This window comes from Somniosus microcephalus, chromosome 4 (genome assembly GCF_052327205.1).
Source record: "Somniosus microcephalus isolate GS21.2 chromosome 4, FLI_Smic_1.0, whole genome shotgun sequence".
NCBI classification, from domain to species: Eukaryota; Metazoa; Chordata; class Chondrichthyes; order Squaliformes; family Somniosidae; genus Somniosus; species Somniosus microcephalus.
Window position 1 is genome coordinate 71,702,229 of NC_140990.1, and position 144,179 is coordinate 71,846,407.

At 50.6% G+C, this 144,179-nt stretch overlaps 2 protein-coding genes and 2 pseudogenes across 2 annotated transcripts; 1 reads left to right on the plus strand and 3 right to left on the minus strand.

Annotated features, from left to right (window-relative positions):
- The window catches only part of LOC147119186 (uncharacterized), a 10,799-nt pseudogene extending 321 nt beyond the window's left edge, over nucleotides 1-10,478 (plus strand).
- Nucleotides 10,479-18,143: 7,665 nt separating this feature from the next.
- LOC147119187 (uncharacterized) lies at nucleotides 18,144-56,998 on the minus strand. The gene is made up of 3 exons (XM_085984045.1): nucleotides 56,912-56,998; nucleotides 44,262-47,437; nucleotides 18,144-18,178 (listed from the first exon to the last, which is right to left on the minus strand). Exons 2-3 carry the CDS (start codon nucleotides 45,289-45,291, stop codon nucleotides 18,144-18,146), a joined length of 1,065 nt encoding a protein of 354 aa, XP_085840171.1. The 5' UTR covers nucleotides 45,292-47,437; nucleotides 56,912-56,998.
- Nucleotides 55,355-67,172, minus strand: LOC147119188 (uncharacterized). Its single transcript, XM_085984901.1, is given in 4 exon segments — nucleotides 55,355-57,243; nucleotides 57,246-57,726; nucleotides 63,654-64,194; nucleotides 64,344-67,172. Coding segments are annotated over 4 exon segments (1,947 nt in total). The 5' UTR covers nucleotides 65,195-67,172; the 3' UTR covers nucleotides 55,355-57,169.
- Nucleotides 67,173-71,825: 4,653 nt separating this feature from the next.
- LOC147119189 (uncharacterized) lies at nucleotides 71,826-113,072 on the minus strand (annotated as a pseudogene).
- Between the last annotated feature and the right edge of the window lie 31,107 nt (nucleotides 113,073-144,179).

Consider the following 144,179-nt stretch of genomic DNA (forward strand, 5'->3'; position numbering starts at 1 on the left):
GAGCGGGTTCATGAACCCGGGGGGACGCGGGCTGCTCACACCCCGAGCTCAGGGAGCGGGTACATGAACCCTGGGGGGACACGGGCTGCTCACACCCAGAGTGTGGCCCCAGGCCCCATTATTAAAACACTCAACATTATCCGCTTCACAAACACCCGGGGTGGGCCTCAGGCCCCGAACAAGAGCCTCAGGGCCGGGTGTTTGCCCCAAGCGGGGCGGCAGCTGCGGGGCTTTCTCCCGGTGACAGGCCCGGGGTAATGGCCACCATCTTGAGAAGCTCAGGGGGCAGCAGGGCACATGCGCGTCCCCCTTGGCCAGGAACCAGGAGGCGAGAATCTTGTCAATTTCTATCCTGGACTCACAGTGATGGCTTTTGTAAACTCCTTTTACAGGCTGTGAGAAGGGCAGCATTTACAGACCGCAAACTCACACCAAACATCACATCAAGATCTGACAGAGTCACTCCATTCATCAGCACCCGAATATCATCGGCCTTTGAATGTGGAAGGAGAAATGTTTGTCTGTTCTATCTGTGGGAAAAGATTTCAAACATCAGTGTGACTGAAAAAGCACCAAGACACACACCCGAGTGAGAGTGTTCCAGTGCACTGACTGTGGAAAGAGCTTTTACCAGTTACGCAGCCTGAAAAAACATCGCACCGTTCACAGTGGGGAGAAACCGTACACGTGTTCTGTGTGTGGACGAGGCTTCAACCGATCTTCCAGCCTGGAGAGACACAAGGACACCCACACCACGGAGAAACCGTAGAAATGTGGGGACTGTGGTAAGCGATTCAATTACCATTCCCAACTGGAAATTCATCAACGCAGTGACAGCGGGGAGAGGCCGTTCACTTGCTCCGTATGTGGGAAGGTGTGGTAAACCACTGTTACCGTTCACAACCGTTCACTATTGTCACACTGTTATCACTGTTTACACTGTTGTTATCACTACACAAGGTTACCTCTTGCCATGCACGCTGTTATACCTAGGCATACCTGATGCGCTATCAATTACTCATAAAAGACTGAGAGTTAAGAGAGTAACTAAAGGCTTTTACTAACAAAAGAATGAAGGTCTGCCTCGAGTGGTCGACCGGTCCAGAAATACAAAGGGCTGGGGAGCAGTCACCTTTATACTTGGACTTGTGGGAGGAGTCAGCCGAGGCATGTCCAGGCGTGTACACAGTGGAATACAAACAGTGGTTTACCACATTCACCCCTTGTTTAAAATTGAGTCCGGCGGGGTGAAGTGTATTAAAAGTTAGTGTATTGGAGTCTCTCCGGAGGTCTTGTCTGCCGCTGTGATCGGCGTGGCGACGGCAGGGGTAGTGGAGCTTCCGGCGTCGAGTCCTGCGTGGGCTGTGGCACAGGCGTGTCGTCCTCGTAGATGTCGAGCAGGTCGCGGGGCCCAGGCCTGCCGTCTGCTGGGGCTGGATATCGGATCATGGGGGGGGGTTGTAGTGAGTAGTGGGTTACTGCGGCCCCCGAGGGTGCAAGGTCTCTTATGGAGACTGTGTCCTCCCGCCCGTCCGGGTATGCAATGTAAGCATACTGGGGGTTGGCGTGGAGGAGGTCGACCCTCTCGACCAGGGGGTCCGTTTTATGGGTCCTCACGTGCCTTCTCAGTAGGACCGGCCCTGGGGACGTCAGCCATGGCGGTAGCGATGTCCCCGATGTGGACTTCCTTGGGAAGACAAACATTTTCTCATGAGGGGTGGCGTTAGTGGCAGTGCAGAGCAGTGACCGAATAGAGTGGAGCGCATCGGGGAGCACATCCTGCCAGCGGGAGGTTGGAAGGCCCCTAGACTTTAAGGCTAGCAGGGCGCCCTTCCAAACTGTCGCATTTTCTCTTTCCACCTGTCCATTCCCCCGGGGGTTGTAACTGGTGGTCCTGCTTGTGGCAATACCCCTAGTTAGCAGGTACTGACGGAGTTCGTCGCTCATAAACGATGAGCCCCGGTCGCTATGGATATAGCTGGGGAAACCGAACAGGGTGAAGAGGTCGTTCAGACATTTAATGACCGTGGCACTGGTCATGTCCGGGCAGGGGATGGCGAACGGGAAACGGGAGTACTCATCAATAATATTGAGGAAGTACACATTGCGGTCGGAGGAGGGGAGAGGCCCTTTAAAATCAACGCTCAGGCGCTCGAAGGGGCGAGTGGCTTTTATCAGGTGGGCCCTGTCTGGTCTATAAAAGTGCGGTTTGCACTCAGCGCAGACTTGGCAGTTCCTGGTCATGGTCCTGGCCTCCTCAATAGAGTAAGGCAGGTTGCGGGCCTTGATGAAGTGGAAGAACCTGGTGACCCCCGGGTGGCAGAGGTCATTGTGGAGGGCCCGCAGTCTATCGATCTGCGTGCTGGCGCAGGTGCCACGCGATAGCGCATCCGGGGGTTCATTGAGCTTCCCGGGCCGGTACAAGATCTCGTAATTGTAGGTGGAAAGTTCGATTCTCCACCTCAAGATCTTGTCATTTTTGATTTTGCCCCTCTGCTTGTTGTTAAACATGAAAGCAACTGAACGTTGGTCAGTGAGCAGGGTAAATCGTTTTCCGGCCAGGTAGTGCCTCCAATGACGCACAGCCTCCACAATCGCCTGGGCCTCCTTCTCAACAGCGGAGTGTCTGGTCTCCGGGCCTTGGAGGGTTCGTGAAAAGAAGGCCACGGGTCTCCCCGCCTGATTGAGGGTAGCGGCCAGGGCAAAGTCGGACGCGTCGCTTTCCACCTGGAAGGGGATGGATTCGTCCACTGCGTGCATGGTGGCTTTGGCAATGTCTTCCTTGATACGGTGGAAGGCTAAGCGGGCCTCTGCCGTCAAGGGAAAAGAGGTGGACTTGATCAGCGGATGGGCCTTGTCCGCATAGTAGGGGACCCACTGGGCATAATAGGAGAAAAACCCTAGGCACCTCTTCAGGGCCTTGAGGCAGTGGGGCAGTGGGAGTTCCATAAGGGGACGCATCCGGTCGGGGTCGGGGCCGATGACTCCGTGTTCCACAACACAGCCAAGGATGGCGAGGCGGTTTGTGCGGAATATGCACTTCTCCTTGTTATATGTCAGGTTCAGGAGTTGGGCGGTGCGGAGGAATTTTTCGAGGTTTGCGCCATGGTCCTGCAAGTCACGGCCGCAGATGGTCACATTGTCCAGATATGGGAAAGTGGCCTGCAACGCATTTTGATCTACCATCCGGTCCATCTCCCTTTGGAAGACGGAGACCCCGTTGGTGACGCCAAAGGGAACCCTAAGGAAGTGGTAGAGGCGGCCGTTTGCCTCAAAGGCAGTATACTGGCGGTCCTCAGGGCGGATAGGGAGCTGGTGGTATGCTGATTTCAGGTCAATGGTCGAGAAGACGCGGTACTGCGCGATCTGGTTGACCATATCAGCTATGCGGGGGAGTGGGTAGGCATCCAGCAGGGTGTAGCGATTTATTGTCTGGCTGTAGTCGATGACCAGGCGCTGCTTCTCGCCGGTCTTAACGACCACAACCTGGGCTCGCCAGGGGCTGGTGCTGCCCTCAATAATCCCTTCCTTCAGGAGCCGCTCCACTTCGGTTTTAATGAAAACCCTGTCCCCGGCACTGTATCGCCTGCTCTTTATGGCGATGGGCTTACAGTCGGGGGTGAGGTTAGCAAACAGTGGGGGGGGGGGTGACTCTGAGTGTGGAGAGGTTGCACCTGGTGCGCGGCGGGCAATTTGGGAGCTGCTGGCTGCGGACTGTGAGTGGGGGTAGGGGTCCACCGTACGCCATCGTAACACTTTTAAGGTGGCACTGAAAATCTAACCCCAGCAGGACGGCAGCACAGAGGTCGGGCAGGACCAGAAGTTTAAAATGATCGTACACGGTCCCGTCTACTACGAGTGTCACTATGCAGTAGCCGCCGATGTCCGCCGACTGGGACTCGGAGGCCATAGAAATCCGCTGGTGCGCAGGCAGGACTGGGAGAGAGCAACGCCGCACCGTGTCGGGGTGGATGAAGCTCTCCGTGCTCCCAGAGTCAAAAAGGCAGATTGTATCGTGGCCATTTACCTTAATGTCCATTGTGGAACTGGCCAGCTGGTGCAGTCTCGCTTGGTCCAGTGTAACGGATGCCAGCGTAGGGGTCGGTGTGTCGCTGCGGGTATCAGATGAGGCGGTGTTGGGGGCCTGCTGCGTTCCGGCTGTCGTCCAAGATGGCGGCGTCCATGATCCCCATGTGGCTGGAGGCGTCCAAAATGGCTGCTGTACCGGTGGTTCGCACATGGCCGGGGAGGCCCAAGATGGCGGCCCGCATGGCCCACACGCGGCGCTGCTGGGGTTCGGGGTGGCTTTGGCCCTGCAGACGCTAGCGTAGTGTCCCTTCTTCCCGCAGCCCGAGCAGATCGCGTTTTTCGCCGGGCAGCGCGCTCTGGGGTGTTTTGCCTGGCCACAGAAGTAGCATTTCTGGCCTTGGGGCACTGCTGTCTGGCCTTGGGACACTGCTGCGGTAGTTGGGCCGTTGCTGGGGTGTGGCTGGGGTGGCACGGCGCTATGAGGCGGTCCTACCCTGTCCCAGGCTGTCATTCCCCGCGGCGTCCACGGTGCAGAGGAGTAGGCATCCATGCCCCGGTAGGCTGCATCCAATGATAGTGCGAGTTCAGAGGCCTTGTTGAGGTCGAGGTCACTCTGCTCCAACAGTCGCTGTCGGGTGTAATTGGATCTGTGGCCCGCTACAAAAGCGTCCCGGATAAGTTCCTCTGTGTACACGGCGGCCTTTACATCCTTACAACCACAGGCCCGGCCAAGCACAGACAGTGCCTGAAGGTATTCCACGGTCGATTCCCCAGGTTGTTGTTTACGACTCCCCAGAAGGTGCCTGGCGTACACTTCGTTCACTGGGCACGTGTACTGGTCCTTGAGGAGCTTGATAGCGTCCGCGTACGAGGTCGCGTCTTGGATGACCGAGTACACTCGGTGGTTCACTTTGGAGGTCAGGACATCCAGTTTGTCCTCGTCCGATTTGATTGCTGCGGAGGCGGTCAGGAATTTTTCGAAACACTTAAGCCAGTGAGTAAACTTGGTGGATGAGTCCGCCTCCCGATGATCTAAGTCCAGGCATGCTGGTGTGAGGATCTTCTCCATTATAAAAATTTTGTTAATAAAATTGATGCGCTATCAATTGCTCATAAAAGACTGAGAGTTAAGAGAGTAACTAAAGGCTTTTATTAACAAAAGAATGAAGGTCTGCCTCGAGTGGTCGACCGGTCCAGAAATACAAAGGGCTGGGGAGCAGTCACCTTTATACTAGGACTTGTGGGAGGAGTCAGCCGAGGCGTGTCCAGGCGTGTACACAGTGGAATACAAACAGTGGTTTACCACAATACCTCAGCTGACTCCGCCCATGGCTCCGCCTGCTTGCCCAGGTATAAAGGTGACCGCTTGGCTAGTATCCTTCCTTGTTGGAACCGATCACCCACGAGGGTGGGCTCTGTTATTTAGCCAATAAAAACCTATAGTTACTATCTTAACTCGTCGCTTTTCATGGAATGAATTGATAGGTATATCAATTTTATTGGCTAAATTTTGAAATGAGTGGATCGGAGCAGCCAAACGACCAGCCAAACGGCCAGCTACAACAGCCCCAGCAGCCGACCTGGCTGCGAGCCCTCCGACCGCCGTACCTGGATCTAAACCCACAGGCAGCGAATTCAGCCCTCGACTTCGAACACTGGCTGAGCTGTTTCGAATCCTACCTGGGAGCCTCCAGCGTGCCTCCGGAATCCAAACTAAGAGTCCTGACCGCCCAGGTGAGTCCTAAAGCATTTGCACTCATCCGGGACCTTGCTACATACGAGGACGCCCTCAACCTGCTAAAAGAGCAGTACCGGAGCCCAGTAAATTCAATGTATGCCAGACATCTCCTAAGAACCCGCTCGCAACAGCCAGGAGAGTGTGTAGATGAATTTTTACGGGCGCTACAAACACTCGGCAGGGACTGTGACTTTAAAGCTGTAACGGCTGCAGAAAATACTGAAGGAAATATCCGCGATGCCTTCGTGAAAGGCCTTCGGTCCGACTACTCACGGCAAAGACTGCTCGAATCAAAGGACCTCGAATTGAAAACAGCTGCAGCCCTCGCTCGCTCTCTGGAAGTGGCCCATCGGGACCTCGAGGCGTACTCCAGGTACAGTGCTGCGCAACCCTGGGACTCGGGCCCGACTCCGGCCGCAATACCCCTCGCACCGCCGCCCCTGGGACCTACTACGGCGTCGGTGTCCCGGAATCGATCGGGACCGCCACCCCCGGGACCTGTTGCGGCAGCGGACCTCCGCGATCGGGCCGCCAGCTGCTTCTTCTGTGGCCAGGCGAGACATCAAAGGGCGCGCTGCCCTGCAAGGAACGCGACCTGCTCCGGCTGCAAAAAGAAAGGCCACTTCGTAAACGCCTGCAAGGGGAAAGCCACAGACGCCAGCAGTGCCTCATGTGAGTTGTGGGGGCGGCCATCTTTGATCAAGGCCACAGATGCCAGCATTGCATCATGTGAGTCGTGGGGGCGGCCATCTTTGATCAAGGCCACAGATGCCAGCAGTGCCTCATGTGAGTTGTGGGGGCGGCCATCTTCTCCGCCATTTTGTCCAACTTCGTGGGGATCCGCGTCATGGCCGCCGCCATTTTGTTCGCCGCACTCGGCCGCCGTTTTGTCTCCAGACCCGACCACCGCCTCACCTGCAGACTACAGCAGCTCACTCAGCCATGCACTGGCCTCCGTCACGCTTGACCAAGCTCTCCCGCATCATCTGTCCAAGTCCATGATGGACATCGAAGTAAACGGCCACGCCACGACCTGCCTGTTCGACAGCGGAAGCACGGAGAGTTTTATTCACCCAGGCACGGTGAGCTGCTACTCCCTCACTGTCCGGCCAACGCGCCATCGGATCTCGATGGCGGCGAAGTCCCATTGAACAGACATCAGCGGCTACTGTGTGGTGACCCTGTCAGTTAGGGGCACGGAATATAAAAACTTTAAACTTCTCGTCCTGCCCCAGCTCTGCGCTGCCGTCCTACTAGGGCTGGATTTCCAAAGCCACCTTCAAAGTGTCACTTTGGCTTACGGTGGATCCCTCCCCCCACTCACAGTCTGCAACCAGCAAAATTTAAACCGCCCGCCGCGTACCACCTGCGGCCTCTCCACCCTCAAAGTCCCGCCCCCCTCCTTGTTCGCTAACCTCACCCGTGACTGTAAACCCGTCGCTACCAAGAGCAGGCGGTACAGCGCCGGGGACAGAGCTTTTATTAGCTCTGAGGTGCAGCGACTCCTGAAGGAGGGCATCATCGAGGGGAGCACCAGCCCCTGGCGTGCCCAGGTTGTAGTCGTTAAGACCGGCGATAAACACCGCCTGGTCATCGACTACAGCCAAACCATAAACCGGTACACCCAGCTGGACGCATACCCCCTTCCCCGCATATCTGATATGGTCAACCAGATTGCACAGTACCGGGTATTCTCCACCATCGACCTCAAGTCGGCCTATCACCAACTCCCTATCCGCCCTGAGGACCGCCAGTATACCGCCTTCGAGGTGAATGGCCGCCTCTACCACTTCCTTAGGTTTCCCTTCGGCGTCACCAACGGGGTTTCGGTCTTCCAAAGGGAGATGGACCGGATGGTTGACCAGAACGCGCTGCAGGCCACGTTCCCTTATCTAGATAACGTCACCATCTGCGGCCGCGACCAGCAGGACCACGATGTTAATCTGGAGAAATTCCTCCGTACGGCCCAACGGCTGAACCTCACTTACAATAAGGAGAAATGTGTGTTTAACACCTCGCGCCTTGCCATCCTCGGCTGCGTAGTAGAGAACGGAGTCATCCGCCCCGACCCCAAAAGAATGCGCCCCCTCATGGAGCTTCCCCTCCCCCACTGTCCAAAGGCGCTGAAGAGAACCCTGGGGCTCTTCGCTTACTATGCCCAATGGGTGCCCAATTATGCGGACAAAGCCAGACCCCTCATGAAGTCCACCTCCTTCCCCCTCTCAGCAGAAGCAGGCGCAGCGTTCTCCCTCATAAAAGGAGACATTGCAAAGGCCACAATGCACGCAGTGGATGAGTCCATCCCTTTCCAAGTGGAAAGCGATGCATCCGACTTCGCCCTAGCTGCAACCCTTAACCAGGCGGGGAGACCTGTGGCCTTCTTCTCAAGGACCCTCCAGGGTCCTGAGATCCGACACTCTTCTGTCGAGAAGGAGGCCCAGGCGATTGTGGAGGCGGTACGACGCTGGAGGCATTACCTGGCAGGCAAACGATTTACCCTCCTCACCGACCAGCGTTCGGTTGCTTTTATGTTTAATAACAAGCTGAAGGGCAAAATCAAGAACGACAAGATCTTGAGGTGGAGAATTGAGCTCTCTACCTACGATTACGATATCTTGTACCGGCCTGGTAAACTCAACGACCCCCCAGATGCTCTATCACGAAGTACATGCGCCAACGCGCAAGTTGATAGACTGCAGACCCTCCACAACGACCTCTGCCACCCCGGGGTCACCAGACTTTACCACTTCATTAAGGCCCGCAACCTGCCCTACTCCATCGAGGAGGTCAGGACCATGACCAGGAACTGCCAAACCTGTGCCGAATGCAAACCGCATTTCTATAGGCCGGACAGAGCAAGCCTGATCAAGGCCACCCGCCCCTTCGAGCGCTTGAGCATCGATTTTAAGGGGCCCCTCCCGTCCTCTGACTGTAATGTGTACTTCCTCAACATTATTGACGAGTACTCCCGTTTCCCCTTTGCCATCCCCTGCCCAGACATGACCAGTACCACGGTCATCAAATGCCTGAACGACCTCTTCACCTTGTTCGGGTTCCCGAACTATATACATAGCGACCGGGGCGCATCCTTCATGAGCGAGGAACTTCGCCAGTTCCTGCTCACGAGAGGTATTGCTGCAAGCAGGACCACCAGCTACAACCCTCGGGGGAACGGCCAGGTGGAAAGAGAAAACGCGACAGTTTGGAAGGCCGTCCTCTTAGCCCTAAAGTCTAAGGGCCTCCCAACCTCTCGCTGGCAGGAAGTCCTCCCGGCAGCGCTCCACTCCATCCGGTCACTGCTTTGCACTGCCATTAACACCACCCCCCATGAACGAATGTTTGTTTGCCCCAGGAAGTCGACTACGGGAACCTCGCTACCAACATGGCTGACTTCTCCGGGGCCCGTCCTGCTGCGGAAGCACGTGAGGACCCATAAAACGGACCCCCTGGTCCAGAGGGTGGACCTCCTGCACGCCAACCCCCAGTACGCCTATGTGGCGTACCCAGACGGGCGGGAGGACACTGTCTCCTTGCGAGACCTCGCACCCTCGTGCACCCCTGAAATACCACCGTTACCCCCCACCACTCCCCCAAATCCAGCTCCTGTAGACGGCATGCCGGAACCCCAGGAGCCTTCGTCAACCACGCAGACACTAGCATTAACATCGGATACTGCACCACCGCCGCCGCTGCTGCGCCGATCAGAAAGGCTTACGAGGCCTCCTGAGAGACTGACATACACGAACTTGTAGTACACTTCACCCCGCCGGACTCAATTTTAAACAAGGGGTGAATGTGGTAAACCACTGTTACCTTCACAACCGTTCACTATTGTTACACTGTTGTTATCACTGTTTACACTGTTGTTATCACTACACAAGGTTACCTCTTGCCACGCACGCTGTTATACCTAGGCATACCTCAGCTGACTCCGCCCATGGCTCCGCCTGCTTGCCCAGGTATAAAGGTGACCGCTTGGCTAGTATCCTTCCTTGTTGGAACCGATCACCCACGAGGGTGGGCTCTGTTATTTAGCCAATAAAAACCTATAGTTACTATCTTAACTCGTCGCTTTTCATGGAATGAATTGATAGGTATATCAGAAGGGATTCACTCACTCGTCCATTCTCCAGACACATCAGTGAGTTCACAATGATGAGAGACCATTCAGCTGCACTCAATGTGGGAAGAGATTCAAGCATTCATCCAACCTCATTCTACACCAGCGAGTTCACACTGGGGACAGACCGTTCACCTGTACCATGTGTGGGAAGGGCTTCAGTCGATCATCCCACTTGCTGACACACCAGCAAGTTCACACCGGAGAGAGGTCTTTCACCTGCTCCGTGTGTGAGAAGGGATTCGCTCATTCTTCCGAGCTTCTGACACACCAGCGAGTTCATACTGGGGAGAAAAGATTCACCTGCTCTGTGTGTGGGAAGGGATTCACTCGGTCATCCCACCTGCTGACACACCAGCGAATTCACACTGGGGAGAGGCCGTTCACCTGCTCCGTGTGAGAGAAGGGATTTAATCGTTCATCCAACCTGCTGACACACCAGCGAGTTCACACTGGGGAGAGGCCGTTCACCTGCTCCGTGTGTGAGAAGGGATTCAGTCTATCATGCAACCTGCTGAAACATCAGCGAGTTCACAAGTGACTGCAAGGGTTGGATTCTGCTGTTATTGGTGCTGTTAATCACATCCAGGACTGAACCATTTTCATTCTGAGAGTTGGGGTTTGTTTCTGCTGATGTTAATAACCCCTATAAATGGGATGGAGTTTATTATTCTGGATATATAGCTGATTGGCTTGTCGGGGCTGCTGTGTTCATTTAAGAACCGCTGTCTGATCTTTCCCCTTAATTTATGATCAGAGTCCTTGAATTGAGTTGAGGAGCAAAAATAATATGATCACGCTATTGGGGGTATTGTATAGGCCTCCAAATAGTGAGAGGGAGGTAGAGGAGCAAATCTGCAGGGAAATTGCAGAGATATGCAGGAGCTATAGAGTGGTGATATTGGGGGACGTTAATTACCCAAATATCGATTGGGATAATGCTGGGGTAAAGGGAAAGGAGGAGGAGGAATTTCTGAATTGTGTTCAGGAGAATTTTTTTCACCAGTATGTTCTTGGTCCAACTAGGAAGGAGGCATTGCTGGATCTGGTGCTGGGGAATGAGGTGGGCCAGGTCGACCAAGTGTCTGTGGGAGAACACCTGGGTACGAGTGATCATCGTATCATAAGATTTAGATTAGCAATGGAGAGGAGCAAGGAACAATCTAGAGTGGAACTTCTAAACTGGAAAAGGGCTAACTTCAATGGGATGCGAAAGGATCTAGCCAGGGTAAAATGGAACCAAAGACTGACAGGAAAAACTGTAACGGAATAATGGGTGATCTTTAAGGAGGAGATGTTCCAAGTACAGGCTAGGTACAGTCCAACAAGAGGGAAGGGTAAGGGAACCAAAGCAAGGGCTCCTTGGATGATGAGGGAGACAGAGATGATGATGAAACAAAAAAAGAGGATGTATGATGCATGTCAGGTGAATTCTTCAAGGGAGAACCAGACCAAATACAATAAGTTGAGAGGGGAAGTGAAGATGAAAATAAGATTGGCAAAGAGAGAATATGAGAGTAGAATGGTGGTTAACATAAAAGCGAACTCAAAAATCTTCTACTGGCATTTAAACAGTAAGCGGGTAGTAAGCGGCGGGGTGGGGCCTATTAGGGACAAATAAGGTGATATATGCTTAGAGGTGCAGGGCAAGGCTAGAATACTTAATGAGTACTTTGTATCAGTGTTTACTAAGGAGGTGGATGCTGACAAAATATCGGTGGAAGTGGAAAAGGTAGAAGCAATGGAAGGGGTGAAAATTGATCGACAGGATGTACTAGAAATGCTTAGAGTGGACGAGTCGCCTGGTCCAGATGGCTTGCATCCCAGGTTGCTAAGGGAATTGGGGGAGGAGATAGTGGAAGTGCTTGCCATAATTTTCCAATCTTCCCTAGATGCGGGGTAGGTGCCTAGGATTGGAAAGTGGCAAATGTGATACCATTGTTCAAGAAAGGGTGTAAGGACAATCCTAGTAACTACAGGTCGGTCAGTTTAACATCAGTGGTGGGTAAAGTTTTAGAAACAATAATCAATGAAAAAGTTAACAGGCATTTGGAGAGGTTTAAGCTAATTAAGGAGAGCCAACACGGATTTGTAAAAGGAAGATCGTGTTTGACTAATCTAAATTTTTTGATGAAATAACAGGGAGGATTGATGAAGGGAATGCAATGGATGTTGTCTACCTAGATTTTCGAAAGGCATTTGACAAAGTACCACATAGAAGGCTGGTTAACAAAATTGAGGCTCAAGGAATAGGTGGGTCAGTGGCAGCTTGGATAAGGAATTGGCTTAAGGACAGAAAACAGCGAGTTGTGGTAAATGGCTGTTTTGCAGACTGGAGGATTTTTCGTTACTAACTCACACCTCAGGCCCCGCCCAGTCTGGTTTAATTACTAAATGTTTTCTAACTCGGGTTCAGGTCTGTCATTGTGAGGGAAACAAGGCCTCATTTATTGGTGTGTCCCACCCGGGCGGCTGTTAATGGCTTTAATAAACTGGCAGCAAGGTTTTTTTTAAAGGTGGAAAGAGGTGAAAAACGCCACTAGCGATGCCTCAAAACTCACGGACAGAGAAATCCACTTCATCAGCGCCCCGTCACAGGACTCAATATCCACCCCCTCCACCACTGGTGCACTGTGTCTGCAGTATGTACGGTCTACAAGATAACCACGGTCAGGCCCTGTGGAGTCAAAGGTCAGGCAGCAGAATGGATGGAAAGATTGCAACAAACTTCCCTTAACTCCAACCCTCTGATTTCTGTTTTGTAGCCATCTTTCCATCCATTCTGCTGCCTGGCCCTTCACTCCACATGGCCTGACCTTGATCATCTTCTAGATCTTACATACTGTTATGGATAGCAAGCTGGTTATAAAACAGGGAACAGAGAGTAGGGGTTAAAAGTGGCAAAAGGTGGGAAGTGGTGTTCCACAGGGATCGGTGCTGGAACCACTGTTGTCCACCATTTACAGAAACGATTTGGACTCAGGAATTGGAAGTCCAATTTCAAAATTTATCGATGACACCAAATTGGGAGGTAGAGCTAATACTGAGGAAGACTGCGACAACATGCAAGAAGACATTAATAAACTTGCAGAATGGGAGGGTAATTGGCAAATTAATTTTAAGAAAGGTGGTGCATTTTGGTAGGAATAATGAGGCCACAAACTACTTGGAAAATAAGAATCTAAATGGGGTAGAGGAGCAAAGGTATCTCGGGGTCCAGATACACAAATCACTAAAAGTAGCGACGCAGGTTAATGAGGCCATAACAGGAGCAAACGATGGACTGGGGATGATTTCTAGAGGGATAGAATTGAAAAGCAGAAAAGTTATGTTAAACTTGTATAGGACATTGGTTAGACCACACTTGGCGTACAGTGAACAGTTCTGGTCTCCATATTATAAAAAGGATATAGAGGCACTGGAGAAGGTGGAAAAAGGCTTTGCAAGGATGATCCCAGAACTAAGAGGATATACTTATCAGGAAAGGCTGAACAGGCTGGGGCTCTTTTCTCTAGAATAAAGAGAAGGCCGATGGGTGACCTGATCGAGGTCTTTAAGATTATGAAAAGGTTATATCGGGTGGACCTGGAGAAAATGTTTCCACTTGTGGGGGAGTCCAAAACTACAGGTCATAAATATAACACAGTCTCTAATAAATCCAATGGGGAATTCAGGGGAAACTTCTTTACCCAAAGAGAGGTCAGAATGTGGAACGTGCTACCACAAGGAGTAGCTGAGGTGAATAGCACAGATACATTCATGGGGAAGGTAGATAAGCACATGAGGGAGAAAGGAATAGAAGGATATGCTAATAGGGTTAGATGAAGAGTGGTGGGAGGAGACTCGTGTGGAGCAGAAACACCGGCATTGACCAGTTGGGCCGAATGGCCTGTTCCTGTCCTGCAGACACATTGTAATTCTACAACAACAACAACAACTTGTATTTATATAGCACCTTTAACGTAGTAAAACTTCCCAAGGTGCTTCACAGCAGTGTTATAAGACAAAAAATTTGACACTGAGCCACATAAGGATAAATTAGGGCAGGTGACCAAAAGCTTGGACAAAGAGGTAGGTTTTAAGGAGCGTCTTAAAGGAGGAGATGTAGCGAGGCGGACAGGTTTAGGCAGGGAATTCCAGAGCTTGGAGCCTAGGCAACAGAAGGCACGGCCACCAATGGTTGAGTGATTATAATCAGGGATGCTCAAGAGGGCAGAATTAGAGGAGCACAGATATCTCGGGGGTGGGGGAGGTTGTGGGGCTGGCGGAGATTACAGAGATAGGGAGGGGCGAGGCCATGGAGGGATTTGAAAACAAGGATGAGAATTTTGAAATTGAGGCGCTGCTTAACCAGAAGCCAATGTAGGTCAGCGAGCACAGGGGTGATGGGCAAACAGGACTTGGTGTGAGTTAGGACACGGGCAGCCGAGTTTTGGATTACCTCAAGCTTATGTAGGGTAGAATGAGGGAATGAGGAGTGCATTAGAATAGTGAAGTTTAGAGGTAACAAAGGCATGGATGAGGGTTTCAGCAGCAGATGAGCTGAGGCAAGGGCAGAGACGGGCGATGTTACGGAGGTAGAAAGAGGCGGTCTTAGTTATGCTGTGGATATGTGGTCGGAAGCTCATTTCAGGGTCAAATATGACACCAAGGTTGCAAACAGTGTGGTTCAGCCTCAGATAGATGTTAGGGAGAGGGATGGAGGCTAGGGAACAGAGTTTGTGGTGGAGAAAAGTTTTGCTCATCCAGAACTGTATGTCGGACAAGCAGTCTGACAATTTAGAGACCGTGGAGGGGTCGAGAGAAGTGGTGGTGAGGTAGAGCTGGGTGTCATCAGCGTACACGTGGAAACTGACGCTGTGTTTTTGGATGATGTCGCCAAGGGGCAACATGTAGATGAGAAATAGGAGGCGGCCAAACATAGATCCTTGGGGGACACCAGAGGTAACGATGCGGGAGCGGGAAGAGAAGCCATTGCAGGTGATTCTCTGGCTACGATTAGATAGATAAGAATGGAACCAGGCGAGTGCAGTCCCACCCAGCTGGACGACGGTGGAGAGGCGTTGGAGAAGGATGGAGTGGTCAACCATGTCAAAGGCTGCAGACAAGTCAAGAAGGACGAGGAGGGATAGTTTACTTTTGTCACAGTCACAAAGGATGTCAATTGTGACTTTGATGAGAGCCATTTCAGTACTGTGGCAAGGACAGAATCCTGATTGGAGGGATTCAAACTTGGAATTGCAGGAAAGATGGGCACGGATTTGGGAATCTATGTAACTATATCTTCTGCCTCCTGACATAGCTGGAAAAGCTTTTACTATTATTACCACAATTGTGCACCATCTTCATTTACAAATATCTCTTAACCTCTCCAATGGCTGCTTTTGACTCCCTCAATTGTGGGTGATATTTGTTCCTATTCTCCTATAAACTGAACTCACCTTGATCTGAAGTGGGTTCAATGTAAGACAGTTCAGAGAGTCAGGAATCATTCACCCCTAGACCTACGCTGGCCGGTAAAACCCCAGACGGTTCCTCAGTAAGGATTCCTCTGGTTCCTCGCCATATATTTGTCAGGATACCGAAGCCCAGCTTCCTTACACTTCACTCCCGGAGGCCCCACTCCCTGAGCCTACAACCTTCAGCAGAGTCAGTGGTGGAGTTCCACAGCAGGAGTGATCCCAGAGTAATTGTCAGGATCGTACCCCTGTGGATGTTCCGGGTCGTGTATTTTTAGTTATCCTGGTGACTAACACACACATCAATAAAACAGGGAATTCCTGGAAACACGCTGCAGGTCCTTCTTTATCTGGAGATCAAATGTCTGTTGTATAATTGTACCAGCAGTTAACAGGCTCCTGTGAACTCCTCCCTCTGCTATTGTAGTGCAGAATTTCACCAATTTATTTTAACCTGCCTTAAAGTGATAGATTCAGGACAGTCACACAAACATGTTAAATCTTCATAAAATAATTACCAGTAATTTTTAGACTGGAATCTTAAACCTGCCGTTTCACTTTCAGTCAGGAACAGATCGCAGTTTGACACCAATCTCTGATTTGACAGCACGTTTCCAGCATTCTCCATTGTTCTTCCTGACTCTAAACACAGTTGTAAAGGAGCCTTCTGTTCCGTGCCTAGGAGCTCTGTGCCATGGAAGAGAGCGGCTGGGTCATATTTCTTACACGCCTCAAGATTAACCCACACGGAGACTTTGCTGTCAGTGAAGAAAGACGAGAAAGACTAAAGTGCCGTTTGCCCTCTCAGTGTGGCCCTGAAGGACTGTGTCCAGGCTGAAGTTCTGGTCCCGCCGTACGATCCTCCCCCAGATTGTCCTTTCTGAGCTCCAGCCAGGTGATGCTAAACACTCAGGTGGGAAAGACAAAAATCTACAACAATGTGTTTAACACAAAGCTGATTTATTTGACATATATCCAGAATATTAAACTGCAGCCCAGTTATTGGGGTTATTAACATCAGCAGAAACAAATTCCAACTGTTGAAATGAACATGGTTCAGTCCTGGATGTGATTAACAGCAGCAATAACAGCAGAATCCAACCCCTACGGTCACTTGTGAACTCGCTGGTGAGTCACCAGGTTAGATGAACGTGTGAATCCCTTCCCACACACTGAGCAGGTGAACGGCCTCTCCCCGGTGTGAACTCGCTGGTGTTCCACCAGGCTGGATGTCTGAGTGAATCCCTTCCCACACTTGGAGCAGGTGAACGGCCTCTCCCCAGTGTGAGTGCGTTAATGTGTCAGAACTTCACTTCTGCTTTTAAAACTCTTCTCATACTCAGAACATTTAAAAGGTCTCTCCTCAGTGTGAACTCGCTGGTGTGTCAGCAGGGTGGATAACTGAGCAAATCCCTTCCCACAGACGGAGCAGGGAATGGCCTCTCCCCGGTGTGAATTCGCATGTGCATATGAAGCTTGGATAACTCTGTGAATCCCTTGCCACACATGGAGCAGGAGAACGGCCTCTCTCCGGTGTGAATTCGCCGATGAATTTCCAGCTGGGATGGGTAATTGAATCCCTTCCCACAGTCCCCACATTTACATGGCTTCTCTCCAGTGTGACTGCGTTGATGAGTTTCCAGCTCAGACGGGTAATTAATCCCTTCCCACAGTCCTCACATTTCCACGGTTTCTCCATGGTGTGGGTGTCCTTGTGTGTCTCCAGGTTGGACGATCAGTTGAAGCCTCGTCCACACACAGAATATGTGTACGGTTTCTCCCCGCTGTGAACGGTGCGATGTTTTTCAGGCTGTGTAACTGGTTAAAGCTCTTTCCACAGTCAGTGCACTGGAACACTCTCACTCGGGTGTGTGTGTCTCGGCGCTTTTCCAGTCACACTGATGTTTGTAATCTTTTTGAGAATGGTGAGACAGCCGCTGTGTGCAGAGTGAGAATAAAATCAATGAGTCAATGATTGTCTCCCCTGGTCACTGGGACCGTGAAGTCCCGCCCACTCACTGTTCCTGTCCAAGATGGCCGTGCATGCGCCGTGATCCCGCCCTGTCCAAGATGGCGGCCAGTGACCCCCGCTGACCCGGGCGGCCGGGCCTGTCACCGCGGGGCAAACACGGGGCCTGTGGGTCTAAACCAGGTGTTTATGAAGCTTCCCAGTCCACCCGCGGGTCCAATTCCTCCCCGAGACCACAATCTCCTACTGACTGCCGGGAGCGTCTCTTCCGCCACAGACTGCTCAGAGCACAGCCCAGTCCCGCGCCTGCACACTGGGCTCCAGTGATCATTGATAGGGCACATTCTGCCGCGCGGAGGATTCTGGGTAAACGTCATCCCATCGAGATTGGGGCCGGAGGGGCAATAAACAAAATTAATCTTTAAATTATTCAGTAACCCAAATGCCCGGGCTCTCCGCCATCGTGCAAAGTAAACTGGCCGCCACTTTTACTTTACTAACTCGCACCTCAGGCCCCACCCAGTCTGGTTTAATTGCTGAATGTTTCCTAACTGTGTTTTCTAATTCAAATTCAGTCCTGTTATTCTGAGGAAAACTGATGAGGCTTCATGTTTTGTGTGTCCTACATGTTAAAGGGTTAAATAAGCTGGTAACATTTTTTTTAAAGGTGCAAAGATGTGAAAAAAGCCACTAGCGATGCCTCGAACCACACGGGACAGCGAAGTCCACTTCATCAGCACCCCTGCCACAGGACTCAATATCCTCCCTCTCCACCGCTGGTGCACTGTGTCTGCAGTATGTGCGGTCTACAAGATGCCCAAGGTGGAGTCAAGGGCGAGGTAGCAGAATGGATGGAAAGATGGCTACAAAACAGAAATCAGAGGCTCGAAGTTGAAGAACGTTTCTCGGGCTGGCAGAGAGTGAGATGTGGTGTCCCACAGCGGTCTGTGCTGCTGGGACCAATTCTGTTTGTGATGATTTGGACTCAGAATTTGAAGATGGCACCAAACTGGGTGGTGTAACTAATAATGTGGGGACTGCACCATAATACAGGAAGACAGAAACTGGGCAGGTAAATGGGCAACAACATTCAATGTAGTGAAAGGTGAGCTGGTTCATTTTAGTAGGAGGAATAAGGAAGCCACTTACACCTTAGAAAGTAAGAAAATAAATGGGGCAGAGGAGCAAAGAGATCTGGGAATACAGACACATAAATCACTAAAAGTAGCAACACAAGTTGATGAGGCCATAAAGATTGCAAAGAAAGGCCTGGGGTTCATTTCTAGAGGAATATAATACAAGAGCAGGGAGGTAATGATCAATTTATATTGAACCTTGGTTAGACCACAGTTGGAGCACTGTGAGCGGTTCATTTCTAGAGGAATATATTGCAAGAGCAGGGAGGTAATTGTTGTGTATGTACCTTTAAGAGAAGAACTGATTCTATACTGCAGTACCGGCAGTGACCACCCCTGTATATAAAGCCATAGCAGGCTTCTGTACGTCAGTCTTAAGTTACCCTCTGTTCAGTAAATACCTGGGCCTAGAAATTCAGTTGCCTTAGCGCCGCTTTTGAGGCGCTAGAGGGACTAGCGCCAGAGTTATGGCCAGTTTAAAAATTCCCTGGGGCCCTAAATCGGCGTTGCACCGGTAGCGCTGCGCCGGCACCGATGACGTCATCGGTGTGCGCAGCGTCCCGGTTGCCGTGGTAACCCGCCCGAACTCCGAAATTGAGTTGCAGCCGCGTCGCCCGTGGCAGCCGCAAGCAACGTTCTGGCAGAGGTGCCTTACTCCAGTTTGCGCCGGCGCATTAAAGGCCCCGCCGCGGCCGGCCACTTTCCCGCCGGCCGCCTGCCCGCAGCTCCCTCCCCGGACTTCTCCCCCCCGCCCCCCGGAACAGATGCAAGCCCGGCACTTGTCCGAGGTGCCGGGCTCATTTTTAAGCTGATTTGCGCGGGCCGCGGCCGGTTGCAGGCAGCTCCTCCTTAACGGGAGGAGGAGGCCTGCACGTCCCCAGCCTGCCGCACCGCATCGGGTGCCGCAGCGCTGGAATTGCGGCACGAAACGGCAGTTAGCGCTGATGTACCGCCGCAAATACCCTTCAGTAGCGCCGGCAGCCGTTTGGGCGCGGCGCCACTGAATTTTTGGCGCGCGCAGGGGACTTAGCGCCAGCACTAACTTCCGGCGCTAAAGCCCTGGCTAAGCCAAAACCCAATTTCTAGGCCCTGTTTTATTGTTCTCCTGCAGTCTGTGTATTATTTATACTTGGACACTACAGTGGCGGCGAGCAAGTTCGAACTCACCTGCAGTACTGCATCACCTCACGGGGATCTTTCCCTGAGAAGAAGCTTCTTGGAGGTCGAAGTCAGAGCAACGGGCGTCGACCGCGGGCAACCGCCCAAGGATCCATCCGAGTTCGGAGAGTTGCAGGAGAGGCTGTGGAGAGCTGGGCTTGGCTCCCCAGTCAAGGTGTTCCAGCAAATCGTGCTGGTAGCAGGTAGTGCGCTGACCCTTCCGGACTGCGGCAGGCTCGAGCTCGATCGAGCGGCTCTGCAAAGGGGCCGTGCAGCATCGTCGGGAGGAAAAGAGAGAGAGAGAGGGTGGAGCGCACAGGGCGCGGTCGGTGCTCAAGAACCGGGCAGCGTAGCGAAAATAAAACAAGGGGAAGGAAAAGTGAGACGTGCCGAAGCCGCGGGTCGCCGCCATTACCCTGCAGAACGCTAGGAGCAGCGTGGCAGCAAGGGGATGAAGGAAAAGCGCGGGAGGTGCCGTTTTATTCCATTGGGGAAGAAGGAAAAGCGCGGGAGGCGCCATTTTAATCCACTGGTGAAGAAGAAAAAGCGCGGGAGGCGCCATTTTAAATCACCCAAGATGCCGAAAAGTGGCAGTATCACTGCTTTCGACAACGAGGTAGAAGACTGGACCACGTATGTGGAAAGAATTGAAGTGTACTGCGAGGCAAATGAGGTGGCCGATGGAAAGAAGGCGTCGGTATTATTAAATTTGATGGGCGCGAGAACGTACGGCCTATTGCGGAATTTAATTACCCCAGCTAAACCAATGGAGAAAGGTTTTGAAGAGATTGTTAATACCTTACAGGAACACCTAAACCCTACACCACTGCTGATAGCAGAAAGATTCAAGTTCCATAAAAGAAACCAGCACAAAGATGAGCGCAATGCTGACTATCTTACGGAACTACGCAAGTTATCGAAGCACTGCCAGTTCAGAGCAGGACTGGCAGACACCTTACGGGATAAGTTTGTCTGCGGGCTCCAGAGTGAAGGAACCCAGAAACGACTACTTTCGGAAAAGGACCTGACGCTAGAACAGGCTTTCAACGTGGCAGTATCCTACGAAGCAGCAGCACGGGGAGCTGCGGAAATACAACAGAAACCACAAGAATACAGCGCTAACGAAATGGCGTATGGAGCAGAAAAGTGCTATCGCTGCGGCAGAACAACCCATGATCAGAAGGACTGCTGGTTTAAGGACAAAGTATGCAGGCAATGTGGGAAAATGGGACACATAGCAAGAGTCTGCAGGTCGGGAAAGAAAACCAACACTACAAGAACTACGAAGGAAATGTACAAGAAAGTAAAGAAATTGACAGACAGTAGTTCGGAAGATCAGGAGAGTGATAAGGACTCCGGGAACAGGAGACTAATTGTCTAAAGTTACACAACGTGATCGCAAAGGAGGATCACCGAACCATTTGGGTCACCCTCATGATAGCAGGGTCCCCAGTAAAGATGGAATTGGACACAGGGTCAGCCCTAACTGTCACGAATCGACGAGACTATGAGCGGCTATTCCCACACATACCCTTGAAGGACACGTCCACTGTATTGAAGACATACACGGGGCAAAAAGTCTACCCCAGAGGAAAAATAAGGGTGCCAGTTGAATACAACAGCAAGGAAACACAGAAACTGTACCTATATATACTACCAGATGGAGGACCACCATTATTGGGACGTGAATGGATCCGAAAAATACAATTGGATTGGCATTCCATTCAGGCGCTAACTGTGACTGATAAAAAGGATGATGACGTCACACCTGGACGACTGTCAAAAATTCTAACTGACGCGAAAGAGGTGTTCCAACAAGGACTTGGGACTCTAAAAGGAGTAACGGCAACGATAAATATCGAAGATAACGCAAACCCAAAATTTTTTAAGGCCAGACCGGTACCTTACGCGATCCGCCCAGCCGTTGAAGCAGAGCTGGAGAGTCTGGAGCGTTCGGGTGTGCTGTCCAAAGTGGACTGGAGCGAGTGGGCCACACCCATCATTCCTGTAATGAAGAAATCATTGAGCAGCACGCCTGGGGAACCGAAGAAGGTTCGCATCTGTGGGGACTTCAAGGTAACTGTGAACCCAGTCCTGCACACAGTACAATATCCAATTCCACGGATAGAAGATATTTTCGCCTCACTATCTGGAGGGAAACGCTTTACAAAGATTGATCTGGCCCAAGCGTATCTACAAATGGAGGCGGAAGAAGCATCTAGGAAATACCTCACGATAAACAAACACTCACAAAGGCCTTTACCAGTACAATTGACTGGTATTCGGGGTAGCATCAGCCCCGGCTATTTGGCAGAGGGCGATGGAACGAGTCCTGCAAGGGATCCCGGGGACCCAGTGTTATTTGGACGACATCCTGGTTACGGGCGAAAATGACAGTGAACACCTTGCCAACCTGGAGCAGGTGCTCACGAGATTACAGGAATATGGGCTATGAGCCAACCGCCCCAAATGCGAGTTCTTCAGGAGACAAATCTCGTATTGTGGCCACATGATTGATGAGGAAGGGTTGCATAAGTCGCCGGACAAGATTGAGGCTGTAGTCAAGGCTCCAGCACCGGAAAATGTGTCGCAACTGAGGTCGTTCCTCGGGTTGGTGAACTACTACCATAAGCTCTTGCCGAATTTATCTACAATTCTGCACCCACTGAACGCCCTGCTGCAAACTGGAGTAACATGGAAATGGAGTGATGAGTGTAAGCGTGCCTTTCAGAAATGTAAATGCCTAATCACTTCAAAAGAAGTATTGGCCCACTACAATCCAACACTACCGATTCGGTTAGCATGTGATGCGTCTCCCTATGGCATCGGAGCGGTGCTGTCACACAAATTCCTTGACGGTTCAGAGAGGCCAATAGCCTTTGCGTCGCGCTCGTTAACCTCAGCCGAGCGTAACTACACCCAGATTGACAGGGAGGCCCTCAGCCTGGTGTGGGGGGTGAAGAAGTTCAATCACTATCTGCACGGGCAGAAATTCACCCTACTGACTGATCATCAGCCCTTGGTCTCCATTTTTAACCCAAAGAAGGGCGTTCCGGTGATGACGGCACAACGGCTGCAAAGATGGTCACTTTTTCTAGGGGCACATCAGTACGACATAGAGTACAAGGGTACGAAACAGCATGGAAACGCTGATGGGCTGTCGCGCCTACCGTTGCCTACGGTAGAGGAAGCACCTGCAGTGGACCCTGTTGAGATATTCCATGCGACCACAGTCGAATGCCTACCTGTTACAAACTCAAGTATAGAGAAGGAAACCCGAAATGACCCGACACTCTCTCGGGTCTATGATTTGACGGTGAAGGGATGGCCAGCACATGGCGACTCACTGTTGCCAGCATTCTTGCCAAGGAGAGAACAGCTGTCAGTGTGCCGGGGGACCTTGATGTGTGGATCCCGAGTGGTAATTCCACCCAAGTTGAGAGACAGAGTGCTCAATGATCTTCATGAGGGTCATCTGGGAGGGGTAAAAATGAAGAGCCTAGCCAGGGCGTTTGTGTGGTGGCCGGGAATCGATAAAGAAATCGAGGATATGACCAAGAGGTGCACAGGATGCCAGAAGGTCCAAAATGCTCCACCACAGGCCCCGCTACATCCATGGGAGTGGCCCTCATCTCCATGGCAACGGGTACACATTGATTTTGCTGGTCCATTTATGGACTCAATGTTCCTAATCGCTGTGGACGCCCATTCGAAATGGCCAGAGGTCATCAAAATGTCCTCCACCACCACGGAGAAAACTATTGCAGTCCTACGGACCATCTTCGCCAGGAATGGCTTGCCAGAACAGATTTGCTCCGACAATGGGCCACAGTTTGTGTCAGAGGATTTCCGGAGGTTTCTGAGGAATAATGGGGTGAAGCATTACACATCTGCCCCATATCATCCAGCCACAAATGGATTGGCTGAGAGGTTTGTTCAGACCTTTAAAAAGGCAATAAAGGCAATGCATAATGACGACATACCACTACAACACAAGGTGGATAATTTCTTGTTTGCTTACCGGAATGCGACACATGCAGTCACCAACCAAGCTCCAGCCATAATGTTCTTCAACCGAAGGCTAAGATGTCGCCTGGATTTGCTCAAACCAAACATAAGACAAGATGTTGAGGATAAGCAATTCCAGCACATAAATGAGAAGCCAACCAGGAGCTTCAAGATAGGGCAACCAGTCTTGGCCCGCGGCTACCGAACAGAAAAATGGCAGCCAGGAACGATATGCACACAGCAGGGACCACTAATGTACACAGTGGACGTTGGAGAGAGCATCGTGAGACGCCATGCTGACCAGATTCTAGAGTCACAGGAACAAGCCAAACACATACCACGAGCAGGTGCACCTGGGAATCAACCCGAAGTACAGATTGCGTCTACCTCAGAAGCAGTGGTATTGGAAGCTGACGAACCAACCAATGACAATGAACCAGAATCAACTCCACCGCAAGAACAGGATACTCGAGAAAGGCGCTATCCAGTCAGGATCAGGAAGCCTCCTCAAAGACTGAACTTATAAATGATTATTTCAGTTGATGTATATAGTACAGAGAAAATTGTAATTGTAATTAGTTATTATTTAGTTGTTAAATGAATGTTATGTACTGTTTATCTAAAAGGGGAGGAATTGTTGTGTATGTACCTTTAAGAGAAGAACTGATTCTATACTGCAGTACTGGCAGTGACCACCCCTGTATATAAAGCCATAGCAGGCTTCTGTACGTCAGTCTTAAGTTACCCTCTGTTCAGTAAATACCTGTTTTATTGTTCTCCTGCGGTCCGTGTATTATTTATACTCGGACACTACAGTAATGTTCAATTTATATTGAACCTTGGTTAGACCACAGTTGGAGCACTGTGAGCGGTTCCGGTCTCAACACTACAAAAGGACATTGAAGCACTGGAGAAAATGCTGAAAAGATTGACAAGAACGTTACCTGAATTGAGAGGATGCAACTCTCGGGCACGATTGAGCAGGCTTGGGCTCTTTTCTCTGGAAAAGAGAAGACTGAGAGGAGTCCTGATTGATACGAGGGGGTTTATAGGGTAGATGTGGAGAAACTGTTTCCACTTCTGGGTGAGTCAGGACAAGAGGGCAGCAATATAAGATCGTCACTAACAGATCAAATGAAGAATTTAGGAGGGATTTCTTTACTCAGAGGGTGTTGAGAATGTGGAACTCACTGCCAGGCCGAGTGCTTGAAGCTGACAGCAACAATACTTTCTGTCTTACAGCCAAGTAGCTCTCCATTCTGCCATTTGTCCCCTGACTCCACAGGCTCTGACCTTATTCATTAGCCTATTATGTGGGACCTTACAGCCAAGGAGCTCTCCATTCGGCCCTCTGTCCCCTGACTCCAGAGGCTCTGACCTTATTCATTAGTCTATTATGTGGGACCTTACAGCCACGGAGCTCTCCATTCTGCCCTCTGTCCCCTGACTCCAGAGGCTCTGACCTTATTCATTAGTCTATTATGTGGGACCTTACAGCCAAGGAGCTCTCCATTCTGCCCTCTGTCCCCTGACTCCTCAGGCTCTGACCTTATTCATTAGTCTATTATGTGGGACCTTACAGCCAAGGAGCTCTCCATTCTGCCCTCTGTCCCCTGACTCCAGAGGCTCTGACCTTATTCATTAGTCTATTATGTGGGACCTTACAGCCAAGGAGCTCTCCATTCTGCCCTCTGTCCCCTGACTCCACAGGCTCTGACCTTATTCATTAGTCTATTATGTGGGACCTTACAGCCAAGGAGCTCTCCATTCTGCCATTTGTCCCCTGACTCCACAGGCTCTGACCTTATTCATTAGTCTATTATGTGGGACCTTACAGCCAAGGAGCTCTCCATTCTGCCCTCTGTCCCCTGACTCCACAGGCTCTGACCTTATTCATTAGCCTATTATGTGGGACCTTACAGCCAAGGAGCTCTCCATTCTGCCCTCTGTCCCCTGACTCCACAGGCTCTGACCTTATTCATTAGCCTATTATGTGGGACCTTATCGAAGGTCTTTTGGAAATCGAGATAAATTACATCTACTACATTACCCTTGTCTACTCTCTCTGTTACTTCTTCAAATAATTCAATGAGGTTGGTCAAGCAAGACTTTCCTTTCTGAAATCCATGTTGACTATTCATTATTCCAGATGTTTTTCTATTTTCTCCTATAGTAGGTATTCCATTATTTTTCCTACCACCGATGTTAAGCTGACTAGTCTATAGGAAGAGGAGTAGGCCATTCAGCCCCTCGAGCCTGTTCCGCCATTCAGTGCAATCATGGCTGATCTGCGATCTAACTCCATACACCCGTCTTTGGGTAACTAAAACCTATCAATCTCAGATTTAAAATTAACAATTGATCTAACATCAATTGCCGTTTGTGGAAGAGAGTTCCAAACTTCTACCACCCTTTGTGTGTAGAAGTGTTTCCTAATTTCACTCCTGAAAGGTCTGGCTCTAATTTTTAGACTATGTCCCCAGTCCGAGAATCCCCAACCAGCGGAAATAGTTTCTCTCTATCTACCCTATCTGTTCTCCTTAATATCCTGAAAACTTTGATCAAATCACCCCTTAACCTTCTAAATTCCAGGGAATACAACCCTGATGACACTAAACTAGGAGGAGGGGTGGGCTCTGATGAGGATGTCAGGAGGCTACAGTGCGATTTGGACAGGTTGGGGGAATGGGCGGATACGTGGCAGATGCACTATAATGTGGATAAATGCGAGGTTATCCACTTTGGGGGTAAAAACAGGAGGGTAGATTATTATCTAAATGGCAATAGATTGGGAGATGGGGAAGTGCAGAGGGACCTGGGTGTTCTTGTGCACCAGTCACTGAAGGAGAGCATGCAGGTGCAACAGGCGATTAAGAAGGCAAATGGTATGTTGGCCTTCATATCAAGGGGGTTCGAGTATAGGAATAGGGATACCTTACTACAGCTGTACAAGGTGCTGGTGAGACCGCATCTGGAGTATTGTGTACAGTTTTGGTCGCCCCATCTGCGGAACGATGTTCTTGCCATGGAAAGAGTGCAACGGCGATTCACCAGGCTGATACCTGGAATGGCGGGAATGACCTACGAAGAGAGATTAAATAGTTTGGGCTTGTACTCACTGGAGTTTAGAAGATTGAGAGGGGATCTCATCGAAACATATAAAATTATGGCAGGCCTGGACAGGCTGAATTCAGAGAGAATGTTTCCAATGGCCGGGGAGCACAGAACCAGGGGCCACAGTCTAAAAATAGCGGGCAAATCATTTAAAACAGAGATGAGGAAGAATTTCTTCACTCAAAGAGTGGTGAGCCTGTGGAATTCCCTGCCACAGAGGGCTGTGAAGGCTAATTCAATAAATATTTTCAAGAGAGAATTGGATATATTTCTGAAGGCTAAGGGGATTAAGGGTTACGGAGAAAAGGCGGGGACGGGGTACTGAACTGGTAAGATCAGCTATGATCTCAGACGAAGATCAGCCATGATCTCATTGAATGGCGGAGCAGGCTCGAAGGGCCGAATGGCCTACTCCTGTTCCTATCTCTATGTTTCTATGTTTCTAATTTGTGTAATCTCTCCTCGTAACTTAACCCTTGAAGTCTGGGTATCATTCTTGTAGTGTCCATGTGTAGATAAAGACACTGAAGACAGGAGTTGGTTCATAGGTATTTACTAAGCAAGTCTGGGGGGGGGGGTTCTAAAGGATATACACAATACACAGGCTTATATAGCCCAAGTGGCAATTACCGGTATTACGCACACCTGGGGCTCTTAAAGGCACATACAGCACAATTCCTCCCCTTCTAGCTAACTAGTACATCATATTTTAAGTAATTATTAATTACATGTTATATGCAAAATAATATACATTGCTGTATTAATTAATTATAAGTTAGTCTCTCAGGAGGCTTCCTGACTCGGTCCGGATAACGCCTCGGGGGTGTAGTAGTTTCTGGTGTTGTAGTAGGTTCTTCTGGCAAGGCTGACTCGGCTTGAAGGCCAGTGTCGGATTCATCGGGCTCCAGTATCACCGGATCGGAGGTAGATATGGGTATCTCTACTTCATCGTTAGATGTATGGAGTGGTGGTGTAGGTTGTCCCTTTTCGGATGACTTGATGATTTGGTCAGCATGGCACCTTATTATGCTGTCTCCAATGTCCACGGTATACATCAGTGGTCCTAATCGTGTGCAGATAGTTCCAGGCTGCCATTTCTCGGTACGGTAGTCCCGGGCCAAAACCGGTTGGCCTATCTGGAAGGCCCTAGTTGGCCTTTCATTCATGCCCTGAAACTGCCGGTTCTCCACGTCCCTTCGGATGTTGGGCTTGACCAAATCCAGCCGGCATCTTAGGTTTCTATTGTAGAACATCATGGCGGGAGTTTGGTTAGTAACCATATGCGTTGCATTCCTATATGCAAATAAGAAGTTATCCACCTTGTGCTGAAGTTTTATGTCTTCATTACCCATGGCCTTGATGGCCTTCTTGAAGGTCTGGACAAACCTTTCAGCCAATCCATTGGTGGCGGGATGGTATGGGGCGGACGTGTAGTGCTTTACCCCATTGTTCTTTAAGAACTTTCTGAATTCTTCGGACACAAATTGCGGTCCATTATCAGAACATATCTGCTCCGGCAGCCCATTCCTGGCAAATATGGTCCTTAATACTGTGATGGTTTTTTCCGTGGTGGTGGAGGACATCTTTATTACCTCCGGCCACTTGGAGTGTGCATCAACTGCGATTAAGAACATTGAGTCCATAAATGGACCAGCAAAGTCGATGTGCACCCTTTGCCAGGGAGATGAGGGCCACTCCCATGGATGTAGAGGGGCCTGTGGCGGAGCATTTTGGACCTTCTGGCATCCTAGGCAGCTCTTGGTCATGTCTTCGATGTCTCCATCGATACCTGGCCACCATACAAATGCCCTGGCTAGGTTCTTCATTTTCACTCCACCCAGATGCCCCTTGTGAAGCTCCTTTAGCAGTTTATCCTGGAGTTTGGGTGGAATCACCACTCTGGATCCACACATCAAGGTTCCTCGGCACACTGACAGCTGTTCTCTTCTTTGCGAGAATGCTGGCAACAGTGGTTTGCCATGTGCTGGCCATCCCTTCACTGTTAAATCGTAGACCCGTGAGAGAGTAGGGTCATTTCTTGTCTCCCTTTCAATGGCAGAATTTGTCAACGGTAGACATTCCACTATGGTAGAGTGGAATATCTCTACTGGGTCTACTGTAGGTGCCTCTTCTATCGTTGGCAACGGTAGGCGTGATAAACCGTCAGCATTCCCATGCTGTTTTGACCCTTTGTATTCAATGTTGTATTGGTGTGCCCCTGGAAAAAGGGACCACCTCTGTAGCCTTTGTGCCGTCATAATGGGGACACCTTTTTTAGGGTTGAATATGGAGATGAGGGGTTGATGGTCAGTCAGCAAGGTAAATTTTTGTCCGTGTAGGTAATGGTTGAATTTCTTCACTCCCCATACCAGGCTGAGTGCTTCCCTGTCTATCTGGGCATAGTTACGCTCAGCTGAGTTCAATGAGCGTGACGCAAAAGCTATCGGCCGTTCTGAGCCATCAGGGAATCTATGGGACAATACCGCTCCTATGCCATAAGGGGATGCATCGCACGCCAGTCTGATTGGTAGTGATGGGTTGTAATGAGCCAAAATTTTCTCGGATGTGATTAAGTCTTTACATTTATGGAAGGCACGTTTACAGTCTTCGTTCCATTTCCAAATCACTCCTGTCTGTAGAAGATCATTAAGAGGGTGTAGAATAGTTGATAAGTTCGGTAAAAATTTATGATAGTAATTTATTAATTCCAGGAATGACCTTAATTGTGAAACATTTTCAGGTGCTGGGGCTTTTATAACTGCTTCAATTTTTTCAGGTGACTTATGCAGCCCTTCCTTATTAATTATGTGGCCACAATATGATATCTGATTTTGGAAAAATTCGCACTTGGGGCGGTCTGCTCGTAGGCCCCGTTCTTTCAGCCTAGTGAGCACCTGCTCCAAATTGGCAAGGTGCTCGTTGTCGTTTTCTCCTGTTACAAGGATGTCGTCTAGGTAGCATTGAGTCCCCGGAATCCCTTGCAGGACTTGCTCCATAGCTCTTTGCCAGATAGCTGGAGCTGATGCTATTCCAAAAACCAGTCGATTGTACTGGTACAGTCCTTTGTGTGTGTTTATTGTGAGATACTTTTTAGAGGTCTCCTCAACCTCCATCTGTAGATATGCCTGTGCCAAGTCAATTTTTGTGAAACGTTTCCCTCCGGATAGTGAGGCGAAAATATCTTCTATCCTCGGAAGAGGATACTGTACCGTGTGAAGGACCGGGTTTACAGTCACCTTAAAGTCCCCACAGATGCGAATTTTTTTCTGTTCCTCAGAGTTATTTTTCAATGTTTTTTTCATGACTGGAACGATGGGTGTCGCTCCAATCTATTTTGGATAATACGCCTGCCTTTTCCAAATTCTTCAGCTCTGCCTCGACTGCCGGACGTATTGCGTATGGCACCGGTCTTGCCTTAAAAATTTTTGGAATTGCTGTATCTTCCACTTTTATTGAGGCGGTGATGCCTTTCAAGGTTCCTGGTTTCTCTTGAAACACTTCTTTGGCGTTGGCCAAGATGTCTTTTAATCGTTCAGGTATGATGTCATCATTGTTTTTTTCCTTACTGGTCACCGTCAGTGCCTGAATGGAGTGCCAGTCTAAACGTATCTTCCTTATCCATTCACGTCCCAACAACGGTGGACCACCATCTTGTAGAATGTATAAATACAACTTTTGTATTTCTTTGCCGTTGTATACCACAGGCACCATTATTTTTCCTTTGGGGTACACTTTCTGCCCCGTATATGTTTTTAAGATAATGGATGTATCTTTTAGAGGTATATGCGAAAATAGCCTCTCGTAATCTCGTCGATTTATTACGGTTAGAGCTGATCCTGTATCTAGCTCCATTTTAACTGGGGACCCTGCTATTGTGAGGGTAACCCAAATGGTTTGGTAATCCTCTTTGGCAAGTACATTATGTAATTTGAGACAGCTTAGTCTCTTGTTTCCGGAGTCGCTATCGCTATTCTGGTCTTCGGAGCTACTGTCCGCCATCACTTGTACCTTCCTGTACTTTTCTTTATTGATTTTTTGTTTTCTGTCAGTGGATTTATTTTGTCCAGATTGGCATACCCGTGCAATGTGTCCAATCTTACCACATTGCCTGCATGCTTTGCCCTTGAACCAGCAGTCCCTCTGGTTATGGGTGGATCTGCTGCAGCGATAACATCTTCCGAACTCCTGTGTCATTTTATGGGTGCCGAAGTCCTGTGTCTCTTGTTGTATCTCTGCAGCTCCTTTTGCTGCTGCTTCGTATGATACAGCCATACTGAAAGCTTTGTCCAATGTTAAATCTTTTTCAGAAAGCAGTCTTTTTTGTGTTCCTTCACTTAAGAGACCGCAAACAAATTTGTCTCGAAGATAATCCGATAGTCCTGCTCCGAATTGGCAGTACTTTGATAGCTTTCTTAATTCGGTTAAGTAATCAGCGTTACATTCATTCTTGTGTTGATTTCTCTTGAAGAACTTGAATCATTCCGCTATCAGCAGCGGTGTTGGGTTTAAATGCTCCTGCAGGGTATCAACAATTTCTTTAAAAGTCTTGTCCTTTGGTTTGGCTGGAGTGATTAAATTTCGTAACAGCCCGTATGTCTTCGCGCCCATTAAGTTCAGAAGTACTGAAGCTTTTTTTTCATCTGTTATTCCATTTGCAGTGCAATAAACCTCTACTCTTTCCACGTATGTGGTCCAATCTTCTATTTCGCCATCAAAAGCCTCAATATTACCAGATTTAGGCATTTCAGAAAAGATATGGCGCTTCCCGCTGTTGCAACGATATGGCGCTTCCCGCGCTTTCCCGCCGCTGCTACCGATAACGCTGTTTTACTGTGGTTTCCGTTTATTCACTGTTGGAGACTCGTTCCCGACGGAGGTCTAAACGCTGACCTGCTTGCCGCGCCGGCCGTCTCTCGAGTGCACCCTCCCAGTCCGTTATTGCTTGCCTCCGATTTCGCTGCCTGTCTCAGCTGTAGAGCCCGCCGCTGGAGCTCCAGCCTGACGCCCAGGAAGGATTAGCGCAGTACCTGTCACCAGCTTGGCCAGCTGGTGAAACCACAGTTTCTCTTACTTCCTTGAGTCTTCTGGACGCTGGAGGAATCGATGTCCTTGAGGTGCTGCCGAATTGCAGGTAAGTCCGTTTCCACTTCGTCGCCACTGTAGTGTCCGTGTGTAGATAAAGACACTGAAGACAGGAGTTGGTTCATAGGTATTTACTAAGCAAGTCTGGGGGGGGGGGGTTTTAAAGGATATACACAATACACAGGCTTATATAGCCCAAGTGGCAATTACCGGCATTACGCACACCTGGGGCTCTTAAAGGCACATACACCATAATTGCTCTTAAAGGCACATACACCACAATTTTGGTAAACCTACGCTGCACTCCCTCCAAGGCCAATATATCCTTCCTAAGGTGTGGTGCCCAGAACTGCTCTCAGTACCCCAGGTGTGGTCTAACCAGGGCTTTGTACAGCTGTAGTGTAACTTCTACCCACTTGTATTCTAGTCCTCGAGATATAAAGGCCAGCATTCTATTAGCCTTTTTGATTATTTCCTGTACCTGTTCATGACATTTTAATGATCTATGTACCTGGATCCCCAAGTCTCGTTGGACCCCCACTGTTTCTAGCTTTTCACCATTTAGAAAGTACTCTGTTCTATCCTTTTAGGTCCAAAGTGGATGACCTCACATTTGCCTACATTGAAATCCATTTGCCACAGTTTTGCCCATTCACTTTATCTGTCGATATCTCTCTGTAATTTTATGCTTCCATCTACACTGCCTACAATGCCCCTGTCATTGTGTCCTCAGCAAATCTGGATATATGACTTTCTTTACCTTCATCTAAGTCGTTAATAAATAGTGTGAATAGTTGAGGCCCCAACACAGATCCCTGCGGGACAGCACTAGTCACCTCCTGCCCATTTGAGTACCTGCCCATTATCCCCACTGCCTGTCTCCTGCCGCTCAGCCAATTTCCTAACCAGGTCAATAATTTGCCCTCAATTCCTCTACTGTAAATACTGATGCAAAGTAATTATTCAACATGTCCGCCATTTCCTTATTATCATTGACAATATCACATTGACAAGGGCTGTGGAAGCTGAGTTGTTGAGTATATTCTAGGCTGAGACAGATAGATTTTTGGACTCTAGGGGAATCGAGGGATATGGAGATCGGGCAGGACAGTGGAGTTGAGGTCGAAGATCAGCCATGCTGTTATTGAATTGCGAAGCAGGCTCCAAGGGCTGTATGGCCGACTCCTGCTCCTAATTCTTATGTTCTTATGTAATTCGAGTCCCTGCCCATTATCCCCACTCTCTGTCTCCTGCCGCTCAGCCAATTTCCTAACCAGGTCAATAATTTGCCTTCAATTCCATGGGCTTCTACCTTAGATAACAGTCTCTTACGTGGGACTTGATCAAATGCCTTCTGGATGTCCATATAAATAACATCCATCGACATTCCCCTGTCCACTACTTTAGTCACCTCCTCAAAAAAATCAATCAGGTTTGTCAGGCATGACCGACCTTTCACAAATCCATGCTGGCTCTCTGATCAACTGAACATTTCCGAGGTGTTCAGTCACCCTCTCCTTAATTATAGACTCTAGGAATTTCCCAACAACAGATGTTAGGATAACTGGTCTCTAATTCCCTGGTTTCCCTCTCTCGCCATTCGTAAACAGCGGAGTGACATGCGTAATTTTCCAATCTAAAGGAACGGTTCCTGAATCGGGAGAACTTTGGAAGATTATAGTTAGGGCATCTGCAATGTGCTCACCTTCTTCCTTTAAAACCCAGGTGAGAGTGACTGCCTTTGACATCAAGGCAGTTTTTGACCAAGTGTGGCACCAAGGAATCCGAGTACAGTTGAAGTCAATGGGAATCGGGGGGGAAACTCTCCACTGGCTGGAGTCATACCGAGCACAAAGGAAGATGGTTGGAGGCCAATCATCTGAGTCCCAGGACATCGCTGCTGGAGTTCCTCAGGGCAGTGTCCTCGGCCCAACCATCTTCAGCTGCTTCATCAATGACCTTCCCTCCATCAGAAGGTCAGAAGTGGGGATGTTCACTGATGACTGCAGTGTTCAGCGCCATTCACAACTCCTCAGATAATGAACCAGTCCATGCCGACATGCAGAGAGACCGGAACGACATTCAAGCTTAGTCTGATAAGTGGCAAGTAACATTTGTGTCACACAAGTCGCATTGAGTTTAAGCAGACTTTGGTAAGTGGCAGAAAAAGTCTTTTAAGTGCATTTACTGAATTTTAGTGAGTAAAAAAGTGAATTATTTGAAGTAAGTTTAATTTTTTTTTTTTAGAGTAAATTAAGCTGTCGGGGAGTTTAAACCGGAAGTAGAATCCGGGTATAAAAAGGGGCGGGCTTAGTGCGGTCGTGCTGAGTGCGGTCGCATTGAGTGTAAGTAGAGTTTGGTAAGTGGGAGAGTTCGGGCAAGTGGGAGGTGAGGGGGTGCTTTTTGCTCTGTTTTGCTTCCCTCTCTCAGGCTAATCCAACACTGAGGACGTGGAGCAGCGAGACAATTCAACCGGATAGGTCCCCCAGACAGCATTCACGAGGGAGGTTGGTGATCAGCTGGTTGGTAGGTTCTCTTCCTTCTCTTCTATACCTTTAAGTTGGTAAGTCCTATTAAATAGTGGTGTAATATTATCATCGATATCGGGGCAGAGGGTCTTCATAACTAATAATAAGAAATTTAATTAATTACACAGATATGGGTGAACAGGTGATGTGTTACTGTTGCGAAATGTGGGAGCTGGTAGACCCCATTGAGGCTCACGGTGATTACATTTGCGATAAGTGTTTGCTGCAAGAGGAACTCAAGCTCCATGTTAAAGAGCTTGACACCGAGCTACAGACACTGCGACACATCAGGGAGGGGGAGAAGTTCCTGGACTCTATGTTTCAGGAGGTGGTCACACCTATGAAATTAATTACTGCAGATGTAGTCCGTGGTCAGGGACAGGACGGTGTGACTACGAGTGAGGAAGGTACAGGGATCCAGGATGCAGTGTTGAAGGAGCCGCAGCCCTTGCTCTTGTCAAGCAGGATCGAGGTACTTACTCCCTGTGAGGGCGGGAGCGGGGACTGCAGGGAGGATGAGCAACCTGGCCACAGCACCGTGGTACAGGGGGCCATTCAAGTGGAGGGAGTAAAAAGAAATGTTGTAGTGGTAGGGGATAGTATCATTAGGGGGATAGATAGGGTTCTCTGCAGTCAAGAGCGGGAGTCCCGAAGGCTGTGTTGCCTGCCCGGTGCTAGGGTTAAAGACATCTCTTCTGGGCTGGAAAGAAACTTGGAGTGGGAGGGGGAGGATCCAGTTGTCGTGGTCCATGTTGGTACAAACGACGTAGATAGGACAAGGAAGAAGGTTCTGTTAAAGGAGTAAGAGCAGCTAGGGGTCAAATTAAAAAAACATAACCTCAAGGGTAATAATCTCTGGATTATTACCTGAGCCACGAGCGAATTTGGCTAGGATAAATAAAATTAAAGAGTTAAATGCGTGGCTCAAAGACTGGTGTGGGAGAAATGGGTTTTGCTTCTTGGGACACTGGCACCAGTACTGGGGCAGGAGGGAGCTGTTCCATTGGGATGGACTCCACTTGGCCAGTGCTGGGGCTAGAGTCCTGGCGAATCATATAACTAGGGCTGTAGAGAAGGCTTTAAACAAATTAGTGGGGGGGGAGGTTTCTAGAGAGCAAATAACAGAAATGACAACGGAGAAGGTCACAGACTTAGGCAGCAGTGGCGAAATTAAAAAACAGAACATGTCAGGAAGGGACAGAAGGTATGGAGTAAAAGGTAAAGTAGTAAAAGGGGAAAAAACAGGAACTACGTGGCTATGTTAATAAAGGAAGGAATCACTATAATACAGAGAAATGATATTGGGTCAAAGGAGCAGGGTAGTGAAACAGTTTGGGTGGAGATAAGGAATAATAAGGGGAAAAAAACACTAGTGGGCATAGTCTATAGGCCTCCGAACAGTTGCAACTCTGTTGGACGGATTATTAATCAGGAAATAGTTGAGGCTTGTAATAAGGGAACAGCTATAATTATGGGGGATTTTAACTATCATATTAACTGGACAAATCAAATTGGGCAGAGCAGCCTTGAGGATGTGTTCATTGAGTGTATTAGGGATGGGTTTCTTGAGCAGTATGTAACTGAACCGACCAGGGGGCAAGCAACCTTAGATTTGGTCCTGTGTAATGAGACAGGATTAATTAAAAATGTCCTAGTAAAGGATCCCCTTGGAATGAGTGACTATAACATGGTTGAATTCCATATTCAAGTAGAGGGTGAGAAGGTTGGATCTCAAACAAGCGTGCTGAGCTTGAATAAAGGAGACTATGAAGGTATGAGAGCGGAATTGATTAGAGTGGACTGGGAAAATAGATTAAAGGGTAAGATGGTACATGATCAGTGGTGTACACTTAAGGAGTTATTTTACAACTTCCAAAAAATATATATTCCACTGAGGAAAAAAGGGTGCAAAAGAAAAGATAGCCATCTGTGGCTAAGTAAAGTAATTAAGGATAGTATCCGACTGAAAACAAGGGCATATAAGGTAGCCAAATCTAGTGGGAGGATAGAAGATTGGGAAGTCTTTAAAAGACAGAAAAAATAACTAAAAGATTGATTAAGAAAGGGAATATAGATTATGAAAGTAAATTAGCAAAAAATATAAAAACAGACAGCAAAAGTTTCTATAGTTATATAAAAAGAAAAAGGGTGGCTAAAGTAAATGTTGGTCCCTTAGAGGATGAGACCGGGAAATTAATGGTGGGAAACATGGAGATGGCAAAAACGCTGAACAAATATTTTGTATCAGTCTTTACGGTAGAGGACACTAAGAATATCCCAACACTGGACAAACAGGGGGCTCTAGGGGGAGAGGAGCTAAATACGATTAAAATCACTAAGGAAGTGGTACTTGGTAAAATAATGGGACTCAAGCCGGATAAATCCCCTGGACCTGATGGCTTACATCCTAGGGTCTTGAGGGAAGTGGCGGTAGGGATTGTGGATGCATTGGTAATAATTTTCCAAAACTCCCTGGACTCAGCAAAGGTCCCGGCAGATTGGAAAACTGCTAATGTAACACCCTTATTTAAAAAGGGTAGTAGGCAGAAGGCTGGAAACTATAGACCTGTTAGCCTAACATCTGTGGTTGGTAAAATGTTAGAGTCCATTATTAAGGAGACAGTAATGGGACATTTGGATAAACATCATTTAATAGGACAAACTCAGCATGGTTTCATGAAGGGGAAGTCATGTTTGACAAATTTGCTTGAGTTCTTTGAGGAAGTAACATACAGGGTGGATAAAGGAGAACCAGTGGACGTAGTGTATTTAGACTTCCAAAAGGCATTTGACAAGGTGCCACACAAAAGATTATTGCTCAAGATAAAAAATCACGGGATTGGGGGTAATATTCTGGCGTGGGTGGAGGATTGGCTCTCTAACAGAAAGCAGAGAGTTGGGATAAATGGTTCATTCTCAGACTGGCAATCAGTAACTAGTGGTGTTCCGCAGGGGTCAGTGCTGGGTCCCCAACTCTTTACAATCTATATTAACGATTTGGAGGAGGGGACCGAGTGTAACATATCAAAGTTTGCAGATGATACAAAGATGGGAGGGAAAGTAGTGAGTGAGGAGGACATAAAAAACCTGCAAAGTGGCATAGACAGGCTAAGTAAGTGGGCAGAGATTTGGCAGATGGAATACAATACTGGAAAGTGTGAGATTATGCACTTTGGCAGGAAAAATCATAGAGCAAGTTATTATTTTAATGGCAAGAAACTGGAAAGTACTGTTGTACAAAGGGATCTGGGGGTCCTGGTGCACAAAACTCAAAAAGTTAGTATGCAGGTGCAGCAAGTGATCAAGAAGGCCAATGGAATGTTGGCTTTTATTGCTAGGGGGATAGAATATAAAAACTGGGAGGTATTGCTGCAGTTATACAAGGTATTGGTGAGACCGCACCTGGAATACTGCATACAGTTTTGGTGTCCATACTTAAGAAAAGACATACTTGCTCTCGAGTCAGTACAAAGAAGGTTCACTCGGTTAATCCCGGGGATGAGGGGGTGGTCATATGAGGAGAGGTTGAGTTGATTGGGACTCTACTCATTGGAGTTCAGAAGAATGAGAGGCGATCTTATTGAAACATATAAGATTGTGAAGGGGCTTGATCGGGTGGATGCGGGGAGGATGTTCCCAATGATGGGTGAAACTAGAACTAGGGGGCATAATCTTAGAATAAGGGGCTGCTCTTTCAAAACTGAGATGAGGAGAAACTTCTTCACTCAGAGGGTGGTAGGTTTGTGGAATTTGCTGCCCCAGAAAGCTGTGGAAGCTGCATCATTAAATAAATTTAAAACAGAAATAGATAGTTTCCTAGAAGTAAAGGGAATTAAGGGTTACGGGGAGCGGGGAGGAAATTGGACATGAGTCTAGGTTCGGAATGGTCATGGCCCTGTGGGTAGTGGAGTGGGCCCAGGGGCCGTGTAGCCTGGTTCTGCTCCGACTGTGTTCTAATTCTGTGTTAGATTTCAGGAGATGGTTTTATTCCTGTTCCTGGCTGGGGTGGAGATCGCCTTTACAGAAGGTAAGTACTGTAGAAAATATAGGGACAGAGTGATCTCCTGGACGAGTTTCGATCGCCTAGATGGGTCGGAGAGGAATTTCCCAGATGTTTTCTCCCAAATTGGCCATTGGGTCTTTTATCTGGTTTTTCGCCTTTCCCGGGAGATCACATGGGTTTGGGTGGGATGGAGAGTGATAGAAGATTTGAGGTTAGGATCAGATCAGCCATGATCTTATTGAATGGTGGAGCAGGCTCGAGGGGCCGATTGGCCTACTCCTGCTCCTATTTCTTATGTTCTTATGTAATGACCATCTCCAACAAGAGAAAGTCTAACCACTGGCCCTTGACATTCAATGGCATTACCATTGTTGAATCCCTTATCATCAACAAGCTGGGGGGTCACCATTGACCAGAAACTTAACTGGACCAGCCACATAAATACTGTGGCTACAAGAGCAGGTCAGAGGCTAGGTATTCTGCAGCGAGCGTCTCACCTCCTGACTCCCCAAAGCATTTCCACCATCTACAAGGCACAAGTAAGGAGTGTGATGGAATACGCTCCACTTGCCTGGATGAGTGCAGCTCCAGTAACACTCAAGAAGCTCAACACCATCCAGGGCAAAGCAGCCTGCTTGATTGGCACCCCATCCACCACCTTAAACATTCACTCCCTCCAACACCAGTGTACCGTGGCTGCAGTGTGTACCATCTACAAGATGCACTGCAGCAACTCGCCAAGGCTTCTTCGACAACACAGGGCTCAGTGCTAGGTCCCTTGCTTTTTGTGGTATATATCAATGATCTAGACTTGAATATAGGGGGTATGATTAAGAAGTTTGCAGATGATACTAAAATCGACTGTGTGATTGATACTGGAGAAGGAAGCTGTAGACTGCAGGACGATATCAATAAATTGGTCAGGTGGGCAGAACAGTGGCAAATGGAATTCAATCCGGAGAAGTGTCAGGTAATGCATTTGGGGAGGGCTAACAAGGCAAGGGAATACACATTAAATGGTAGGACACTGAGTAATGTAGAGGAACAAAGGGACCTTGGAGTGCATGTCCACAGATCCCTGAAGGTATCAGGCCAGGTAGATAAGGTTGTTAAGAAGGCTTACGGAATGCTTGCCTTTATTAGCCGTGGCATAGAATACAAGAGCAGGGGGGTTATGCTTCAACTGTATAAAACACTAGTTAGGCCTGAGCTAGAATACTGCGTGCAGTTCTGGTCACCACATTACAGGAAAGATGTGATTGCACTAGAGAGGGTGCAGAGGAGATTTACAAGGATGTTGCTGGGAGTAGAGAATCTTAGCTCTGAGGAAAGACTGGATAGGCTGGGTCTGTTTTCCTTGGAACAGAGGAGGCTGAGGGGAGACCTTATTGAGGTGTATAAAATTATGAGGGGCCTAGATAAAGTGGATAGAAAGGACCTATTTCCCTTAGCAGAGGGGTCAAAAACCAGGGGGCACAGATTTAAAGTAATTGGTGGAAGGTTTAGAGGGGATTTGAGGGGAAATGTCTTCACCCAGAGGGTTGTGGGAGTCTGGAACTCACTGCCTGAAAGGGTGGTAGAGGCAGGAACCCTAACCACATTTATAAAGTACTTGGATGTGCACTTGGGATGCTCTGACCTGCAGGGCTACGGACCAAGAGCTGGAAAGTGGGATTAAGTTGGATAGCTCTTTGTTGGCCGGCGCGGACACGATGGGCCGAAATGGCCTCCTTCCGTGCTGTAACTTTCTATGATTCTACACTGTCCCATCAAACACTCCCAGGGCAGGTACAGCACGGGTTAGATACAGAGTAAAGCTCTCTCTACACTGTCCCATCAAACACTCCCAGGGCAGGTACAGCACGGGTTAGATACAGAGTAAAGCTCCCTCTAAACTGTCCCATCAAACACTCCCAGGGCAGGTACAGCACGGGTTAGATGCAGAGTAAAGCTCCCCCTACACTGTCCCATCAAACACTCCCAGGACAGGTACAGCACGGGTTAGATACAGAGTAAAGCTCCCTCTACACTGTCCCATCAAACATTCCCAGGGCAGGTACAGCACGGGTTAGATACAGAGTAAAGCTCCCTTTACACTGTCCCATCAAACACTCCCAGGGCAGGTACAGCATGGGTTAGATACAGAGTAAAGCTCCATCTACCCTGTCCCATCAAACACTCCCAGGGCAGGTACAGCACGGGTTAGATACAGAGTAAAGCTCCATCTACACTGTCCCATCAAACACTCCCAGGGCAGGTACAGCACGGGTTAGATACAGAGCAAAGCTCCCTCTACACTGTCCCATCAAACACACCCAGGGCAGGTACAGCATGGGTTAGATACAGAGTAAAGCTCCCTCTACACTGTCCCATCAAACACTCCCAGGGTAAGTACAGCATGGGTTAGATACAGAGTAAAGCTCCCTCTACACTGTCCCATCAAACACTCCCAGGGTAAGTACAGCATGGGTTAGATACAGAGTAAAGCTCCCTCTACACTGTCCCATCAAACACTCCCAGGGTAAGCACAGCACGGGTTAGATACAGAGTAAAGCTCCCTCTACACTGTCCCATCATACACTCCCAGGGCAGGTACAGCACGGGTTAGATACAGAGTGATATACCTATCAATTCGTCCAATAAAAAGCGACGAGTTAGGAACGTAACTAAAGGTTTTTATTGACTAAATAACAGAGCCCACCCTCGTGGGTGATCGGGTCCAACAAGGAGGAATACCAGCCAGTCGACTACCTTTATACCTGGGCAGGTAGGTGGAGCCATGGGCGGAGTCGGAGGTGGTCAGCCCAGGTATAACAGCGCGACAAGAGGCGACCTCGTATAGTGATACAACAGTGAGAACAGTGATAACAATACAACAGTGATAACTATAGAGTAACGATAGTGAACGATAAAAGTGGTTTACCACATTCACCCCTTGTTTAGATTTGAGTCCGGCGGGGTGAAGTGTACTACCAGTTCTGGTATGTCAGTCTGTCCAGAGGCCTCGTAAGCCTCTCCGATCGTCGCAGCGGCGGTGCTGCGTTATCCGGTGTTAATGCTGGTGTCTGCGTGGTCGGCGAAGGCTCGTGGGGTTCCGGCATGCCGTCTACCTGGGCTGGAATTGGGGGGGGGGGTGGGGGGGGTAAAGGTGGTGTCTCCGGAGTGCCCGAGGGTGCGAGGTCTCGTAAGGAGACAGTGTCCTCCCGCCCGTCTGGGTAAGCCACGTAGGCGTACTGGGGGTTGGCGTGCAGGAGGTTCACCCTCTCGACCAGGGGGTCCGTTTTATGGGCCCTCACGTGCTTTCGCAGCAAGACGGGCCCCGGAGAGGTCAGCCAGGTTGGTAGAGTGGTTCCCGTAGTCGACTTCCTGGGGAAAACAAACATTCGTTCATGGGGGGTGGCGTTAACGGCAGTGCAAAGTAGTGACCGGATGGAGTGCAGCGCTGTCGGGAGGACTTCCTGCCAGCGGGAGGTTGGGAGGCCCTTAGACTTTAAGGCTAAGAGGACGGCCTTCCATACCGTCGCGTTCTCTCTTTCCACCTGGCCGTTCCCTCGGGGGTTGTAGCTGGTGGTCCTACTTGCTGCAATACCTCTCGCTAGTAGGAACTGACGGAGTTCCTCGCTCATGAAGGAGGAGCCCCGGTCACTATGTATATAGTTCGGGAACCCGAACAAGGCGAAGAGGTCGTTCAGGCACTTGATGACCGTGGTACTGGTCATGTCTGGGCAGGGGAAGGCAAAAGGGAAACGGGAGTACTCATCAACGATGTTGAGGAAGTACACATTGCGGTCAGATGACGGTAGAGGCCCCTTAAAGTCGATGCTCAGGCGCTCGAAGGGGCGGGTGGCCTTGATCAGGCTTGCTCTGTCCGGCCTATAGAAGTGCGGTTTGCACTCGGCGCAGGTCTGGCAGTTCCTGGTCATGGTCCTGACCTCCTCGATGGAGTAGGTCAGGTTGCGGGCCTTAATGAAATGGTAAAGTCTGGTGACCCCGGGGTGGCAGAGGTCGTTGTGGAGGGTCTGAAGTCTATCAATATGCGCGCTGGCGCATGTAATTCGTGAAAGAGCATCAGGGGGTTCGTTCAGCTTACCTGGCCGGTACAAGATATCATAATCGTAGGTGGATAGCTCGATTCTCCACCTCAAGATCTTGTCATTCTTGATTTTGCCCCTCAGCTTGTTATTAAACATGAAAGCAACCGAACGTTGGTCGGTGAGGAGGGTAAATCGTTTGCCTGCCAGGTAATGCCTCCAGCGCCGTACCGCCTCCACAATTGCCTGGGCTTCCTTCTCGACCGACGAGTGTCGGATCTCGGGGCCCTGTAGGGTCCTTGAGAAGAAGGCCACCGGCCTCCCCTCCTGGTTAAGGGTAGCGGCTAGGGCGAAGTCGGATGCATCGCTCTCCACTTGGAAGGGGATGGACTCATCCACTGCGTGCATTGTGGCCTTGGCTATGTCTCCCTTGATGAGGGAGAAGGCCGCGCACGCTTCCTCCGTGAGGGGGAAGGATGTGGACTTCATGAGGGGTCTGGCTTTGTCCGCATAATTGGGCACCCATTGGGCATAGTAGGCGAAGAGCCCCAGGGTTCTCTTAAGTGCCTTAGGGCAGTGGGGGAGGGGTAGCTCCATGAGGGGGCGCATTCTTTCGGGGTCGGGGCCGATGAGTCCGTTCTCTACTACACAGCCAAGGATGGCAAGGCGCGAGGTGTTAAACACACATTTCTCCTTATTGTAGGTGAGGTTCAGCCGTTGGGCCGTACGGAGGAATTTCTCCAGATTCACGTCATGGTCCTGCCGGTCGCGGCCGCAGATGGTGACGTTATCTAGATAGGGGAATGTGGCCTGCAGTCCGTTCTGGTCAACCATCCGGTCCATCTCCCTTTGGAAGACCGAGACCCCGTTGGTGACACCGAAGGGGACCCTAAGGAAGTGGTATAGGCGCCCATTCGCCTCGAAGGCGGTGTACTGGCGGTCCTCGGGGTGGATAGGGAGTTGGTGGTAGGCCGACTTAAGGTCGATGGTCGAGAATACGCGGTATTGTGCAATCTGATTGACCATGTCAGATATGCGGGGAAGCGGGTATGCGTCCAGCTGGGTGTATCTGTTTATGGTCTGGCTGTAGTCGATGACCAGGCGATTTTTATCGCCGGTCTTAACGACCACGACCTGGGCACGCCAGGGGCTGTTGCTCCCCTCGATAATGCCCTCTTTCAGGAGGCGCCGCACCTCAGAGCTAATGAAGGCTCTGTCCCCAGCGCTGTACCGCCTGCTCTTGGTAGCGACGGGTTTGCAGTCGGGGGTGAGGTTAGCGAACAGGGAAGGTGGCGGCACCTTGAGGGTGGATAGGCTGCAGGTGTTACGCGGTGGGCGGTTTAACATTCGCTGGTTGTCGACTGTGAGTGGGGGGAGGGGTCCACCGTATGCTAGGGTTACACTTTGGAGGTGGGATTGGAAGTCCAGCCCTAGTAGGACGGCAGCGCAGAGCTGGGGGAGGACGAGGAGTTTAAAATTTTTATACTCCGTACCCTTAACCGACAAGGTCACAACACAGTAGCCGCTAATGTCCGTGGCGTGGGACCTCGATGCCATCGAGATTCGGTTGCGCGTTGGCAGGACAGGGAGGGAGTAGTGGCTCACCGTGTCCGGGTGGATGAAGCTCTCCGTGCTTCCGCTGTCGAACAGGCAGGTCGTGGCGTGGCCGTTTACTTTAATGTCCATCATCGACTTGGACAGGTGGTGTGGGCGGGCTTGATCCAGAGTGACGGAGGCTAGTGTGTAGGTAAGCGAGTCGTTGTCGTCTGCGGGCGAGGCGGTCGTCGGGTCCGGGGGCCCGGTGGCAGTCGGGCGTGGTGGGTAAAATGGCGTCTCCCACGAGGTAGGACAAAATGGCGGAGAAGATGGCTGCCCCCATAACTCACATGAGGCACTATTGGGGTCGGTTGCCTTGATCAAAGATGGCCGCCCCCATGACTCACGTGTGGGGATGCTGGCCTCAGTTGCCTTGAAAGAAGATGGCCGCCCCCACAGTTCGCATGAGGCACTGCTGGCCTCTGAAGATCCGCTCCTGCAGGCCTTAGAGAAGTGGCCTTTCTTCCTGCAGGTTGAGCAGGTAGAGTTCCTGGCTGGGCAGCGCGACCTCGGGTGCTTCTCCTGGCCGCAAAAGAAGCAGCCGGCGGCCCGATCGCGGGTGCCCGATGTCGGAGCCGGTACCGGGGGTGGCAGTCCCGGTCGGGTCCGGGACGCCGACGCTGAGGTAGGTCCCGGGGGCGGCGCTGCGAAGGGTATTGCGGTAGGGGTCGGGCCCGAGTCCCAGGGTCGCGAGCAGTACCTGGAAAACGCCTCCTGGTCCTGATGGGCCACCTCTAGGGAGAGAGCGAGGGCTTCAGCTTTGTCCAGGTCGACGTCTTTAGCTTCAAGCAGTCTTTGCCGTGAGTAGTCGGACCGTAGGCCTTTCACAAAGGCATCGCGGATATTATCTTCCGTATTTTCAACAGCCGTCACCGCTTTAAAGTCACAGTTCCTGCCGAGTGCTCTTAGCGCCCGTAAAAATTCAGCTACAGACTCTCCTGGCTGTTGCGGGCGGGATCTCAGGAGGTGCCTGGTGTACATGTAATTTACCGGGCTCCGGTACTGCTGTTTCAGTAGGTTGATAGCGGCCTCGTATGTAGTCGTGTCCTGGATGAGTGCGTATACTCTCGGGCTCGCTTGGGCGTTCAGAACTCTTAGTTTGGATCTCTGAGGGACGCCGGATTCTTCCAGGTAGGATTCGAAGCAGTCCAGCCAGTGTTTGAAGTTGAGGGCTGAGTTTGCTGCCTGTGGGTTTAGATCCAGGTACGGTGGTTTGAGGGCTTGCAGCCAAGCCGGCTGGTGTGGCTGGTGTAGCCCGGTGTCTGAAAGCTGCTGTGGCTGTGCTTCTGGGAGGGCTTCCGGCTGGCCAGTAGTAGACATCTTTAAAATTTAGTCAATAAAATTGATATACCTATCAATTCGTCCAATAAAAAGCGACGAGTTAGGAACGTAACTAAAGGTTTTTATTGACTAAATAACAGAGCCCACCCTCGTGGGTGATCGGGTCCAACAAGGAGGAATACCAGCCAGTCGACTACCTTTATACCTGGGCAGGTAGGTGGAGCCATGGGCGGAGTCGGAGGTGGTCAGCCCAGGTATAACAGCGCGACAAGAGGCGACCTCGTATAGTGATACAACAGTGAGAACAGTGAGAACAATACAACAGTGATAACTATAGAGTAACGATAGTGAACGATAAAAGTGGTTTACCACACAGAGTAAAGCTCCCTCTACACTGTCCCATCAAACACTCCCAGGGTAAGTACAGCACGGGTTAGATACAGAGTAAAGCTCCCTCTACACTGTCCCATCAAACACTCCCAGGGTAAGTACAGCACGGGTTAGATACAGAGTAAAGCTCCCTCTACACTGTCCCATCAAACACTCCCAGGGAAAGTACAGCACGGGTTAGATACAGAGTAAAGCTCCCTCTACAGTGTCCCAGCAAACACTCCCAGGGCAGGTACAGCACGGGTTAGATACAGAGTAAAGCTCCCTCTACACTGTCCCATCAAACACTCCCAGGGCAGGTACAGCACGGGTTAGATACAGAGTAAAGCTCTCTCTACACTGTCCCATCAAACACACCCAGGGCAGGTACAGCACGGGTTAGATACAGAGTAAAGCTCTCTCTACACTGTCCCCATCAAACACTCCCAGGGCAGGCACAGCACGGGTTAGATACAGAGTAAAGCTCCCTCTACACTGTCCCATCAAACACTGCCAGCCCATAATGAGCAGGGCTCAGGGAGGTTGGTTGCTAGGCACTGCAGTGATGTCATAAAGCAGGGCCATTCAGCCCAGCTGGTCGTCTCCTTGTCCCTTTAAAGGTGGAGAGCCGGGACACCCTGTCTCCAAACACATCCCACCTGTTCATACTGAGAATCCCCGGGGAAGGCCCAAGGCCCAGAGTGTGGAACACAACCAAGGGGGAAAGAGGAGGAGAGATGGTGCAGTGTGGGAGGTGAGGGAGGAGTCTGCTCATTCCGGGGGCAGATCAGACAAAGTGCTTTGAGTGGTGGGTCCAGCAGTGAAACTAAAACCAAACCAAAGTTAGGCCTGAGCTAGAGTACAGCGTGCAGTTCTGGTCACCACATTACAGGAAAGATGTGATTGCACTAGAGAGGGTGCAGAGGAGATTTACAAGGATGTTGCTGGGAGTAGAGAATCTTCGCTATGAGGAAAGACTGGATCGGCTGGGTCTGTTTTCCTTGGAACAGAGGAGGCTGAGGGGAGATTTATTGAGGCGTATAACATTATGAGGGACCTACATAAAGTGGATAGAAGGGACCTATTTCCTTTAGCAGAGGGGTCAAAAACCAGGGGGCACAAATTTAAAGTAATTGTTGGAAGGTTTAGTTGGGATTTGTGGGGAAATTTCTTCACCCAGAGGGTTGTGGGGGTCTGGAATTCACTGCCTGAAAGGGTGGTAGAGGCAGGAACCCTAACCACATTTAAAAAGTACTTGGATGTGCACTTGGGATGCTGTAACCTGCGGGGCTACGGACCAAGAGCTGGGAGGTGGGATTAGGCTGGAGAGCTCTTTGTTGGCCGGTGCGGACACGATGGGCCGAAATGGCCTCCTTCCGAAATGTAACTTTCTATGATTCTACGATTCTATGACCTCCAAAACCCGCGACCTCCACCACCTGGAGGGACGAGGGCAGCAGGCGCAGGGGAACACCACCACCTCCAAGCTCCCCTCCAAGTCACACAACATCCTGACTTGGAAATATATCGCCGATGCTTCAGCGTCGCTGGGTCAAAATCCTGGAACTCCCTCCCTAACAGCTCTGTGGGAGTACCTTCACCACACGGACTGCAGCGGTTCAAGAAGGCGGTTCACCACCCGCTTCTCAAGGGCAACTAGGGATGGGGAATAAATGTTGCCGATGCCCAAGTCCCATAAAGAATAAATCAATTGAAAAAAAAACATTAATCTGATGGGAGATCACGTACACACGAGCAGCCAGCGGTGTGGAGCCTCCGGAGAGTCCAGCCCCTTTCCAGCCAGTATTGACAGGAGCTGGGACACAGAAAGAGTCTCATTCAAATCACTGATATATCTGTTCACACAAACCAACTCCCACAAATACTGAGACAGATCATCAGGCCAGGCTGAGGCATTTCAGGCTGGATTATGCCTGGAATACTGACTGTATCTCTACTGATGTTAATCCAGCTCCCTCACACTGTCACTCAGTAACCCCTCCCCCAGCACCCTGTGTTACTGACTGTATCTCTACTGATGTTAATCCAGCTCCCTCACACTGTCACTCAGTAACCCCTCCCCCAGTACCCTGTGTTACTGACTGTATCTCTACTGATGTTAATCCAGCTCCCTCACCCCGTCACTCAGTAACCCCTCCCCCCGTGCCCTGTGTTACTGACTGTATCTCCACTGATGTTAATCCAGCTCCCTCACCCCGTCACTCAGTAACCCCTCCCCCCGTGCCCTGTGTTATTGACTGTATCTCTACTGATGTTAATCCAGCTCCCTCACACTGTCACTCAGTAACCCCTCCCCCAGTGCCCTCTGTTACTGACTGTATCTCTACTGATGTTAATCCAGCTCCCTCACACTATCACTCAGTAACCCCTCCCCCAGCGCCCTGTGTTACTGACTGTATCTCTACTGATGTTAATCCAGCTCCCCCAGCACCCTGTGTTACTGACTGTATCTCTACTGATGTTAATCCAGCTCCCTCACACTGTCACACAGTAACCCCTCCCCCAGCGCCGTGTTACTGACTGTATCTCTACTGATGTTAATCCAGCTCCCCCACACTGTCACTCAGTAACACCTCCCCCAGCACCCTGTGTTACTGACTGTATCTCTACTGATGTTAATCCAGCTCCCTCACACTGTCACTCAGTAACCCCTCCCACAGCACCCTGTGTTACTGACTGTATCTCTACTGATGTTAATCCAGCTCCCTCACACTATCACTCAGTAACCCCTCCCCCAGCACCGTGTTACTGACTTTCTCTACTGATGTTAATCCAGCTCCCTCACACTGTCACTCAGTAACCCCTCCCCCAGCGCCCTGTGTTACTGGCTGTATCTCTACTGATGTTAATCCAGCTCCCTCACACTATCACTCAGTAACCCCTCCCACAGCACCCTGTGTTACTGACTGTATCTCTACTGATGTTAATCCAGCTCCCTCACGCTGTCACTCAGTAACCCCTCCCCCAGCATCCTGTGTTACTGACTGTATCTCTACTGATGTTAATCCAGCTCCCTCACACTGTCACTCAGTAACCCCTCCCCTGTGCCCTGTGTTCCTGACTGTATCTCTACTGATGTTAAACCAGCTCCCTCACCCTGTCACTCAGTAACCCCTCCCCCAGCACCGTGTTACTGACTGTATCTCTACTGATGTTAATCCAGCTCCCTCACACTGTCACTCAGTAACCCCTCCCCCAGCGCCCTGTGTTACTGACTGTATCTCTGCTGATGTTAATCCAGCTCCCTCACACTGTCACTCAGTAACACCTCCCCCAGCACCCAGTGTTACTGACTGTATCTCTGCTGATGTTAATCCAGCTCCCTCACACTGTCACTCAGTAACCCCTCCCCCAGCGCCATGTTACTGACTGTATCTCTACTGATGTTAATCCAGCTCCCCCACACTGTCACTCAGTAACCCCTCCCCGAGCGCTGTGTTACTGACTGTATCTCTACTGATGTTAATCCAGCTCCCCCAGCACCCTGTGTTACTGACTGTATCTCTACTGATGTTAATCCAGCTCCCTCACACTGTCACACAGTAACCCCTCCCCCAGCGCCGTGTTACTGACTGTATCTCTACTGATGTTAATCCAGCTCCCTCACACTGTCACTCAGTAACCCCTCCCACAGCACCCTGTGTTACTGACTGTATCTCTACTGATGTTAATCCAGCTCCCTCACACTATCACTCAGTAACCCCTCCCCCAGCACCGTGTTACTGACTTTCTCTACTGATGTTAATCCAGCTCCCTCACACTGTCACTCAGTAACCCCTCCCCCAGCGCCCTGTGTTACTGGCTGTATCTCTACTGATGTTAATCCAGCTCCCTCACACTATCACTCAGTAACCCCTCCCACAGCACCCTGTGTTACTGACTGTATCTCTACTGATGTTAATCCAGCTCCCTCACACTATCACTCAGTAACCCCTCCCCCAGCACCGTGTTACTGACTTTCTCTACTGATGTTAATCCAGCTCCCTCACACTGTCACTCAGTAACCCCTCCCCCAGCGCCCTGTGTTACTGGCTGTATCTCTACTGATGTTAATCCAGCTCCCTCACACTATCACTCAGTAACCCCTCCCCCAGCGCCCTGTGTTACTGGCTGTATCTCTACTGATGTTAATCCAGCTCCCTCACACTATCACTCAGTAACCCCTCCCCCAGCGCCCTGTGTTACTGGCTGTATCTCTGCTGATGTTAATCCAGTTCCCTCACACTGTCACTCAGTAACCCCTCCCCCAGCACCCTGTGTTACTGACTGTATCTTGTAGTGTATGTGCCTTTAAGAGCCCCATGTGTACTGTAATGCCGGTAATGGCCACTCGGGCTATATAAGCCTGAGTATTGTGTTGTATCCGTTAGTTCCCCTCCAGACTTTGTTTAGTAAACACCTATCAAGCCAACTCCTGTCTTCAGTGTCTCTATCAACACACAGACATAACAGTGGCGACGAAGTGGAAACGGACTTACCTACAATTCGGCAGCACCTCAAGGACATCGACTCCTCTGGCGTCCAGAAGAATCAAGAAGTGAAAGAAGCTGTTGTTTCACCAGCTGGCCAAGCTGGTGGCAGGTACTGCGGTAATCCTTCCTGGGCGTCAGGCTGGGGCTCCGGCGGCTGGCTCTGCAGCTGGGCCAAGCAGCGAGAGCGGAGGCAGGCAGTAACAGACAGGGAGGGAGCACTCGGGAGACGGCCGCGGCTGCAAGCAGGTCAGCATTCAGACCTAGAGAGTCCGGCGGGAACGAGTCTCCAACTGTAAATAAATAAATAAAAAAGAACGGAAACCGCGGGAAACAGCGTTGTCATCGGCAGCAGCGGCGGGAAAGCGCGGGAAGCGCCATATCTTTTCTGCAGAAAAGAAAGAAAAGCGCGGGAAGCGCCATATCTTTTCTAAGATGCCTAATTCTGGCAATATTGATGCTTTTGATAACGAGATAGAGGATTGGATCACATATGTGGAAAGAGTGGAGGTATATTGCACCGCAAATGGAATAGAAGATGAAAAAAAAGCTTCAGTACTTCTAAATCTAATGGGCGCAAAGACATACAAGCTGTTACGAAACTTAATCACTCCAGCCGAACCGATGGACAAGAATTTTAAGGAGATTGTTGATACCCTACACTGCCAATTCGAGGCAGGACTGGCAGATTCTCTACGAGACAAATTCGTCTGCGGTCTCCTAAGTGTAGGAACACAAAAAAGGTTATTTTCTGAGAAAGATTTAACACTGGACAAGGCTTTCAGTGCAAGAGGAACTGCAGAGATACAGCAAAAGCCACAGGACTTCGGCACCCATGAAATGACGCGGGGTTTCGAGAGATGTTATCGCTGCGGCAGATCCACCCATGACCAGAGGGACTGCTGGTTCAAGGACAAAGCATGCAGGCAATGCGGAAAGATGGGACACATTACACGTGTATGCCGATCTGGAAACAAAAAATCCACTAACAGGAAAAAAATCAATAAGGAAAAGCACAGAAAGGTACAAATGATGACGGACAGTAGCTCCGAAGACCAGAAGAGCGATAGCGACTCCGGGAACAAGAGACTAAGCTCTCTCAAATTACATAATGTAATTGCCAAAGAAGATTACCAGACCATTTGGGTTACCCTCACAATAGCAGGGTCCCCAGTTAAAATGGAGCTAGATACAGGATCAGCTCTGACCGTCATAAATCGACGGGATTACGAGCGGCTATTTCCGCATATACCTTTAAAAGACACATCCATTATCTTGAAAACATATACGGGGCAGAAAGTATACCCCAAAGGAAAAATAAGGGTGCCTGTTGTATACAACGGCAAGGAAATACAGAAGTTGTATTTATACGTTCTACAAGATGGTGGTCCACCGCTGTTGGGACGTGAATGGATCAGGAAAATACGTTTAGACTGGCACTCCATTCAGGCACTGACGGTGACCAGTAAGGAAAAAAATGATGATGACGTCATACCTGAACAATTAAAAGACATCTTGGCCAACGCCAAGGAAGTGTTTCAAGAGAAACTAGGAACCTTGAAAGGCATCACCGCCTCAATAAAAGTGGAAGATGCAGCAATTCCCAAGTTTTTTAAGGCAAGACCGGTGCCATACGCAATTCGTCCAGCAGTCGAGGCAGAGCTGGAGAATTTGGAAAAGGCAGGCGTATTATCTAAAATAGATTGGAGCGAGTGGGCAACACCCATCGTCCCAGTCATGAAGAAAGCATTGAAGAATGATAAATCTGAAGAACAGAGAAAAATTCGCATCTGTGGAGACTTCAAGGTGACTGTAAACCTGGCCCTTCACACGGTACAGTATCCTCTTCCGAGGATAGAAGATATTTTCGCCTCACTATCCGGAGGGAAACGTTTCACCAAAATTGACTTGGCACAGGCATATCTACAGATGGAGGTTGAAGAGGCCTCTAAAAAATATCTCACGATAAATACACACAAAGGTCTGTACCAGTACAATCGACTGGTTTTCGGAGTAGCATCCGCTCCAGCTATCTGGCAAGGAGTTATGGAGCAAGTCCTCCAAGGGATTCCGGGGACTCAAAGCTACCTAGACGACATCCTTGTAACAGGAGAAAACGACAACGAGCACCTTGCCAATTTGGAGCAGGTGCTCACTAGGCTGAGAGAACGGGGCCCACGAGCAAATCGCCCCAAGTGCGAATTTTTCCAAAATCAAATATCATATTGTGGCCACATAATTAATAAGGAAGGGTTGCATAAGTCACCTGAAAAAATTGAAGCGGTCATAAAAGCCCCAGCACCTGAAAATGTTTCACAATTAAGGTCGTTCCTGGGATTAATAAATTACTATCATAAATTTTTACCGAACTTATCAACTCTTCTACACCCTCTTAATGAACTGCTGCAAACAGGAGTAATTTGGAAATGGAGCGAAGACTGTAAACGTGCCTTCCATAAATGCAAAGACTTAATCACGTCCAAAGAAGTTTTGGCTCATTACAACCCATCACTGCCAATCAGACTGGCGTGCGATGCATCCCCTTACGGCATAGGAGCAGTATTATCGCATAAATTCCCTGATGGCTCGGAACGGCCGATAGCTTTCGCGTCACACTCATTGAACTCAGCTGAGCGTAACTATGCCCAAATCGACAGGAAGCACTCAGCCTGGTATGGGGAGTGAAGAAATTCAACCATTACCTACACAGACAAAAATTTACCTTGTTGACTGACCATCAACCCCTCATCTCCATATTCAACCCTAAAAAGGGTGTTCCCATTATGACAGCGCAACGGCTACAGAGGTGGTCCCTTTTTCTAGGGGCACACCAATACAACATAGAATACAAAGGATCAAAACATCATGGGAATGCTGACAGTTTATCACGCCTACCGTTGCCAATGGTAGAAGAGGCACCTACAGTAGACCCAGTGGAGATGTTCCACTCAACCATAGTGGAATGTCTACCAGTAACAAATTCTGCCATTGAAAAGGAAACGAGAAATGACCCGACTGTCTCACGAGTCTACGACTTAACGGTGAAGGGATGGCCAGCACATGGCGAACCACTGTTGCCAGCATTCTCGCAAAGAAGAGAACAGTTGTCAGTGTGCCGAGGAACCTTGATGTGTGGATCCAGAGTGGTGATTCCACCCAAACTCCAGGATAAAGTGCTAAAGGAGCTTCACGAGGGGCATCTGGGTGGAGTGAAAATGAAGAACCTAGCCAGAGCGTTTATATGGTGGCCAGGTATTGATGGAGACATCGAAGACATGACCAAGAGCTGCCTAGGATGCCAGAAGGTCCAAAACGCTCCACCCCAAGCCCCTCTACATCCATGGGAGTGGCCCTCATCTCCCTGGCAAAGGGTACACATCGACTTTGCTGGTCCATTTATGGACTCAATGTTCTTAATCGCGGTTGATGCACACTCCAAGTGGCTGGAGGTAATCAAGATGTCCTCCACCACCACGGAAAAAACCATCACAGTATTAAGGACCATATTTGCCAGGAATGGGCTGCCGGAACAGATCTGTTCTGATAATGGACCGCAATTTGTGTCCGAAGAATTCAGGAAGTTCTTAAAAAACAATGGGGTTAAGCACTACACGTCCGCCCCATACCATCCCGCCACCAATGGATTGGCTGAAAGGTTTGTCCAGACCTTCAAGAAGGCCATAAAGGCCATGGGTAATGAAGACATAAAACTTCAGCACAAGGTGGATAACTTCTTGTTCGCATACAGGAATGCAACACATATGGTTACAAACCAAACTCCCGCCATGATGTTCTTCAATAGAAGCCTAAGATGCCGGCTGGATTTGATCAAGCCCAACATCAGAAGGGACGTGGAGAACCGGCAATTTCAAGGCATGAATGAAAGGCCAACTAGAACCTTCCAGATAGGTCAACAAGTTTTGGCCCGGGACTACCGTACCGAGAAATGGCAGCCTGGAACTATCTGCACACGACTAGGACCGCTGATGTATACCGTGGACATCGGAGAAAGCATAATAAGGCGCCATGCTGACCAAATCATAGAGTCATCCGAAAAGGGACAACCTACACCACAACTCTATACGCCTAACGATGAAGTAGAGATACCTATATCTACCTCCGATCCGGTGATACTGGAACCCGATGAACCCGACACTGGCATTCAAGCCGAATCAGCCTTGCCAAAAGAACCTACTACACCACCGAGGCGTTATCCGGACCGAGTCAGGAAGCCTCCAGAGAGACTGACATAATTAATTAACTGCAGCAATGTATAGATTATTTTTCTTGTAACATGTAATTAATAATTACTTCAAATATTATGTACTGGTTAGCTAAAAGGGGAGGAATTGTAGTGTATGTGCCTTTAAGAGCCCCCTGTGTACTGTAATGCTGGTAATGGCCACTCGGGCTATATAAGCCTGAGTATTGTGTTGTATCCGTTAGTTCCCCTCCAGACTTTGTTTAGTAAACACCTATCAAGCCAACTCCTGTCTTCAGTGTCTCTATCAACACACAGACACAACATATCTCTACTGATCTTAATCCAGCTCCCTCACCCTGTCACTCAGTAACCCCTCCCCCAGCACCCTGTGTTACTGACTGTATCTCTACTGATGTTAATCCAGCTCCCTCACACTGTCACTCAGTAGCCCCTCCCCCAGCACCCTGTGTTACTGACTGTATCTGTACAGATGTTAATCCAGCTCCCTCACACTGTCCCTCAGTAACCCCTCCCCCAGCACCCTGTGTTACTGTCTGTATCTGTACTGATGTTAATCCAGCTCCCTCAAACTGTCACTCAGTAACCCCTCCCCCCAGCACCCTGTGTTACTGTCTGTATTTCTATTGATGTTAATCCAGCTCCCTCACCCTGTCACTCAGTAACCCCTCCCCCTGCACCGTGTTACTGTCTATATCTCTATTGATGTTAATCCAGCTCCCTCACACTGTCACTCAGTAACCCCTCCCCCAGCACCCTGTGTTACTGACTGTATCTCTACTGATGTTAATCCAGCTCCCTCACACTGTCACTCAGTAACCCCTCCCCCCAGCACCCTGTGTTACTGACTGTATCTCTACTGATGTTAATCCAGCTCCCTCACACTATCACTCAGTAACCTCTCCCCCAGGGCCCTGTTTTACTGACTGTATCTCTACTGATGTTAATCCAGCTCCCTCACACTGTCACTCAGTAACCCCCCCCCCCCCCCGCCCAAGCACCCTGTGTTACTGACTGTATCTCTACTGATGTTAATCCAGCTCCCTCACACTGTCACTCAGTAACCCCTCCCCCAGCACCCTGTGTTACTGACTGTATCTGTACTGATAACGTTTCACAACGAGGGTTGGACAATAAATGACGACCTTGCCAGCGAGAATGAATAACAAAACAAAGTTTGGTTGTTTGAAGAATGCGGCCTGGAATTCACCGCCGAATCGGAGGCTGAATTCTGGCTGTGAAACGTAATCAGGAAATATTTTGCTCATAGAATCATCGAGGACAGAAGGCGGCCATTCGGCCTATCGTGCCTGTGCCGGCTCTTTGGTCGAGCTCTCCAATTAGTCCCACTCCCCTGCTCTCTCCTTTTCAAGTATTTCTCCAATTCCCTTTTGAATGTTACTATTGAATCTGCTCCCACCACCTTCCAGATCAGAATCATTCTGTGCATTAAAACATTGTCATCTCCCCCCTCATTCTTTCAACAATTATCTGAAATCTGTGCACTTTTGTTACCGGCCCTCCTGGCAGTGTCACCATTCCCCTAAATCTCCTCTGCACCCTCTCCAAGGCCTTGATATCCTTTCGAAAGCCTGGTGCCCAGAATTGGACACAATACTCCAGCTGAGGCCTAACCAGTGATTCATTAATGTTTAGCATAACTTCCTTGCTTTCTGTGCCTCTGTTTATAAAGCCCAGGATCCCGAATGCTTTTTATAACAGCCTTATAATCATGTCCTGCCGCCTTCAAAGGCAAAGTGCTTTGAGTGGTGGGTCAAGCAGTGAAACTGAACCCAAACCAAAGGGAACAAATAAAGATCCAATCCAAGGGAACAAGCAACCGGACAATGGAAAGAAACCACAACCGGCCCAAAAGTGGGATAATCTCCCCAAGAGGTCGGTCTGGACAGTTAGAAACTCCTCCTGGTGACTGTGTGCCTGCAGGACTCGGCTTCACTCCAGTGTTTAAAGGCACAGAGCGCTGGCCTCACACCCAGGGGGCAATGTGTGGGAATTCCAGGGGCAGCGAGGACATCCCGGAAATACCCCGGAGCAGTGAAATCCCACTGGGCCCCAGGACAAGCTCATCGGAAAACCCAGGGCAAGGGCAAACGCAGCGTGCCCACTTTGAACCCGGTTTGCTGCTCCCTCTGTGCCCAGCACTGCCTGCTCCCCGGGTGCACGGCAGTGGAATTTCAGCCTCAGTGTTACAAGTTTCATCGGTTACAGGCTGGAGAGAGGAATAATTCAAACTGACCCAGAGCTGTGTCATTGGTTCAGTCTGTATATCACTGACGGGCCCTTTTAAATTTGAGTGGTCAGGTATTCAAATTCCCGGTAACTCTAATCCCAGATATAAAGGAGGGGAGAGCTGTGTTTAAATCAAAGAGTCTCTTTGGAGATTCTCTGAGTGAAGGACCTGGTCAGCTTGAAACACTGAAAGAGAAAAATCAGTTAGAAATTTCCAATTTGTATTTTTTGACCAATATTGACTGCCACAGGGATGGGGAATTCTAAAATAAGGCCGGAACTGGTCAGGATTTGAAAGGTATTTAGAAAAGAGTAATGGGATTCTTACATTTGGGATCTTTCTTGATCTTGTCCACTCGAGGAGTGTGATAACAGTCTTTCTCCTGTAAATATAGAGCTGGATTATTGGGCCGTGATGTGTTTCCTTGTTGATCTTCTGTTAAATACACTTCCTGAGTGGACAAATAAAGCCGATTTATTTGACATTTATCCAGAATAATAAACTCCAGCCCAGTTATAGGGTTATTAACATCAGCAGAAACAAACCCCAACTGTCAGAATGAACATGGTTCAGTCCTGGATGTGATTAACAGCAGCAATAACAGCAGAATCCAAACCCTGCAATCACATATGAACTCGCTGGTGTGTCAGCAGGTTGGATGACTGAGTGAATCCCTTCCCACACTCAGAGCAGGTGAACGGCCTCTCCCCAGTGTGAATTCGCTGGTGTGTCTTCAGGTTGGATGAACGGGCAAATGTCTTCGTACAGTGAGAGCACCTGAACGGCCTCTCGTCAGTGTGAACTCGCTGGTGTGTCAATAGATGGAAGGACTGAGAGAATCCCATCCCACAGATAGAGCAGGTAAATGGCTTCTCCCCAGTGTGAACTCGCTGGTGTGTGAGCAGGTTAGAAGACTGAGTGAATCCTTTCCCACAAATATAGCAGGTGAACGGTCTCTCCCCGGTGTGAACTCGCTGGTGTGTGAGCAGGTTAGAAGACTGAGTGAATCCTTTCCCACAAATATAGCAGGTGAACGGTCGCTCCCCGGTGTGAACTCGCTGGTGTTTCAGCAGGTGGGAAGACTGAGAGAATCCCTTCCCACACACAGAGCAGGTGAACGGTCTCTCACCAGTGTGAATTTGCTGGTGTTTCAACAGGTTGGATGATTCTTTGAAAGTCTTCAGGCAGTGAGAGCAACTGAACGGCCTCTCCCCGGTGTGTCTGCGTCGATGAACTTCCAGCTGGGAAGGGTAATTGAATCCCTTCCCACAGTCCCCACATTTACACGGTTTCTCCGTGGTGCGGTTGTCCTTGTGTCTCTCCAGGTTGGACGATCCACATACACACACACACACATGTATGGTTTCTCTCTGCTGTAAACTGTGCGATGTTTTTTCAGGCTGTGTAACTGGTTAAAGCTCTTTCCACAGTCTGTGCACTGGAACACTCTCACTCAGGTATGTGTGTGTCTCACTGCTTTCCAAATCACACTGATGTTTGAAATCTTTTCCCACAGACAGAGCAGACACTCATTCCTCCTCCCACATTCAAAGGCCGGTGATATTCAGGTCCTGATGAATGGAGTGACTCTGTCAGATCTTGATGTGATGTTTGGTTTGAGCTTCCAGTCTGTAAATCCTCACCTTCTAATAACCTATAAAAGGAGTTTACAAAAGTCATCACTTTAAGTACAGGATAGAAATTCAGAATTCTAGTTTCTATGAAACATTCTTTCCTCTCTTGTTCCCCAAAGCTGTAAATCCCTGTCCCACACACTCTCCCTCCTCCCTGTGCTGAAATATAAACCCATCGCACCATCTCCAATATTTCTTTCCTCCACTCCCAGTTTTCCCCCTCCCTCTACTCTGGTTGGGTTCAGTTCCACACCCGTTCTGTGCAGAGTGAGAATAAAATCAATGAGCTGCTGATTTTCTCTGCTGGTCACTGGGCCTTTTTGGATGGACCAATCGGGTGAGACTGGGTTGCCCCAGGGTCACCAAACAAGAATCAGCCCAACAAGGCTCCCTTTCAGGGGCCACTAATGTGGGAGAAACATGTGGACCAATCAAACTGACAGAGACCCTGAAGCTCCACCCACTCTTTGTTCCTGCCCAAAGTACCGCGCATGCGCCGCGAGACCCGCCCTGTCCAAGATGGCGGCCAGTGACCCGGATCACCCGGGCGGTCACTGACCGGGCCTGTAACCGGGGAAACACGGAGCCTGTGGGCTCTTATTTGGGCCTCAGGCCTATACCAGGTGTTTATAAAGTTTTTAAACCCACCCACGGGTTCAATCTATCCCCTCCGGCTACAATCTTCTCCCGGCCGCTGACCCGCTTGTTCCGCTCAATCCATCGCTGACTCTCGGACTGCGCATGCGCAGTGTACATGTGCCCCCGCGCCGGCGCACTGGGCTGCAGTCGTCATTGATAGGGCGCGGTGGATTCTGGGTGAATGCCCTGCCATTGAAATCCCCAATTGGTGGATAAACATTCATTTTTTCTCATCCGATTGAGATGGGCCTTTTTTGACTACCGGTAGGGGCGACACTAAGTAGTCCCACTGTCACCAGACGGGAACAAAAACTGTTTAGGCAAGAGCCCTAGTGCACCACAAATATGAAAAATGTAAGAAGTCACACAACACCAGGTTATAGTCCAACAGCTTTATTTGAAATCACAAGCTTTTGGAGCGCTGCTCCACTTCACCTGACGAAGGAGCAGCGCTCCAAAAGCTTGTGATTTCAAATAAAGCTGTTGGACTATAACAATAGCAAAATACTGCAGATGTTGGAAATCCGAAATAACAACAGAAAATGCTGGAAAAACTCAGCAGGTCAGGCAACATCCGTGGAGAGAAATTTGAGTTGACGTTTCGGGTTGGACCCTTCTTCAAAACTGGAAAGAAAAGAAACTAGATCGAAGGCAGGGCTGCGATCGGACAAAAGAATAAAAGAAACAAAAGAAGTAAAAGAGATTAGAAGCTAGACGAGATGGTAATAGGCTGGGATTAGGTGTAAAGTGTGCTGGCAGGGCAAAAGATAGCTGCCAGGTGTGAGAGAGAAACAAAAGGAAAGGGGGGGGGGAAAGGAGTGGAACAATTACAAGAGAAAATGAAATGGGGGCCGAGCTTATGATCTGAAATTGTTGAACTCGACATTGAGTCCGGAAGGCTGCAGACTGCCTAATCGGAAGATGAGGTGCTGTTCCTCGAGTTTACGTTGAGCTTCCGTGGAACAATACAAGAGGCCAAGGACGGTGAGGTCCGAGTGGGAATGGAGCGGTGAATTAAAATGACAGGCGACCGGAAGCTCGGGGTCACCCTTACGGACTGAACGGAGGTGTTCCGCAAAGCGGTCACCCAATCTGCGTTTGGTCTCCCCAATGTAGAGGAGACCACATCGTGAGCAGCGAATACAGTGTACTAGATTGCGAGAAGTACAAGTAAATCGCTGTTTCACCTGGAAGGGGTGTTTGGGGCCCTGGACAGTGGGAAGGGGGGAGGTATAGGGGCAGGTGTTACATCTCCTCCGCTTGCACGGGAAGGTGCCAGGTGAAGAGGAAGGGCTGTTTGGGGTGATAGAGGAGTGGACTAGGGTGTCTCGGAGGGAGCGGTCCCTGCGGAATGCTGAAAGGGGAGGGGAGGGGAAGATACGTTTGGTGGTGGGATCACTTTGGAGGTAGCGGAAATGGCGGAGGATGATCCGTTGAATGTGGAGGCTGGTGGGGTGAAAGGTGAGGACAAGGGGAACCCTATCGTGGTTCCGGGAGGGAGGGGCAGGGGTGAGGGCAGAAGTGCGGGAGATAGAACTGACACGGTCGAGGGCAGTGTCAACCACAGTATTCGCTGCTCACGATGCGGTCTCCTCTACATTGGGGAGACCAAACGCAGATTGGGTGACCGCTTTGCGGAACACCTCCGTTCAGTCCGTAAGGGTGACCCCGAGCTTCCGGTCGCCTGTCATTTTAATTCACCGCTCCATTCCCACTCGGACCTCACCGTCCTTGGCCTCTTGTATTGTTCCACGGAAGCTCAATGTAAACTCGAGGAACAGCACCTCATCTTCCGATTAGGCAGTCTGCAGCCTTCCGGACTCAATATCGAGTTCAACAATTTCAGATCATAAGCTCGGCCCCCATTTCATTTTCTCTTGTAATTGTTCCAGTCCTTTCCCCCCCCCCTTTCCTTTTGTTTCTCTCTCACACCTGGCAGCTATCTTTTGCCCTGCCAGTACACTTTACACCTAATCCCAGCCTATTACCATCTCGTCTAGCTTCTAATCTCTTTTACTTCTTTTGTTTCTTTTATTCTTTTGTCCGATCGCAGCCCTGCCTTCGATCTAGTTTCTTTTCTTTCCAGTTTTGAAGAAGGGTCCAACCCGAAACATCAACTCAAATTTCTCTCCACGGATGTTGCCTGACCTGCTGAGTTTTTCCAGCATTTTCTGTTGTTATTTCTGTTGGACTATAACCTGGTGTTGTGTGACTTCTTACATTTGTCCACCCCAGTCCAACACCGGCATCTTCACACCATGACAAATATGAAACAAACAGTAATAACAGCGACACACACAAATACGATGGAAAGATGGCTACAAACTTCCCTTAACTCCAATCCTCTGATTTCTATCTTGTAGCTATCTTTCAATCCATTCTGCTGCCTGGCCCTTCACTTCACACCTTACTCATCTTCTACATCTTACATATTGTTATGGATGGATAGCAAGCTGGTTACAAAACAGGAAACAGAGAGTAGGGGTCAGGAGTAGCTGCTCAGACTGGCAAAAGGTGAAAAGTGGTGTTCCACAGGGATTGGTGCTGGGACCATTGTTGTTCACATTTACATAAATGATTTGGACTCGGGAATCGGAAGAACAATTTCAAAATTTGTCGATGACACCAAATTGGGATGTGTAGATAATACTGAGGAAGACTGTGAGAAAATGCAAGAAGACGTGAATAAATTTGCAGAATGGACGTGTTATTAACAAATGAATTTCAATGTAGATAAGTGTGAGGTAGTGCATTTTGGTAGGAAGAATAAGGAGGCCACACACTACTTGGAAATTATTTGGAATCAATGGGGTAGAGCAGGAAAGGACTGTAGGGGTACAGATACACAAATCACTGTAAGTAGGGATGCAGATTAAGGCCATAAAAGAAGCAATCCAAGCACCGGGGTTCATTTCCAGAGGGATAGAATTGAAAAGCAGAAAAGTTATGTTAAACTTGTATAGAACCTTGCTTGGACTACACTTGGAGTACTGTGAACAGTTCTGGTCTCCATATTATAAAAAGGATATAGAGGCACTGGAAAAAGTGCAAAAAGTATTTGCAAGGATGATCCTAGAACTGAGAGGATATATTTATCAGGAAAGGCTGAACAGGCTGCGGCTCTTTTCTCTAGAATAAAGAGAAGGCCAATGGGTGACCTGATCGAGGTCTTTAAAGTTATGAAAAGGTTATATCGGGTGGACCTGAAGAAAATGTTTCCACTGCAGGAGTCCAAAACTAGAAGTCATAATTATAAGATAGTCACTAATAAATCCAATAAGGAATTCAGGGGAAACTTCTTTACCCAAAGAGGTAAGAATGTGGAACGTGCAACCAAAAGGAGTAGTTGAGGTGAATAGCACAGATGCAAGGAATAGAAGGTTATGCTAATAGGTTTAGATGAAGAGGGTGGGAGGAGACTCGTGTGGAGCATACACCACCAGAGACCAGTTGGGCCGAATGGCCTGTTCCTGTGCTGTAGACTCTCTGTAGACTCTGTAACTCTGTGTAACTATGTCTTCAGACTCCTAACATAGCTGGAAAAGCTTTTGCTATTCTTACCACAATTCTGCACCATTTTCTTTTCCAAAGACCTCTGAGCTTCTCTAATGGCTGCTTTTATCTCCCTCAATTGTGGGTGATATTTGTTCCTATTCTTCTGTAAACTGAAGTCGTCTTGTTACAAACTGGGTTCAAATTTCGGCAAGTCAGGCATCATTCACCCCGAGACCTACGCAGGCAGGTAAGAGCCCAGACGGTTCCTTAGTAAGGATTCCTCTGGTTCCTCGCCATATATTTGTCAGGGTACCAAAACCCAGCTTTCTTAAAGTCCACTCCAGGAGGCCCCACTCCCTGAGCCTACAACCTTCAGCAGGGTCAGTGGTGGAGTTCCACAGCGGGAGTGATCCCAGAGTAACTGTTGGGATCGCTCCCCCGTGGATGTTATGGGTACGTCAATAAAACAGGGAATTCCTGGAAACACACTGCAGGTCCTTCTTTATCTGGAGATCAAATGTCTGTTGTATAATTGTACTAGCAGTTAACAGGCTCCTGTGAACTCTTCCATCTGCTATTTTAATGCAGACTTTAACCAATTTATTTTAAATGTGTTTATTTTAAATGAGTTAATGCCTGCCTTAAAATGGTAGACTCAGGACTGTCCCACAAACACATTAAATCTTCGTGGAATAATTACCAGTCATTTTTAGACTGGAAACTTAAACCTGTTTCACTTTCAGTCAGGAACAGATCGCAGTTTTACACCAATCTCTGATTTGACAGCACGTTTCCAGCATTCTCCATTGTTCTTCCTGACTCTAAACACAGTTGTAAAGGAGCCTTCTGTTCCGTGCCTAGGAGCTCTGAACCATGGAAGAGAGCGGCTGGGACATATTTCTTACAGGCCTCAAGATTAACCCACACGGCGACTTTGCTGTCAGTGAAGAGAGACGAGAAAGACCAAAGTGCCGTTTGCCCCTCTCAGTGTGGCCCTGAAGGACTGTGTCCAGGCTGAAGTTCTGTTCCCCCCGTACGATCCTCCCCCAGATTGTCCTTTCTGAGCTCCAGCCAGGTGATACTAAACACTCAGGTGGGAAAGAAAAAAATCTACAACAATGTGTTTAAAACAAAGCTGATTTATTTGACAGGTATCCAGAATATTGAACACCAGCCCAGTTATAGGGTTATTAACATCAGCAGAAACAAATCCCAACTGTCAGAATGAGCATGGTTCACTCCTGGATGTGATTAACAGCAGCAATAACAGCATAATCCAAACCCAGCAGTCACGTGTGAACTCGCTGGTGTGTCAGAAGGTGGGATGACTGAGTGAATCCCTTCCCACACACGGAGCAGGTGAACGGCCTCTCCCCAGTGTGAACTCGCTGGTGTCTCAGCAGGTGAAATGAATGAGTGAATCCCTTCCCACACACGGAGCAGGTGAACGGCCTCTCCCCAGTGTGAGTACGTTGGTGTTTCAACAGGTTGGATGAATCAGTGAATCCCTTCCCACACACGGAGCAGGTGAACGGCCTCTCCCAAGAATGAACTTGCTGGTGTCTCAGCAGATCCTTTGCGCTTTTAAATCTGTTCTCACAGTCAGAACATGTAAAAGGTCTCTTAACTGTGTGAACAAGTTGGTGTGCCAGCAGGTGGGATGACTGAGTGAATCTCTTCTCACACACAGGGCAGGTGAATGGCCTCTCCCCAGTGTGAATTCGCTGGTGTGTCAGCAGGTAGGATAACTGAGTAAATCCCTTCCCACACTCAGAGCAGGTGAACGGTCTCTCCCCAGTGTGACTATACTGGTGTGTCAGCAGATCATTTCTGCTTTTAAAGCTCTTCTCGCAGTCAGAACATTGAAAAGGTCTGTTATCGGTGTGAACAAGTTGGTGAGTAGTGAGGTGGGATGAACAAGTGAATCCCTTCCCACACACAGAGCAGGTGAAAGGTCTCTCCCCAGTGTGAGTTCAGATGATCGCCTGAACCCAGTCCCGCAGTGAGAACACCTGAACGGTCTCTCCCCAGTGTGAACACGTTGATGGCATGTCAGTTCCCCAGAACTTTTATAGCACTTCCCACAGTCCGGGCATTTAAAAGGTCTCTCGTCAGTGTGAACTCGCCCATGCTTCAGCAGATTGGCTGAATTAATAAATCCTTTCCCACACTCGGAGCAGGTGAACGGCCTCTCCCCAGTGTGAACTTGCTGGTGTCTCAGCAGATCCTTTTTGCTTTTAAATCTCTTCTCACAGTCAGAACATGTAAAAAGCCTCATATCAGTGTGGTGTGTCAGTAGATGGGATGACTGCGTGAATCCCTTTTCACACACACAGCAGGTGAACGGTTTCTCCCCTGTGTGAACTCGCTGGTGTCTCAGTAGATGGGATGACTGAATGAATCTCTTCTCACACACAGAACAGGTGGACGCCCTCTCCCCAGTGTGAACTCGCTGGTGTGTCAGCAGGTTGGATGAATCAGTGAATCCCTTCCCACACTCGGAGCAGGTAAACGGCCTCTCCCCGGTGTGAACTCGCTGGTGTGTCAGCAGGTGAGATGATCTCCTGAACCTCTTCCCGCAGAGAGAGCAGCTGAACGGTGTGTAACCGGTGTGAATGTGCTGGTGCTCCATCAGTGCCTCAGGACATTTAAAACACTTTTCGCAGTCGGAGCATTTGAACTCTCTCTCATCAGTGTGAACTTGCTGGTGTCTCAGCAGGGCAGATGACTGAGTGAATCTCTTCTCACACACAGGACAGGTGAACAGCCTCTCCCCGGTGTGACTGCGCCTATGAATTTCCAGAACAAACAGGTAATTGAATGGTGCTTTTTGCTTCCACATTCAGAGGCCGATGATATTCAGGTTGTAGGAGTCTACGTACTCCTAGCAAAAAATACTGAACTCGGAGAGGTTCAACAGAAAAGGTTTAATTGTTGAGGCTGCATGCTGAACACAAAATGGAGTCAGAGACTACACAAAGTACAACTGTCTTTCATCAGTGCACAGCTTCGACTGCCCCTTCCCCCGCTCTGGGCTTAACTATGTTGCAGATCGAGTTTCTTAAAGGTGTGATCCTTCTTAAAGGCATGATGCCTGATTTATAGTCTACGGACTGGAAAGCGGATTGTGTCTGTTCTGTGTTCGGTACGCCACACAGCTGTAAGAATTCGCAATAACTTACAGTTCTGAAGATTCTTTTTTTTGATTAAAGGATCCCTGAGCGATGTGCTTTTAAATTTCCAGGGATAAAATGGCAGTCACCACATGGCCGAGACAAAGAGGCTTGGAATGCAGCTTTCTGTGTCTGGAAGTAAGGTTCAATGAAGACAAAGGACAATACTTTGTTTACAAAGCAACTGAATGCTATTAGCATTTGTTTGTATATCGAGTGGATACAAAGGAAACTGCAGAAGAGACTTTTGCACCTTGAATGGGAATCGTTCAAGATTTGAATGGATTTTAAATCACCCAGCGCTAGACAATAGAGCAGCTGTATCTCCCTTTTGTTATTGGACCCTTTTGGGTGGGGAATTTTGCACACAGCCCTTGCAAGGCAGAACGGCAGGGGGGCTCACCAGGTATAAAGATAGATGCTGAAGCCAGCTCGCTCTCTTGACTTCCTGGGACCATAGGTGAGCTCTCTCTCTCACTTCGCTGGACCACATGTGAGCAGAGTTTCTGACTCCTCAACAAGGCAACCTAGCAGGAGTTTGGGGGGTGGTGATTTAAGGGAATTGCTAAGATTGTTTAAATAACATTGTAGCCATTGTATCCCTCGTTTTCGCCGTCTGCAACCCCCCTTGCTGTATAGTTTTACAATTTTACTGTGTTCGTGTGGGATAGTTTGATATTTTGATTATAGTTTCTTTTAGTTAATAAAACTTGATTTTTTTCTCTCATCCAAACTACGTGTCTGTTTTAATATCAATAATTATAAGCCCTGCAGTCAGAACTGGAAGGTGGCGTAGCGATTCGAAACCGCTGTTTTAAAATTGGTTTTATTTTAAAATTGGTCTGAGTGCAGGCAAAGGCTGCAAGACCAGGAAAATTACTTTAAACCAGTTTAAAGAAGCCCGGAATCCTTACACAGCTCCCCCCAGAATCCCCTAGTAGGGAGTGTACGAACCGGCGTGGCGGCTTGATGGCACGGCCGGAACGGCTCTTGGCGGTTGGTGTCGGGAGCGGGGCGGTCGGACACGTCGGGCTCTTAGGCGGTCTGCCCCGCGGTGGGGGTTGGTCCAATTGAACGGGTTCGTCGGGCTCTAGGTGCGCCAGCTTGAGCCGGTCGACCGACACCTTGTCAGTTCTGCCGCCCACTTCGAGGAGGAAGAACTTGTTCCCCGTCTGCAGTACCTTGCAGGGTCCGTCGTATGGGGGCCGTAGAGGTCCTCGGTGGGCGTCATGGCGCACGAAAACAAATTTGGCCATGTGCAGGCTAGGTGGTACGCGGGTTGCTGGTTCGCCGTGCCGGCCGGTGGGTACCGGAGCGAACTGTTGTGCTCGGTTGGCGAAAGCGCGGCGTTGCTGGTCAGCCGACCAGGGGGTCGTGGCGGTGGGCAGGAACTCTCCGGGTACGCGCAGCGGCTGGCCGTACACGAGTTCCATCGCTGAGGCTTGCAGGTCTTCCTTGACCGCGGAGCGTAGGCCGAGTAGCACCCACGGGAGGCGGTCGATCCAAGCCTCGTCCTCGAGGCTGGCGCGGAGGGACGCCTTCATGGACCTGTGGAAACGCTCGCAGTCCGCTGGCTTGGGGGTGGTAAGCCGTGGTGCGGTGAACGGCCACCCCGAGGTTTCGGGCGATGGCGGCCCACAGATCAGAGGTGAACTGCGGGCCTTTATCCGACGTCATGTCGGAGGGGACGCCGAACCGAGCGACCCAGGTACCGATGAACGCCCTCGCGATGTCGGCGGTGGTGGTGGACGTCAGTGGAATGGCCTCGGGCCAGCGGGTGGTACGGTCCACGATTGTCAGCAGGTGCGTGTGACCTTGTGATGGCGGCAGAGGGCCGACGAGGTCGATGTGGACGTGGTCGAACCTTCTTTCTGGCACGGTGAACTCCTCGAGTGGGGCTTTGACGTGCTGGTGGATTTTGGCACGCTGGCAAGCTATGCAGGATCTGGCCCAGACGCGCACATCTTTGCGCAGGCCACGCCAGACAAATCGGTTGGCCACCAGTGTAATGGACGCGCGGGTGCCGGGGTGTGAGAGGCCGTGGACGATGTCGAACACCCGTTTTCGCCAGGACGCCGAGGCGGGGTTGCGCCAAGGAGGTGTCGCATTTGACTGTGACGGCGGACGGGCCGCAGGTGACGTCGGTCAGTCGCAGCCCTGGGAGGGTAGTGGGCGCGGAGAGCAGATCGGGGTCGGTGCGTTGCTCCGCTGCCAGTTGAGCATAGTCCACTGCCAGGTGGGCGCCGTGGACGGCGGGGCAGGATAGGCAGTCGGCCACCACGTTGTCTCGACCGGAGACGTGCCGGATGTCCGTGGTGAATTCGGACACCGCGGCGAGCTGGCGTTGTTGCCTGGCTGACCACGGGTCCGCAGATTTCGCCATCGCGAATGTCAGGTGTTTGTGGTCGACAAACGCGGTGAAGGGGCGGCCCTCCAGAAGAAATCTAAAATGGCGGACTGCCAGGTACAGTGCAAGGAGCTCGCGGTCAAAGGCGCTGTATTTGGCCTCCGGGGGGCGCAGTTGGCAGCTGAAAAAGGCCAGCGGTTGCCAGGCCCCGTCGACCCACTGTTCGTACACGGCGCCGACCGCGTGGTCGGAGGCGTCCGTGGTGAGGGCCACCCTGGCGTTGGGCTGTGGGTGAGCGAGCATGGTGGCGTCGGCAAGCGCCTTTTTGGTCGAGTCGAAAGCGGTCAACATGTCCGCCGACCACTCGATCACCATTCTGTCTTTCTTACCCCGGAGGGCTTCATATAGGGGCCGCATGAGGGAGGCCGCTCCGGGAATGAAGCGGTTGTAAAAGTTGATCATCCCCAAGAACTCCTGGAGGCCTTTGATGGTGGTAGGCCGGGGGAACTGATGGACGGCTTGCACCTTGGCGGGCAGGGGAATGGCTCCGTCCTGCGTGATGTGGTGGCCGAGGAATTCGATCCTGCTGAGGCCGAATTGGCACTTGGCTGGGCCGATGATGAGCCCGTGCTCACTGAGCCGCTGGAACAGGGTGCGGAGGTGCTCGATGTGTTCCTGCTTGGAGGAACTAGCTACCAGGATTTCATCCAGGTAGACAAAGAGGAACTTAAAGTCCCGGAGGACCGAGTCCATGAGCCGCTGGAAGGCCTGGGCCGCGTTTTTGAGGTCGAAGGGCATTCGGAGGAACTCGAATAGCCCAAAAGGGGTGATTATGGCTGTCTTGGGAACGTCCGTGGGGTGGACTAGCACCTGATGGTAACCGCGCACCAGGTCGACTTTGGAGAAGACTGAGCGGCCGGCCAGTCATAGAGAGTCATAGAGTTTTACAGCACAGAAAGAGGCCCTTCGGCCCATCGTGTCTGCGCCGCCCATCCATCCCTGTCCAGTCTAATCCCATTTTCCAGCATTTGGTCCATAGCCTTGTATGCAATGGCATTTCAAGTGCTCATCCAAATGCTTCTTGAATGTTGTGAGGGTTCCTGCCTCCACCACCCTTTCAGGCATTGAGTTCCACATTCCAACCACCCTCTGGGTGAAAAAGTTCCTCCTCAAATCCCCTCTAAATCTCCTGCCCCTTACCCTGAATCTATGCCCCCTTGTTATTGACCCCCCCACTAAGGGGAAAAGTTCCTCTTTATCTACCCTATCTATGCCCCTCATTATTTTGTACACCTCAATCAGGTCCCCCCTCAGCCTTCTCTGCTCCAAGGAAAACAACTCCAGCCTGTCCAGCCTCTCTTCATAGCTGAGGCGCTCCATCCCAGGTAACATCCTGGTGAATCTTCTCTGCACCCTCTCCAAAGCAATCACATCCTTCCTATAGTGAGGCGACCAGAACTGCACACAGTACTCCAGCTGTGGCCTCACCAGCGTTTTGTACAGCTCCATCATAACCTCCCTGCTCTTATATTCTATGCCTCGGCTAATGAAGGCAAGTATCCCATATGCCTTTTTAACCACCTTATCTACCTGCTCCGCTGCCTTCAGGGATCTATGTACATGTACACCAAGGTCCCTCTGACCCTCTGTACTTCCTAGGGTCCTACCACTCATTGTGTATTCCCTTGCCTTATTTGTCCGTCCAAAATGCATCACCTCGCACTTTTCAGGGTTAAATTCCATTTGCCACTTTTCCGCCCATCTGACCAACCCGTTTATATCGTCTAGCCGAGAAGTCTTGAACGTGCGGTATGGGGTACCGATCTGGCGTGGTGGCGTCGTTTAGGCGCCAGTAGTCCCCGCAGGGGCACCATCCCTCGTCGGGTTTGGTGACGATATGGAGTGGGGAGGCCCAAGGGCTGTTGGAGCGGCGGATGATGCCGAGCTGTTCCATTGTGGCGAACTCGGCCCGCGCGATCTCCAGCTTGGCCGGGTCCAGCTTGCGGGCGTGGGCATACACCGTGGGCCTGTGGTGGGGATGAAGTGTTCTACCCCGTGCTTAGCAACCTTCGCGGAGAAGGTCGGGTTGGTGAGGGCTGGGAACTCAGCCAGGAGTGCTGAGTAATCGTCCGTTGAGCGGGCGCGGCACTGCCACGCCATTTCGGCGGGTTGGGGGGGGGGGCCATGGCGCCCGGGACAGGTGACATGGTGTTCATGTCCACGAGGCGGCGCCGAGGCATGTCGACCAACAGGCCGTGGGCGCACAGGAAATCCGCACCGAGGAGCGGGGAGAGCACCTTGGCGGTGATAAACTCCCAGTGGTAGCGGCGGCCTGCGAGGTCGATGGTGATGGTGCCGTACGTCCGGATGTCGGTGCCGTTGGCGGCAGCCAGCGCAGGGCCGCGGCCGCCTCGCTGGATCTCGAGGGCGGACGCAGGGAGGATGCTGCGCTGCGCGCCCGTGTCGCATAGGAAACGGCGTCCGGAGGCGCTGTCCGTAACGTACAGCAGCGCGCCTGCTTGCCCCACGGCCATCGTGTAGGCCGGTGTGGGGGCGGTTGGAAACGTGCAGGGATGGCTGCAGCGGCGTGCCCGTGCGCCGAACCGGGTATGGAAGTAGCAGTAGCCCTGGGTCGGAGGGCTTGGGGGACGTGGGGGCCTGGGGGGCCTCGTGGTCGAGCTGTGTGGCCGCGCGATGGAGGGTGGAGCGCGCGCCGACGCTGCGGAGGCCAGGTCGGAGGTGACGGCGTGGTTGGAGATGGCGGACAGGAGCTTATCGGCTTCGTCGGCCAGGGCCTCGAGGTCCGTGAGGCTGGACGCCACGATCGCCGGGCGGATGCTGGGAGGTAGTTGGCGGATAAAGAGCGTGCGGAAGAGGGAGCCGGGCGGTTTCTCGTCGGTCAGAGCAAGCATGTGTGAGAGCAGGTCTGACGGCGTAGAGTCACCGAGGCCCGGGAGGTCGAGGAGGTGGCAGTTGTACACGAATTGGGAGGCTGTGAATTTTTTTATGAGCGCGGTTTTGAGATGTGCATACTTGAGTCGCTCTGTCAGATCTTGAAGTGATGTTTGGTTTGAGCTTCCCCTCTGCAAATCCTCCCCTTCTAACATCCTGTAAAATTAATTTAAAACAGGAAAAGAGGAGCGTGAGATGAATCTGGTCATTTGCAGGGCCGGCACTAGAAAAATGTGACTATGAAAGCTGCCGAACTATCGTAAACATCCAACTGGCTCACTAATATCCTTCACAATACTCTGGCCTCTATAGCAGGAGAGGAGTGATAGAGGTGGGCGGGGGGCGAAGGAGAGGGCCTCTGTACATCTGCAACTCGACAATAACTTTGACAAAACCTCCCAAACCTGCGACCTCCACCACCGAGAAGGACCAGGGCAGCAGGTGCATGGGAAAACCATCAACCCCAGGTTCCCCTCCTGACTTGTTTCTTCATCGTCGCTGGGGCAAAATCCTGGAACTCCTTACCTAATAGCACTGTGGAAGTACCTTCACCACACGGACTGCAGCAGTTCAAGAAGGTGGCGACTCACCACTACCTTCTCAGGGGCAATTAGGGATGGACAATATATGCTGGACTTCCCAGCTACAGCCACATCCCAAGAATGAAGTAAAAAAATCTGTATATGTAAAATAGATTAAACTCCTCTACAGAAATACTTGTTCCTAAAACAATAGTCTTTTACATTGTAGGGACAGTGTCTGTTTAACAACCTAATCTCCCCCAGAATCCACCTCCCTTGACAGTCTCACATTGGAAATTGTTGGGTCCTCCTGGGCTCAGAAGTACTGGGGGTTAAACCCAGCAGCTTCTCCTCCATCTCCACTCCAGCTCAAACTGAAGCAACAAAAAGACCTACACAGGCGGCCAGGGAGCGACTTCCGCATCCAGCGCCCGCCCTGATACAAGCCGGCTCTGGATTGGTCGGTCTGAGTTTCCACGCTCAGTTCTGTGAGAAACGCGAGCAATAAAACAAAAACAAAATACTGCGGATGCTGGAAATCTGAAATAAAGAGAGAAAATGCTGGAAATCCTCAGCAGGTCAGGCGGCATCTGTGGCGAGAGAAACAGGGTTAACGGTTCAGGGCGCTGACCTTCCGTCAGCCTGCAATAAAACTCTTCCCCACAGCCGCTGATTAATACAAAAAGAAAATACTGCAGATGCTGGAAATCTGAAATAAAAACAGAAAATGCTGCAGATACTCAGCAGGTCAGGCAGCATCTGTGAAGAGAGGAACAGAGTTAATGTTTCAGGTCGATGACCTTTCGTCAGAACTGGAAAAAAGAGGAAATGGAACAGATTTTTAAGTAAGTGTAGGGGCTGGGAAAGGGGATGAAAGAACAAAAGGGAAGGTCTGTGATAGGATAGAAGGCAGGAGAGGTTAAGAGACAAAGGATTGCTGACTAATGGTGGCCGCAGCACCCATAATCCCCCGCACCCCGGAAACCGCTCTATCCAAGGCGCTGATTTCCCTGCTGAGAGTGCGCATGCTCCCCGGGGCCGCGGGCCATTCTGGGAGCCTGGCTCCTGTCCTTTGCCCTGAGTCGGACTCAGTGGATCCGGCTGAAGAAACCAGGAAGCGGCAGCTCAGATGGGGAGGCGCTGCACCCTGGGTTTCCTGGTGCCGGGGCCCTGGCCGCAAGTCCTGTCCTTTGTCCCGAGTAGGACTCAGTGGAAAATGGTGAAGATTCCCCTCTCTCTTCTCACCTAAAGGTGCTAACGCTGGCTTTACCCCCCAATACTCTGTCCTTCCCTACAAGCTTTCCCTCTGTAATATCTCCCAATTCTGGCGAGGGGCTCTCCCTGACCAGTCACCATTTCTCCTCCATTTACAGACGCTCCCTGATCAGTCACCATTTCTCCTCCATTTACAGACGCTCCCTGATCAGTCACCATTTCTCCTCCATTTACAGACGCTCCCTGACCAGTCTCCATTTCTCCTCCATTTGCAGACGTTCCCTGACTAGTCTCCATTTCTCCTCCATTTACAGATGCTCCCTGACCAGTCACCATTTCTCCTCCATTTACAGACACTCCCTGACCAGTCTGCATTTCTACTCCATTTAGACACTCCCTGACCAGTCACCATTTCGCCTCCATTTACAGACGCTCCCTGATCAGTCACCATTTCTCCTCCATTTACAGACGCTCCCTGACCAGTCACCAATCTCCTCCATTTACAGACGCTCCCTGACCCACTTCCTGTCTGTCCCGGAGTTTGGCGCTTTGTTGAGATTCGGGCCGGAGTGAAACGGGAACCCGCGGGTGGGGGCGGATAATGTTCACTGCTCTTATAATCGGGCCTGGGGCCGCACTCGGAGTGTGTGAAGCCCGCGTCCCCCCGGGGTTCATTAACCCGCCTCCCTCTGACCTGCTGCAGCCTCGCCACCCGCGCATGCTCAGCTCACACTGCTCCACAATCAGCCTCTCCCGCGCATGCTCAGCTCACACTGCTCCACAATCAGCCTCTCCCGCGCATGCTCAGCTCACACTGCGCCACAATCAGCCTCTCCCGCGCATGCTCAGCTCACACTGCCCAACAATCGGCCTCTCCCGCGCATGCTCAGTTCACACTGCCCACCAATCAGCCTCTCCCGCGCATGCTCAGCTCACACTGCTCCACAATCTGCCTCTCCCGCGCATGCTCAGCTCACACTGCCCAACAATCAGCCTCTCCCGCGCATGCTCAGCTCTCGCTGCCCAACAATCTGCCTCTCCCGCGCATGCTCAGCTCAAACTGCTGAATCATCCCTTTGTCATTTAATCTGGTATCATTCTACTAAATCTTTTTTGCACTTTTGCCAGTGCCTCTATATCCATTAATAATATAGAGAGCAGAACAGTTCACAGTAGTCCAAGTGTGGTCTAACAGGGGTTCTGTACAAGTTTAACATAACTGCTGTGCTTTTGAACTCTAATTGTTGCTTGCGATTCCTGCGCCATGTGGGAACTTCCGGACACTTCACGTGTCTTGGGGGACCATGTGTGTTGGAAGTGTTTCCAGCTGCTTGAGCTCGAGCTCAGGGTTTCCGAGCTTGAGGGGCAGCTGGAGTTACTGTGGAGCATCAGGGAGGCTGAGAGTTTCCTGGACCGTACGTTCCAGGAGGTGGCCACCCCACAGGCAGAGAGAGTTCAGGATAGTAAATGGGTGGCCATCCAAAAGAGTAGGAAGAGGCAGGAAGTGCAGGAGTCTTCAGGGGGTCACTCTCAAACCGGTACGCAGCATTGGGGACTGCTGGGAGTGATGACACCTTAAAGGAGTGCAGTCCAGACCATGGCACCAATGGGCAAGGGACGGCACAAGGGGGAACAGCAAAGAGTAGAAATACAGTCATTATAGGAGTCATAGAATCATACCTAGCACAAAGGAAGTTGGCTGTGGTTGTTGGAGGTCATTCATCTCAATCACATGACATCACTGCAGGAGTTCCTCAGGGCAGTGTCCTAGGCCCAACCATCTTCAGCTGTTTCATCAATGACCTTCCCTCCATCATAAGGTCAGAAGTGGGGATGTTCGCTGATGATTGCACACTGTTCAGCACCATTCGAGACTCGTCAGATACTGATGCAGTCCGTGTCCATATGCAGCAAGACCTGGACAACATTCAGACTTGGGCTGACAAGTGGCAAGTAACATTCGCACCACACAAGTGCCAGGCAATGACCATCTCCAACAAGCGAGACTCTAACCATCTCCCCTTGACATTCAATGGCATTACCATCGCTGAATCCCCCATTGTCAACATCCTGGGGGTTACCATTGATCAGAAACTGAACTGGACCAGCCATATAAATACTGTGGCTACAAGAGCAGGCCAGAGGCTGGGAATTCTGCGGTGAGTGTCTCACCTCCTGACTCCCCAAAGCCTTTCCACCATCTACAAGGCACAAGTCAGGAGTGTGATGGAATACTCTCCACTTGCCTGGATGAGTGCAGCTCCAACAACACTCAAGAAGCTCGACACCATTCAGGATAAAGCAGCCCGCTTGATTGGCACTCCATCCACCACCTTCAACATTCACTCCCTCCACTGTGGCTGCAGTGTGTACCATCTACAAGATGCACTGCAGCAACTCGCCAAAGCTCCTTCAACAGCACCTTGCAAACCCGCGACCTCTACCACTTAGAAGGACAAGGGCAGCAGACGCATGGGAACATCACCACCTACAAGTTCCCCTCCAAGCCACACACCATTCTGACTTGGACCTGTATCGCCGATCCTTCACTGTCGCTGGGTCAAAATCCTGGAACTCCCTTCCTAACAGCATTGTGGGTGTACCTGCACCATATGGACTGCAGCGGTTCAAGAAGGCGGCTCACCACCATCTTCTCAAGGGCAATTAGGGATGGGCACTAAATGCAGGCCTAGCCAGCGACGCCCACATCCCATCAATGAATTAAAAAAAAAAAAAATTTTTAAGTAACGGCACAGAAGGAGGCCATTCAGCCCGAGTCCGTGCCGGCTCTCTGTAGAGCAATCCAGTCAGTCCCATTCCCCCGTTCTATCCCCATAGCCCTGCAAGTTTATTTCCCTCAAGTGCCTATCCAGTCTCCCCTTGAAAACATTGAGTGTCTCCGCTTCCAACACTTCCATCGGCAGCGAATTCCAGGTCCTCACCACTCTGTGTAAAAATGTTTTCCCTCACATCCCCCCTCTATCTCTTGCCCAAAAGCTTAAATCTGTGTTCCCTAGTCCTTGTGCCATCAACTAGTGGGAACAGCCTTTCCCCGGCTAGCCTATCCAAACCCATCATAATCTTGTTTACCTCTATCAAATGAACCCTCAACCTCCTTTGCTCTAATGTAAACAAATCCAGCTTCTCCAACCTGTCGTTGTAGCTAAGATCCCCCATCCCCGGAACCATTCTGGTAAATCTCCTCTGCACCCTCTCAAGGGCCTTCACATCCTTCCTAAAGTGTGACCAGAACTGGAGGCAATACTACAGTTGTGGCCTAACCAGCACTTTAAAAAGGTTCATAACTTCTTCATAGCTAGCATAACTTCTCTACTTTTGTACTCAATACCTCTATTTATGAAGCCCAAGGTCCCATATGCTTTGTTAGCCACTCTCTCAATATGTCCTGCCACCTTCAGGGACCTGTGCACATTAACTCCCAGGTCCCTCTGTCCCTGCACACTCTTTAAAACTGTGCCATTAAGTGTATATTGCCTCTCCCTGTTCCTTCTGCCAAAATGCATCACCTCACACTTATTAAATTCCATCTGCCACTTGTCTGCCCATTCTGCTAGCCTTTCTATGTCCTGTTGCAGTCAATTGATATCATCATCACCGTTTTCCACACCCCAAAGTTTGGTGTCATTGAGTATTCTAGCCTTGCCCTGCGCCTCTAAGCACATATCACCTCCTTTGTCTCTAATAGGCCCCACCCTGCCTCTTACTACCCGCTACTGTTTACATGCCGGTAGAAGATTTTTGGGTTCCTTTTATGTTAACTGCCATTCTACTCTAATATTCTCTCTTTGCCAATCTTATTTTCATCTTCACATCCCCTCTCAACTTATTGTATTTGGTCTGGTTCTCCCTTGAAGAAGTCACCTGACATGCATCATACACCCTCTTTTTTTGTTTCATCATCTTCTCTATCTCCCTCATCATCCACGGAGGCCTTGCTTTAGTTCCCTTACCCTTCCCTCTTGTTGGACTGTACCTAGCCTGTACTTGGAACATCTCCTCCTTAAAGATCACCCATTGTTCCATTACAGTTTTTCCTGTCAGTCTTTGGTTCCATTTTACCTTGGCTAGATCCTTTCGCATCCCATTGAAGTTAGCCCTATTCCAGTTTAGAAGTTCCACTCTAGATTGTTCCTTGCTCCTCTCCATTGCTAATCTAAATCTTATGATACGATGATCACTCATACCCAAGTGTTCTCCCACAGACACTTGGTCGACCTGGCCCACCTCATTCCCCAGCACCAGATCCAGCAATGCCTCCTTCCTAGTTGGGTCAAGAACATATTGGTCAAGGAAATTCTCCTGAACACATTTCAGAAATTCCTCCCCCTCCTTTCCCTTTACCCTAGCATTATCCCAATCGATATTTGGGTAATTAAAGTCCCCCAATATCACCACTCTATAGCTCTTGCATATCTCTGCGATTTCCCTGCAGATTAGCTCTTCTACCTCCCTCTCACTATTTGGAGGCCTATAGAATACCCCCAATAACGTGATCATACCCTTTTAGCTCCTCAACTCTAACCAAATGGATTCTGTCTTTGTTCCCTTTCCAACACTACAATGTCTTCCTTAATCAGCACTGCCACCCCACCTCCCTTTCTTCCTTCCCTATCTTTTCTGAACACCTTGTACCCTTGAATATTAAGTGCCCAGTCCTCACCGTTTTCAAGCCACGTTTCCATTATTGCCAAAACATCATATTGCCACACGGCTAATTGTGCTTGTAGCTCACCAACCTTATTCACCACACTTTGTGCATTTACGTACATGCATTCTAAACCCATTTTTGAATTTTTCATAGCCTTTCTTAGTCTGCTCCTATCTAATATAGCACTACTTCCACCTCTGGTACTATCTGTCAGTTGTGGGGAAATTACTGGAATCTATCAGAGACAAAATGATTGAGCACTTGAACAAGTACGAGCTGATCAAAGGAAATCAATGTGGATTTGTGAAGAGTAGGTCATGTCTGACTAACCTGGATGAATTTTTGAGGTCTCTAATAAGGTAAACATGGGAGTGTCTATGGATGTTGTCTATGGATTTCCAGAAGGCATTTAATAAGGTTCAGCACAAGAGATGATTAGCAAAATTAAAAGCATAAAAAATTAAAAATCACCTTGTGACAAGGGTTGGGAATTGGCTGGGAGTAGGAGACAGAGACTGGGATAAAGGGAACGTACTCTGATTGGCAGGATGTGTCATGGGTTGTCCCTGGGTATCTGTACTGGAGCCTCAGCTTTTCACCATATACACCATTGACTTGGATAAATATAAAAACATAGAAACATAGAAGGTAGGAGCAGGAGTAGGCCATTCGGCCCCTCGAGCCTGCTCCGCCATTCAATGCGATCATGGCTGATCATCCAAATTCAGTACCCGGTCCCTGCTTTCTCCCCATACCCCTTGATCCCTTTAGCCTTGAGAAATATATCCAACTCCTTCTTGAATATATTTAATGAATTGGCCTCTACTGCCTTCTGTGGTAGAGAATTCCACAGATTCACCACTCTCTGGGTGAAGAAATTCCTCCTCATTTCTGTCCTAAATGGCTTACCCCTTATCCTTAGACTGTGACCCCTGGTTCTGGACTCCCCAACCATCGGGAACATCCTTTCTGCATCTAGTCTGTCTAGTCCTGTCAGAATTTTATAAGTTTCAATGAGATCCCCTCTCATTCTTCTAAACTCCAGCGAGTACAAGCCCAATCGACCCAATCTCTCCTCATACGTCATTCCTGCCATCCCAGGTATCAGCCTGGTGAATCTTTGCTGAACTCCTTCCATGGCAAGAACATCCTTCCTCAGATAAGGCGACCAAAACTGCACACAATACTCAAGATGTGGTCTCACCAAGGCCCTGTACAACTGCAGCAAGACATCCTTGTTCCTGTACTCAAACCCTCTCGCTACGAAGGCCAACATACCATTTGCCTTCTTAACCGCCTGCTGCACCTGCATGCTTACCTTCAGCGAGAGGAGAAGAGAGGTGAAGGAAGAGAGAGTTTTATATTCAAGTTCCCAGGTGATGTTAAATTAGGAGGCACAGTAAGATGTGTAGATGGGAGCAGGAAGTTACAAAGGGACAGAGACAGATTAAGTGAGTGGGCAACACTGTGGCAGATGGAGCTCAATGTGGGGAAATGTGAAGTCGTCCACTTGGGATGCAAGAAAGATAAATCCGAGTGTGAGAGACTGGGAACTGTGGAGGAGCAGAGGGATTTGGGTGTCGATGTACACAAATCACTAAAAGCCAGGGCACAGATACAGAAAGTAATGACAATGGTAATGGAATGTTGGCCTTTATCTCGAGGGGCTGGAATACAAAGGGAGGGAAATGATGCTTCAGTTGTACAGAGCCTGGGTCAGAGCCCATCTGGAGAACTGTGTTCAGTACTGGGCACTGATCCTCAGGAAGGAGAGACTGGCCTTGGAGGGGGTGCAGTGCAGATTCACCAGAATGATACTGGGGCTTGAAGGCTTCAATTATGAGGTCAGGTTGCATAAATTTGGTTTCTAACATTGAGGGGTAATCTGATCAGGGTATTTATAATGAGAAAGGGATTCCCTAATGTCCAAATAGAAACTATTTTCTCTGGTAGGCGAGTCCAGAACAAGAGGGCATCATCTTCAAATTAAGGCTCGGCCACCTAGGAGTGAAATCAGGAAGCACTTTTTCACAAAAGGGTAGTGGAAATCTGCCCAGGGTGATTGAAGTGGACCTTGTGATATAATAGAATTTTCTGCCCCGTCAGACTTGGACATCTTGTAGATCCATCTTTTAAAAATTACATAGAATACACAGCACAGAAACAGGCCATTCGGCCCAACCAGTCCATGCCGGCGTTTGTGCTCCACTCGAGCCTCCTCCCGTCTTTCCTCATCTAAATCTATCCACATAACCCTCTATTCCCTTCCCCCTCATGTGCTTATCTAGCCTCTCCTTAAATGCATCTACACTATTCGACTCAACGGGATTCTTTTATTTTTCCTACCACTGATGTTAAGCTGACTGGTCTATTGTTCCTTGAACATATTCTATCTCCTTTCTTAAATATAGGTATTACGTTAGCTATCCGCCAGTCCTCTGGCACTACACCTTTTCGTAAAGAATTATTAAATATGTGTAACAGTGTCTCTGCTATCTCTTTGGACTCTTTTAAGATGCGCGGATGAAATCCATCCGGACCAGGGGATTTATCTTCTTTGAGTTTGATTAGTTTACTTAATATTTCTCTTTTTATTTTAAATACGGTTATATAATTTCTAATCACAACTTCCGATGTCATGCCCACCTGCTCTGTCTCCATGGTAAATACTAAAGCAAAGTAATTAATATTTCTGCCATTTTGCCTGTGAGATTATCCTGTCCATCCCTTAGTGGCCCTATTTCCATCCCAACTTTTCCTTTTTTTACTTATGTGTCTGCAGAACATTTTACTATTTTGTTTTAGATTCCTTGATAATTTAATTTCATAGTTCCTCTTTGCCTTCCTAATTGCTTTTTTGACTTCTCTCCTCGGCCTAGAAATTCAGTTCGGGGCGGCCAGCTCGCTCGCGCCCAGAAAGTACCGCTGCGCGCGGAGCCACTTGCGCCCGCCGGAAATTCAGTTTCAGCACCCCAACTCGAAGGCGGCCGCTATTCAAGGGTTTCGGCGCCCCCGCTTGGGGCGCTGAAACTGAATATCGGCGCGCTAGGTGCCGCAGCGCCACCCGCTGCGGAGCGGCAGGCTGCGGTACTGCAGGCCTTCCTCCCTCTCTTAAGGGGGAGGTGCCTGCAACAGCGAGATCGCCGCTCGCTAGTGCCGGCAAATGAGCCCGGCACCACAGAGAAGTGCCGGGCTCCCGGAAAACAGCCGGCAATGCCGCGGGGGGGGGGGGGCGTGGAGGAGGCCGGAGAAGGAGGTGCGGGCAGGCAGCCGCCGAAAAAGCGGCCGACTGCACCTCCGCCTTAACTCGCCCCACTAACGCTACAGGACGGCCCCGTTTTCTGATCGCTGTTTGCGGCCGCTGCAGAAGAGGCGGCCGCAACTAAATATGGCGGTCGGGCCGGTAGCGGGGCAGTAGCGGGGCACTGCGCACACCGATGACGTCATCGGTGGCGGCGCAGCGCTACTGGCTAACGCCGCCATTACCGTAGCGCTGAATATCGGCGAAAGCTCAGCAAGTGGCGCAAAAGCCCTCTCTGGGCGAAAACTGGGCGCTAAGCCTACTGAATTTCTAGCCCCTAATCTCTTTGTATTCTCTCTTGTCATGCTCATCCCTGCTGTCCACGTACTTAGTGTATGCCTCTTTCCTTAACCTCAATTTGTCCCTCATGTCTTTATTCATTCATGGTGACCCATTACTGTTTAGTCTGTTCTTTTTTTTAGCGGAATATATTATTCCTGGACTCTGTTGAACACCGTTTTAAATGTTTTCCATTGCTGTTCTACATCAGTGTTTGCCATTATTGTTGTCCATTTGATTTTCCCAAGTTCTATTCTCAACTCCTCAAAATCGGCTTTTCTCTAATCTATTACCCTGGTCTTTGTCATGGTTGTGTCATTATCATTTATTATCTTAAAGCGTATTATATTATGGTCACTATTGCCTTGATGTTCCCCTACTTTTACTTCTCTTATCTGCTCTGGTTCATTCCCCATTACTAGATCAAGTAGCAAATCCTCCCTTGTTGGACTTCTTACACACTGGGTTAGAAAGGAGTCCTGTACACATTGTACGAACTCCATTCACTTATCCCCTTTACCTATCTCTTCTGGCCAATTAAGTTTGGGACAGTTGAAATCCCCCATGATTATTATTCTATGTGTTTTACGTCGTTTGCTTGTTTCGTCCTCCACCTCCCTTCCACTATTAGGTGGTCTGTACACTACCTCTATTAGTATGACTGATCCTTTATTATCTTTTATCTCTATTCACATGGATTCTATTTCTGTCTTTCTACTGCCATTCTGTTATCTCTAATAAGTACAGATACTCCACCTCGCCCTTTTCCCTCTGTATCTTTTCTAAATATGTTATACCCTGCAATGTTTAAATCCCAGTCTTGATTTTTCTGTAGCCATGACTCAGTAATCCGTACTATTTCTGGTTCCTTGCAACATATTATTGCCTCCAGTTCCCCTATTTTATTACAGGCAATCTGTTTAGGAACACAGTTCCAAGATTGCACTCACTTCATAACAAGTCCTCAATCAGCTCGTCTTATCATGAAGATATCAAGTGTTTAAAAGAAAGCTGATATAATTGACATTTATCCAGAATATCAAACTATAGCCCAGTTATGGATGTTATTAACATCAGCAGAAACAAACCCCAACTATCAGAATGAACATGGTTCAGTCCTGGTTGTGATTAACAGCAGCAAAAACTGCAGAATCCAACCCTTGCAGTCATTTGTGAACTCGCTGGTGTCTCAGCAGGTGGGATGAATAAGTGAATCTCATCCCACACACAGAGCATGTGAATGGCCCCTCCCCAGTGTGAACTCGCTGGTGAATCTGCAGGTTGGATGACCGAGTGAATCTCTTCCCACACACAGCACAGGTGAACAGCCTTTCCCCAGTGTGAATGCGCTGGTGTGTCAGCAGTTCCCTTCTGCATTTAAAGCTCTTCTCACAGTTAGAACATTGAAAAGGTCTCTTATCAGAGTGAACCCGTTGGTGGTCAATCAGGGTGGATGAATTAAAAAATCCCTTCCCACACACGGAGCAGGTGAACAGTCTCTCCCCAGTGTGAGTGCATTCGTGTCTCAGCAGATCACTTCTGCTTTTAAAGCTCTTCTCACAGTCAGAACATTTAAAAGGTCTCTTATCAGAGTGACCACGTTGGTGTTCAATGAGGTGAGGTGACTGAGTGAATCCCTTCCCACACACGGAGCAGGTGAACGGCATCTCCCCAGTGTGACTGCGTTGATGAGTTTCCAGCTCACATGGGTAATTGAATCCCTTCCCACAGTCCCCACATTTCCACGGTTTCTCCGTGGTGCGGGTGTCCTTGAGTCCCTCGGTTGAAGCTCGGTCACACACAGAACATGTGTACGGTTTCTCCCCGCTGTGAACGGTGCGATGTTTTTTCAGGCTGTGTAACTGGTTAAAGCTCTTTCCACAGTCAGTGCACTGGAACACTCTCACTCGGGTGTGTGTGTCTCGGTGCTTTTCCAGTCACACTGATGTTTGAAATCTTTTCCCACAGACAGAACAGAAAAACATTTCTCGTTCCACATTCAGAGGATGATGATATTTGGGTTCTGATGGAGTGACTCTGTCAGATCTTGATGTGATGTTTGGTTTGAGTTTGCGGTGTGTAAATGCTGCCCTTCTCACCGCCTCTAAAAGGAGTTTACAAAAGCCATCACTGTGAGTCCAGGATAGAAATTGACAAGACTCTCTCCTCCTGGTTCCTGGCCAAGGGGGCCGCACATGCGCCCTGCTGCCCCCTGAGCCTTTCAAGATGGCGGCCGTTACTCCGGGCCTGTCACCGGGAGAAAGCCCCGCAGCTGCCGCCCCACTCGGGGCAAACGCCCGGCCCGGAGGCTCTTGTTCGGGGCCTGAGGCCCACTCCGGATGTTTCTGTTGAGTGTTTTAATAATGGAGCCTGGGGCCGCACTCGGGGTGTGAGCAGCCCGCGCCCCCCCGGGGTTCATGAACCCGCTCCTTGAGCTCTCTCACCTGACGTGTCAGCGGCTGCTGCCAAGGTTCGCACATGCTCAGCTCACACTGCCCTGGTGATTGACGGAGCTCCGGAGCAATAGGAAGAGCGGGGCGGAGCGGGAGGAGCGAACGGGCGGCGGGTCCTCCAACCAATGGGTGCACAGCAAGGGGGTGGGACCCGGTGAGCAGCTCAGGTGCGCTGGGGCCGATTGTGACGTGCTATCCCCAGGTGAGAGCAGCTCAGTCAGCACAGAGCTGGGGCTGGAATCTGGGAGAGTGGCCACAGTCAGCACAGAGCTGGGGCTGGAATCTGGGAGAGGGGCCACAGTCAGCACAGAGCTGGTGCTGGAATCTGGGAGAGGGCCCGCATTCAGCACAGAGCTGGGGCTGGAACCTGGGAAAGGGGCCACAGTCAGTGGGCCTGGCAAAGGACCAGAGCCACAGCAGCTTCACTAAAGAAGGTTATTTAAAGACAAATTTCTTGCAGTTTCACAGACAGCCTTGGTCACTCTGCAAAAACTGAAATGTTTAATAATGAAATAAGGGAGTGAAAACCATCAAGTGAGTCAGTTTAAAAAGACAGTCCCTGACCAGAGATTGCTGGATGCTGACACTCGGTGCTCACAAGGATAGAATGTCCCATTCCCCGGGCACTGACATCCAGCACCTCGATGACAGCAAATATTCACAAAACAATGACAATATAACTTGGAGCAGAGATGGTTAAGTGGAGATGTGATAAAGATGTTAAAATTACGAGGGTTTTTTAAGAGCAAAGAAGGAGAAACTGTTGTCGCTGGCAGGAGGGTCGGAAACGAGAGGACACAGATTTCAGATAATTGGCAAAAGAATCCAGAGGGGGACTAAGGAGACATTCCTTTACACAGCGAGTTGTTATGATCTGGATTGCACTGCCTGAATGGGTAGTAGAAGCAGATTCAATAGTAACTTTCAAAAAGGAATTGGATAGATACTTGAAAGCAGAAATTTGCAGGGCTGTGTGGAAAGAGCAGGGCAGTGGGACTAATCGCATCGCTTTCAGAGAGCCGGCACCAGCACAATGGGCCGAAAGGCACCCTACTGTGCTCTATGATTCTATAACATCAGCTTCTCTCTGCTCACTAGCACTGAGAGAACAGCGAACAATATTAAAATCCAGCCCAGTTATTGGGGGCTCTTAACATTAACAAGCCCCAGTTGCCTGAATTAACATGGTTCAGTCCTGGATGTGATTAAAGGCATCGGAATCAGTCAAATCAAACCACCACAGTCACAATGTGGACACTCTGGTGTGTCAGTGGGTGGGATACACCAGGGAATCCCTTTCCACACACTGAGGTTGACTCCAATGATCGGGAGTCACAGGGTTTCAGATACCAGATAATCAAGCTCACAAGAACACAAATTGTCTCTGCAGGCTTTATAAGGGCGCTGCATAACACAGATCGGGTGATAATTTCCTCAATCTGGAGAACAGAAGTACAGTGGATTCACGCCTGATCTTCTCCAGTCTGTTCCAACTGACAACGTGGCCTGTTCTTATACACAAGCTTGGTTCCCGCTCCGGAAATGGGATTGTTTGGAGCTGTCTGTTGACCACCTCCTGAACACCTGATAATTGGGGGAATTTAGTTCATCTGTGACCAGACTATAACCACAAACATGTCTGGTTATCACACCTATACGGTCCGTGAGCTTATTATTAGATTAACACCCAGACATTGTGGCCTAGAAATTGAGTGGGGTTAGCGCCCATTTTGAGGCGCTAGAGGGCCTAGCGCCGCAAGTACAGCCGATTGAGAAATTCACTTGGGCGCTGCCATCGGCATTAGCCGGTTGCGCTGCGCCGGCACCGATGACGTCATCGGTGTGCGCAGCGTCCCGGTTGCCATGGCAACGCGCCCGAACGCCGAAATTGAGTTGCGGCCGCCTCGCCCGTGGCAGCCGCAACCAACGATTTTTCAAAAGTTCGCTACGGGTCTTAGCGCCGGCGCATTAAGGTTGCGCGGCGGCCGGCCGCTTTCCCGGCGGCCGCCTGCCTGCACCTCCCTCCCCGGACTCCTCCAACACCCCCCCGCGGCACAGATGCGTGTGGGCCGCGAGCCCGGCACTTCTCCGAGGTGCCGGGCTCATTTTTCTCCACAGATCAACGGCCAGCGGTCGGGTGCAGGCAGCTCCTCCTTAACGGAAGGAGGAGGCCTGCACTTCCCCAGCCTGCCGCACCGCATCAGGTGCCGCAGCGGCGGATTAGCGCCGCAATGCGGCAGTCAGCGCCCATTGCGAGGCGCTGACACCCTCCAGTCGCGCCGGCAGCCGTCTGGGCGCGGCGCTACTGAATTTTTGGCGCGCGCAGGGGGACTTAGCGCCGGCGCTAAATTTCCGGCGCTAAAGCCCTGGCGCGGCGCCAACTCAATTTCTAGGCCTGTGCCTTTACTTGTCTGCCACTTCATCCCATAACAGGGGTACAAGGGCTCAGCAATGTTTCATTCATCAGAAAAAGAAAAAGTACAGCAGCGTACTGATCAGCTTAACAGAATCTCATCATATTTATGGGGCCATAAATATAAGATGGTCACTAATAAATCCAGTAGGGAATTCAGGATAAATTTCTTTACCCACACCTCCATCCCCCACCAGGATGGCCTTCGGGTGATCCGCTTCTTCCTTGAACAGAGGCCCAACCAGTTCCCATCCACCACCACCATCCTCCGCCTGGCTGAACTTGTTCTCACATTGAACAACTTCTCCTTTGACTCCACTCACTTCCTCCAAATTAAAGGTGTTGCTATGGGAACCCGCATGGGCCCTAGCTATGCCTGCCTGTTCATGGGATATGTGGAACATTCTTTGTTCCAGTCCTACTCAGGTCCCCTTCCTCACCTCTTTTTCCGGTACATCGATGACTGTATTGGTGCCGTTTCCTGCTCTCGCCCTGAACTAGATAAGTTCATTCACTTTACTTCCAATTTCCACCCTTCCCTCACCTTCACATGGTCCATCTCCGACCCTTGCCTTCCCTTCCTTGACTTCTCCGTCTCCATTTCTGGCGATCGGCTTTCGACAAACATCCACTACAAGCCCACCGACTCCCACAGCTACCTGGACTACACTTCCTCCCACCCCACTTCCTGTAAGGACTCTATTCCATTCTCCCAGTTTCTCTGTCTCCACCACGTCTGTTCTGACGATGCCACCTTCCATACCAGTGCTTCCGGTATGTCTTCCTTCTCCTCAACCGAGGAGTCCCCTCTACTGTGGTTGACACGGCCCTCGACCGTGTCCGTTCTATTTCCTGCACTTCTGCTCTCACCTCTTCCCCTCCCTCCCAGAACCACGATAGGGTTCCCCTTGTCCTCACCTTTCACCCCACCAGCCTCCACATTCAACGGATCATCCTCCGCCATTTCCGCCACCTCCAACGTGATCCCACCACCAAACACATCTTCCCCTCACCTCCCCTTTCAGCATTCCGAAGGGACCGCTCCCTCCGCAACACCCTGGTCCACTCCTCTATCACCCCCAGCACCCCTTCCCCTTCACCTGGCACCTTCCTGTGCAAGCGCAGGAGATGCAACACCTGCCCTTTTACCTCCTCCCTTCCCACTGTCCAGGGCCCCAAACACCCCTTCCAGGTGAAACAGCGATTTACTTGTACTTGCAATTTAATATACTGTATTCGCTGCTCACGATGTGGTCTCCTCTACATTGGGGAGACCAAATGCAGGTTGGGCGACCACTTTGTGGAACACCTCCGTTCAGTCCGTAAGGGTGACCCTGAGCTTCCGGTCGCCTGTCACTTTAATTCACCACTTCACTCCCACTCTGATCTCTCTGTCCTCGGCCTATTACATTGTTCCAATGAAGCTCAACGTAAGCTTGAGGAACAGCACCTCATCTTTCGATTGGGCACTTTACAGCCTGCCGGACTCAACATTGGGGCAGAAATTCGGGTCGGGGGCTTGCCGCGCGTGCAAGCCTCCGATCTGCACTTACCCGACGCGCCGGCCGTCGAGCTTCAGGGACGCCTGTAATTGCTGTTTTAAAATGTTGACTCCCGGGCAGTGTCTGACGTCACGCCGCCCAGGAGTGCAGCCAGCGCGAAGCCTGGAGCGCGCAGTGCAACTGAGACACGCCCCTTGAGGTCTCAGTTTAAAAGGACACGCCCCCAATGTTTCTCACAAGCTGCAAAGCACTTTTACATGTAGAGCAGCATTTCAAATAGGTTTTTGGTATTTTTATGAAGCTTTTGGTAACATTTATAAACTTTTAAAAACGTTTACGTTATTTTGAAGAATCTGAAGTAGTTTTAAACAGAATTAAAGCGATTTAAAGACTTTTAAAAGCCCTGAAAGCATTTTTTTCATTCCATTTATTTATTTAGCAACGTCGTCGTCATACGTGTCTTCACACTGTTCCCTTTGGGGAACTGTATGAAGTGGTGGAAGGATTTCTGGCCGTGATTAACGCTCCTTCCGTGACCGTAACCATCTTTGTACCAGCCATTAGGGTGGTTAGTCCTATGGCGGGAGGGTTTTACGGGCTCCCACAACCTATACGAGGGGGGGGGGGCCACCCACACCCACGGACGCAAATATCCCACTGGATGTCTACCCAGAATTTAGAGCCGGAGCTCCGACTCCACTTGCCGGGACTGTCTGGAGCGGGGTTAGAAACCGTACGCCGTGTGGCCCAGCGGCGGGGATGCTACCGCTACGCCAAAGGCCCACTCCGATTAGCAACGTGAAATGGCTGGAATGAGCACAATTCACAGCATTAAAAGAACTCACAATTGAACTGATGATGACCTCAGCAATCTCCTCAACAAGGTGGAGGCGCAGTGCCTGCTCATCATTGGTAATGAGAAGTCCAAGGCACCGCAAAAAGGACAGATGATAGCTTGGTTTTTCAAGTGGCAGCATAGGGCTCCAGTCACGGGGAGGGAAAAGGCGCAGGAAACGTATGGGTGTCACCTTTTGCGCGGAGTGGGCCTTTTGCGTAGCGGTAAGCATCCCCGCCGCTGGGCCAGAAGGAGTAGGGTTTCGAGCCCCGCTCCAGACAGTCCCGGCAAGTGGAGTCGGAGCTCCAACTATAAATTCTGGGTGGACATCCAGCGGGATACTTGCGTCTGCGGGTGTGGGTGGCCCCCCCCCCTCAGATGGGTTGTGGGAGCCCGTAAAACCCTCACGCCATAGGACTAACCACCCTAATGGCTGGTATGAAGATGGTTATGGTCACGGAAGGAGCGTTAACGTGGCCAGAAATCCTTCCACCACTTCATACAGTTCCCGAAAGGGAACAGTGTGAGGATACGTACGACGATGACCTCTTGCGCAATGCACCTCCTTAGACCCTCAGTCGAAGATGCGAGGGGGCAAATCGTGCAATTGTTAAATTTTTCATTTTATTGACATGTAAAATGGTGGCCCAGTAATTCCGTTCCAAACGCGTGAGTACGGTCAGGGTACTTACGCGTCTGGCCGGAGGAAATGCCGGTTTTCAGCATGCACAGCGCATGCGGGGAAAACCGGCATTTCCTGTCCTCTGAACGAAGGGGTTCAGAGGCAGAATGCGTGCGACTGCACAGGCAGCGCGTGCGCAGTAAAATTCGCCGGTTTCATTCATGCTTTCAGTGAGGTTAAGTCCTTACAACTTACACATGAAAAAAGCATGAGTACAGTTGCTCCAGAGACTGCGGGGGAAGATATATTTTATCGTGGAGCTTCTGAAAGGCAATATTTTTGTTTGGGAAAGGGAGGAAAGTTATTTTAAGAAATGCTGAGGTAAGTTTTAAAGTTTATTTTTGTTTTTGAAAAGGGGTTTTCAGTACTGTAGGTAGAAGGAGCAATTGTGGCTATGTGAATTGAATTTGCTGTGTTTATTAAATGTGAAAATGACTCCAAAATTTTTAAGAAAGAAACTTTTTATCAGTAATATATTCTTTTAAGTAATTATGTATGTATGTCTGTATATATTCCTTTGCGTATATGTATGTATATATTCCTTTACTTATGTGTATGAATGTATGTATTTAATTATGACTTTCAGAGAAAGTAACTTATTGGAAAATCATAATTAAATACATACATATAAGTAAAGGAATATATACATATACGTAAAGGGATATATACGGACATACATACATCATTACTTAAAAGAATATATTACTGATGAACAGTTTCTTTCTTAAAAATGTTGGAAATGTTACATTACTCATTTTAGAACAGTCATTTTCACATTTAATAAATACAGCAAATTCAATTCACACAGCCACAATTGCTCCTTCTACCTACAGTACTGAAAACCTGTTTAAAAAAAAAATTAAACTTTAAAACTTACTTCATCATTTCTTAAAATAACTTTCCTCCCTTTCCCAAACAAAAATATTGCCTTTCAGAAGCTCCACGATAAAATATATCTTCCTCCGCAGCCTCTGGAGCAACTTTACTCATGCTTTTTTCAGGTGTAAGTTGTCAGGACTTACCCTCACTGAATCCATGAATGAAATCGACGAAGTTCACTGCGCACGCGCTGTGCCTCTGAACCCCTTTGTTCAGAGGACAGGAAATGCCGGTTTTCCCCGCATGCGCTGTGCATGCTGAAAACCGGCATTTCCTCCGGCCAGACGCGTGAGTACCCCGACCGTACTCGCGCGTTTGGAACGGAATTACTGGGCCATTGAGTTCAACAATTTCAGATAATTATCCCTGCCCCCATTTTTCATGCAGTATGATTTTTGCCATTCCCATTTGCAACATTATATCTTTCCTGCCTCTTACAAAAGTACAGGATGTTCTTTCACTTCCTTCCTCCCCTCCTAAACCGCACCCCCCCGCACCCCCCCCCCCCGTCTCTGCACCTGCTTAATATCTGTTACATTGCCAGCTTTTTCCAGTTCTGATGAAGGGTCCCAGACCTGAAACATTAACTCTGTTTCTCTCTCCACAGATGCTGCCTGGCCTGCTGAGTATTTCCAGCATTTTCTGTTGTTATTTCAGATTTCCAGCATCCGCAGTATTTTGCTATTATATTATTATAACAGAGGTAATACAGTGGATTCAGAGCTCTCTTCTCCCCAGGTCTGTTCTAACAAGCTGCGACTACACTGGTGATATTTATATTTAACTTGTTTACTACATTATTGACCTGGCCCTGCCCAAACCATAACCACAAGGATATCTGTGCATTGTTCTGACTGTGACCACAAGGCTGTGTCACTATCACACACACACACCGTTTCCTTCTTTCACATCTCCATACACAGACCATCTCTTTACGCATCCCCTTTCTACCCAATTGCAGCCGACATGAGCAAGGACGTGAGGCTCATTAAAAGACACACTTATTCCATGACAGCAAAGGTTACACTGGGACAAATCTTCAGTTATTTTCCATTACAGGCAAAATGCAGAGCGGTCCAGCAGCACATGGCACCTTAACAGAGTCTCATCGATCTACAATATAGAGCTGGAGGATTGGGCTCTGATCTGTTTACTTGTTCATCTCTTGTTCAAAACATTTGCTGAGTGCATTTACATTTAAAACCAGGCTTGCAGTAATAGTCATGATCGCACCCCAGTGGATGTTCCGGGTTGTGTATTTTTAGTTATCCTGGTGTCTAACACACACACATCAATAAAACCAGGAATTCCTGGAAACACGCTGCAGGTCCTTCTTTATCTGGAGATCAAAGGTCTGTTGTATAATTGTACCAGCAGTTAACAGGCTCCTGTGACCTCCATCTGCTATTTTAATGCAGACTTTAACCAACTTATTTTAAATGGGTTTATTGTGGCGGAGCCACCAAGGGTCTCAGAACAATTAGTAATAATCCCTTTAACTACAGTGTAGTGCAGCCGCGGACTGCACCTTTAAACTGCCTGTTAACTGTACTGTATTGTGTTTTCCTGCACTCCACGTGATGACGTCATGACGCCGATCACGTGACCACCAGTGGCGCGAAGAACGCGATGACGTCATGACGTCAGCTTCCAGAATCTTCCAGTAGTCGTCGAGTGCCCAGCAAGCTGAATAGACCTGTGTACCATTTCTCCTGTAGTTTCCCTGTTAACTTCGTTGTTCATTAAAAACTGTTGATTTGATTCATCGAGTCGAATACCTTATTCAGATAGGAACCTCCATTCCTACATTGGTGACCCCGAGCTCGTCGGACAACTTTCGTTGAGGATGAACACGAATGCCGTCGCCCTTAAACTGCCGCAGTTCTGGGAACAGCAGCCAGCAGCGTGGTTTTTCCAGGCAGAAGCACAGTTCGCTCTCCGGGAGGTCACAGCGGATGCGACCCGTTATTATTATGTGGTTGCTGCTCTCGACAGCGCCACGGCCTCGCGGGTCGTCAGCATCCTTGGAAGCCCACCGGAGGAGGGCAAGTACGAAGCGCTTAAAGCCCGTTTGCTACAGGTATTTGATCTTAATAAGTCGGAGCGGGCACGCAAGCTTATTTCCATGCCCGGCCTCGGGGACTCAAAACCGTGAGAGCTGATGAGTCAAATGCTCACGCTGTTGGGCGCGGAACCCCAATGTTTTTTATTCCGTGAGCTTTTCCTCTGCCGGCTACCCGAACCGGTTCAGGCAGCCTTGGCCAACACTGCCATCACAGACGGTGCTGAACTCGCTGCAGAGGCAGACAAGATATTTACTGTTACTCAGCAATGTTGTGCAGCCACGAGGCGCCTATCCCCCACATGAGCGAAGCCCAGCCCTCCCCCAGCAGGATGGTGCACGTACCACGCCTGTTTTGGCGCCAACGCTCGATGCTGCCGGCCTCCTTGCAGTTTCCCTCAAGAAAAAAAAACTCCAACAAGCCCGCGTCCTCCCGGACGGACGACAAGGTCTAAAAAGCACAGCAAGTTAGCTATGGCGGCGGGCTCAGCGGGCAAACTCATTTATGTTACGGATTCCGTTACGGGCCGACGATTCCTGTGCGACACTGGTTCACAGTGCAGCATCCTGCCAGCTTCAAAGCTGGACCTACTTGATATGCCTATCAATTAGTCCAATAAAAGGCGACGAGTTAAGAACGTAACTGAAGGTTTTTATTGGCTAAATAACAGAGCCCACCCTCGTGGGTGATCCGATCCAACAGGGAGGAATACTAGCCAGTCAGCTACCTTTATACCTGGGCAGGTAATGGGCGGAGTCGGAGGTGGTCAGCCCAGGTATAACAGTGCGACAAGAGGCGACCTCGTGTAGTGATGTGACAGTGAGAACAGTGAGAACAATATACAGTGATAACTATAACAGTGGTTTACCACATTCACCCCTTGTTTAGATTAGAGTCCGGCGGGGTGAAGTGTATTACCAGCTCTGGTATGTCAGTCTGTCCGGAGGCTTCGTTAGCCTCTCCGATCGTCGCAGCGGCGGTGTTACATTATCCGGTGTTAAAGCTGGTGTCTGCGTAGTCGGCAAAGGCTCGTGGGGTTCCGGCATGCCGTCTACCTCGGCTGGACTCGGGGGGTTGGGAGGGGGGGGTGAGGGTGCGAGGTCTCGTAAGGAGACAGTGTCCTCCCGTCCGTCTGGGTAAGCCACATAGGCGTACTGGGGGTTGGCGTGCAGGAGGTTCACCTTCTCGACCAGGGGGTCCGTTTTATGGGCCCTCACGTGCTTTCGCAGCAAGACGGGTCCCGGAGAGGTCAGCCAGGTTGGTAGGGTGGTTCCCGTAGTCGACTTCCTGGGGAAGACAAACATTCGGGCATGGGGGGTGGTGTTAATGGCAGTGCAAAGTAGTGACCGGATGGAGTGCAGCGGAATCGGGAGGACCTCTTGCCAGCGGGAGGTTGGGAGGCCCTTAGACTTTAAGGCTAAGAGGGTGGCCTTCCATACCGTCGCGTTCTCTCTTTCCACCTGGCCGTTCCCTCGGGGGTTGTAGCTGGTGGTCCTGCTTGCTGCAATACCCCTCTCCAATAGGAACTGACGGAGTTCCTCGCTCATGAAGGAGGCGCCCCGGTCACTATGTATATAGTTCGGGAACCCGAACAAGGCGAAGAGTTTGTTCAGGCATTTAATGACCGTGTTACTGGTCATGTCTGGGCAGGGGAAGGCAAAGGGGAAACGGGAGTACTCATCAACGATGTTGAGGAAGTACACATTACGGTCGGATGACGGTAGGGGCCCCTTGAAGTCGATGCTCAGACGCTCGAAGGGGCGGGTGGCCTTGATCAGGCTTGCTCTGTCCGGCTTATAGAAGTGCGGTTTGCACTCAGCACAGATCTGGCAGTTCCTGGTCATGGTCCTGACCTCCTCGATGGAGTATGGCAGGTTGCGGGCCTTAATGAAATGGTAGAGTCTGGTGACTCCGGGGTGGCAGAGGTCATTGTGGAGGGTCTGAAGTCTATCACTTTGCGCGCTGGCGCATGTAATGCGTGAAAGAGCATCAGGGGGGTCGTTCAGTTTACCGGGCCGGTACAAGATCTCATAATCATAGGTGGAAAGCTCGATTCTCCACCTCAAGATTTTGTCGTTCTTGATCTTGCCCCTCAGCTTGTTATTAAACATGAAGGCAACCGAGCGTTGGTCGGTGAGGAGGGTAAATCGTTTGCCTGCCAAGTAGTGCCTCCAGCGCCGTACTGCCTCCACAATTGCCTGGGCTTCCTTCTCGACCGACGAGTGTCGGGTCTCGGGGCCCTGTAGGGTCCTTGAGAAGAAGGCTACCGGCCTACCCTCCTGGTTAAGGGTAGCGGCTAGGGCGAAGTCGGATGCATCGCTCTCCACTTGGAAGGGGATTGACTCATCCACTGCGTGCATTGTGGCCTTGGCTATGTCTCCCTTAATGAGGGAGAAGGCCGCGCACGCCTCTTCCGTGAGGGGGAAGGATGTGGTTTTCAGGAGGGGTCTGGCTTTGTCCGCATAATTGGGTACCCATTGGGCATAGTAGGCGAAAAGCCCCAGGGTTCTCCTAAGTGCTTTTGGACAGTGGGGGAGGGGTAGCTCCATGAGGGGGCGCATTCTTTCGGGGTCGGGGCCGATGACTCCGTTCTCTACTACACAGCCAAGGATGGCAAGGCGCGCTGTGTTAAACACGCATTTCTCCTTATTGTAGGTGAGGTTCAGCCGTTGGGCCGTACGGAGGAATTTCTCCAGATTCACGTCGTGGTCCTGCCGGTCGCGGCCGCAGATGGTGACGTTATCTAGGTAGGGGAATGTGGCCTGCAGTCCGTTCTGGTCAACCATCCGGTCCATCTCCCTTTGGAAGACCGAGACCCCGTTGGTGACACCGAAGGGGACCCTAAGGAAGTGGTATAGGCGCCCATTCGCCTCGAAGGCGGTGTACTGGCGGTCCTCGGGGTGGATAGGGAGTTGGTGGTAGGCCGACTTAAGGTCGATGGTCGAGAATACGCGGTATTGTGCAATCTGATTGACCATGTCAGATATGCGGGGAAGGGGGTATGCGTCCAGCTGGGTGTATCTGTTTATGGTCTGGCTGTAGTCGATGACCAGGCGATTTTTATCGCCGGTCTTAACGACCACGACCTGGGCACGCCAGGGGCTGTTGCTCCCCTCGATGATGCCCTCCTTCAGGAGACGCTGCACCTCAGAGCTAATGAAAGCTCTGTCCCCAGCGCTGTACCGCCTGCTCTTGGTAGCGACGGGTTTGCAGTCGGGGGTGAGGTTAGTGAACAGGGAAGGTGGCGGCACCTTGAGGGTGGATAGGCTGCAGGTGTTACGCGGTGGGCGGTTTAACCTTCGCTGGTTGTCGACTGTGAGTGGGGGGAGGGGTCCACCGTATGCTAGGGTTACACTTTGGAGGTGGGATTGGAAGTCCAGCCCTAGTAGGACGGCAGCGCAGAGCTGGGGGAGGACGAGGAGTTTAAAGTTTTTATACTCTGTACCCTTAACCGACAAGGTCACAGCACAGTAGCCGCTAATGTCCGTGGCGTGGGACCTCGATGCCATCGAGATTCGGTTGCGCGTTGGCAGGACAGGGAGGGAGTAGTGGCTCACCGTGTCTGGGTGGATGAAGCTCTCCGTGCTTCCGCTGTCGAACAGGCAGGTCGTGGCGTGGCCGTTTACTTTGATGTCCATCATCGACTTGGACAGGTGGTGTGGGCGGGCTTGATCCAGAGTGACGGAGGCTAGCGTGTAGGTAAGCGAGTCGTTGTCGTCTGCGGGCGAGGCGGTCGTCGGGTCCGGGGGCCCGGTGGCAGTCGGGCGTGGTGTGTAAAATGGCGTCTCCCACGAGGTAGGACAAAATGGCGGAGAAGATGGCTGCCCCCATAACTCACATGAGGCACTATTGGGGTCGGTTGCCTTGATCAAAGATGGCCGCCCCCATGACTCACATGTGGGGATACTGGCCTCAGTTGCCGTGAAAGAAGATGGCCGCCCCCACAGTTCGCATGAGGCACTGCTGGCCTCTGAAGATCCGCTCCTGCAGGCCTTAGAGAAGTGGCCTTTCTTCCTGCAGGTTGTGCAGGTAGAGTTCCTGGCTGGGCAGCGCGACCTCGGGTGCTTCTCCTGGCCGCAAAAGAAGCAGCCGGCGGCCCGATCGCGGGTGCCCGATGTCGGAGCCGGTACCGGGGGTGGCGGGCCCGGTCGGGTCCGGGACGCCGATGCTGAGGTAGGTCCCGGGGGCGGCGCTGCGAAGGGTATTGCGGTAGGGGTCGGGCCCGAGTCCCAGGGTCGCGAGCAGTACCTGGAAAACGCCTCCTGGTCCTGATGGGCCACCTCCAGGGAGAGAGCGAGGGCTTCAGCTTTGTCCAGGTCGAGGTCTTTAGCTTCAAGCAGTCTTTGCCGTGAGTAGTCGGACCGTAGGCCTTTCACAAAGGCATCGCGGATATTATCTTCCGTATTTTCAACAGCCGTCACCGCTTTAAAGTCACAGTTCCTGCCGAGTGCTCTTAGCGCCCGTAAAAATTCAGCTACAGACTCTCCTGGCTGTTGCGGGCGGGATCTTAGGAGGTGCCTGGTGTACATGTAATTTACCGGGCTGCGGTACTGCTGTTTCAGTAGGTTGATAGCGGCCTCGTACGTAGTCGTGTCCTGTATGAGTGCGTATACTCTCGGGCTCGCTTGGGCGTTCAGAAGTCTTAGTTTGGATCTCTGCGGGGCGCCGGATTCTTCCAGGTAGGATTCGAAGCAGTCCAGCCAGTGTTTGAAGTTGAGGGCTGCGTTTGGTGCCTGTGGGTTTAGATCCAGGTATGGTGGTTTCAAGGCTTGCAGCCAAGCCGGCTGGTGTGGCCCGTTGTCTGGAGGCTGCTGTTGCTGTGCTGCTGGGTGAGCTCCTTGCTGTTGCTGTTCATTATCAGACATCTTTAAAATTTAGTCAATAAAATTGATATGCCTATCAATTAGTCCAATAAAAGGCGACGAGTTAAGAACGTAACTGAAGGTTTTTATTGGCTAAATAACAGAGCCCACCCTCGTGGGTGATCCGATCCAACAGGGAGGAATACTAGCCAGTCAGCTACCTTTATACCTGGGCAGGTAATGGGCGGAGTCGGAGGTGGTCAGCCCAGGTATAACAGTGCGACAAGAGGCGACCTCGTGTAGTGATGTGACAGTGAGAACAGTGAGAACAATATACAGTGATAACTATAACAGTGGTTTACCACACTACTCTCCGGCGGCCAGGGGCCTTCCCTCGTGGCAATAAATGGCGCTGCCATGCGTACGTTCAGGAAACGGACGGTAAACTTAACCTTCGCCGGTCAGCGTTTTGTCTGCGACTTTATTACAGCTAAGGTCTCACAGGCCATCCTGGGGGCTGATTTTTTCTGCGCCAACGGCCTGCTGGTCGACGTCCAACACTGCCGACTCATTAATGCCTCCACTTTCCACGCAGTGCCCTGCCACCGCAGCACCGCCGTGTCCTGGTCGGTGGCCTGTGCGGTTCCGTCGCAAGACAGGTTTATGCGCCTGCTCGGCGAATTCCTGGAGCTCACCAGGCCCACTTTTTTGGCTGCAAGCACACGGCACGGGGTGGAGCACCGTATCTCCATGACCAGAGCACCCGTTTATGCTCGGGCGCGGCGATTAGAAGCCGGCAAGCTGGCAGCCGCAAAGGCTGAGTTCCAGACCATGGAGCGCCTCGGGATCATCCGGCATTTGGACAGCCCTTGGTCCTCCCCACTGCATATAGTCCCCAAACCAGGCGGCGGATGGCGACCTTGCGGGGATTACAGATGCTTAAATGACGCCACGACACCGGACAGGTACCCGATTCCCCACATCCAAGATTTTTCGGCACATCTGGCTGGCAACGCTATATTTTCTAAAGTGGATCTCGTTCGTGGATATCACCAAGTTCCCAAAACGGCAGTCATCACTCCGTTCGGCCTTTTTGAGTTCCTCCGCATGCCATTTGGTCTGAAAAACGCAGCTCAAGCATTCCAGCGTTTGATGGACTCTGTATTACGGGACCTGCCCTTCATTTTTGTATATTTAGACGACATCCTAATAGCCAGTAAGGATACGACAGCTCACATGGCCCATTTACGTACACTTTTCGCCCGACTCAGCCAACACGGCCTTATTGTCAATCCGGCCAAATGCACGTTCGGAGTATCCAGCATTGATTTCCTGGGACACAGGATTACCCCAGAAGGCGCCGTCCCGCTAGCCACCAAGGTAGAGGCAGTTACCGCATTCCCGCGGCCTCGCATGGTCAAACCCCTGCAAGAGTTCTTGGGGATGGTAAATTTTTATCATCGTTTTGTCCCCGAGGCGGCCCGGTTAATGCAACCTCTGTACGAAGCACTAAAGGGAAAGTCGGGCAAGGATGTTCTCACTTGGACACCGCAAATGGACCAGGCGTTCTGCAATACCAAGGCGGCGTTGGCGGATGCAACCATGCTAGCACACCCACTCCCGGGCGCGACTGTTGCCCTCACTACGGATGCCTCCGACTACGCCATAGGAGCAGTTCAAGAGCAGTGGGTCGACGGGGGTTGGCAGCCGTTAGCCTTTTTCAGCCGCCAACTGCGCAAGAATGAGCGAAAGTATAGCACTTTTGACAGAGAGTTGCTAGCCCTGTTTTTGGCCATCTGGCATTTCTGTTTCCTCCTAGAAGGCCGTCCGTTCACTGCATTCGTGGACCACAAGCCGCTCACCTTTGCCATGGCCAAAACGGCAGAACCTTGGTCAGCTTGGCAGCAGCGCCACCTCACGTTTATATCCGAATTCACGACGGATTTGCGGCACGTGTCAGGCAAGGATAATCTCGTGGCAGATTGCCTTTCCCGGGTTCCAGTCCAGGCAGTCCACCTGGGCATCGATTTCGTCGGACTGGCAGAGGATCAACTGGCAGACCCAGAGGTACAAGCGTTTAGGACCACGCCTTCCAGTTGGCAGGTTGCAGACGTGCCGTTTCAAGCGGCAGGAACCATGCTCTTGTGCGACACATCCATGGGAGTGCCCCGGCCCATTGTGCCGGTCGAATGGCGCAAGAAAGTATTCCAGGCAATCCACGGGTTATCTCACCCGGGGATGTGGGCTTCTCAACGGCTACTGTCCCGCAAATTCGTTTGGAAAGGCATGCATTTGGACGTCCGGGACTGGACAAACAATTGCGTCGATTGTCAAAAATCCAAAGTCCACCATCACGTCAAGGCTCCAGTGGCCACCTTCCCGGTGCCTGAGCGCCATTTTGACCACGTTCACGTGGATTTAGTAGGTCCCCTTCCCGGGTCACGTGGATTCACACACCTCCTGACGGTGGTAGACCGGACCACCAGGTGGCCAGAGGCGATTCCCTTGGCCGTTACCACCGCAGCAGACGTCGCCAGGGCATTTCTTTCATCATGGGTGGCTCGGTTCGGGGTGCCATCGGACATCTCCTCGGACCGCGGTCCGCAATTCACATCAGAGCTGTGGAACGCAGTGGCACAAGGCCTGGGTACCAAGCTGCACCGTACTACCGCGTACCATCCGCAGGCGAATGGTCTGTGCGAAAGGTTCCATCGGTCTCTCAAAGCGTCCCTCCGTGCCAGCTTGAGGGGACCCAACTGGGTGGACAGGCTCCCATGGGTGATGCTAGTCCTCCGGACAGCAACAAAGGAGGATCTTCAGTCTTCATCGGCTGAGCTGGTTTATGGCCAGACACTCAGGGTGCCAGGTGATTTTCTCCCTCCACACACCGAACCATGGTCCGCAGCTCAACAGCTCCTACTTCATCAGGAGGCGGCTAGGAATTTCCTGCCCATCCCAACCTCGCAGCATAAGCTGCAGAGGCCTCACGTCCCGACAGAGCTCATGAGTTCGGACTATGTCTTTATTCGAAAGGACAGTCACAGAGACCCACTCAAGCCGCCGTATACTGGACCTTTTCGTGTCATCTCATCGGGGGAAAAGTTTTTCACAGTCGAAGTCGGTGGAAAGTCTGATACCGTCTCTATCGACCGGCTCAAACCAGCCCACCTGGATCGGAGTGAGCCTGTCGTGGCTGCCCAACCGCCTCGCCGCGGCCGACCGCCGTTGGCCGCCAGGCCAGCCGTGCACCAGCCCGCTGTCGAACAGCCCGATTCGGCCTCAGACGCGCCTGCACTTCTGCCTACCATTTCTGCCCCGCCCGAGACGCTACTTCTGCCGCAATCTGGCACTGGTTCTTCTACTAACGCCCCGTTTCCACTGCCTGAGTTTCGTCGCCGTTCGGCCAGGATCATTAAACCTCCTACTCGGTTGACAATGTCCGTTAAAGTGGATTCTGGGGGGGCGCCTGTGGCGGAGCCACCAAGGGTCTCAGAACAATTAGTAATAATCCCTTTAACTACAGTGTAGTGCAGCCGCGGACTGCACCTTTAAACTGCCTGTTAACTGTACTGTATTGTGTTTACCTGCACTCCACGTGATGACGTCATGACGCCGATCACGTGACCACCAGTAGCGCGAAGAACGCGATGACGTCATGACGTCAGCTTCCAGAATCTTCCAGTAGTCATCGAGTGCCCAGCAAGCTGAATAGACCTGTGTACCGTTTCTCCTGTAGTTTCCCTGTTAACTTCGTTGTTCATTAAAAACTGTTGATTTGATTCATCGAGTCGAATACCTTATTCAGATAGGAACCTCCATTCCTACATTATTTTAAATGAATTAATGCCTGCCTTAAAATGTTGGACTCAGGACTGTCCCACAAACTCGTTAAATGTTCATGGAATAATTACCAGTCATTTTTAGACTGGAAACTTAAACCTGTTTCACTTTCAGTCAGGAACAGATCGCAGTTTGACTCCAATCTCTGATTTGACAGCACGCTTCCAGCATTCAACATTGTTATTCCTGACTCTAAACACAGTTGTAAAGGAGCCTTCTGTTCCGTGCCTTGGAGATCTGAACCATGGAAGAGAGCGGCTGGGACACATTTCTCACACACCTCAAGATTACCCACATGGCGACTTTGCTGTCAGTGAAGAGAGTCGAGAAAGACCAAAGTGCCGTTTGCCCCTCTCAGTGTGGCCCTGAAGGACTGTGTCCAGGCTGAAGTTCTGTTCCCGCCGTACGATCCTCCCCCAGATTGTCCTTTCTGAGCTCCAGCCAGGTGATGCTAAACACTCAGATGGGAAAGATGAAAATCTACAACAACGTGTTTAAAACAAAGCTGATTTATTTGACATATATCCAGAATATTAAACTCCAGCCCAGTTACAGGAGTTATTAACACCAGCAGAAACCCCAACTGTCAGAATGAATATGGTTCAGTCCTGGATGTGATTAACAGCAGCAATAACAACAGAATCCAACCCCTGTAGTCACTTGTGAACTCGCTGGTGTCTCAACATGCTGGATAAATGAGTGAATCCTTTCCCACACACGGAGCAGGTGAACGCCCTCTTCCTGGAGTGAATTCGCTGGTGTATCAGCAGGCTGGATGACACAGTGAATCCTTTCCCACACACGGAGCAGGAGAACGGCCTCTCCCCAGTGTGAAGTCGATGGTGTATCACCAAATCCTTTTTGTATTTAAAGCTCTTCTCACAATCAGAGCATTGAAAAGCTCAATCACCAGTGTGAACAAGTTGGTGTTCAGTGAGGTGGGATAATTGAGTGAATCCCTTCCCACATACAGAGCAGGTGAATGGCCTCTCTCCAGTGTGAACTCGCTGGTGTGCTAGTAAATCCCTTTTGCTTTTAAAGCTCTTCTCACAGTCAGAGCATTGAAAAGGTCTGTCATCAGAGTGAACAAGTCGGTGTTCAGTGAGGTGGGATGATCGAGTGAATCCCTTCCCACACTCAGAGCAGGTGAATGGCCTCTCCCCGGTGTGAGTGCTTTGATGTGCCTGCAGATCCTTTTTGCATTTAAATCTCTTATCACAGTAAGAACATTTCAAAGGTCTCTTATTGGTGTGAACAAGTTTGTGTTTAGTGAAGTTGGATGACTCAGAGAATCCCTTCCCACACTCAGGGCAGGTGAACGGCCTCTCCCCAGTGTGAACTCGCTGGTGTGTCACCAGGTGGAATGAACGAGTGAATCTCTTCCGACAGACGGAGCAGGTGAACGGCCTCTTCCTGGAGTGAGTGCGTTGGTGTACAGTGAGTTCAGATGATAGCCTGAACCCAGTCCCGCACTGAGAGCACCTGAACGGTCTCTCGTCAGTGTGAACACACTGATGACACGAGAGGTCCTTGGATCTTTTATAACACTTCCCGCAGTCCGAGCATTTAAAAGATCCCTTTTCAGTGTGAACTCGCTGATGACATGTCAGGTCCTTGGATCTTTTATAGCACTTCCCACAGCCCGAGCATTTAAATAATCTCGCCTTAGTGTGAACTCGCTGATGACACGTCAGGTCCTTGGATCTTTTACAACACTTCCCACAGTCCGAGCATTTAAAAGATCTCTCGTCAGTGTGAACTCGCTGATGACACATCAGGTCCTTGGATCTTTTGTAACACTTCCCGCAGTCCGAGCATTTAAAAGATCTCTTGTCAGTGTGAACTCGCTGATGACACGTCAGGTCCTTGGATCTCTTGTAACACTTCCCGCAGTCCAAGCATTTAAATGATCTCGCGTTAGTGTGAACTCGCTGATGACAATTCAGGTCCTTGGATCTTTTATAACACTTCCCGCAGGCTGAGCATTTAAAAGATCTCTCGTCAGTGTGAACACATTGATGACACGTCAGGTCCTCAGAACTTTTATAACACTTCCCACAGTCCGAGCATTTAAAAGATCTCTCGTCAGTGTGAACACATTGATGGCACGTCAGGTCCTCAGAACTTTTATAACACTTCCCACAGTCCGAGCATTTAAAAGATCTCTTGTCAGTGTGAACACACTGATGGCACATCAGGTCCTCGGAACTTTTATAACACTTCCCGCAGTCGGAGCATTTAAAAGATCTCTCGTCAGTGTGAACACACTGATGGCACATCAGGTCCTCAGAACTTTTATAACAGTTCCCACATTCCGAGCATTTAAAAGATCTCTCGTCAGTGTGAACACATTCATGACACGTCAGGTCCTCAGAACTTTTATAACACTTCCCACAGTCCGAGCATTTAAAAGATCTCTCGTCAGTGTGAACACACTGATGACACGTCAGGTCCTCAGAACTTTTATAACACTTCCCACAGTCCGAGCATCTAAAACATCTCTCGTCAGTGTAAATACACTGATGGCACGTCAGGTCCTCAGAACTTTTATAACACTTCCCACAGCCCGAGCATTTAAAAGATCTCTCATCAGTGTGAACACGCTGATGGCACATCAGGTCCTCGTTACTTTTATAGCACTTCCCACAGTCTGAGCATTTAAAAGATCTCTCGTCAGTGTGAACACACTGATGGCACATCAGGTCCTCAGAATTTTTATAGCACTTCCCACAGTCCGAGCATTTAAAAGATCTCTCGTCAGTGTGAAAACATCAATGACACGTCAGGTCCTCGGAACTTTTATAACACTTCCCACAGTCCGAGCATTTAAAAGATCTCTCATCAGTGTGAACTCACTGATGGCACCTCAGGTCCTCTGAACTTTTATAACACTTCCCGCAGTCCAAGAATTTAAAAGATCTCTCGTCAGTGTGAACACACTGATGGCACATCAGGTCCTTGGAACTTTTATAACACTTCCCGCAGTCCGAGCATTTAAAAGATCTCTCATCAGTGTGAACACGCTGATGGCACGTCAGATCCTCGGAACTTTTATAGCACTTCCCACAGTCCGAGCATTTAAAAGATCTCTCGTCAGTGTAAACACGCTGATGGCATATTAGGTCCTCGGAACTTTTATAACACTTCCCACAGTCCGAGCATTTAAAAGATCTCTCGTCAGTGTGCACACACTGATGAAACGTCAGGTCCTCGGAACTTTTATAGCACTTCCCACAGTCCGAGCATTTAAATGATCTCTCGTCAGTGTGCACACACTGATGAAACGTCAGGTCCTCGGAACCTTTATAGCACTTCCCACAGTCCGAGCATTTAAATGATCTCTCGTCAGTGTGAACACACTGATGACACGTCAGGTCCTCAGAACTTTTATAACACTTCCCACAGCCCGAGCATTTAAAAGATCTCTCATCAGTGTAAACACACTGATGGCACGTCAGGTCCTTGGAACTTTTATAACACTTCCCACAGTCCGAGCATTTAAAAGATCTCTCGTCAGTGTAAACACACTGATGGCACGTCAGGTCCTCAGAACTTTTATAACACGTCCCACAGTCCGGGCATTTAAATGATCTCTCGTCAGTGTGAACACAGCCCCGAGACCGGAGAAGCAGCGGACCTGCGCGGGAGCAGCCCGAGGCGGGAGAGGTACTTAAGGAACAGTCAGAGGCACCGAGGTCCACAGCCCCAAGACCGGAGAAGCAGCGGACCTGCGCGGGAGCAGCCCGAGGCGGGAGAGGTACTTAAGGAGCAGTCAGAGGCACCGAGGCCCACAGCCCCGAGACCGGAGAAGCAGCGGACCTGCGCGGCAGCAGCCCGAGGCGGGAGAGGTACTTAAGGAGCAGTCAGAGGCACCAAGGCCCACAGCCCCGAGACCGGAGAAGCAGCGGACCTGCGCGGGAGCAGCCCGAGGCAGGAGAGGTACTTAAGGAGCAGTCAGAGGCACCGAGGCCCACAGCCCCGAGCCCGGAGAAGCAGCGGACCTGCAGGGGAGCAGCCCGAGGCGGCTGAGTATAAGAGGGAGCAGTCAGAGGCATACCAATCCAGGTTCTGGGAGAGAGGTAAAAAGTAGTCCAAGTGTGACGTCAGCAGGAAGCAGGTAAGTGATTGGTTGGTGAGTATTTCTCTCTTTTCAATACAAGCTTGAATTCTGTGGTGTTAAATTTCTAGGGTCTCTGTGGTGTAGTGGGGACAGTTGGTAAATAAAGCGCCCTAGAGTACACCTGTAACTGGGGTATTGAATACATTTTAAAATTAATTAAAGGAGTAAGTCATGGCAGGAGAGTTCAGACCCGTGTTCTGCTCCTCTTGCTCCATGTGGGAAGTCAGGGACGCTGCCAGTGTCCCTGACGACCATGTGTGCGGGAAATGCATCCAGCTGCAGCTACTTGTAGACCGCATTGCGGCGCTCGAGCTGCGGGTGGATGAATTTTGGAGCATGCGCGATGCTGAGAGGGTCGTGGATAGCATGTTTAGCGAGTTGTTCACGCCTCAGGGTAGGGCTGCACAGGCAGAAAGAAAGTGGGTGACCATCAGGCGGAGCAACAGAGGCAGGCAGGAAGTGCAGGGAACCCCTGCGGACATCCCCCTTTCAAACAGGTATACCAAGTTGGATACTGTTGAGGGGGATGACTCACCAGGGGAAGGCAGCAGCAGCCAGCTTCCTGGCACCAGGGACGCTTCTGCTGCTCAGGAAGGGAAGAAAAAGAGTGGGAGAGCAATAGTGGTAGGGGATTCTATCGTAAGGGGAACAGATAGGCGTTTCTGTGGCCGCAAACGTGACTCCAGGATGGTTTGTTGCCTCCCTGGGGCCAGGGTCATGGATGTCACTGAGCGGCTACAGGGCATTCTTAAGGGGGAGGGGGAGCAGGCAGAGGTCATGGTCCACATTGGGACCAACGGCATAGGTAGGAAGGGGGATGAGGTCCTGCATCAAGAATTTAGGGAGCTAGGTAACAGATTAAAGGGCAGGACCTCAAAGGTTGTAATCTCTGGATTACTCCCAGTGCCACGTGCTAGTGAGTATAGGAATAAGAGGATAGTGCAGATGAATGTGTGGCTAAAGAGTTGGTGCAGGAGGGAGGGTTTTAGTTTCCTGGATCACTGGGCCTGCTTCTGGGAAAGGTGGGACTTGTACAAGTCGGACGGGTTGCACCTGAACCAGAGCGGGACAAATATCCTTGCGGGGAGGTTTGCTAGTACTGTTGGGGGGGGTTTAAACTAACTTGGCAGGGGGATGGGATACAGAGGGTAGCTGAAATAGGGGGTGATGTGCTGCCAATTATAGAGAAAAAAACAAGTCAGCTTGGTAGACAGGGCAAATATATAAGGGCAAGGCTGGATGGCATCTATTTTAATGCAAGGAGTCTTGCAAATAAGGTGGATGAACTGAAGGTGTTGATAAACACATGGGAGTATGATATTGTTGCTATCACGGAGACATGGTTGAGGGAGGGGCAAGACTGGCAGCTCAATATTCCGGGGTACAGAATCTTCAGGCGAGACAGAGGGGGAGGTAAAAGAGGAGGGGGTGTCGCAATATTAATTAAGGAGTCAATTACTGCAGTAAGGAGGGATGATATATTAGCAGGTTCCTCTAATGAGGCCATATGGGTGGAGCTTAAAAACAAAAAGGGGGCAAGCACTTTGCTGGGAGTGTACTATAGGCCTCCAAACAGTCAGGGGGAGATAGAGGAACAGATATGTTAGCAAATCTCAGAGAAATGTGCAAATAATAGGGTAATAATAATGGGGGATTAGGAAACAAAGGAGGGCTTTTGGCAGATACAAAAGGCTAAAGACAGAGGAAGCCCTAGAGGAGTACAAAAAGTGCAGGGGGATACTTAAAAAAGAAATTAGGAGATCAAGGAGGGGCCATGAAATAACACTGGCGAGCAAAATAAAGGAAAATCCTAAGATGTTTTATAAGTATATTAAGGGTAACAGGATAACTAGGGAAAAAATAGGGCCCATTAGGGACAAAAGTGGCAATCTGTGTGTGGAGCCGGAAGATGTAGGAGGGGTTCTAAATGAATTTTTTGCATCTGTTTTCACTATGGAGGAGGACGATGTAGACATAGAAATAGGGCGGGGGGACTGTGATATGCTCGAACATATTAACATCGAGAGGGAGGAGGTATTGGCGGTTTTAGCAGCCCTAAAAATGGATAAATCCCCAGGCCCGGATGAAATGTATCCCAGGCTGCTGTGTGAGGCAAAGGAAGAGATTGCGGGGGCTCTAACACATATATTCAGGACCTCTCTGGCCACAGGGGATGTGCCAGAGGACTGGAGAACCGCTAATGTAGTACCATTATTCAAGAAGGGAAGTAGGGAAAAACTGGGGAACTACAGGCCAGTGAGCCTAACATCAGTGGTAGGAAAATTATTGGAAAAATTCTGAGGGACAAAATTAGTCTCCACTTGGAGAGGCAAGGATTAATCGGGGATAGTCAACATGGCTTTGTCAAGGGAAGATCATGTCTGACTAGTTTGATTGAATTTTTTGAGGGGGTGACTAGGTGTGTGGATGAGGGTAACGCAGTGGATGTGGTATACATGGATTTCAGTAAGGCCTTCGATAAAGTCCCGCACAGGAGACTGGTCAAGAAGGTAAGAGCCCATGGAATCCAGGGTGCCTTGGCACATTGGATACAAAACTGGCTTAGTGGCAGAAGGCAGAGGGTGATGGTCGAAGGTTGTTTTTGTGACTGGAAGCCTGTGGCCAGTGGGGTGCCACAGGGATCGGTGCTGGGTCCCTTGCTGTTTGTGGTCTACATTAATGACTTGGATATGAATGTAAAAGGTATGATCAGTAAGTTTGCGGATGATACAAAAATTGGTAGGGTGGTAAATAGCGAGGAGGGTAGCCTCAGTCTGCAGGACGATATAGATGGGTTGGTCAGATGGGCGGAACAATGGCAAATGGAATTTAACCCGGAAAAGTGCGAGGTGATGCACTTTGGGGGGACTAACAAGGCAAGGGAATACACAATGAATGGTAAGACCCTAGGCAAGACGGAGGGTCAGAGGGATCTGGGTGTGCAAGTACACAGATCCCTGAAGGCGGCGGAACAGGTGGATAAGGTGGTAAAAAAGGCATATGGGATACTTGCCTTCATTAGCCGAGGCATAGAATATAAGAGCAAGGAGGTTATGATGGAGCTGTATAAAACACTGGTTAGGCCACAGCTGGAATACTGTGTGCAGTTCTGGTCGCCACACTACAGGAAGGATGTGAACGCTTTGGAGAGGGTGCAGAGGAGATTCACCAGGATGTTACCAGGGCTGGAGCGCTTCAGCTATGAAGAGAGACTGGGCAGATTGGGTTTGTTTTCCTTGGAGCAGAGGAGGCTGAGGGGGGACATGATTGAGGTGTACAAAATTATGAGGGGCATAGATAGGATGGATACTGAGGAGCTTTTTCCCTTAGTAGAAGGGTCAATAACTAGGGGGCATAGATTCAAGGTAAAGGGCGGGAGGTTTAGAGGGGATTTGAGAAAGAACTTTTTCACCCAGAGGGTGGTTGGAGTCTGGAACTCACTGCCTGAAAGGGTTGTGGAGGCAGGAACCCTCACAACATTTAAGAAGCATTTGGATGAGCACTTGAAATGCCATAACATACAAGGCTACGGACCAAATGCTGGAATATGGGATTAGATTAGACAGGGCTTGATGGCCGGCACGGACACGATGGGCCGAAGGGCCTCTATCCGTACTGTATAACTCTATGACTCTCTATGACACGTCAGGTCCTCGGAACTTTTATAGCACTTCCCACAGTCCGAGCATTTAAAAGATCTCGCGTCAGTGTGAACACATTGATGGCACGTCAGGTCGTCAGAACTTTTATAGCACTTCCCACAGTCCGAGCATTTAAAAGATCTCTCGTCAGTGTGAAAACGTTGATGGCACGTCAGGTCCTCAGAACTTTTATAACACTTCCCACAGTCCGAGCATTTAAAAGATCTCCCGTCAGTGTGAACACACTGATGGCACATCAGGTCCTCGGAACTTTTATAGCACTTCCCACAGTCTGAGCATTTAAAAGGTCTCTCGTCAGTGTGAACACCCTGATGATATGTCAGGTCCTCGTTACTTTTATAACACTTCCCACATTCCGAGCATTTAAAAGATCTCTCGTCAGTGTAAACACACTGATGGCACGTCAGGTCCTCGGAACTTTTATAACAGTTCCCACAGTCCGAGCATTTAAAAGATCTCTCGTCAGTGTGTGCACATTGAAGGCACATCAGGTCCTCGGAACTTTTATAGCACTTCCCACAGTCCGAGCGTTTAAAAGATCTCTCATCAGTGTGAACACCCTGATGATATGTCAGGTCCTCGTTACTCTTATAACACTTCCCACATTCCGAGCATTTAAAAGATCTCTCGTCAGTGTGAATACACTGATGGCACGTCAGGTCCTCGGAACTTTTATAACACTTCCCACAGTCCGAGCATTTAAAAGATCTCTCGTCAGTGTGAACACACTGATGGCACGTCAGGTCCTCGGAACTTTTATAACACTTCCCACAGTCCAAGCATTTAAAAGATCTCTCGTCAGTGTGAACACATTGATGGCACGTCAGGTCCTCAGAACTTTTATAACACTTCCCGCAGTCCGAGCATTTAAAAGATCTCTCATCGGTGTGAACATATTGATGGCACATCAGGTCCTCAGAACTTTTATAACACGTCCCACAGTCCGAGCATTTAAAAGATCTCTCGTCAGTGTGAACACACAGATGACACGTCAGGTCCTCAGAACTTTCATAACACTTCCCACAGTCCGAGAATTTTAAAGATCTCTCGTCAGTGTGAACACACTGATGGCACGTCAGGTCCTCGGAACTTTTATAACACTTCCCACAGTCCGAGCATTTAAAAGATCTCTCGTCAGTGTGAACACACTGATGACACGTCAGGTCCTCTGAACTTTTACAACACTTCCCGCAGTCCAAGCATTTAAAAGATCTCTCGTCAGTGTGATGGGCCTTCAATAACCACAAAACTAGAAGTTATAGACTTAAACAAGTTGGCTTTTAATCACTAAGATCAGAGCTAACATCTCAAAACGCCGACTGGTTCACAGGAATGAGTCATACAGATCCTGGGATCTTTATGTAAGAGAAGTCAGGGGCGGAGCCAAGAGCCAAGACCTGGAACCTCCCAGGTTAGTCGGGAAAGAGGAAGTGAAACTATACACAGTGGGGGAGGGTAATATACATGAGTGCAAAACGAATACAGGATCAAGACAAACAGATTTCATTACACAGTGTAAATACACTGATGGCACATCAAGTCCTCGGAACTTTTATAACACTTCCCACAGTCCAAGCATTTAAAAGATCTCTCGTCAGTGTAAATACACTGATGGCACGTCAGGTCCTCAGAACTTTTATAACACTTCCCACAGTCCAAGCATTTAAAAGATCTCTCGTCAGTGTGAACACACTGATGACACGTCAGATCGCCTTGAAGGCGGTGTATGGGCGGTCCTCCGTTCTAATGGGGAGCTGGTGTTACGCGGATTTCAGGTCGATAGTCGATAAGACTAATATTGCGCAATCTGGTTGATCATTTCTGATATGCGGGGTAAAGGGTAGGCGTCCAGCTGGGTATAAATATTAACAGTCTGGCTGTAGTCAATTACCATCCGTTTCTTTTCGCTATTTTTAACTATGACTACTTGGGCATGCCACGGGCTGGTACTGCATTCAATAATGCCTTCCCGCAGGAGTCTGTCCACTTCCTCCTTGACAAAGTGTCTGTCTTCCAGACTGTACCGTCTACTTTTGGTCGCTATGGGCCTACAGTTCGGAGCGAGATTAGCGAATAAAGAGGGCGGGCTGATTTTTAAGGTCGATAGGCCACAGACTGTGAGTGGCGGTTGGGACCCGCCATATGCTAGCGTGACACTTTCGTGGTGGCACTGGAAGTCCAGGCCCAAGATTACATTAACACAGAGTTCTGGCATCACGAGGAGTTTAAAATCCTTGTAGTCCGTGCCTTTTACAGTCAGTGTTACCACACAGTAGCCCAAAATGTCTGAAGTGTGGGGCTTAGCAGCCATAGCAATTCTGCTCCGTGTAGGGGTTACCGTTAATGAGTGCCGCCGTACCAGACTAGGGTGGATAAAACTCTCGGTACTCCCACAGTCAATTAAACATTTTGTTAAATTCCCGTTTACCTGTATGTCCATCATGGATTTTGTCAACGGGTGGGGCCTGGATTGATCCACCGTGATCGAAGCCACTGTTGGGCCCTGGGCGGCCGTTGAGTCGGGAAAAGATGATGGATCCCAAGATGGCGGCCCGCACAGCATGCACGAGGCGGTGACGGAGTTGGAAATCGGATTCCCCCTGCAGACTTTGCTAAAATGCCCCTTTTTCTTACATTTGAAGCATGTAGCGTCCTTCACTGGGCATCGTTGTCTGGGGTGCTTGGCCTGGCCGCAGAAGTAGCATTTCGGGCCTCGAGACATTGCCGCTGTAGTAGGACTCCTGGGTGAACTTCTGTGTGGGGACTCCGGCGGCGTAGAGCTGGTCTGAGACCTGGATGGGGAAGATGGCTGATTCCAAGATGGCGGCCCCCTCGGCGCGCACGAGGTGGTGAGGGCCGCATGGCCGGAAGAATAAGAGTCAGAGTTTCTCTGGGCCACGTCCAGCGATCGCGCAGTGGCCACTGCCTTTTTTAAGTCCAGGACCTCCTTCTCCAGCAGTCTCTGCCGGATATAATTCAATTTGAGGCCCGTGATGAAGGAATCGCGGACCAATTCGTCAGAGTACGCGTTGGCCGTCACGGCCTTGCAGTTACAGTCCCGGACCAGGTCCTTTAGGCCCTGTAAGAAATCATCCATTGATTCCTCTGGTCGCTGCCTGCGTGTAGCCAGCAGATGTCTGGCGTACACTTCGTTTACCGGCCTCTGGTATTGGGCCTTCAAGATAGTGATGGCCTCCGTGTAAGAGGTGGCGTCCCGGATGAACGAATAAATCCGATGACTTACGCGAGTAGTCAGTAGACTCAGTTTATCTACCTCGCTAGCGGATGAGGCCCCCGCGAAGAGTTCGAAGCATTTGAGCCAGTGTCCAAATTGATTTGATGCTTCAGCGGAATGTGGATCCAAGTCCAGATGCTCTGGTTTTAGGAGTCGATCCATCCTAGTATTCTTTAGTGATTAAAATTGATGGGCCTTCAATAACCACAAAACTAGAAGTTATAGACGTAACCAAGTTGGCTTTTAATCACTAAGATCAGAGCTAACATCTCAACACGCCGACTGGTTCACAGGAATGAGTCATACAGATCCTGGGATCTTTATGTAAGAGAAGTCAGGGGCGGAGCCAAGAGCCAAGACCTGGAACCTCCCAGGTTAGTCGGGAAAGAGGAAGTGAAACTATACACAGTGGGGGAGGGTAATATACATGAGTGCAAAACGAATACAGGATCAAGACAAACAGATTTCATTACACAGTGTAAACACACTGATGGCACATCAGGTCCTCGGAACTTTTATAACACTTCCCACAGTCCAAGCATTTAAAAGAGCTCTCGCCAGCGTAAACACACTGATGGCACGTCAGGTCCTCAGAACTTTTATAACACTTCCCACAGTCCGAGCATTTAAAAGATCTCTCTTCAGTGTGAACATACTGATGGCATATCAGGTCCTCGGAACTTTTATAGCGCTTCCCACAGTCCGAGCATTTAAAAGATCTCTCGTCAGTGTGAACACACTGATGGCACATCAGGTCCTCAGAACTTTTACAACACGTCCCACAGTCCGAGCATTTAAATGATCTCTCGTCAGTGTGAACACACTGATGACACGTCAGGTCCTCGGAACTTTTATAGCACTTCCCACAGTCCGAGCATTTAAAAGATCTCTCGTCAGTGTGAACACATCGATGGCACGTCAGGTCGTCAGAACTTTTATAGCACTTCCCACAGTCCGAGCATTTAAAAGATCTCTCGTCAGTGTGAACACATTCATGACACGTCAGGTCCTCAGAACTTTTATAACACTTCCCACAGTCCGAGCATTTAAAAGATCTCTCGTCAGTGTGAACACACTGATGGCACGTCAGGTCCTCGGAACTTTTATAACACTTCCCACAGTCCGAGCATTTAAAAGATCTTTCGTCAGTGTGAACACGCTGATGGCACATCAGGTCCTCGTTACTTTTATAGCACTTCCCACAGTCCGAGAATTTAAAAGATCTCTCATCAGTGTGAACACACTGATGGCACATCAGGTCCTCGTTACTTTTATAGCACTTCCCACAGTCTGGGCATTTCAAAGGTCCTTTGTCAGTATGAAATCGCTGGTGTCTCAACAGGTGAGATGATGTCCTGAACCTCTTCCTGCAGTGAGAGCAGCTGAACGGTGTGTAACCAGTGTGAATATACTGGTGCTCTGTCAGTGCCTCAGGGCGTTTAAAGCTTTTCTTGCAGTCGGAGCATTTAAACTTTCTCTTTTCAGCGTGGACTCGGTGGTGTCTCAGCAGGGCAGATGACTGAGTGAATCCCTTCCCACACACGGAGCAGGTGAACGGTCTCTCCCCGGTGTGACTGCGCCGATGAATTTCCAGCTCAAACGAGTAATTGAATCTCTTCCCACAGTTCCCACATTTCCACGGTTTCTCCCCGGTGTGACTGCGCTTGTGTCTCGACAGGTCAGACTCTTGGCTGAATCCTCGTCGACACACAGAACATATGTACGTTTCCTCCCCACCGTGAACGGTGCTTTTTGCTTCCATGTTCAAAGGCCGATGATATTCAGGTGCCAATGAAAGTGTGACTCTGTCAGATCTTGATGTGGTGTTTGGTTTGAGTTTCCCGTCTACAAATCTTCCCCTTCTTAGTACCCTGTAAAATGGATTTAATACAGCAAAAAGGGAGTGTGAGAGCGAGACCCCACAAAAAGCAGGTTGTGAAATTGAGCTTAATTAATCTGGTCATTAGTGGGGCCGGTATTAGAACAAAGTGACCGTGAAAGCTGCTGGATTGTTGAAAAAACACAAGTGGTTCACTAATGTCCTTCAGGCAAGGGAACCGACCACCCCATCTGTCCCACGACTGCCTAGAAGGAAAAAGGCAGAAGGCGCATGGGAACACCATCACCTCCAAGTTCTGTTCCAAGTCACACACCATCCTGACTTGGACATATATCATCATTCCTTCATCGTCGCTGGGTCAAAATCCTGGAACTCTAATGGCACGGTGGGAGCCCTTCACCACACGGACTGCAGCGGTTCAAGTAGGCGGCTCACCACCACCTTCTCAATGGGCAACTAGGGATGGGCAATAAATGCTGGCCTTGCCCGTGGCGCCCACATCGCAAAAATTAATTTTTAAAACTTGTATACGTAAACTAGATTAAAAGCCTCTACACAAATACTTGTTCCTAAAACAATACTTTTTTACATTGTAGGGACAGTGTCTATTTAACAACGTAATCTCCCGCAGAATCCACCTCCCTTGACAGTCTCACATTGGAAATTGTTGGGCCCTCCTGGGCTCAAAGTACTGGGGGTTAAACCCAGCAGCTTCTCCTCCATCTCCACTCCAGCTCAAACTGAAGCAACAAAAAGACCTACACAGGCAGCCAGGGACCTACCTTCCGTCAGCCTGCAATAAAACTCTTCCCGACAGCCTCTGACTAATGGCGGCCGCAGCACCCACAATTCCCCGCGCCCCAGAAACCGCTCTATCCAAGGCGCTGATTTCCCCGCTGTGAGTGCGCATGCTCCCTGGGGCCGCGGGCCATTCTGGGAGCTTGGCTCCTGTCCTTTGTCCTGAGTCGGATTTGGTGGAACCAGCTGAAGAAACTGGGAAGTGGCGGCTCAGATGGGGGAGGCGCTGCACCCTGGGTTTCCTGGTGCCAGGGCCCTGGCCACACGTCTGCCGGGCCCGGCCACTCTGATTCTGATTGAGTTTTTTGATGAGGTAACAGAGAGGGTTGATGAGGGCAATGCGGTTAACGTGGTGCACATGGATTTCCAAACGGCGTTCGACAAAGTGCCACATAATAGGCTTGCCAGCAAAGTTGAAGCCCATGGAATAAAAGGGACAGTGGCAGCATGGATACGGAATTGGCTAAGTGACAGAAAACAGAGAGTAGTGGTGAACGGTTGTTTTTCGGACTGGAGGAAGGTACATAGTGGTGTTCCCCAGGTGTCGGTACTAGGACCACTGCTTTACTTGATATATATTAATGACTTAGACTTGGGTGTACAGGGAACAGTTTCAAAATTTGTAGATGACACAAAACTTGGAAATATAGTGAACAGTGAGGAGGATAGTGATAGACTACAAGAGGACATAGACAGGCTGGTGGAATGGGCGGACACGTGGCAGATAAAATTTAACGCAGAAAAGTGCGAAGTGATACATTTTGGTAGGAAGAACGAGGAGAGGCAATATAAACTAAAGGGTACAATCCTAAAGTGGGTGCATGAACAGAGAGACCTGGGGGTATGTGTGCACAAATCATTGAAGGTGGCAGGGCAGGTTGAGAAAGTGGTTAAAAAAGCATACGGGATCCTGGGCTTTATAAATAGAGGCATAGAGCCCAAAAGCAAGGAAGTTATGATGAATCTTTATAAAACACTGGTTCGGCCTCAACTGGAGTATTGTGTCCAATTCTGGGCACCGCACTTTATGTAGGATGTGAAGGCCTTAGAGAGGGTGCAGAAAAGATTTACAAGAATGGTTCCAGGGATAAGGGATGAGGGACTTCAGTTACGTAGATAGACTGGAGAAGCTGGGGTGGTTCTCCTTAGAGCAGAGGAGGTTGAGAGGAGATTTGAGGGAGGTTTTCAAAATCACGAGGGGTCTGGACAGAGTAGATAGAGAGAAACTGTTCCCATTGGCGGAAGGGTCGAGAACCAGAGGACACAGATTTAAGGTGATTGGCAGAAGAACCAAAGGCGACATGAGGAAAAACTTTTTTACGCAGTGAGTGGTTAGGATCTGGAATGCACTGCCTGAAAGGGTGGTGGAGGCAGATTCAATCACGGCTTTCAAAAGGGAATTGGATAAGTACCTGAAGTAAAGAAATGTGCAGGGTTACGGGGAAAGGGCGGGGAGTGGGACTCGCTGAAGTGGTCTTGCAGAGAGCCGGCACGGGCTCGATGGGCTGAATGGCCTCCTTCTGTGCTGTAACCATTCTATGATTCTATAAAATTTTAGAAAGTTTGTTCCACAGAAGCACGAGGTTTATCTGCTTTTATTGATGAATTTAAAAAGTCTCTATTAAAACCTGAGCCAGTGTGTTGTGAGACAAAGAGCCTTGTGTCCAATAAGGGGAATAAAGGCCCACAGCCTCCCCTGGCCCCGGCCCCTGAACAAGGGACTGGAGAAACTCGCTGCCCTGCGGATCAGACAATCAGCCGGCGCTACTCCCGCCCCTCGGGCTCCCCCATTGCTTGGAGGACCCGCCGCCGGCTCGCTCCTCCAGCCCCGCCCCGCTCGCTACCTATTGGTCGGAAGCTCCCATCAATCAGGCCGTGGGCCTGGGTCACGTGTCCCCGAGGTGATCACGTGCACCGTCCAACTGACGCCGCTCTGTCCGGGGCCTCGCGGACTCTCAGGTTTTTCTATTTCTCTTTATTCTCTCCCGATCCACCCCTTCCCCCACCCCGCGCGATTCTCCACCCAATCGGAGCGGAGAAAACTCACTTTGCGTCACCGATCGCGACTCTGTAACTGACACCAAGGCCTTTCCCCGGAATTCCCCGCGCCGACTCCATCCGACAGGATCCGAGTGCGCAGGCGCAGCTCTGAGTGGGGGAGGGGTGGTTGGTGTCCTCTGGGCATGCGCTGTTATTACCCTTGGTGACCGGGAGGGGGCGCTGTGCCGGACTCGGCACAAACCGCCGTCCCGCGTACGCATGCGCGGACTCTCGGCTGTCAATCAACCAACAGCCTGAAGAGGTCGCTGGTGAGGCCAGTGAAGAAAGAAAGATTTGCATTTCTATAGCACCTTTCACCACCACCGGACGTCCCAAAGTCTTTACAGTCAATTAAGTACTTTTGAAATGTAGTCACTGTTGTAATGTAGGAAACGCGGAAGTCAATAATCAGACAGCAAGTTCCCACAAACAGCAATGTGATAATGACCAGATAATCTATCTTTTTGTTATGTTAATTGAGGGATAACCATTGGCTAGGACACCGGGGGTAATTCCCCTGCTCTTTCCCACATTATAACAGTGACTACACTCCAAAAGTACCTCGTTGGTTGTAAAGCACATCAAGACGTTTGCTGGTCATGAAAGCACTGTATAAATGCAAGCCTATCTTTCTCGAAATAGTGCCATGGGATCTTTTACATCCACCTGAGAGAGCAGACAGGGCCTCAGTTTAATGTCTCATCCAAAAGACGGCACCTCCGACAATGCAGCACTCCCTCAGCACTGCACTGGAGTGTCAGCCTAGATTTCTATGTTCAAGTTTCTGGAGTGGAACTTGAACCCACAACTTTCTGACTCAGAGGCGAGAGTGCTACCCACTGAGCCACTGGTTGACACTAAAGAACAAGCAGCTCTGACGAAAGGTCATTGACCTGAAACAGTAACTCTGTTTCTGTCTCCACAGATGCTGCCTGATCTGCTGAGTATTTCCAGCATTTTCTGTTTTTGTTAAAGAAACGAGGGAGTGATTGCTGACAGGAAGAATGTTGGGTCGTCCTGCGCATGCGCACCTCCCCGGCGGCTGAGGCGAAACACCGACTCACCTCCACCTGAGCCGCGCACGCGTACCAGATGTTGCGGCTCCGCATGTGCGCCCGATGTTCCAACCGCGGGGTTTTGTGCGCTGAGCATGTGCGTTGCGGACTGATTGGGACAGGCGATTGTGGAGCAGGAGGGAGAGCGCGGGGGCCATGAGAACATGCGCGGGACTCAGAGTCAACAGAGCGCTTTCTGGAGCGCCGGGGTTTGTGGGTATTACAGCCGCCAGTACTGCTGATCCTTTCAACCAACCTGTGCAGCAGCTGGAGCCTGAAAATCAGCTTCACTGCCCCTGGATTCAGAAAGGGGAAAATTGAACAACAGTTTGCCTCTGATCCTTTTCTGATCTCAATTTACAGGGTTATAGAAGTGAAGCAGTTACAGGCGGGAAGCTCAGACCAAACATCACGTCAAGATCTGGCAGAGTCGCTGGATTCATCAGGACCTGAATATCATCAGCCTTTGCACATGGAAGGAGAAAGCAGCGATCGTAGCGATGACAAACCGCACACGTGTTCGGTGTGTGGACGCGGTTTCAGCCGATTGCCTGACCTGGTGAGACACGTGCACCATCACACCGGGGAGAAACCGGGTAAAGGTGGGGACGGCGGGAAGGGATTCAGTTCCCCATCTGCATTGGAAGTTCAACGGCGCAGTCACACCAGGGACAGTCCGTTCACCTGCTCCATGTGTGGAAAGCGATTTGTTTGTTCATCCCATCTGCAAACACACCAGCGAGTTCACACTGGGGAGAGACCATTTCAGTGTTCTGACTGTGGGAAGAGCTTTAAAATCCCCAGGGATCTGAAGAAACACCAGCGAGTTCACACTGATGAGAGACCATTTCAATGTCCTGACTGTGGGAAGGGATTCACTCAGTCATCCAACCTGCAAACACAGCAGCTTGTTCACACTGATGAGAGACCATTTCAATGTTCTGACTGTGGGAAGAGCTTTAAAAGCCCCAGGGAACTGAAGGAACACCAGCTTGTTCACACTGATGAGAGACCATTTAAATGTTCTGACTGTGGGAAGAGCTTTAAAAGCCCCAGGGAACTGAAGGAACACCAGCTTGTTCACACTGACGGGAGACCATTTCAGTGTTCTGACTGTGGGAAGAGCTTTAAAAGCCCCGGGCATCTGAAGGGACACCAGCGAGCTCACACTGATGAGAGACCATTTCAGTGTCCTGACTGTGGGAAGAGCTTTAAAAGCCCCGGGGAACTGAAGAAACACCAGCGAGCTCACACTGATGAGAGGCCGTTTAACTGTCCTGACTGTGGGAAGAGCTTTAAAATCCCTGGGGAACTCAAGCAACACCAGCAAGTTCACACTGGGGAGAGGCTATTCACCTGCTCTGTGTGTGGGAAGGGATTCGCTCGATCCTCCACCCTCCTGACACACCAGCTTGTTCACACTGACGAGAGACCCTTTAAATGTGCTGACTGTGGGAAGAGCTTTAAAAGCTCGAAGAGCCTTAAGAGTCACCAGCGTGTTCACACTGATCATCGAATCTAACAGCACAGAAGGAAGTGATTCGGCCCATCGTGTCTGTGCCGGCTCTTTGAAAGAGCTGTCCAATTTAGTCCCAAACACCAGCTTTATCCCCAGAACTCTGCAAACTAGTCCTCTTTAAGTACATGTCCAATTACCGTTTGAAAGTTCCTGTGGAACCTGATTCCAGCATCCTTTCAGATGGTGCATTCCAGATCTTAACAACCCTCTGTGTGAAAACAATTCTCCTCATTTCCCTCTAGTTCATTTAGCAACTATTTTAAATCTGTGACCTTTGGTTACCGACCCACTTGCCAGAGTGAACAGTTTCTCCCTACTTGCTCGATCAAAACCCCTCATCATTTTGAACACCTCTATTAGGTCTCCTCTTAACCTTCTCTGCTCTAAGGGGAACAATCCCAGCTTCTCTAATCTCTCCACATAACTGAAGTCCCTCATCCCTGGTACCATCCTGGTCAACCTCCTCTGTACCCTCTCCAAGGCCTTGACATCCTTCCTAAAGTGTGGTGCCCAGAACTGTACACAAGACTCCAGCTGAGGCCAGAACCCTGCAGCTGTACAAAACCTTGGTTAGACCACAGCTGGAGTACTGTGAACAGTTCTGGGCACCACACCTTAGGAAGGATATATTGGCCTTGGAGGGAGTGCAGCGTAGGTTTACCAGAATGATACCCGGGCTTCAAGGGTTAAGTTACGGGGAGAGATTACACAAATTAGGGGTGTATTCCCTGGAATTTAGAAGGTTAAGGTGTGATCTGATTGAAGTTTTCAGGATATTAAGGGGAACAGATAGGGTAGATAGAGAGAAACTATTTCCGCTGGTTGGGGATTCTAGGACTGGGGGCATAGTCTAAAAATTAGAGCCAGGCCTTTCAGGAGTGAAATTAGGAAACACTTCTACACACAAAGGGTGGTAGAAGTTTGGAACTCTCTTCTGCAAATGGCAACTGATGCGAGATCAATTGTTAATTTTAAATCTGAGATTGATAGGTTTTTGTTACCCAAAGGTATTAAGGGATATGGGCCAAAGGCGGGTGTATGGAGTTAGGTCACAGATCAGCCATGATCTCACTGAATGGCGGAACAGGCTCGAGGGGCGGAATGGCCTCCTCCTGTCCTATGTTCCTAACTAGTGATTTGTAAAGGATTAGTGTAACTTCCTTGTTTTTGTATTCAATGGCATTATTTACAAAGCCAAGTGTGCCATACGCTTTCTGAACTGCCTCACCAACTTGCCGTGGCACTTTCAAAGATTTGTGAATATGGACCCCCAGGTCCCTCTGTTCTTGCGCCCCCTCAAAATAGTCCCATTTCGATCATACGGCCTCTCCCTGTTGTTTCTCCCAAAGTGCATCACTTCACACTTATTCTCATTTAATTTCATCTGCTCATTTCACAGTCTGTCTCTGTCCTTCTGAAGTCTGCTACTACTATGCTCACTATTTACTACGTTGCCAAGTTTTTTATCATCCGTAAACTTTGAAATTGTACACCTATACCCAAGTCCAGGTCAGTTATATATAACAAGAAAAGCAATGGTCCTAATACCGACCCCTGGGGGAACCCACTTCCCTCCAGTCAGAAAAGCATCCCTCAGCACTGCTCACTGCCTCCTCTCCCTTAGCCAATTATATACCCAAACTAGCTGGGGGTGCCCGGCGGTGCCGAGGCTTTTTTGAGGGCATGTTGTTGTTGGAAGAGAGAGAGGGAGCGACTGGGGGGAAGAGAGAGAGGGAAGGAGAGAGAGAGAAGGAGAGAGAGAGAGAGAGGGAGAGAGAGAGAGAGAGGGAAGGAGAGAGAGAGAGAGGGGAGGAGAGAGAGAGAGAGATGGAAGGAGAGAGAGAGAGAGGGAAGGAAAGAGAGAGAGGGAAGGAGAGAGAGAGGGAAGAAGAGAGAGAGAGAGGGAAGGAGAGAGAGAGAGAGATGGAAGGAGAGAGAGAGAGAGAGGGAAGGAGAGAGAGAGAGGGAAGGAGAGAGAGAGAGAGGGAAGGAGAGAGAGAGGGAAGGAGAGAGAGGGAAGGAGCCAGAGGGAGAGAGGGAAGGAGAGAGAGAGGGGGAAGGAGAGAGATAGAGAGGGAAGGAGAGAGAGAGAGAGGGAAGGAGAGAGAGAGCGAGAGAGGGAAGGAGAGAGAGAGAGGGAAGGAGAGAGAGAGAGAGAGGGAAGGAGAGAGAGAGGGAACGAGAGAGAGGGAGAGTGAAGGAGAGAGAGAGAGAGGGAAGGAGAGAGAGAGAGGGAAGGAGAGAGAGAGAGAGGGAAGGAGAGAGAGAGGGAAAGAGAGAGAGGGAAGGAGAGAGAGAGGGGGGAAGGAGCGAGAGAGAGGGGGAAGGAGAGAGAGAGAGAGAGAGAGAGGGAAGGAGAGAGAGACGGTGTGAGAGAGAGAGAGACTGGGGGGAGAGAGACAGACTGGGGGCAGAAGAGAGAGAGAGAGATGGGGGAGAAGAGAAAGAGAGAGAGATTGGGGGGAAGAGAGAGAGACTGGGAGTATGTGAGAGAGAGAGAGAGAGAAGGAGACTGGAAGTGTGAGAGAGAGAGAGACGGAGTGTGAGAGAGAGAGAGACTGGGAGTGTGAGAGCGAGAGATTGGGAGTGAGAGAGAGAGAGAGACTGGGAATGTGAGAGAGAGAGAGAGAGACTGGAAGTGTGTGAGAGAGAGAGAGACTGGGAGTGTGTGAGAGAGAGAGAGACTGGGTGAGAGAGAGAGAGACTGGGAGTGAGAGAGAGAGAGAGAGTGGGAGTGTGTGAGAGAGAGAGAGACTGGGAATGTGTGTGAGAGAGAGAGACTGGGAGTGAGAGAGAGAGAGAGAGAGACTGGGAGTGAGAGAGAGAGAGAGACTGGGAGTGAGAGAGAGAGAGCGAGAGAGAGAGACTGGGAGTGTGAGAGAGAGAGAGATTGGGAGTGTGAGAGAGAGAGATTGGGAGTGAGAGAGAGAGAGATTGGGAGTGTGAGAGCGAGAGATTGGGAGTGTGAGAGAGAGAGAGATTGGGAGTGTGAGAGCGAGAGATTGGGAGTGTGAGAGAGAGAGCGATTGGGAGTGTGAGAGAGAGAGACTGGGAGTGTGTGAGAGAGAGAGATTGGGAGTGTGAGAGAGAGAGAGAGACTGGGTGAGAGAGAGAGAGAGAGAGACTGGGAGTGAGAGAGAGAGAGAGAGTGGGAGTGTGTGAGAGAGAGAGAGACTGGGAATGTGTGTGAGAGAGAGAGACTGGGAGTGAGAGAGAGAGAGAGAGAGACTGGGAGTGAGAGAGAGAGAGAGACTGGGAGTGAGAGAGAGAGAGCGAGAGAGAGAGACTGGGAGTGTGAGAGAGAGAGAGATTGGGAGTGTGAGAGAGAGAGATTGGGAGTGAGAGAGAGAGAGATTGGGAGTGTGAGAGCGAGAGATTGGGAGTGTGAGAGAGAGAGAGATTGGGAGTGTGAGAGAGAGATTGGGAGTGTGAGAGAGAGAGATTGGGAGTGTGAGAGCGAGAGATTGGGAGTGTGAGAGAGAGAGCGATTGGGAGTGTGAGAGAGAGAGACTGGGAGTGTGTGAGAGAGAGAGATTGGGAGTGTGAGAGAGAGAGAGATTGGGAGTGTGTGAGAGAGAGAGACTGGGAGTGTGTGAGAGTGAGAGACTGGGAGTGTGAGAGAGAGCGAGATTGGGAGTGTGAGAGAGAGAGATTGGGAGTGTGAGAGAGAGAGAGATTGGGAGTGTGAGAGAGAGAGATTGGGAGTGTGAGAGAGAGAGATTGGGAGTGTGAGAGGGAGAGACTGGGAGTGTGAGAGAGAGAGATATTGGGAGTGTGAGAGAGAGATTGGGAGTGTGCGAGAGAGAGAGATTCGGAGTGTGAGAGAGAGAGATTGGGAGTGTGAGAGAGAGAGATTGGGAGTGTGCGAGAGAGAGAGACTGGGAGTGTGTGAGAGAGAGAGACTGGGAGTGTGAGAGAGAGAGATTGGGAGTGTGAGAGAGAGAAAGATTGGGAGTGTGAGAGAGAGAGACTGGGAGTGAGAGAGAGAGAGATTGGGAGTGTGAGAGAGAGAGAGATTGGGAGTGTGAGAGAGAGAGACTGGGAGTGTGAGAGAGAGAGATTGGGAGTGTGAGAAAGAGATTGGGAGTGTGAGAGAGAGAGAGATTGGGAGTGTGTGAGAGAGAGGCTGGGAGTGAGAGAGAGAGAGATTGGGAGTGTGAGAGAGAGAGAGAGATTGGGAGTGTGAGAGAGAGAGACTGGGAGTGAGAGAGAGTGAGATTGGGAGTGTGAGAGAGAGAGAGAGACTGGGAGTGTGAGAGAGAGAGAGAGATTGGGAGTGTGAGAGAGAGAGACTGGGAGTGTGAGAGAGAGACTGGGAGTGAGAGAGAGAGAGACTGGGAGTGTGAGAGAGAGATTGGGAGTGTGAGAGAGAGAGACTGGGAGTGTGAGAGAGAGACTGGGAGTGAGAGAGAGAGAGACTGGGAGTGTGAGAGAGACAGAGATTGGGAGTGTGAGAGAGAGAGAGAGACTGGGAGTGAGAGTGAGATTGGGAGTGTGAGAGAGAGAGAGAGATTGGGAGTTTGAGAGAGAGAGAGACTGGGAGTGTGAGAGAGAGAGAGATTGGGAGTGTGAGAGAGAGAGAGATTGGGAGTGTGAGAGAGAGAGAGATTGGGAGTGTGAGAGAGAGAGAGATTGGGAGTGTGAGAGAGAGAGAGATTGGGAGTGTGAGAGAGAGAGAGATTGGGAGTGTGAGAGAGAGAGAGATTGGGAGTGTGAGAGAGAGAGAGATTGGGAGTGAGAGAGACTGGGCCGCCGCAGCCGGTGACCTGGTGGCTTTGGGTTGGGCTCTCGGGTGGCGCGGTTGATGCCGCGGGGAGCCCCAGGACCGGGCCGAAGGGGTGAAAGCCCGAGTGAGTCCCCGGGCCGCAGCCGCAAACTGAGCCGAGCCCTGAATGCCGTTGGCCGAGGCGAAGACGGTGACCTGGTCGCGGAAATGAACGGCCTTCAGCAGGTTCTGGGCATTGTCTAAACTGGCGACTAAAACAAATCGATCGGCATCCGCCTCGGGCCCAGGGGGCAGCGGCATCGCGCCGGGAATCCGCTCAACTCAAGGCCCAGGTTTCCCGGGCTGCTAGGCCGCGCCCGGCGCCGGCACAGCCGCTCGAAATGGCCGTCAAAGTAGGCGAGCCTCCGGGCGAAGGGCAGGGGATCACTTCATTTCTAACTGTTCCTAAATACAATTTAAAACTGAAATAAATTGTTCTTTGCCTTAGTTCCCTAACACACAGAAAGTGTGGGAAAAAAATCGTGAAGAATCAAGATGGCGGCCACTCACCTCGGTTCAGAATGATAAGGCGCGCCCACACACGCACCGATTGGTCAACCATCAGGTCACTGAACTGTAGGATTGGTCAATCGTCAAGTCACTCAACACTCAACTGTCGGCTGGCCCGCCCGCACGCGCAATGAACCCGCCCCCGTGACGCAGCGATTGGTCAACCATTGGTCAACTGTCAGGTCACTCGACCGCACGATTGGTCAACCTTCACGTCACTCAATGCTAATGAGCAAATGAGCAGAAATTTTCCCATTTAATGAGCGGAATTTTGAATGTTTTTTGGATACCGTGGGCACGATTTTTGTCTGACGGAAAAGTAAATATGCTTATGACTGTTCCGGAATCGTAAGCTTTCTTTTGATGTAACACGCGTGTAGGTACGCTCTATAACTTTCAAATGTATAGAAGACAGACAGACAGACAGACAGACAGAAGAGCAATTTATATATATACTCGCTAGAGTGCCCGGCGGTGCCGAGGCTTTTTCGAGGGCATGTTGTTGTTGGAAGAGAGAGAGAGAGAGAGCGCGACTGGGGGGAAGAGAGAGAGCGACTGGGGGGAAGAGAGAGAGCGACTGGGGGGAAGAGAGAGAGCGACTGGGGGGGAAGAGAGAGAGTGACGGGGAAGAGAGAGCGCGAGTGGGGGGAAGGGGGGGAGGGGAGGGGGGAAGGGAGGGGAGGAGGGGGGGAATGGGGGGAATGGAGGGAAGGGGGATGGGGGGGAAGGAGGGGGTGGAGGGAGGGGGGGATGGAGGGGGGGTGGGGGGGAGGAAGGGGGGAGGAGGGGAGGGGTAGAGGGGGAGTCCCCGAGCCCCGCCCCCCGATCTCCCATCCCCGATCTCCTGATGTCCCGCCCCCCGATCTCCCGTCCCCCGATCTCCCGATGTCCCGCCCCCGATCTCCCGATGTCCCGCCCCCCGGTGTCCCGCCCCCCGATCTCCCATCCCCCGATCTCCCGATGTCCCGCCTCCCGATGTCCCGCCCCCCGATGTCCCGCCCCCCGATGTCCCGCCCCGCGATCTCCCGATGTCCCGCCCCCCAATCTCCCGATGTCCCGCCCCCGATCTCCTGCCCCCTGATCTCCTGATGTCCCGTCCCCCGATCTCCCGATGTCCCGCCCCCCGATCTCCTGTCCCCCGATCTCCCGATGTCGCGAGCCTCGCCCCCGATGTCCCGAGCCCCGCCCCCCACCCTCCCGAGCACTGGCCTCCTGCTCTCCGGAGCCCCGCCCTCCTGCTCTCCGGAGCCCCGCCCTCCCGAGCTGGCTTCAAGACCGCCGATTGCGGCTGTGAGAGATGGCCAGCGGGCCCGGTTGCCGGGGTAACCCGTCCCGCTCTCCAAGCCCCGCCCGAGATCCGCACTCCCGAGAGCCCCGCCCCCCCGCCCGAGCGGAGCGGGGAACAGAGACTCCGCGTCTCAGCTGCTCCTGCTGCGCGCGCACCCTGTGTATGTCCCATGACACTCGTGACTGACGCCGTTGCCAAGGGTAACGTGACACGCGCGGGGGGGTGGGGGGGTGGGGGAGCTTAGCAGAGGCCGTGGCGTGGCTGGGGCAGGAGAGGCCCAGGCTTTGAGGCCTGGGTTCTGAGGCCTTACAAAAACGGGGAAAGGTAGGAAAAAGAATCGTCAGGTTAGAGAAAATATTTACAAATGAATGAAGTTTTTTTTAAAACAATTTAATAAAAGCAATTTTTTTTGCTGGAAATGTATATTTGAAAGAAAGATGCAGGAAAGCGGGAAAAAGAATGGAAGCAAGATGGCGGCTACTCACCTCGGTTCAGAACGATAAGGCCCGCCCACACACGCACCGATTGGTCGACCGTCAGGTCACCAAAGCGTAGGATTGGTCAATTGTCCCGTCACTCGACTGTAGGAGGGCCCGCCCGCACGTGCCAGGAACCCGGCGTATGATTGGTCGACCTCGACGTCACTCTATCGCTAATGAGCGGATAATGAGATGCTAATGAGTGGAATTTTGAACGTTTTTTGGATACCGCTGGCCGCAATTTTTGTCCGGCCGAAACGTAAATATGCTTACGGCCGTTTTGGAATGGTAAGCTTTCTTTTGACGTAACGCACGCATAGGTACGCTCTATAACTTTCGAGTGCATAGCCGGACAGACGCACACCGAAGGACAGACAGACAGACCAGATAGACAGACAGACAGACAGATCGATCCATTTATATATATGGACTAGCTGGAGTGCCCGGCGGTGCCGAGGCTTTTTCGAGGGGATGTTGTTGTTGGAAGAGAGAGAAAGAGCGCGACTGGGGGGGAGAGAGAGAGAGCGTGATGCGGGGGAAGAGAGAGAGCAACTGGGGGGAAGAGAGCGAGCGACTGGGGGGGAAGAGAGCGAGCGACTGTGGGGGGAAGAGAGCGAGCGACTGGGGGGGAAGAGAGCGAGCGAATGGGGGGGAAGAGAGCGAGCGACTGGGGGGGACAAGAGCGAGCGACTGGGGGGACGAGAGCGAGTGACTGGGGGGGAAGAGAGCGAGCGACTGGGGGGAAGAGAGCGAGCGACTGGGGGGGAAGAGAGGCGAGCGACTGGGGGGAAGAGAGAGAGAGAGCGACGGGGGGAAGAGAGAGAGAGCGACTGCGGGGGAAGAGAGACAGAGAGCGACTGGGGGGGAAGAGAGACAGAGAACGACTGGGGGGAAGAGAGAGAGAGAGTGACTGGGGGAAGAGAGAGAGAGAGCGAGGGGGGAAGAGAGAGAGCGACTGGGCGGAAGAGAGAGAGCGACTGGGGGGGGAGCGGGTGAGTGGAGGGGGGAGGGGAGGGGGGAGAGGGAGTGGGGGAAGGGGAAGGGGGGGGAGGAGTGGGGGAAGGGGAAGGGGGAAGAGTGGGGAGTGGAGTTGTGGGGGTGAGGGAGGGGGGGAGGGGGAGTGGGGGAAGGGGGGGAGTGGGGGGGGGAAGGGGGGAGGAATGGAGGAAGGGGAAGGGGGGAGGACTGGGGGAAGGGGAAGGGGAAGGGGGGAGGAGTGGGGGGAGGAGGGGAGGGGGGGAGTGGGGAAGGGGAAGGGGAAGAGAGACAGAGCGACTGGGGGGGAAGAGAGAGAGAGAACGACTGGGGGGGAAGAGAGAGAGAGAACGACGGGGGGGAAGAGAGAGAGAGAGCGACTGGGGGGAAGAGAGAGAGAGAGCGACTGGGGGGGAAGAGAGAGAGAGAGCGACTGGCGGGGAAGAGAGAGAGAGAGCGACTGGGGGGGAAGAGAGAGAGAGAGCGACTGGGGGGGAAGAGAGAGAGAGAGCGACTGGGGGGAAGAGAGAGAGAGAGCGACTGGGGGGGGGAAGAGAGAGAGAGAGCGCGAATGGGGGGGAAAGGAGATGAGAGCGCGACTGGGGGGGAAGAGAGAGAGAGCAGCGACTGGGGGGGAAGAGAGAGAGAGAGCGACTGGGGGAAGAGAGAGAGAGAGCGACTGGGGGGGAGGGGGGAGCGAGTGGGGGGGGGGAGGGAGTGGTGGGGGGAGGGAGGGGGAGGGGGAGTGGGGGAAGGGGGGGAGTGGGGACGGGGAAGGGGAAGGGGGAGGCGTGGGGGGAGGAGGGGGAGGGGGGAGTGGCGGAGGGGAAGGGGGTCGATGAGGGGGAGGGAGGAGGGGAAAGGGGGAGGCAGGGGGAAGGGGGATGGAGGGGGAGGGGGAGATGGTGGGGGGGAAGGGGAGGGGAGGGAGGAGGGGGAAGGGGGGAGGGAGGGAGGGAGGAGGGGGAAGGGGAGGGGAGGGAGGAGAAGGGGGAAGGGGAGGGAGGGGGAAGCAGGGAAGGGGAGGGGGAAGGGGAAAGGGAGAAGGGGAGGGGAAGGGGAGGGGGGAAGGGGAAGGGGAGGGGAGGGGAGGGGAGGAGGGGGGAGGGGATGGGAGGAGGGGGGTGGGGAGGGTGGGGAGGGGAGTGGAGGGAGGGGAAGGGAGAGGAGGGGGGAAGAGGGAGGGAGGGGGGAAGGGGGAGGGGGAGGGGTGGGGGGATGGGAGGGGTGGGGGGAGGGAAGGGGGGTGGGGAGTGGGGAGGGGAGGGGGGATGGGGAGGGGGGAAGTGGGGTGTGGGGAGGGGGAGAGGAGGGGTGGGGGGAAGGGGGGTGTGGGGGGGAGGGGAAGGGGTGGTGCGGGAGGGAGGGGAAGGGGGGGAGGAGGGGTGGGGAGGGAGAGGAGGGGGTGGGGAGGGGGGAAGGGGGTGAACGGGAGGGGGGAAGGGGGCATGGGCAGGGGGGGTGGGGAGGGGGTGGAAGGGGGGGTGGGGTTGTGGGGGGGAAGGGGGGTGGGGAGGGGGGGAAGGGGGTGTGGGGGGAAGTGGGGGTGCTGGGGGGCTGGGGGGGAGGGGGGTGGGGGGAGGGGGGGTGTGGGGGGAGGGTGGTGGGGGGAAGGGGGGTTGGGGGGGAAGGGGGTGTGGGGGTGTGGGGGGGTGAAGGAGGGTTGGGGGGGAAGGGGGGTGTGGGAGGGGTGGGGGCTGGGGGTGGTGGGGGGGAAGGGGTTGTGGGGGTGTGGGTGGTAAGTGGGTGTGGGGGGGAGGGTGGTGGGGTGTTGGGGGGAAGGGGGGGTTGCGGGGGAAGGGGGTGTGGGGGGGTGGGGGGTGGAAAGGGAGGGGGGAGATATACTTAAAGTACAGGAAACTTTGTGCTATCCAGCACCCACGGGACCGAGCTGATGCCTTGCCTCAAGCACTCTCCAGAGTTAATGTTGAGAGGTACGGAGATTCTTATCTCTGTATTTAACAACAAACACTGTTGCTTAGCAACAGCTTCTAAACACTCAGTGTGGCCCTAAAGCTCTGTAGCTAAAGCTGTTGCTATAGCTACAGACCTTGCACAGCTTGACTGTTCAAACAAAGCAAAAAAAACAAAAAAGAATAAAAAACAGCTGCTGATTTTTGCGGTGGTTCCAGATTGCCAGATAGCTCACCTCCAGATAGCACAAAGTTTCCTGTACTTATAAACATTTTTGGTAAATCTTTCTATAACATACACTTTACAACCTCAGCAATCTTTTATTAAAAAAGGGGTGCTCACCTCAGTGTGTTTTATCACAAACAATGGCCGCCGCTTGCTTTTCAGGTTGGAAAGATTAGGCCTCGCCCACACAGTCGATTGTCTGTCACAGACACAGATTTGGAGCACAGAAGCCCCACCCACTCTATGTTCCTGTACTAAGATGGCCGCGCATGCACTCTGTTACACACTGAATCAAAACGGCGTCGCACTGAAACTTTTCGCCCTCCTTGACAAAGATGGCTGCCGTTAACCTGGGGCTGTCAGCAGAAGAAATTTCCTCAGCTGCAAACACAGGATCTTCAGATTATTATTCGGGGCTTGCGACCTACCCCAGCTGCTTGTGAAGCCTCCCCACCTACTGACCCCAGGAATGGAGCTGAGGCAGCACACCCTCTGCCCACTGCCAGTGTTTGTCTCTGTCTAGGCCGGGAGCCTGGGTCTAGAGTTGCACTGCTGGCAGTTGGAGAAGCCTAGGCCCCGGGCCTGGAAAAACGGTGAAAGGTAGGAGAATTATAGAGGTTAGAGAAAAGATTTACAAATTAATTAACTTTTTTTAAAAACAATTTTTTTTTTGCTGGAAATGTAGAGTTGAAAAGAAACACGCAGAAAGCGGGAAAAAGAAATGAAAAGTTTGGAATCAAGATGGCGGCGACTCACCTCGGTTCAGAACGATAAGGCCCGCCCACACAGGCACCGATTGGTCGACCGTCAGGTCACCGAAGCGTAGGATTGGTCAATCGTCCCGTCACTTGACTGTAGGAGGGCCTGCCCGCATGTGCCAGGAACCCGGCGTACGATTGGTCGACCTCGATGTCACTCTATTGCTAATGAGCGGATAATGAGATGCTAATGAGCGGAATTTTGAACGTTTTTTGGATACCGCGGGCGCGATTTTTGTCCGGCCGAAACGTAAATATGCTTACGACCGTTTTGGAAAGGTAAGCTTTCTTTTGACATAACGCACGCGTAGGTACGCTCTATAACTTTCGAGTGCATAGCCGGACAGACACACACCGGAGGACAGACAGACAGATAGACAGACAGACAGACAGATCGATCCGTTTATATACCAGCTGGAGTGCCCGGCGGTGCCGATGCTTTTTCGAGGGCATGTTGTTGTTGGAAGAGAGAGAGAGAGCGACTGGGGGGGAAGAGAGAGAGCGACTGGGGGGGAAGAGAGAGAGCGACTGGGGGGGAAGAGAGAGCGACTGGGGGGAAGAGAGCGACGGGGGAAGAGAGAGAGCGACTGGGGGGAAGAGAGAGAGAGCGACTGGGGAGGAAGAGAGAGCGACTGGGGGGGAAGAGAGAGAGAGAGCGACTCGGGGGGAAGAGAGAGAGAGAGCGACTGGGGGGAAGAGAGAGAGAGAGCGACTGGGGGGAAGAGAGAGAGCGAGCGACTGGGGGGGAAGAGAGAGCGACTGGGGGGGAAGAGAGAGAGCGACTGGGGGGAAGAGAGAGAGCGACTGCGGGGGAAGAGAGAGAGCGACGGGGGGAAGAGAGAGAGCGACTGGGGGGAAGAGAGAGAGCGACTGGGGGGGAAGAGAGAGAGCGACTGGGGGGAAGAGAGAGAGCGACTGGGGGGGAAGGGAGAGAGCGACTGGGGGGAAGGGAGAGAGCGACTGGGGGGGTAGGGAGAGAGCAACTGGGGGGAAGGGAGAGAGCGACTGGGGGGGAAGAGAGAGAGCGACGGGGGGAAGAGAGAGAGCGACTGGGGGGGAAGAGAGAGAGCGACTGGGGGGGAAGAGAGAGAGCGACTGGGGGGAAGAGAGAGAGCGACGGGGGGGAAGAGAGAGCGCGACTGGGGGGGAAGAGAGAGAGCGACTGGGGGGGAAGAGAGAGAGCGACTGGGGGGGAAGAGAGAGAGCGACTGGGGAGGAAGAGAGAGAGCGACTGGGGGGGAAGAGAGAGAGCGACTGGGGGGAAGAGAGAGAGCGAGCGACTGGAGGGAAGAGAGAGAGCGACTGGGGGGGAAGAGAGAGAGCGACTGGGGGGGAAGAGAGAGAGCGACTGGGGGGAAGAGAGAGCGCGACTGGGGGGGAAGAGAGAGAGCGACGGGGGGAAGAGAGAGAGCGACGGGGGGAAGAGAGAGAGCGACTGGGGGGGAAGAGAGAGAGCGACTAGGGGGGAAGAGAGAGAGCGACTGGGGGGGAAGAGAGAGCGTGACTGGGGGAAGGGGGGGAAAGGGGAGGGGAGGGAAGGAGTGGGGAATGGGGGGAGGGGGGATGGGAGGGAAGAGGGGGGAGGAGGGACAGAGGGGAGGAAGGAAGGGGAGAGGAGGGGAGGGGGAGTCCCCGAGCCCCGCCCCCCCGATGTCCCGCCCCCCCGAGCTCCCAATGTCCCGCCCCCGTTCTCCCGATGCCCCGGCCCCCGATCTCCCGCCCCCCGACTCCCGCCCCCCGAACTCCCGATCTCCCGACCCCCGATCTCCCGATGTCCCGCCCGCCCCCCGATGTCCCGAGCCCCGCCCTCCCTAGCCCCGCCCCCCGAACACCAGCCTCCCGCTCTCTGGAGCCCCGCCCTCCCGCTCTCCGGAGCCCCGCCCTCCCGAGCTGGCTTCAAGGCCGCCGATTGCGGCTTTGAGAGACGGCTGGCGGGCCCGGTTGCCGGGGTATCCCTTCCCGCTCTCCAAGCCCCGCCCGAGATCCGCACTCCCGAGAGCCCCGCCCCCCCACCCAAGCCAAGCGGGGAACAGAGACAGACACCGCGTCTCAGCTGCTCCTGCTGCGCGCGCACCCTTTAGGAAGATAGCGGCGCTCGGCTGAGGCCCGCCCCTCCAGCCTTCACAAAGATGGCGGCGATCGGGGGCCGCTTGTTGACTGGGGCCGGGAGGTGCCTAGCTCGGGTGTAGGAGCGGAGGAGAGGCCGAGGCTTCTACGCCTACCTGGAAAAACGGGGAAAGGTAGGAAAATTAATGAGATTAGATAAAAGATTCAGAAAGTAATTAACTTTTTTTAAAAGCAATATGTGTTTTAAAAGCAACTTTTTTTTTAAAGACGCAGAAAGCGGGAAAAAGAAATGAAAAGTTTGGAATCAAGATGGCGGCGACTCACCTCGGTTCAGAACGATATGGCCCGCCCACACACGCACTGATTGGTCGACCGTCAGGTCACCGAAGCGTAGGATTGGTCAATCGTCCCGTCACTCGACTGTAGGAGGGCCCGCCCACACGCGCCAGGAAGCCGGCGTAAGATTGGTTGACCTCGAGGTCACTCTATTGCTGATGAGCGGATAATGAGATGCTAATGAGCGGAATTTTGAACGTTTTTTGGATACCGCGGGCGCAATTTTTGTCCGGCCGAAACGTAAATACGCTTACGACCGTTTTGGAACCGTAAGCTTTCTTTTGACGTAACGCACGTGTAGGTACGCTCTATAACTTTCGAGTGCATAGCCGGACAGACGCACACCGGAGGACAGACAGACAGACAGATAGACAGACAGACAGATCGATCCGTTTATATATATAGATGTTTATTTAAGATTTTTGGATTCTCTTTTATTTTACCTGCTAATCTTTTCTCATATTGTCTCTTTGCCCTCATATCCTGTTTCAATTTCCCCCGCACTCTCTGTATTCTTCTGGTTTTTGACTGTATTCTGTCCCTGACATTCGTCGTAAACCTCCTTTTTCTGTTTTATTCTAATTTCGATATCCTTTGTCATCGGGAGCTCGAGCTTTGGGTGCCACATCTTTCCTCCTATGGGAATATGTTTGGTTTGTACCCGAACTATCTCAGCCTTGAAGGCCTGCTATTGGTCATTCACTGTTTTTCTGGACAATCTTTGTTTCCAGTCCACCTGTGCTCGATCCCTTCTCAAATCACTGAAATTAGCTCTCTTCCAGCTGGGTATTTTCACCATTGATTTTTCTTTGTCCCTTTCCATAACTACTTTAAACCTACTGATATTGTGATCACTGTTAACCAGATCCCTCCTGCCCCAGAACCGATGAGAGACCCTTTAAATGTTCTGACTGTAAAGAGGTTTCAGAGGTCATCCAACCTGCTGAGTCACCAGCAAGTTCACACACATTCTCAAAGAAAGGAAGATGTTTTAGAAAGGCTGGCGGCACTAAAAGTTCACAGCCATCTCAGAGTAGTGACCCTTTAATTACAATCTCGCAAAACAAGAAGAATTCACCAGACTGATACCTAGGATGGCAGGAATGACGTATGAGGAGAGATTGGGTCGACTGGGCTTATACTCGCTGGAGTTTAGAAGAATGAGAGGGGATCTCATTGAAACTTATAAAATTCTAACAGGACTAGACAGACTAGATGCAGGAAGGATGTTCCCGATGGCAGGGGAGTCCAGAACCAGGGGTCACAGTCTAAGGATAAGGGGTAAGCCATTTAGGACAGAGATGAGGAGGAAATTCTTCACGCAGAGAGTGGTGAACCTGTGGAATTCTCTACCACAGAAGGCAGTTGAGGCCAATTCATTAAATATAGTCAAGAAGGAGTTAGATATATTTCTTAAGGCTAAAGGGATCAAGGGGTATGGGGAGAAGGCAGGGACAGGGTACTGAGTTTGGATGATCAGCCATGATCTCATTGAATGGTGGGGCAGGCTCGAGGGGCCGAATGGCCTACTCCTGCTCCTATCTTCTATGTTTCTATGTAATCACTGTCCCTTTAACTACCACAAATGCCTGTGTGGAGGAGAGGGGAGATACAGTCTGTCCCAGTAACTGTCACAGAACAGAATTAACGACCCTGTCCCATAAGGGCTTGACCCTCCCCCACTCCCTGCTTTTCCTCAAGTGTCTCATCCTTAAAATTCTCATTCTTGTTTCAAATCCCTCCATGGCCTCGCCCCTCCCTATCTCTGTAATTTCTTCCAGCCCCTACAACCCCCCGAGATAACTGCGCTCCACTAATTCTATCCTCTTGAGCATCCCCGATTTTAATTGCTCCACCATTGGTGGCCGTGCCTTCAGTTACCTGGGCCCTAAGCTCTGGAATTCCTTCCCTAAACCTCTCCATCTCTCTACCTCTCTCTCCTTCTTTAAGATGCTCCTTAAAACCTACCTCTTTGACCAAGTTTTGGTCATCTGCCCTAATATCTCCTTACGTGGCTCGGTGTCAAATTTTGTTTTATAACGATCCTGTGAAGAGCCTTGGGAGGTTTTACTACATTAAAGGTGCTTTATAAATACAAGTGGTTGTTGTTGTTTCCTGAAACTAATAATAAATTCCCCAGAGGGAAAGAAACTTGTACTTTTACTCCCAAATATTAAAAAGTTTGTTTTACAGAAGCACGAGGTCTTTCTGCATTTACTAATCAATTTAAAAAGTCTCTATTAAAATCTGAGCCAGTGTGTTGTGAGACAAAGAGCTTTGTGTCCAATAAGGGGAATAAAGGCCCACAGCCTCCCCTGGCCCCAGGCCCTGAACAAGGGACTGGAGAAACTCGCTGGCCTGTGGATCAATCAGCCGGTGCTAGTCCCGCCCCTCGGGCTCCCCGATTGGTTGGAGGACCCGCCCCGCTCACTCCCTATTGGTCGGAAGCTCCCGTCACTCAGGCCGTGGGGCCGGGTCACGTGTCCCTCACCGACTTTACAAAGAAACGTCGACTCTAATTTCTCTCCACGGATGTTGCCTGGCCTGCTGAGTTTTTCCAGCATTTTCTGTTGTTATTACAAAGAAAGCCTCGCGCGGTCACCGGGCGGGGCTGCAGGTCGGTGGGAGCGGGGTCGGGAGATTAATAAACTGCGGGTAGGCCGCACCGCAGGGTTTATAAAGTTGGAGAACGGCCTCAGGCCCGAATGAGATCCAGCGGACTGGTCTGTGATCCACCGGACGGCAGCGGTGAGGCTTTTTCTCGGTGACAGGCCGGGGTTAGGCGCCGCCATCTTCATGGAGGAAAGACAGACCGGTTCCACTTGCAGCACGGCGCATGCGTGGCCATCTTGGCCAGGAACAGAGAGTGGGCGGGGCTTCAGGGTCCCAGTGACCAGGAGAGACAATCATTGACTCATTGATTTTATTCTCACACTGAACACAGCGGGTGTAGAACTGAACCAAACCAGAGTAGAGGGAGGGGAAAACTGGGAGTGGAGGAAAGAAAACTTGGAGATGGTGCGATGGATTTGGATTTCAGCACAGGGAGGAGGGAGGGTGTGTGGGACGGGGATTTACAGCTTTGGGGGAACAAGAGAGACAAGAATGTTCCATAGAAACTAGAATTGTCTGTTCTGAATTTCTATCCTGTACTTACAGTGATGACTTTTGTAAACTCCTTTTACAGGGTATTAGAAGGGGAGGATTTACAGACGGGAAACTCAAACCAAACATCACGTCAAGATCTGACAGAGTCACTCAATTCATCAGGAACCGAATATCATCGACCTTTGAATGTGGAAGGAGGAATGTTTGTCTGTTCTGTCTGTGGGGAAAGATTTCAAACATCAGTGTGACTGGAAAAGCGCTTTAACCAGTTACACAGCCTGAAAAAACATCGCACCGTTCACAGTGGGAAGAGAAAGGGAGCGAGAGAGAGGGAGAGAAAGGGAGCGAGATAGAGAGAAAGGGAGCGAGAGAGAGATAGAGAGAGAGAGAGAAAGGGAGCCAGAGAGAGAGAGAGAGAGTGTTCCGTGTGTGGATGAAGCTTCAACTGATCATCCAACCTGGAGAGACACAAAGACACCCGCACCACAGAGAAACCCTGGAAATGTGGGGACTGTGGGAAGGGATTCAATTATCCATCCAAGCTGGAAACTCATCGGCGCACTCACACCGGGGAGAGGCCGTTCACCTGCTCCGTGTGTGGGAAGGGATTTGCAGAGTTATCCAAGCTCCAGATACACCAACGAGTTCACACTGGGGAGAGGCCGTTCACGTGTATTGAATGTGGGAAGGGATTCACTCAGTCATCCAGCCTCCATAGACACCAGCGAGTTCACACTGGGGAGAAACCGTTCCCCTGCTCCGTGTGTGGGAAGGGATTTGCAGTTATCCAAGCACCTGATACACCAGAGAGTTCACTCTGGCGAGAGGCCGTTCACATGTATTGAATGTGGAAAGGGATTCACTCAGTTATACCATCTCCAGCTACATCAGCGAGTTCACACTGGGGAAAGGCCATTCGCCTGCTCTATGTGTAGGAAGGGATTCACTCACCAACCATTCTGACACACCAACTTGTTCACACTGTTAAAAGACCATTTAGATGTTCTGACTGTGAGAAGAGCTTTAAAAGCACAAGCGACCTGCTGACCCACCAATGCACTCACACTGGGGAAGAGGCCGTTCACCTGCTCCGTGTGTGGGAAGGGATTCACTCAGTCATGCACTCTGCTGAGACACCAACGAGTTCACACTGAGGAGAGATCTTTCACCTGCTCTTATTGTGGCAAGATTTTCACTTGGAAGTCTAACCTGCTTAATCACCAGCGAGTTCACACTGGGGAGAGGCCGTTCACTTGCTCCATGTGTGGGAAGGGATTCACCCATTCATCCCATCTGCTGAGACACCAGCTAGTTCACCAGTGGCTGCAGGGGTTTGATTCTGCTGCTGTTAATCAAATCCAGGACTGAACCATGTTTCTCTGGCAACTGGGCTTTGTTTCTGCTGATGTTAATAACCAGATTAACTGGGGTTGATATTAATATTCTGGACCAATATTAAATAAATCAGCTTTGTTTCAAACACAGTGTGTCTAATATTTGATTTCTCCATGATTAGAGGAGACTAATTGATGTTCTGTTACTGACTGTTTCTTACTCTGGATTATTTCAGTTCTCATCTAACTCGCCTTCTACCACATCAAATCCCAAGCTTGTTCCATTTGTGTACATGGTCTGTGGGTGTCATAGACTGAATTGTAGTGTCTCGCTTTACTCTCATCTGAAATTCCTTTGAACCACCCCTTTACAGAACTAACTTGTATAAGATTTGAAATGTTATTTTCTGTATCATTTAACCTCTTTTGGATCCGATTAAAAAAAAAACTCCACACAGACTGCATGTGACAGCCTTAGAAATGTTCTGATCTTTGTAATTGTCATTGCTGATCTTGATGGTCCCGTCAATTAATCTCGTTACTAACATACTTTGCACTATTTCTTTAATCGAGATAATTGTTTCAAATACTTCTTTATCAGGACTTTAGCTCTTCCATTGATCCCTGTCAATAATCCTTGGTCAGGGGCTGGGGTTAGGGTGTAGGCTTAGGGGTTAGTGGTTGGGGCTAGTGGTTATTGGTTAGGATTGGGGTTAGTGGTTGGGGCTTGTGATTATTAGTTAGGATTGGGGTTAGTGGTTGGGGCTAGTGGTTATTGGTCAGCATTGGGGTTAGTGGTCAGGATTGGGGTCAGTGCTTGGGGGTAGCCGATAGGATATTAGGCTTAGGAAATAGTGATTAAGGTTAGAAACCACTATTGACAACGCCAGTGTCACTGGACGCGTCCTTTTCCATTTCATGTTTTTGAACCTCACGCAGACAAGTCACGAAACAGCCTCATGAATTGTTCATTCAAGGAACCTTCTTTCTGGCCCGAGCCTGATTTCCTCTCTTCTTTCACATCTCTACAATTCTCAGAGAAATAGACATCAGGGACATTAGACTTTGTGATTTGGGACAAGAACAGGCGGATCCAGGTATTGTGCAGATTACATCCAATCATTGGCCTGCCTGAAAAGGGCTTCTGACAATAACCTGTCACCAGGCCCCACCAATCACCATCTGATTCCACCATCATATCTTCCTCCATTACCCGCCTTTCATCCTCAATGGAGCTGGTTTCACCAACATGACCATTCCCCACACTGAGGCTCTCTGATTCCCATTTATAATCACCTGGATTTGGTGTCTCAGTGTAAGTGGTCCCTGGATTTGGTGCCACAGTGTAAATGGTACCTCGATTTGGTCTCAAAGTGTAAATGGTCACAGGATTTGGTGTCACAGGCAACAACAATAACTTGCATTTATATAGTGCCTCTAACTAATAAAACATCCCATGTTGCTTCACAGGAACGTTTTCAAACAAAATTTGACAGTGAGTCATATAAGGAGATACAGGAAACTCTCATTTAAACGGCACTTAAATATCCAGAATTCGCTATTAACCGGCAAAATTCACACTCCGAAAACAACGCCTCAATAACCGGAAATGTTGCCGAGTCCGAGTCTCCCACGGTGGCCGAGTTAGTCAGTGGGGGTAGTTCTCCAAACTGCCATTACTCGGCCTCTTGACGCTATCGGAAGTCGGAACACCTCAATAACAGGAGTCTGACTCTCCCACGCTGCCGGTAGTATCTTCCGATCCGCCATTTTTCTGTTTACTGTATAAGTTTTGTTTTATTGTTAAGTAATTAAAGAGTTATGGATTACCCTCAACTGGCAGTACTGTACTAAATCAAGCATCTTCTACCATCCATTTAACACAACATTCTGTAGGTGAGTACCCAATTACTGTATACTGCACATTTCTTGATTTTTTTAAATTTTTGTTTGTTAAAAATAGCCTTGGTAGATAACTCTCTCCGTCATCCGGAATTTTTAATCAACCGGCACCATCCCGGTCCCGTCGGTGCCGGATACCAAAGAGTTTCCTGTATTAGGGCAGGTAACCAAAATCCTGGAAGAGGTAGATTTTAAGGGGCATCTTAAAGTAGGAAAGAGAGATGGAGAGGTTTATGGAGGGAATTCCAGAGCTTGGCAATATAGGAACAGGGTGATAATAACACCATTCAGCCCCTCGAGCCTGCCCACCATTCAATGAGATCTTACTCCATATACCTACCTTTACCCCATATCCCTTAATACCTTTGGTTAACACAAATCTATCAATCCCAGATTTAAAACTAACAATTGGCCGAGCATCAACTGCCATTTGTAGAAGAGGGTTCCAAACTTCTAACACCTTTGTGTGTAGAAGTATTTCCTAACTTCACTCCTGAAAGGCCTTGCTGTAATTTTTACACTCTGCCCCCTAGTCCTAGACTCCCCAACCAGCAGAAATTGTTTCTCTCTATCAGTTCCCCTTAATTTCTTGAAATCAATCAAATCAACCCTTAACCTTCTGTGGTAAAGCACTGTTATTGTTGTTCACCGTTGTTGTTGTTGTTGCACACTGTTGTATCTAGGCATGCCTCTGCTGGCTCCGCCCCTGGCTCCACCCACAGGCCCAGGTATAAAGGTGACTGCTCTGCAGCCCCCTGCCTTCTTGGAAACCAGTCAACCACAAGAGGCATGCTCTGTTCTTTGTTAATAAAAGCCTTTTAGTTACTCTCCTAACTCTCCGTCTTTTATGAGTAATTGATAGCGCATCAATTTTATTAACAAAACCAAAATGTCGGCACCAAACGCTGAGCAGCAGGAAACGACGGCACCAAACGCTGAGCAGCAGGCGCTGCAGCAAACGACGGCACCAAACGCTGAGCAGCAGGCACTGCTACATGCCCTCAGACCAACATGCCTGGACCTAGACCCTCAAGAGGCGGGTTCGTCTACCAAGTTCGCACAATGGCTGCGTTGCTTCGAAGCTTACCTGGAAGCCTCAGCCGTGACACTAGATGGAAACAAACTAAAAATCCTGGCCTCCAAGGTGGGCCACCAAGTCTACACGCTCATCCAGGACGTGACTACCTACACGGCGGCTATCGATCTGCTAAAAGGACAATACACACGCCCGGTAAATATGGTTTATGCCAGACACCTCCTGAGATCCCGCAAACAGCAGTCCGGGGAATCGTTGGAGGCATTCCTACGGGCACTACAGATACTCGGCCGAGCCTGCGATTGTAAAGAGGTATCGGCCGTGACACACACGGAGGGACTTATCCGAGACGCTTTCGTTGCGGGCCTCAAATCCGACTACTCCCGGCAGAGACTGCTGGAGAAGGGCGAAATCGACCTGAAGAAGGCAGTGTCCCTCGCGCTTTCGCTAGACGCGGCCCACCGGAATATGGACGCATTCTCCCCTAACCGCTCCGCACCGTGGATGCCGCAACCTTGGGTCACGGGACCCCTGGCACCAACTGCTGCAGCGATGTCCAAGGGCCCGAAATGTTACTTTTGTGGCCAGGCAAAACACCCCAGAGCACGCTGCCCGGCGAAAAACGCTACCTGCTCTGGCTGCGGGAAGAAAGGACACTACGTCAGCGCCTGCAAAGGTAAAACCGCTAACGCCAGCAGCGCCGCGTGTGAACCGTGGGGGCAGCCATCTTGTCCGCCATCTTGGACACTTCCAGCCGCGTGGAGATCGGGATCATGGGTGCAGCCATTTTGTCCGCCATCTTGGACGCCTCTAACTCCAATCGCGGGTGAGCCGGACTCAACCACCGCCTCGTCTGACGACCACAGCGACTCGCTCGACCATACGCTGGCCTCCGTGACGCTGGACCAATCTCTCCCTCACCAACTGTCCAGGTCCATGATGGACATTACGGTAAACGGCCGCGCCACTACCTGCCTTTTCGACAGCGGGAGCACGGAGAGCTTTATCCACCCCGACACGGTGCGCTGTTACTCTCTCCCGGTCCTGCCAACGCGCCATCGGATCTCTATGGCTTCCAAATCCCATTCAGCAGACGTCGGTGGCTACTGTGTAGTGACCCTTTCAGTAAGGGGCACAGAATACAAAAATTTTAAACTTCTTGTCCTGCCCCATCTCTGCGCTGCCGTTCTACTGGGGTTGGATTTTCAGTGCCACCTTAAAAGTGTCACATTAGCGTACGGCGGACCCCTCCCCCGCTCACAGTCTGCAGCCAGCAGCTTTTAAATCACCCGCCGCGCACCATTTGCAGCCTCTCCACGCTTAAAGTCTCCCCCCGCCCTTGTTCGCTAACCTCACCCGCGACTGTAAGCCCATCGCTACCAAAAGCAGGCGGTACAGTGCCGGGGATAGGAGCTTCATTAAATCCGAAGTAGCAAGACTCCTGAAGGAAGGGATTATTGAGGGTAGCACTAGCCCATGGCGAGCACAAGTGGTGGTAGTGAAGACTGGCGAAAAACAGCGCCTAGTTATTGACTACAGCCAGACGATCAATCGCTACACCCAGTTAGATGCATACCCACTCCCCCGCATATCTGACATGGTCAATCAGATAGCACAATATCGGGTGTTCTCGACGATTGATCTGAAGTCGGCATACCACCAGCTCCCCATCAGGGCTGAGGACCGCCAGTACACAGCTATTGAAGCTGACAGTCGTCTCTACCACTTCCTCCGAGTCCCCTTCGGCGTCACCAACGGGGTTTCGGTCTTCCAAAGGGAGATGGACCGAATGGTTGACCAGAACGTGCTGCAGGCCACCTTCCCCTATCTAGACAACGTCACCATCTGCGGCCACGACCAGCAGGACCATGACGTTAACCTAGAGAAATTCCTCCGTACGGCCCAGCGGCTGAATCTAACATACAACAAGGACAAATGTATGTTTCGCACCACGCGCCTCGCCATTCTTGGCTGCGTAGTGGAGAACAGAGTCATCGGCCCCGACCCCGACAGAATGCGCCCCCTTATGGAGCTCCCCCTCCCCCACTGCCAAAAAGCACTGAAGAGATGCCTAGGGTTTTTCTCTTACTATGCTCAGTGGGTGCCCAACTATGCGGACAAAATCAGACCCCTCATCAAGTCCACCTCCTTCCCCCTGACAGCAGAGGCATCTGCAGCCTTCACTCTCATAAAAAAAGATATTGCGAAGGCCACAATGCATGCAGTGGATGAGTCCATCCCTTTCCAAGTGGAGAGCGACGCATCCGACTTCGCCCTAGCTGCAACCCATAACCAGGCGGGGAGACCCGTGGCATTTTTCTCAAGGACCCTCCAGGGCCCCGAGATTCGACACTCCTCTGTCGAAAAGGAGGCCCAGGCCATTGTGGAAGCGGTGCGACATTGGAGGCATTACCTGGCCAGAAAACGATTTACCCTGCTCACTGACCAGCGTTCAGTAGCTTTTATGTTTAATAATAATCAGAGGGGCAAAATCAAGAACGACAAGATCTTGAGGTGGAGAATTGAACTCTCCACCTACAATTACGATATCTTGTACCGGCCCGGGAAACTCAATGAGCCCCCAGATGCCCTATCACGTGGTACATGCGCCAACGTGCAGGTTGATAGACTGCAGACCCTCCACAATGACCTCTGCCACCCGGGGGTCACCAGGTTCTTCCACTTCATCAAATCCCGTAACCTGCCCTACTCCATTGAGGAGGTCAGGACCATGACCAGGAACTGCCAAATCTGTGCCGAGTGCAAACCGCATTTTTATAGGCCAGACAGAGCAAGCCTGATCAAGGCCACTCGCCCCTTCGAGCGCCTGAGTGTCGATTTTAAAGGGCCCCTCCCCTCCTCTGGCCACAACGTGTACTTCCTCAACATAATTGATGAGTACTCACGTTTCCCGTTTGCCATCCCGTGCCCAGACATGACCAGTACCACGGTCATTAAATGTCTGAATGACCTTTTCGCCTTGTTCGGCTTCCCTAGCTATATCCATAGCGACCGGGGCTCATCCTTTATGAGCGACGAACTCCGTCAGTAGCTGCTCACGAGAGGTATTGCTACAAGCAGAACCACCAGCTACAACCCCCGGGGGAACGGCCAGGTGGAAAGAGAGAACGCGACGGTTTGGAAGGCCGTCCTCTTAAACTTAAAATCTAAGGGCCTTCCGACCTCTCGCTGGCAGGAGGTCCTCCCTGCGGCGCTCCACTCCATTCGGTCACTGCTTTGTACGGCCACCAATGCCACCCCCCATGAAAAAATGTTCACTTTCCCCAGGAAGTCCACATCGGGGACCTCGCTACCGACATGGCTGACGTCTCCAGGACCCGTCCTACTGCGGAAGCACGTGAGGTCCCATAAAACGGACCCCCTGGTCGAGAGGGTGAGCCTCCTCCACGCCAACCCCCAGTATGCTTACGTGGCGTACCCAGACGGGCGGGAGTACACAGTCTCCATACGAGACCTCGCACCTTCGGGTGCCCCTGAAACACTACCATTGCGGGAGGACACAGTCTCCATACGAGACCTCGCACCTTCGGGTGCCCCTGAAACACTACCATTGCCATCCACCACTACCCACAAGCCAACCCCGGTAGACGGCATGCCGCAGCTCCAGGACCCGTCATTGACCACCCAACCACTCAATGAGACGCCAGATTCAATGTTGGATGCTGCACCATCACCGCCGCCACCATGACGGTCAGGACGGCATACAAGGCCACCTGATAGACTTACTTACACGAACCTTTAGTACACTTCACCCCGCCAGACTCAAATTTAAACAAGGGGTGAATGTGGTAAACCACTGTTATTGTTGTTCACCGTTGTTGTTGTTGTTGCACACTGTTGTATCTAGGCATGCCTCTGCTGGCTCCGCCCCTGGCTCCACCCACAGGCCCAGGTATAAAGGTGACTGCTCTGCAGCCCCCTGCCTTCTTGGAAACCAGTCAACCACAAGAGGCATGCTCTGTTCTTTGTTAATAAAAGCCTTTTAGTTACTCTCCTAACTCTCCGTCTTTTATGAGTAATTGATAGCGCATCACCTTCTAAATTCCAGGGAATACAACCCTAATTTGTGTAATCTCTCCTTGTAATTTAACCCCTGTAATCCAGGTATCATTCTGGTAAACCTACGCTGCACTCCTCCCAAGGCCAACATGTCCTTCCCAAGGTCTGGTGCCCAGAACTGCTCTCAGTACTCCAGGTGTGGTCTAACCAGGGTTTTGTATAGCTGTAGTGTAACTTCTACCCACTTGTATTCTAGTCCTCGAGATATAAAGGCCAGCATTCCATTAGCCTTTTTGATTATTTCCTGTACCTGTTCATGACATTTTAATGATCTATGTACCTGGATCCCCAAGTCTCTTTGGACCTCCACTGTTTCTCGCTTTTCACCATTTAGAAAGTACTCTGTTCTGTCCTTTTTAGGTCCAAAGTGGATGACCTCACATTTGCCTACATTGAAATCCATTTGCCACAGTTTTGCCCATTCGCTTAATCAATTAATATCTCTTTGTAATTTTATGCTTCCATCTACACTGCTTACAATGCCACCTATCTTTGTGTCATCAGCAACTTGGATATGTGACTTTCTATCCCATCATCTAAGTCATTAATAAATAGGGTGATTAGTTGAGGCCCCAACATAGATCCTTGCTGGACATGCCCTCATATGCTTCGGTGAAGGTGTTAACGATGGTTTGGAGTTCGACCTCCGAGTGAGCGCAGATGCAAGCGTTGTCTGCATACTGTAATTCGACGAGAGAGGAAGGGACGACCTTGGATCTGGCGACGGAGGTTGAACAGTTTCCCATTGTTTTGTAAATTAGCTCCACTCCAGCAGGGAGCTTCCTGAGGGTGAAATGGAGCATTGCCACAAGGAAGATTGAGAAGAGCGTTGGTGCGATGACACAGCCTTGCTTG

Excerpts from the sequence above, each read along its gene's own strand:
- LOC147119187 (XM_085984045.1), bottom strand. The coding sequence starts at position 45,291 with ATGTCTACTACTGGCCAGCCGGAAGCCCTCCCAGAAGCACAGCCACAG. Across the intron at positions 18,179-44,261 it reads CGACCCCAATAGTGCCTCAT|CCATCTTTCCATCCATTCTG; the intron begins GTGAGTTATGGG and ends TCTGTTTTGTAG.